The sequence below is a fragment of the Phyllobates terribilis genome, unplaced genomic scaffold, assembly GCF_046119375.1.
Source record: "Phyllobates terribilis strain yellow unplaced genomic scaffold, ASM4611937v1 Scaffold_2__4_contigs__length_985480577, whole genome shotgun sequence".
Lineage (NCBI taxonomy): Eukaryota > Metazoa > Chordata > Amphibia > Anura > Dendrobatidae > Phyllobates > Phyllobates terribilis.
Genome location: NW_027362762.1, coordinates 692,925,722 through 693,065,236, shown reverse-complemented (window position 1 = coordinate 693,065,236; position 139,515 = coordinate 692,925,722). Strand labels below are relative to the sequence as shown.

The window sequence follows — 139,515 nt, the reverse complement described above, 5'->3', positions numbered from 1 at the left end:
CCCACTCTGTCCTCTTTCTATACTCGGCCCCTCATGATGTCCCCTTGCTGAGCCCTCTCCATACCAGGTCCCAACTCTGCCCCTCTACATACTAGGCCCCACTCTCCATACTGAGTCCACCATGCTGCCCCTCTCCATACTTGCTTTCTCCATGCTCCGCTATACTTCCCTTTTTTATAGTGAGCCACTCATGCTGCCCTTATCTCCATATTGAATCCCCATATTGCCCCTCTGCAAACTGGACCCTTCTAATCTCCTACACTGCCGTCTTTCAATACTGAGACCCCCCCATGCTGCGCTTTTTCCATACTGAGCCCCCATGCTGCCCACATTCCATATTGAGCCCCCCCCCTCACTGCCCCTCTCAATATTGTGCTCTCCATGCGGTCCCTCTCCATACTGGAAAATACCCAAAGGAGTTTTCAATTCAGGAGACAGATACGGAGCTTTGGAACACTAATACACTGTGTGCAGAATTATTAGGCAAATGAGTATTTTGATCACATGATACTTTTTATGCATGTTGTCCTACTCCAAGCTGCATAGGCTTGAGAGACAACTACCAATTAAGTAAATCTGGTGATGTGCATTTCTGTAATGAGGAGGGGTGTTGACTAATGACCTCAACACCCTATATAAGGTGTGCTTAATTATTAGGCAACTTGCTTTCCTTTTGGCAAAATGTGTGAGAAGAGAGATTTGACGGGCTCTGAAAAGTCCAAAATTGTGAGATGTCTTGCAGAAGGATGCAGCAGTCTTGAAATTTCCAAACTTTTGAAGCGTGATTACCGAACAATCAAGCTTTTCATGGCAAATAGCCAAAAGGGTCGCAAGAAGCGTGTTGGCCTAAAAAGGCGCAAAATAACTGCCCATGAATTGAAGAAAATCAAGCGTGAAGCTGCCAAGATGCCATTCGCCACCAGTTTTGCCATATTTCAGAGCTGCAACGTTACTGGAGTATCAAAAAGCACAAGGTGTGCGATACTCGGGGACATGGCCACGGTAAGGAAGGCTGAAAAATGACCACCTTTGAACAAGAAACATAAGATAAAACATCAAGAATGGGCCAAGAAATATCTTAAGACTGATTTTTCAAAGGTTTTATGGACTGATGAAATGACAGTGACTCTTAATGGGCAAGATGGATGGGCCAGAGGCTGGATCAGTAAAGGGCAGAGAGCTCCACTCAGACGCCAGCAAGGTGGAGGTGGGGTACTGGTATGGGCTGGTATCATCAAAGATGAACTTGTGGGACCTTTTCGGGTTGAGGATGGTGTGAAGCTCAACTCCCAGAACTACTGCCAGTTTCTGGAAGACAACTTCTTCAAGCACTGGTACAGGAAGAAGTCGGTATCGTTCAAGAAAAACATGATTTTCATGCAGGACAATGCTCCATCACATGCATCCAACTACTCCACAGCGTGGCTGGCCAGTAAAGGTCTAAAAGAAGAAATAATAATGACATGGCCCCCTTGTTTACCTGATCTGAACCCCATAGAGAACCTGTGGTCCATCATAAAATTTGAGATCTACAGGGAGGGAAAACAGTACACCTCTCGGAACAGTGTCTGGGAGGCTGTGGTGGCTGCTGCACGCAATGTTGATCGAAAACAGATCAAGCAACTGACAATCTATGGATGGAAGGCTGTTGAGTGTCATCATAAAGAAAGGTGGCTATATTAATCACTATTTTTTTTGTTTTTGCATGTCAGAAATGTTTATTTCTAAATTTTGTGCACTGATATTGGTTTAGCTGGTGAAAATAAACAAGTGAGATGGGATTATATTTGGTTTTTATTAAGTTGCCTAATAATTCTGCGCAGTAATAGTTACCTGCACAAACAGATATCCTTCTAAGATAGCCAAATCAAAAAAAAAACCTCTCCAACTTCCAAAAGTATTAAGCTTGGATATTTATGAGTCTTTTGGGTTGATTGAGAACATAGTTGTTGATCAATAATAAAAATAATCCTCTAAAATACAACTTGTCTAATAATTCTGCACACAGTGTAATAACAACACAATAAATTTCTGGCTTCGTAGAGGGCCTTCATCATGTCAGAATCATGATCGCAACCTTTCAAACTCGAGCAGGGTATATAAAACAGCTGGAGTAGAGAATATGAAGGCAAGGTATTTAAGAAAAAATGTGTTCAAACGTGAACTGCGGAATAGCCAGTGTTTAAAACTTGAATGGCTGCTCTGTTCACCATCTCAAGGTACAGGTGCATCTCACTAAATTAGAATATCATCAAAAAGTTAATTTATATCAGTTCATCAATACAAAAAGTGAAACTCATATATTATATAGAGTCATTACAAACAGAGTGATCTATTTCAAGTGTTTATTTCTGTTAATGTTGATGATTATGGATTACATCCAGTGAAAACACAAAAGTCATTATCTCAGTAAATTAGAATACTTCATAACAACAGCTTGAAAAATGTTTTTAAAATCCAAAATGTTGGCCTACTGAAATGTATGTTCAGTAAATGCACTCAATACTTGGTACTTTTGGCCGTGTGGACAGGTGCCAAGTCCTGCTGGAGAATGAAATTTCCATCTCCAAAAAGCTTGTCGGCAGAGGGAAGCATGAAGTGCTCTAAAATTTCCTGGTAGACGGCTGTGCTGACTCTACACCAGCAGATGACATGGCTCCTCAAACCATCACTGATTGTGGAAACTTCACAGTAGACCTCAAGCAGCTTGGATTGTGGCCTCTCCACTCTTCCTCCAGACTCTGGGACCTTGATTTCCAAATGAAAATTGGAACTCTGGGACCTTGTGAGTGTGTCAATGACTGCCTTCTGGACATCTGTCAAGTCAGCAGTCTTCCCCATGATTGTGGAACCTACTGAAACAGACCAAGGGACCTTTTTAAACGCTTAGGAAGCCTTTGCAGGCGTTTTTGGTTAATTATTTTAATTTACTGAGATAATGACTTTTGTGTTTTCATTGGCTGTAATCCATAATCATCAACATTAACAGAAATAAACACTTGAAATAGACCACTCTGTAATGACGCTATATAATATGAGTTTCACTTTTTGTATTGAAGAACTGAAATAAATTAACTTTTTGATGATATTCTAATTTAGTGAGATGCACCTGTAGTTTGTACTGCTATGAATGTTGTCTATTGTCCAATAAAGAATCTCCCTTTGCCACATCAGAGTTCAGTGATTGGGAGCACAGCAATGTTATTGTAGAACATGAAAATGGACAAGTACATCGAAAGTGCATGACTGCATATTTGATAAGGCATAAAGAAACTGGAAGTGTAGATTCTTTATTACTTGATAAACATCGCTCAGAGCAGGAATATTGGCATAAAGTGTTGACACGTGTGTTTTCTGTAGTTCGATTACTTGCCTCTAGAGGTTTGCCATTTTTTGGAGACAATCAGATTATTGGGTCAGCAAAAATTGGCAACTATTTAGGTTTACTAGAGCGGCTGAGTGAATTTGACCCTTTCTTGGAAGAACATCTCAAAAAGTATGGAAATCCTGGAAAAGGGAATCTATCATATTTATCTGCAAATATTTGTGAGGAATGTATTGATTTAATGGGACAACAGGTTATTTGTACTATACTTAAAGAAGTAAAAGAGTCAAAAGTATTATTCAAAAAGTGTAGATTCCACTCCAAATATCTCACACACAGATCAACTGACATGTACTGTCAAATACATTAAAGGCTGTGAGTCTGTGGGACATTTCTTCATATTCATCCTCATCTTCCATCTTTTTCTCATCGAGCAAAGGATCTAACACACACTGTTGTCGATTCTGTTAATGAGAACAAAATTCCAGAATCAAACTGCGGTGGTGAGTCATAAGATAATTGTTATGATTTGCTACAGGGACTAAGGAAAGACAGGAGAACTGTCCCTACAATAGAACTAAACTAGATCCCTACGATGTAACGGGGAACCTGATCCTGCGATCAGACCCGCTAAAGTCCTCGGCTAGTCTGTACGAAGACCTATAGATGTGAGGGAGGGATCCCTACAAGAACTAGGGACTGGGATAAGTTGGACACCTCCTAGCAGAAATAGTAGCAGTCAAAGACAAACACACAACAAAAAGCATAGAGGTCAGAAGACCTAGCAAAACTAACAGAGAACGGCAACAGAGCACCAAGCTAGCTCAAGAGTAGTAAATACAATGAAGTCCAGCAAGACCAGGAGGGCGGAGCCGGATTAAATAGGCAAAAATGGTCATGTGACCAGCAAACTAAAAAAAACCTAACAGGAGAGTTCTAACAGTACCCCCTCTTCTAAGAGGATCCTCCGGATCCCCTAGGCCCAGGCTTACCAGGAAACCTCCTGTGAAACGCTCTGACAAGTCTGGAAGCAGAAACATCATCCGCCCTCACCCATGAGTTATCCTCAGGTCCGAAACCCTTCCAAGCGACGAGATACTGCAAACTCCCTCTATACCGTCTAGAATTTAGGATGCGGGAAATTTCATATTCCCCGTCCTCCACCACCGGAGGAACAGTGGCAGAGGCGTCACCATCCGACACATCAGCTTTTTTTCAACAGAGAAACATGAAACACCGGGTTAATCTTCCAGGACGTAGGAACCTCCAACCTAACAGCAGATTGGTTAACTATCTGAAGCACCTTAAAGGGCCCTACGAACTTGGGACCCAATTTTTTAGAAGGAATCCTCAATCGCAGATTCTTAGAGGACAACCAAACCATGTCACCAACAGCAAACAAAACCTCTTGCCGTTTCCTATCAAAGTACCTCTTAGATTTTTTGTTAGCCTCCTGAAGATTACCACGCACATCCGTCCAAACTCTCTCCAAATCACCGGAAAAACTCTCCTCCTCAGGCACAGCCGAAACCAATTTGGAGAATGACCCAAAAGACGGATGTCTCTCAGAACAACAAAAAAAAGGCGAACACCCAGCAGAAGAGGATGTATGGTTGTTAAGAGCAAATTCAGCAAGTGGCAGAAACTCAGACCACCCCTCTTGATTGTCTGCCACAAAACAACGCAAGAACTGCTCAACATCCTGGTTCTTCCTTTCTGTCTGGCCATTAGACTCAGGATGATATCCAGATGAAAACGACAAATGAACTCCCAACCTGTCACAAAAGGCATGCCAAAAACGAGCCACGAACTGAGGTCCCCTATCAGAAACAATGTCAGTAGGAACACCATGTAGTCTGACAATTTCCTTGACAAAGGCCTTAGCGAGTGTCTTAGCGCAAGGCAGTTTGATGAAGGGAACCAAGTGACACATCTTGCTAAAACGGTCCACGACCACCCAGATGACCGTGAAACCTTCAGAGGGGGGAAGGTCAGTAATAAAGTCCATAGCCAGATGTGTCCAAGGTGCACTAGGAACCTCCAGAGGGCAAAGCAACCCCGCAGCAGGAGCATGCGAAGACTTGGATCCAGCACACACAGTACATTGACGCACCCACTTAATGACTTCCTTCTGCCATCCAGGCCACCAAAAACTGCGACCCACAAGTCTCTTGGTCTCAGAAATTCCTGGATGACCTGCCAACCGAGACTCATGACACTCAACAAACAAATCTCTCCTAAAGGTCCTAGGCACAAACAACCTCCCATGGGGAGTGTTAGATGGGGCATTCTCCTGAGCTTTAAGAATCTCATCCTCCAAAACGGAGTCCAAAGCAGCAATCACAACACCTTCTTGTAAAATGCTCTCCTCTTCCTCCTCAACACCGACCATGGGAGAAAAGCTGCGAGACAAAGCATCCGCTTTAACATTCTTGGTACCCGAGATGTAAGTAACGGAAAAATTAAACCGCGAGAAAAAAAGTGCCCACCTAGCCTGACGGGCATTCAAGCGCTTGGCAGCATCAAGATAGATCAGATTTTTATGATCAGTGAAAACCTGAATGGGAAATTCAGCACCTTCCAAGAGGTGACGCCAGTGTTCAAATGCGAGTTTAATCGCCAGCAATTCCCGATTACCAATATCGTAATTAAGTTCAGTCTCAGAAAATTTTTTTGAAAAAAAGGCACAGGGATGTACTCCATCCTTGTTTTCCTGAGACAACACCGCACCGACCCCCACCGAAGAAGCATCAACCTCAACCAAAAACGGCTTAGTCACATCAGGCTGCATAAGGATGGGAGCAGAGGTGAACCTCTCCTTTAGAAACACAAAAGCTTCAATGGCCTCAGAAGTCCACTGAACCGCATTAGCACCTTTCCTGGTGAGATTGGTCAGCGGTTTGACAATAATAGAAAATTTTTTTATGAATTTTCTGTAATAATTGGCGAAACCCAAAAACCTCTGTATCGATTTCAAACCAATAGGCCTAGGCCATTCCTGCACAGCTTGAACTTTAACCGGGTCCATCTCAAAACCTTCACTGGAGATAATGTAGCCCAAAAAACTAATTCTCTGTACAGCGAACTCACATTTCTCCAGCTTAGCAAAAAGCGAATTGTCCATTAACAACTGTAATACCTCACGTACGCTCCGCCAATGAGACTCCAGATCAGGCGAATAAATCAGAATGTCATCCAAATACACAACCACATTTTTGCCGATTAAAGGTCTCAGGATGTCATTAATAAGATTCTGAAAAAATGCTGGAGCATTGGTAAGACCAAAAGGCATAACCAGATTCTCAAAATGACCCACAGGAGTGTTAAAAGCAGTCTTCCATTCATCACCCTCCTTCATGCGCAACAAATTGTATGCCCCCCGGAGATCAATTTTAGAGAACCACTTGGCCCCCACTAACTGGTTAAATAAATCAGGAATCAATGGCAGTGGGTAAGGATTGCGTACAGTAATTTTATTAATCTCACGAAAGTCCAGACAAGGACGTAAACCGCCATCTTTTTTTTTTACAAAAAAAAATCCAACAGCCACAGGAGACTTGGAAGGCCTAATGTGACCGGTGGCCAAGTTTGTCTGTATGTATTCCTCCAAAGCCTTTCTCTCAGGAATAGTAAGATTAAATAAACGACTTTTAGGAAGAGTCGCTCCAGGGACAAATTCAATGGTACAATCATAGTCTCTATGGGGAGGCAAAATTTGTGACTCCTCCTCAGAAAAAACTCTCCAAAAATCCTGAATAGGTACAGGCAATTCCCCTTTATCCACAGCAGCAATACGTCCGTTACAACACTTGTCATAACACTTAGGGCTCCAGGACTTAATTTCATTGGTAGACCAATCCAGTACAGGATTGTGCAATTTTAACCAGGGTAACCCCAATATTACTGGAGAAGGCAAATTATCCAATACCACCAAATCCAAATTTTCTTGGTGAATACCATTAATAGTGAGGGGAAATTCACAGACCTTATGAGTAACACTCTTCAAGGGAGAGCCATCAACAGAAACCACAGCAATAGGGGATGACAAAGTTTTAGGTTCTAATCTAAGTTTTTCCAAGAATCCCCCATCAATCACATTCAGAGTAGAACCACAATCCACAAATACCCGAAATTCAATTAATTCATCCTGAGCAGCAGTAGTGGCAGATAGGAATACTCCCTTAGAATTTAAACAGGCAATACGGGCATAACTGACCATTTTTTTTTCTTTCTTCATACGAAGCACACAGTTCTTAATAAAATGACCCGAATTTCCGCAATAGAAGCACAAGCCTTCAGAAAGCCTGCGGTCTTTTTCCTGAGAGCGGGGTGTCATCGCCCCAATTTCCATCCGCTCTCCATTGTCAGCACAGACCCTCTCAGGACTCGGAGCTGACATAGCAGAGGATTTGCTCTCATTAACCCTTGCACGCAGTCTCCTGTCCACCCGTATAGCTAATTGCATTGCCTCCTGCAAGTTTCCAGGTGTGGGATAAGCAATCAGTAAATCCTTAACCCTTTCACCTAGCCCTGCAAGAAACAAGCTTTTCAAAGCTGAATCGTTCCACCCCACCTGGGCAGACCACCGACGGAAGTGAGAACAATATTTTTCCACATTACCTGATCCCTGCCTCAAACGTCTCAATTCAGACTCAGCAGATGAGACACGATCAGGATCATCATACAACAAACCCAAAGCAGAAAAAAAACTATCCACTGATCTAAAGCACGGATCACTAGGTTGGAGAGAGAAGGCCCATCCCTGAGGATCTTTGCGCAAAAGTGACATTATGAACCCTATGCACTGTGATTCATCACCAGAGGATCCGGGTCTCAAACTAAAATACAATAAACAAGCATTTTTAAAAGAAAAAAAATCTTGTTGTTCGCCAAAAAATAGATCAGGCAGACGTACCTTTGGTTCCACAAAATGCGCTCCAGAACAGCTACTCACATGTTGTTGGAGCTCGGCCACCTCCAGAGAGAGTCCCTGCAAGCGTTGAGCCAAATCTTGAACCGAGACCATGATGGAAAACTGGAGGTCTTTCCTTAGAGAAAATTTTTTTTTTTTTTTTTTTTCTTTTAGGGCTGGACTTACTGTTATGATCTGCTACAGGGACTAAGGAAAGACAGGAGAACTGTCCCTACAATAGAACTAAACTAGATCCCTACGATGTAACGGGGAACCTGATCCTGCGATCAGACCCGCTAAAGTCCTCGGCTAGTCTGTACGAAGACCTATAGATGTGAGGGAGGGATCCCTACAAGAACTAGGGACTGGGATAAGTTGGACACCTCCTAGCAGAAATAGTAGCAGTCAAAGACAAATACACAACAAAGAGCATAGAGGTCAGAAGACATGGCAAAACTAACAGAGAACGGCAACAGAGCACCAAGCTAGCTCAAGAGTAGTAAATACAATGAAGTCCAGCAAGACCAGGAGGGCGTAGCCGAATTAAATAGGCAAAAATGGTCATGTGACCAGCAAACTAAAAAAAACCTAACAGGAGAGTTCTAACAATAATGCCTCAAATGTGTAAGGATGATATACTGGAATACAAGCATGGATTCATCAACTTAATGAGTTTGCCATCTATGTCCCCTGTGCTGGACACAGCCTGAACTTTGTGGTAGTAAAAGCAGAGGGTTGTCTACAGACTGTAAAATCCTTTGACTTTGTTCAGCATCTGTATTGATTTTTTGCTGGTTCTACTCATTGCTGGAATGTATTGAAATCATCCTTAGACATATTCTGGACCACAAAATCGTTTCTTGACACACTATGGTCTGCACATTTTGATGCTGTTCATGCTCTGTATGGGGGTTTCAAGAGAATAAAACATGCACTTGATTCTCTATCACTTGACATTGAACAACAAGTGAATACAAGGCGATAGGCAGAAAAATTATGGAAAACCTGGAAACAATCTTCAATACAATTCTTTGGAATGATAAGCTAGAAAGAATGAAGTAAACAAGCAAGGCCCTGCAATCAAAGGATGTGAGCATCCTTGTTGCCACAAATCTTCTTGAGTCTATGAAAACCTATCTTCTGGAAACTAGAGACAAATACACTGCTCAAAAAAATAAAGGGAACACTTAAACAACAGAATATAACTCCAAGTAAATCAAACTTCTGTGAAATCAAACTGTCCACTTAGGAAGCAACACTGATAGACAATCAATTTCACATGCTGTTGTGCAAATGGAATAGACAATAGATGGAAATTATTGGCAATTATCAAGACACACTCAATAAAGGAGTGGTTCTGCAGGTGGGGGCCACAGATCACATCTCGGTACCAATGTTTTCTGGCTGATGTTTTGGTCACTTTTGAATGTTGGTTGTGCTTTCACAGTCGTGGTAGCATGAGACGGACTCTACAACCAACAGAAGTTGCTCAGGTAGTGCAGCTCATCCAGGATGGCACATCAATGCGAGCTGTGGCAAGAGGGTTTGCTGTGTCTGTCAGCGTAGTGTCCAGAGGCTGGAGGCGCTACCAGGAGACAGGCCAGTACACCAGGAGACGTGGAGGGGGCCGTAGGAGGGCAACAACCCAGCTGCAGGACCGCTACCTGAGCCTTTGTGCAAGGAGGAACAGGAGGAGCACTGCCAGAGCCCTGCAAAATGACCTCCAGCAGGCCCCAAATGTGCATGTGTCTGCACAAATGGTTAGAAACCGACTCCATGAGGGTGGTATGAGGCCTCGACGTCCACAGATGGGGGTTGTGCTCACAGCCCAACACCGTGCAGGACGCTTTGCACCAGGATTGGCAAAGTTGCCACTGGCGCCGTGTGCTCTTCACAGATGAAAGCAGGTTCACACTGAGCACATGTGACAGACGTGACAGAGTCTGGAGACGCCGTGGAGAGCGCTCTGCTGCCTGCAACATCCTTCAGCATGACCGGTTCGGCAGTGAGTCAGTAATGGTGTGGGGTGGCATTTCTTTGGAGGGCCGCACAGCCCTCCATGTGCTCGTCAGAGGTAGCCTGACTGCCATTAGGTACCGAGATGAGATCCTCAGATCCCTTGTGAGACCATATACTGGTGCGGTTGGCCCTGGGTTCCTCCTAATGCAGGACAATACCAGACCTCATGTGGCTGGAGTGTGTCAGCAGTTCCTGCAAGATGAAGGCATTGAAGCTATGGACGGGCCCGCCCGTTCCCCAGACCTGAATCCGATTGAGCACATCTGGGACATCATGTCTCGCTCCATCCACCAACGTCATGTTGCACCACAGACTGTCCAGGAGTTGGCGGATGCTTTAGTCCAGGTCTGGGAGGAGATTCCACAGGAGACCATCCGCAACCTCAGCAGGAGCATGCCCAGGCGTTGTAGGGAGGTCATCCAGGCACGTGGAGGCCACACACAATACTGAGCCTCATTTTGACTTGTTTTAAGGACATTACATCAAAGTTGGATCAGCCTGTAGTGTGTTTTTCCACTTAAATTTTGTGGGTGACTCCAAATCCAGGCCTCCATTGGTTAATAAATTTGATTTCCATTGATGATTTTTGTGTGATTTTGTTGTCAGCACATTCAACTTTGTACAGCACAAAGTATTCAATGAGAATATTTCATTCATTCAGATCTAGGATGTGTTATTTGAGTGTTCCCTTTATTTTTTTGAGCAGTGTATAATAAATATGAATTCAAAGCTAGGAGTATGGGTCCAGATACAGATTACAGTGATGGGAAAAAACGGGAATGAAAGTGTGCTTCTTAGTAGATATGATAATGATGGATCAGCAGAAGAGATACCTCTCAATAATACTAAAAAGTTCAAAGTGGAAACTTTCCTCTCTATTCTGGACACTAATCTTTAAACTGACAAAACATACAGAGGCTTATTCATAGGTTGGAAATCTGTTTGCTTTCTTCAGTGAATTGAAAACCATTGCTTCTGATGCACTAAAGAAAAAATGTGAACATCTGGCTAATATGTATCATAAAGACCTGAATTATGATGACCTTTTAAATGAATGTGAGCATTTCAAGCACTACATGGCTCTTGATGAAAATTGTGAGATTCTCCCTGCACTGTGGAGAAAAATAAATTTGGACAATTTGAAATTTGTATTCCCGAATGTTGAAATTGCATCCAAATTGTTCAGGTGCATGATGGAGACCAACTGTACTGGAGAACGTTCTTTTTCAAAACTGAAACTCATAAAAAATCTGCTTTGTCGTACGATGGGGCAGCATCGTTTCAACTGGCTTTCACTCATGTGCATGGAAAATGACATATTGAAGATCATGGACTTCAAGCCAATAATAAAGCAATTCTCTGAAAAGTGTGCCATCTAATCCGTGTGGTTTACTGACTATTATTGTGTTTGTCAAGCCTTGTGTATTGTTTAAATGTTTATTATGTTGATTAGTTGCTGTTTTACAGCATGTTTTTAATGTTTTAACATCAGTTTTGTTGAAGTGCCAATAAAAGAAATATATGTTTAATATTATCGACCATTTACTTGTTATTCCTATGCGTGGTTGTTGTAGGGGCCCCAGCACACTGGTGTGCCCAGGGGCCCATAGTTTTTTCCCACACTGCTCTTTTCTCCATACCAAGCCCCCATGATTTCCTTCTCTCCATACTGAGCCCCCCATGCTGCCCTTCTCATACTGAGCCCCACACGCCTCCCTCCTCTCCATTCTGAGCCCCCAGCTACGATTTTTTATGCTGAACTCCCCATACTGCCCCTTTTTATGCTGTCCTACTCTACAAACTGAGACCTCACTCTGTCCCACTCTTTAAACTGAGCCCCCCCCCATGCTGCCCCACTCCCCATACTGGGCCTCCCATGCTGCCCCTTTTCCACACTGTGCCCCCCATGCTTCTCATTCTACCGTAATATTCCACTAGTCTATAGTAATAGGTCTCCTAAACCACAATCTATAGTAATAGGCTCCCTAAGCCCTAGTCTATAGACATAATCCCCTAATAATAATAGCACCCCTGAATCTTTGGCTCTATGAGCTTCTGGTTCTGCTGTGACGTCTGTAGCATGATGTGATGAATAGTGTTGAGCCACCCCCGTAGTGTTCGAGTTCGGTTCGGTTCGTCGAACACCCGTGTGTTCGCCGAACTGTTCGTCGAACTGTTCGTCGAACACCTTCGAACACCGTTAAAACCAATGGCAGGCAAACAAAAACACATAGAAACACATAGAAAACACCTTCAAAGGTGTCCAAAAGCTGACAAACTGCTCAGAAGACACAACTAACACATGGAAAAGTGACAAGTACATATAGTCATGCGAAAAGAAAAGAGGTGGAGGAGTAAAAGGAGGGGGAGACACAGATATAGGCATGTCATGCCCTTCTAAAATCCAAAAAGTGAGAAGCCGACACGGCCAGTCCGCTCCTGCCCGTGCCACCTCCGTGTCGCCGGGTTTGTGCCAGAGCCGCGGTGAACCCTGACGGCCAGCCCCCCTCTCCCAATACTGGTGCCTGTCCGCTGGTGGGTCGAGAGAGCCCCCCTGTGGTGGAGGCAGCTCTAAGCTTTTTAATTTAAATTGTCCCTCTAATTTGAATGAATACATTTTAAATCCATTTACAAGGATCTATTGGAGGGCAAGTCTCATGCCAGCAGCCGCGTAATTCCAGCTCCAGTAGCGTCCACTAAAGCTGCTGCAGTTAAAAAGCTTTTATAAGGATCGAGCTCGGCTGTCCACCGCAAGGCATCCTAGTGCCAGTCCCAGCCCCTATGCCTTGGGGTGCCTCCTGATGCTCTTCACTAAGTATCCCGTGGTCCCGAAGCATTTCCTTTGAAAAAATTAAGTGTCCAAACTACAGGTGGTGTAGCTTGCTTAACAGCCGGGATAATCCGCTGACTAGCAGACACTGCTACTAGGCACAAAGTATTTCCTGGGCTAGATGCAGTTAAAAATTTGTAAGTAGATACTCTCGTTGGATGCTGAGAAAGCATTCCATAGAGTCTCCTGGCACGCCATATATGATTCTCTTAAAAAGCTTGGGGTAGGGGTCTAGGGGACCCTTTTATAGCCAAAATCACGGCCCTGTATCACAATACGTCACCTAGGCTGAAGATAAATGGAACTGTAGCACCGAGGGCTCGGTTGCTACAGACGTATTGCACCTCACCCAGAGGTGTGATATCTCACTCTCAGATAAGGATGGAGTGTGGATCAGGACCCGACACCTGCATGCATTACACCACATTGCCGTGGGGCAGGGCGACCAATATGCCCCTGAGATGGGCACGACAGTCCCTGTCCCTGGCTGGAGTGGGGGGAGGGAACACTGAGGAAGGGGAACCCTGCAGTGCAGGAGCAGGGAGGAAGCAGTTCCTGGGTGCATTGAGAAGGGAGTATAAAAGGTGGGCACCATCTTAGTTCAGTGCAGAGAAGTCTGAGCACAAGTGGCAGGGAGCAGGGGCTCTGCATGAGCTCTGCTCCGGAGGCGGGCCTAGTAACAGAGGCCCAGGCCTGCAAGAGGGAGAAGGAAGGAAGAGGAGCGGAGAAGGCTCCAGGAACGAGGAATGAAGGGATCCCAGGGGTGCGGACGGGCGAGTCGCCACCGCACGCCCGAATCCACCTGCGTGGAGGGGTCAGGCCAAAGGGGGAGACCGGTCCCCGAACTAGTGGAGGCAGGAAACGACCCTCAGCTAGAAACCGGAGGCTCTGACATTTTATGTGGCGCAGCCCCTTGCTCCACCCGCTAGGAAGGCACCACATAGGGTCAGGGAAACTGGCGCCAAGTTTACCAAGAGGAGGCCCGAGGCAGCCGGACAGAAGTGTTGGTAAGAAAGGCCAGACAAAGGACACACAAAGGGGGTCCTGTGAAGCGCTCCAAAGTTATCTGGGAGTTGTCTGAGCCCCTCACCTGGTGAGCACAGTACGACGTGGGCAGCCGTTACCTGCAGACGTGGTCTGGATAATAAGAACTGTGAGTAAAGGCCCTGAACTGCATCACTGACTCCGTGTCGTTACTGCTGCTGCCCTGCACCATCACCCCCATCCTCCGCATACACTGCCCTGAGGCTATACTCCTCCCGTGGGGAGTTATGCTACGCTCTGCTGCACCCACAACACCAGCCTTAGCGGTCTGCCCTGTAGCGGCGGTTCACTCTGACCGCAATCCACGGGTGGCGTAGTCGGACATTTAAACATCAAAACCACATAAATAGTTCCGCCACTGGTTTGACCGCCCTGAGCCACGGAACCGGATCGCCGCCACGAAGACTACAACCACCAGCATCCACCAAAAAGGGTCCGGCTCCGGGTGTCCCAAGGCCCAGGGGGTGCGTCAGAACATTTTCATCACCTTTCACAATCACCAATGGGACAAGGCAGGGATGTCCTCTGTCCCCTCTCTTATACATCCTAGTGACGGAGCACCTGCTCTCATCAATTCGCCATAACCCCAATATTAGGTGGATTGAGGTGGGAGGCACCGAGTACAAGTGCTCTCTATTTGCTGATGATGTCCTAGTATATATCACTCAATCACATATATCCATCCCTGCTGTTATGGCTGAAATAGATCACTTTGTTACATGGTAAAATTTTAAAATCAATGCAGCGAAGTCTGAGGCCCTCGATGTCTCCCTCCCTAAATCCATATAGGATTCCATCCAGTCCAACTTTCCCTTTGCCTGGCCCTCACAGGGTATCAAATACTTAGGAATTCCTATTCATAGAGACCTCTCCCATCTATGTTATCTTAATTTTGAGCCCTTTATTGAACAATTCCATACAGACCACGGTTGGCAAGTTAGAACTGTAAGATTCACTACGTGAACCACTGGTGTTTTGTGGAAAAGCACATGTACACCGCGTTCCAAATTATTATGCAAAAAGTGTTTAGGAGTGATAAGGGAAGAATTTGTTTGTTTGTCAGTTAAACTCATTGATGGTGATGTGTGTCAGGGCTCTTTATATCACTGTAAGCAATTGCAGACACCTGTGCTAATTAGTTTGGCAGGTGTGTCCAATGAAAGGCAAGACTACTTAAGAAGGCTCTCTCACATTATTAAGCAGCCTACATTTTCTGCCAAAATGGGAAAGAAAAAGGATGTGTCGGCTGCTGAGAAGCAACAAATTGTGGAGTGTTTAGGTCAAGGCATGACTACAATCAACATTGTGCGATGATCAGGATGAAGTGTCTTGGCAATCAAGAAGTATGTAGCTGATTCACAGTACACACGTGTGCGTGCTGATAAGGGCAAATTGAGGACTCTTTCCTACAGGCAATTACGTCAGGTTGAAAGAGCAGCGGCAAAAAAGCCTTGTCATAGCAGCAGACAAGTTTTTGAAGCTGCTTGTGCCTCCAACGTCCCCCGAACAACAAGATGCAGGGTCCTTCAGAGGTTTGCAGCTGTGCATATGCCATCCTGTCGACCTCCTCTATCCACTTCACACAAGCAGAAACGGCTCCAGTGGGCCAAACATTACATGAAGACTGATTTCAAAACTGTTTTGTTCACGGATGAGTGCCGTGCAGCGCTCGATGGTCCAGATGAATGGAGTGGAGGATGGCTGGTTGATGGACACCCCACGCAAACACGGCTACAGCGCCAACAAGGAGGAGGTGGAGTAATGTTTTGGGCTGGAATCATGGGGAGAGAGATTGTCGGCCCCTTTAGGATCCCTGAAGGCGCTAAAGATGAACTCCATAATGTATGTGGATTTTCTCAAACAGCACTTCCTGCCATGGTTCAAGAAGAAGAACCGTGTATTTCACAGCAAGATCATTTTTCTGCATGATAATGCACCATCTCATGCTGCACATAAAACATCTGCATCTCTGGCTGATATGGGCATAAAAGGGGACAAACTTATGGTGTGACCCCCATGCTCCCCTGACCTCTACCCCATTCAGAACCTTTGGAGCATCATTAAAAGGAGTGTCTATGATGGCGGGAGGCAGTTCACATCTAAGCAACAGCTCTGGGAGGGTATTCTGTCCTCATGCAAAACAATTGAAGCAGAAACCATCCAAAACCTGACAAATTCAATGGACGAGAGAGTTCAGAAGCTCCTTTCGAACAAGGGGTCCTATGTGAAAATGTAACATCACCTAGAATAAAGTTTTGAGTTGAAAACTGTTTGATTTCAGTTTCTAACAACCTGCTAATGCTTATAATTTCAAAAATGACCATTTTTTTGGTCTTTATTAAAATGAAAAGGTTGATCGAAAAGTTTGGGGGATCTAAGAGTGTGGCAACCCAGTAGTCATGATTACTTCGAATTCTGACAATATGAGGGTCATGCTGCAGGTAGTGCAGCAAGAAGGCACTTATGTGTCTTGCGCATCTCGGAGCCCCAAAATTATTTTCCGGGCTAGATGCAGCTAAAAATTATTTTTAATTTTAAATCTGGTGAAGCTTATTATAGATGGCCTAATAGGATCAGTGCTGCACACTGCTACAAAGCCCAAATTATTTTCCAGTCAAGATACAGATAAACATGATTAGTAATTTGAAAGCTTAAAACGGTTGGTAGGGTGATTTTAACCAATCATCAAGCTTTTACTCTCCCCAGGATGACACAGGGGTAGAAAAGTCGTTTCGGATCCATGATTTGTTCATCTTTATGAACGTGAGTCTGTCTACATTATCAGTGGAGAGCCGCGTGCGCTTATCTGTCAGCACACCACCAGCAGCGCTGAACACACGTTCAGACAGAACGCTGGCTGCGGGGCATGACAAGATCTCCAAGGCGTAAGTGGCTAGCTCCGGCCATTTATCCAGATTGGAAGCCCAAAAAGAGCAAGGGTCCAGTGACACAGTCGTGGCTTCAATGTTTACTTGGAGATACTCCTGTACCATCGTCTCTAGGCGTTGACTATGTGTCAGACTTCTTGTCTCCTGTGGCCTTGCAAAGGATGGGCTAAAAAAGTGGTGAAATGATTCCGCAAAATTGATGTTACCAGCAGATACTGTGGTTCTGTTACGGTTTGAGTGCTGAACACTTGACGGTCCCACGGTTGGCAAGTTGGAACTGTGAGATTCACTACGTGCACCACTGGTATTTTGTGGAAAAGCACATGTAAGATTCTGCAACAGTCTCTGCTGATACTCCTGCATGCGTGCATCCCTTTCTATGGCAGGAATAATTTCTGCAAATTTACTTTTGTACCGGGGATCTAACAGTGTGGCAACCCAGTAGTCAGGATTATTTCTAATTCTCACAATTCGAGGGTCATGTTGCAGGTAGTGCAGCAAGAAGGCACTCATGTGTGTTGCGCATCCAGGAGCACCAAGTCCCTGTTGTGTTGGTGGCGAGGTAACAATCATGCTTCCTTCCTCTGTCCTCTCCCCCCAACCTCGCACAACAGAAATGTGATCAAGGTCTCCCTCATCTGATGAGTCTTCCATCAGTTCGTCCTCCACTTCTTCCTGGGCTCCTGCACCTTCCTCACTAGTTTGGCTGCTACCATGCGCCCTGGTAAAACCATCTCCCCCACCCTCACATGCCTGCCGCCTTGGTGCTGCCGACCGTCTGGACCTTGCAGATGTTAGCCCTTCCGCATAAAACTCCTCCTCCTCTACTTCCTCCACCTCCTCTTGTGCCACCACCTGACTCCGAATTCTGTTTAACATGTGCTCCAGCATGTAAATCACCGGAATAGTCATGCTGATAATGGCATCGTCAGCACTAAACATCTTCGTCGCCATTTCAAAACTGTGCAGAAGGGTGCATAGGTTCCTGATCTGAGACCACTCCTCCAGCGTGATTTGCCCCACCTCTGAATCTCGTTGGCCCAGGCTATACGTCAGAACGTATTGCACCAGGGCTTGTCGGTGCTGCCACAGTCGCTGCAACATGTGCAGAGTTGAATTCCACCGGGTAGGCACATCGCATTTTAGCCGGTGAAGTGGCAGGCCCAACGACTTCTGTAGAGATGTAAGTCGCTGAGCTGCGGGATGCGAACGGCGGAAGTGAGCACACAGCGACCGTGCCCTCTGCAGAAGGCCATCTAGTCTGGGATAGTGGGCTAAAAATTGCTGGACAACCAGGTTCAACACGTGAGCCATACAAGGCACGTGTGTGACATTGCCCCGGCGAAGGGCCGCACCCAGGTTTGCAGCATTGTCGCACACGGCCTTCCCTGGTTTCAGGTCCAGTGGAGACAACCATTCATGAAATTGGTTCTCCAGAGCTGACCACAACTCCTCAGCTGTGTGACTCACATTTCCCAGACATTTCAATGTAAAAACCGCCTGATGACGTTGAGCCCTACTGCCAGCATAGTAAGGAGGTGTGCAGGATCCCTTCTGCGCAGTTAGAAAGCTTGTGGCATGACCAGACAGGCTTTGGGTGCAGGTGGAAGACCGAGAGGAGGTTGAGGAGGCAGAAGCAGTGGAGGAACTTTGACATAAAGAGGATTGACGCACAACTCGTGGGGACGGCAAGACTTGGACAGCAGCCCCTTGTCCTGCTGTCACCATAGTTACCCAGTGCCCAGTCAGCGACATGTAACGCCCCTGTCCATGCCTACTCGTCCAAGTGTCTGTGGTGAAATGCACCCTGTCACACACAGAGTTTCTCAAAGAAGCGGTGATGTTGTGTGCGACATGCTGGTGGAGCGCAGGCACACCTTTCTTTGAGAAGTAGTGCCGACTGGGCATCTGGTACTGGGGCACTGCGACGGACATAAGGTCTCGAAAATCCTCTGTGTCCACCAGGCGGAAAGGCAGCATTTCTGTAGCCAAGAGCTTGCAGATGGTGAAATTCAACCTCTTAGCTTTCTCATGGCTAGGAGGAAATGGTCTTTTACTTGTCCACATCTGAGGGACCGAGGGCTGGCTATTGTGCTTAGACGGGGTTGATAAGGGTGTCCCCGGCAAACTGCCGGTCTGTGAGGAAGATGCAGGCGGACATGTTAGGTTGCCTTGATCCAAAGGTGGTGCTATCGATGTCGGACAGCGCTCAACACCAGCTGGTGTTACCACCTCCAAAGAAAATGATGACCTGCCAATCACGCTGGCTGTTGCGGGTAAAGAAGTGGCAGGTCTGCGCCCCAAAACAGGTGTGACTGCTGTCCCCCCAGTCACAGAGGATGAAGAGGCCGCGGATGCACAAGATATGGCAGACGGTGATTGGCCCGGCCGGCTAGGCCGCATTGTAGCACACTGAGCTTCCCACTGCAACTTATGCTTCATGTCCATGTGCCGGTTCATGCATGAAGTACTCAAACTATGTATTTTTTGGCCTCTACTTAGCTTTTGCTGACAAATGTTACAGATAACACGAGTTGGGTCATCTTTATCGATCTGAAAAAATGCCCAGGCTATGCAAGGCTTAGCACCCATGCGACCTGAAGAGCCACCACGACTTGTGGTGAGAGGCAGAGTTGTGTTTGAGGATGCAGTTGTTGACGTGCTTCCAGTACTACGTCTCTGTCCAGGAAGGCGCAACCTGACCTCGTCGTCACTAGCATCTTCCTCCACCTCCTCTGCTGACCTCATCTCTTGGCTGACTGTGGGTTGACAGTAAGTGGGATCTCCGACCTCATCATCATCACCCTGTGCGTTATCACACCCGTCGTCCTCAGAGCCAACCTGTTCCTGCCCTGACAAAAAACTAAAGTTGTCGCTCCAATCAGGTATTTGAGTCTTATCATCGTCTTCCTCATTGTCTCCACCAACAGGAGTTACAGTTTGGGAATGAGGGTCTACATTATGGTCAGAACCTTCTGCGTCTGGTCCTGGATCCGACTCATAAAGATTCTGGGCATCAGTGCAGATCATTTCCTCGTCTGGATTCACAGAAGCGCTGGAGTCGACCTCTGATTCCCAGGCTATAGTATGAGTAAACAGCTCTGCAGACTCAACCATCTGTTCTACCTCATACTCAGATGGGCAGCTGGAGATTTGGGAGCTGTGAGGAAGCAAGTGCGATTTGGGTGACACCTTTGAGGACTGGAGTATTTGTGATGTTGAAGTTGATGTGGAGGAGAGCCCACTTAAAGGAGCACTTGATATCCGTTGAAGCACCTGCTGTTTTTGTGCCTCATCTGGAATTTGTAGCGATTGGCGTGGCCGTAAGAAAGGGATCTTATCACATTGTCCGCTAAAAGAAGTAGACATTTTAGTTTGGCTGGAAGATGGTCTTTCTTCTGCACCTACCCCACGGACACAACCTTTTTTCCTCTTCCCAACACGCCTATTCCCCTTTCCACCAGCAGCAGGCCTTTTTCCACTCATTTTGGTGGTTAACTAATTCACAACTCTGGAGTTGTTTGCACAAAAAAACAATGGATGGTAACCGAGCAGAGCTGAGTGGCCAAACTGTGGTATTAGGCCAAAACTATTGGCTGGGCTAGATGCAGAAAAAAATTATTTTTAATTTGCAACCTGATGGAGGTCAGTATAGATGGACTAATAGACCAAGTCCCACACACTGCTAGAAGCCCAAATATTTTTTCAGAGCTAGATGCAGAAAAAAATTATTTTTAATTTGCAACCTGATGGAGGTCAGTATAGATGGACTAATAGACCAAGTCCCACACACCGCTAGAAGCCCAAATATTTTTTCAGAGCTAGATGCAGAAATTTTTTTTATTCAATTTGCAACCTGATGGAGGTCAGTATAGATGGACTAATAGACCAAGTCCCACACACTGCTAGAAGCCCAAATATTTTTTCAGAGCTAGATGCAGAAAAAAATTATTTTTAATTTGCAACCTGATGGAGGTCAGTATAGATGGACTAATAGACCAAGTCCCACACACTGCTAGAAGCCCAAATATTTTTTCAGAGCTAGATGCAGAAAAAAATTATTTTTAATTTGCAACCTGATGGAGGTCAGTATAGATGGACTAATAGAACAAGTCCCACACGCTGCTAGAAGCCCAAATATTTTTTCAGAGATAAATGAAGAAAAAAATTATTTTTAATTTGCAACCTGATGGAGGTCAGTATAGATGGACTAATAGACCAAGTCCCACACACTGCTAGAAGCCCAAATATTTTTTCAGAGCTAGATGCAGAAAAAAATTATTTTTAATTTGCAACCTGATGGAGGTCAGTATAGATGGACTAATAGACCAAGTCCCACACACTGCTAGAAGCCCAAATATTTTTTCAGAGCTAGATGCAGAAAAAAATTATTTTTAATTTGCAACCTGATGGAGGTCAGTATAGATGGACTAATAGACCAAGTCCCACACACCGCTAGAAGCCCAAATATTTTTTCAGAGCTAGATGCAGAAAAAAATTATATTCAGTTTGCAACCTGATGGAGGTCAGTATAGATGGACTAATAGAATGATGCTATGCCCAAAAGATTTTACTTCACTAGGTGCAGTAAAAAAATTGGTATTCTATACACAGGTGGTATATCTTGCAACCCAGATAGGCTACTCCACTGACTAACACACTCTGCAATAGGCCAAAAAGGATTAGCTTTGCTAGATTCAGCCAAATGCTGTGAAAAAAACTTGCACAGCACTGGCACAGACCTGCCTGGCAAAAACTGATAGGAACTGATGTAACCTAGTCCTGAAAAGGACTCCAATTACAATTAGTCTTTACTCCCACAACCTATCTATTTAAGAGCACAGACCTCCCTGATAAAAGTCGTAGGAAATGCTGTAACCTAGTCCTTAAAAGGACTGCAATCACAACTATTCCCTACTCCCAAGCTATCTGTATATTTGTGCGAAAATTGGCTTGAAATTAACAAGGTATAGCGCACACAGCAACAGCGGTGCCGTCTAACACGCAGCTGCAGCAGTGAGAAAATGGTGGCGACGGGGAAAATGGCTGGGTCTTATAGGGCAAGGACATGTGACATACACTGCCAATCACACATGCCCTTGCTTGTGTGAAAAAAAGCACTTCGCTCCGTGTGTGCGCTGCTGATAGGCTGACAGATTGCACCTCCCCACTGCAAATGCGGGAAAGAGAAAAAAAAATGGAGATCTTCATTGTTCCTGCAGAGATCCATCCCCTGCCCCTCCCCCCACCCCGCTGTACACTCAAACTGCGTATTAACATTAATTTTCATCATTACTGAGAAAAAATCCAGTTATGATTTTGGTGCACGAACAGTTATCGAACATAACCTCGAACAGCCGAATTTTTCTCAAATTGTTCGTGTTCGCCGACCGGCTCGAACACCGCCCAAAACAGCTCGAATTTGAGATTGGCGAACAGTTCGAGTAGAACAACGCTCATCTCTAGTGATGAATACAATGAAGAGCTGTCTACTTATACAATTTTAGCTATCTTCCCTATATAACAGAATTTCTACTGCCACCTAGTGGAGCTCTTTCTTAGTGCGTATAAAAGAAGTTCAATTACTACTCGAACAATAAGTTACTATACATAACATCCTATGAAAACTACATCTATTTACCTAAATTGCCAAAAAATATGATTATATAATAGACTTGACCTGTTGACATTGTTGGGTTTCAGCTCTCTGGTAGCCACTTGGATACACACATGTACATGGTTTTTATATGAAAACAGCATAAACTTTATTGTCCATTATAAACTTTATAGCTCCAAAACGAAAACAGCCTTCCTTAGGTACAAATGCATAATATAAATAGTCCTTTCTTCAGATGCAATGAATAAATGAAATGTAGCAGCCTAACCAATCTTGGTAGTCCAGGCAGAATTAGCCCAAGTAGTATTAAACGCGTTCACCAAACAAGCACCTCTGTTCAGTTCCAGCAGAACTCCACTCGGTTGAATGACTTTTCCCACCCAGACTTTTTAGGTAAATATCAGACCAAAAATCCAGTCAAATTAAAACTCTTTCAGTAACCTTGTGTTACTGATACAGACAGGGTCATACCTACCACAGTCGCAGTGGTTGCCGCTGAGATCGGGGCCCGACAGGGGTGCGCCGACATCAGCAAATACTTCAGCTGGATGTGCGTCCAGTACACATACCCATTGCCTGAGCGGCAATACACGCTGATATACTAATTCAGGTATATGGCATTTTGCCACATATGAGTACAGTAATACATGATTTAACCCCCTTAGGAGTTTAATAGGTTTATTGGACTGGTGTCCCTCTGCATTCTCTTTATATTTTTTCTTTGTTAATACATGGTTATGACCAGTAGAGACACGTAGTGATTACTATTTACAGTAGATACTTACTTACCTGTTTAATAATATCCTCATGATCTGCCGGTGGGTCCGGTTGCTTTGATGATTTGCTATATATGCCTTATACACATGTATCAGTCGATTTTACATGTTTTTAATATGTGTGTGTGCACTTTGGTTCACAGTGCCTTCATTACCCATTGACTGTAAATAAAGTTTTTTTAACTTAATACATTTAGTTTTGATTCTGCTTTATGACCAGTGTTCTCGGTATTTTTCCCCTTTGGTATGCATATTTGTTCCGAATGGTCAACCATTCTATAGGGTCCAGGCTAATATATGTCACTTATAACTACGAAATCTGATATACTATAGGTGCATTCATTATGTATTGACATATAATATATGCTAAGTCCAGCATGGGTTCTAAGAAATTAGAAATATGAAGATGCATGAAATAGAGAAAATTATGCTTTATACTGGCAAAGATATTATGAGAGGGGAAATAAAGCACACACTATCCTCACGTGACGGCTATGAGACCAGACGGAACTTCAGACACCACATGTCCGTAGACGACGCCACGATCTATGACCCTGCCACTATTTAAAATTTATTTGAGGACTACTTCTCTAAATTGTATTTTCTACAATCTGACTGCTCCAAGAGGAGAAAACTAATTGGGGATTATTTTCATCCTTATGTGTGTTGCCGATGCTGCGCCCTGAAGCTAATATTGCTCCTAATGTGAACGTCACAGTTGAGGAAATCAAGGGAGTGGTTATCTCAACCTCGTTTGACCAACAGTTGTCATAACTGTGATTCATCCAATCCCTAGGAAGTAATTTATTTATTTATTTTACTCACTTATATAGCGCTATTAATTCCACAGCGCTTTACAGTCATCAACTGCCTCTATGGAATCTGTAGTTAGGACAGAGAAAGGAATGTGTGGAGATGCCCACCGTGAATGGTCAACCCCGTGTAGTTAAGGACCTTTCCCTGTACTGTGTGAAGTAGGGGTTGGTGAGCCAACCTCATGCATAAGTAAAGGGACGGGGTCATTTGGCAGGCATGAAAAAGCGGGGAAATTTTAAACTAAGAAAAAGTTATCTTTAGGCCAACCAAATCTCACAGTTATGGTGTGGTTGTTCTCACGAGAGCCTTATAATAAAGAGATTGTTGATGTGTGTGACTAAGCTGGGTGGACAAAGGGAGTGCCTTTTATTTACTATGCAGCTATGGATTCTATTAATTGTTATCATGTAGGAAATGCCTACATTTATGTACAGAAAGCCTATATTCATGAAGGGTACAAATACATGCTTGTGTACTTTTGGATTTAATACTTCGTACAAAAGTCTTTGTTGGTGATGACAGCTTCAAGACGCCTCCTGTATGGAGAAACTAGTTGCATGCATTGCTCAGGTGTTATTTTGGCCATTCTGCCACACAAACACTTCAAATCCCGAAGGTTCCGTGGGCTCCTTCTATAAACTCTGAGCTTAAGTTCCTTTCATTCATTTAATTTTCTATTGGATTCAGGTCAGGTAGTTGGCTCGGCCATTCTAGCAGGTTTATTTTCTTGCTCTGAAACCAATTGAGAGTTTCCTTGGCTGTGTGTTTGGGATCACTGTGTTGCTGAAATGTCCACCCTCGTTTCAGCTTCATTATCCTGGTAGATGGCACCAGATTTTTATCAATAATGTCTCAGTACATTTGTCCATTCATCCTTCCTTCAATTATATAAAGTTTGTCAGTGCCATGTACTTAAAAATAGCCCCACACCATGATGTTTTCCCACCTCCAAACTTCACTGTTGGTATAGTGTTTCTGGGGTGATTTGCAGTACCTTTTGGCCTCTAAACATGGTGTGTATTATGGCATCCAAAGAGTTCAATTTTGGTCTCATCATACCAGACTGCATTCTTCCAGTATTTCAGAGGATTGTCTAAATGTTGTTGAGCAAACTTTAAATGATCTTGAACATGCTCTGTTCAGCAATGGAGTCTTGCGTGGTGAGCGTGCATACAAGCCATGGAGTTTGACTACATTACTTATAGTTTTCTTTGAAACAATTGTACCTGCTGATTCCAGGCTTTTCTGTAGCTCTCCACAGGCAGTCTTTGGCTCTTGAACAATTCTTCTGAGATAATTCTAATTACTCCTCTGTCGGAAATCTTGCATAGACACCTGGTTGTGGCCATTTTTTGGTGAAATTATGTTTTTTCCACTTTCAGATTATGACCCCTAAAGTACTCATTGGAACCTTCAGTAGTTTAGAAATTCTTCTGCAACCAATGCCATCGGTATGTTTTGCCGCAATAAGGTTGAGAAGGTCTTCAGACAGCTCACTGGATTTACCCATCATGAGATGTTTCTTGTGTAGCAGCTTGGTAATGAGACACCTTTGTATAGGCCATCAGTTGAACCAGCTGATATTATTTTTCACTAAGTAGCAGTACTGCTTTCTAATTACTGATAGATTTCAGCTGGTGTCATGACTTTCCATGGCTTTTTGCAACTCTCTTTCTTCATGTGTTCACTGCTTTTTCCCTGTGTCATTTTTCATTATTACACATAACTTAATTTATGGACATCTATGGTTTGATTTCTTTTCCTGTGTGGATTGGATGGGTTGTTATCTACATCTCATGAGAATTTCATGTCAATAGCACCTTTAGAAATATATTTTCTTAGAAAATTGGTGATGTGTTCAATATTTATTTCACCCACTGTATATCTGCCACAAATGCAACAAGAACAACAATGCTTGGATTTTAATCCTCCCGATGTATCGCTGTTTAATTTGTGATTGTAGTGTGGCTATATGTCCCTCAATTACATAAATTTGAAACTATATGCAACATTATAATTATTGACAGTTATATCCTTGCTTAAAATGTGTATTTTCTGTTAGTTTGGATCACTTTCACGGAAGAGACCTATTAAAGGACAATTTAACAGTTCTCGTTCTTTTCACCTCTCGGATGGAACAAGCCTGAATCACCATGCTCTCCACTCAACTACCACAGGATTGAGTCACTATTCTGTTTTTACTCTAGGCCGCTGCTTTCTGGATGTAGTGTCCTTCTTGAATGACCAGTGAGTTCCTTCCGATAATGGCCGTGTTTTTGGATTCTGAACACACGTGTCTGCCTCCTTGCCTAGTCCTTTCCAAGTTGTATAGGTCACATGAGTTGTTATGGCTGTACCATCGGTACTTCCTTCAGTTGAAAGAAAGATCCACTGAATTGCACTAGTAAATGAAATCTGTCAGGTTGGATAACATTGTAAACCTGCACATAGAGGATATAATAATCTGCTGCATTATATTATATATATATATATTAACCTGCACTTTAACCCCTTCAGGACCCAGCCTATTTTGACCCTAAAGACCTTGGCATTTTTGTCAATTCTGACCAGTGTCCCTTTACGAAGTAAAAACTCTGGAACGCTTCAACGGATCCTAGCGATTCTGAGAATGTTTTTTCGTGACACATTGGGCTTCATGTGAGTATTAAATTTAGGTCGATAATATTTGCGTTTATTTGTGAAAAAATCAAAAATATGGGAAAAAATTTGAAAATTTTGCAATTTTCAAATTTTTAATTTTTATTCTACTAAACCAGAGAGTGATGTGACACAAAATAGTTAATAAATAACATTTCCCACATGTCTACTTTACATCAGCACAATTTTGAAAAAAAAAAAAATTTTGGTAGGAAGTTTGAAGGGTTCAAAGTTCATCAGCAATTTATCTTTTTTCCAGCAAAATTTACAAAACCATTTTTTTAGTGACCACATCACATTTGAAGTCCCTTTGAGGGGTCTTTATGACAGAAAACACCCAAAAGTGACACCATTCCAAAAACTGCACCCCTCAAGCTACTCAAAACTACATACAAGAAGATTATTAACCCTTCAGGTGCATCACAGGAACTAAAGCCACATGGAAGAAAAAAATGAACATTTTTATTTTTCTAACAAAAATTTTCTTTTAGCCTAAATTTTTTAATTTTCACATGGGTAACAGGATAAAATGCATCCTAAAATTTGTTGGTCAATTTCTCCTTAGTACACTGATACCTCATATGTGGTCATCAACCACTGTTTGGGCACACGGCAGGGCTCAGAAGGGAAGGAGCGCCATTTTACTTTTTGAATGGAAAATTAGCTCCAAAAGTCAAATTGCGCTCCTTCTCTTCTGAGCCCTGCCATGCGCCCAAACAATGGTTTATGACCACATATGAGGCATCAGTGTACTCAGGAGAAATTGACCAACACATTTTAGGATGCATTTTATCCTGTTACCCATGTGAAAATTAAAAAATTTAGGCTAAAAGAAAATTTTTGTGAAAAAAAAAGTACTTTTTTGTTTTCACAGATCATTTTGTGAAGCACCTGGGGGTTCCAAGTGCTCACTATGCATCTAGATAGGTGCCTTGGGGGGTCTAGTTTCCAAAATGGGGTCACTTGTGGGGGAGCTCCACTGTTTAGGCACATTAGGGGCTCTCCAAACGCAACATGGTGTCCGCTAACAATTTGAGCCGATTTTCCATTCAATTTGTTAGCGGACACCATGTTGCGTTTGGAGAGCCGCTGTGTGCCCAAACATTGGAGCTCCCCCACAAGTGACCCCATTTTGGAAACTAGACCCCCAAAGGCACCTATCTAGATGCATAGTGAGCACTTGGAACCCCCAGGTGCTTCACAAATTGATTGATAAAAATGAAAAAGTGGAAAAAAAAAACACTTTTTTATTTTTACGGATTAATTTGTGAAGGACCTGGGGGTTCCAAGTGCTCACTATGCATCTAGATAGGTGCCTTGGGGGGTCTAGTTTCCAAAATGGGGTCACTTGTGGGGGAGCTCCAATGTTTGGGCACACAGCGGCTCTCCAAACGCAACATGGTGTCCGCTAACAAATTGTCGGCTCAAATTGTTAGAAGACACCATGTTGCGTTTGGAGAGCCGCTGTGTGCCCAAACATTGGAGCTCCCCCACAAGTGACCCCATTTTGGAAACTAGACCCCCCAAGGCACCTATCTAGGTGCATAGTGAGCACTTGGAACCCCCAGGTCCTTCACAAATTAATCCGTAAAAATAAAAAAGTGGTTTTTTTTCCACTTTTTCATTTTTATCAATCAATTTGTGAAGCACCTGGGGGTTCCAAGTGCTCACTATGCATCTATATAGGTGCCTTGGGGGGTCTAGTTTCCAAAATGGGGTCACTTGTTGGGGAGCTCCAATGTTTGGGCACACAGGGACTCTCCAAACGCAACATGGTTCCAATTTGTTAGCGGACACCATTGTGTAGTGTATGTCAGGTTGGTGTGCGGTGTGGTATATTGTAGTGCATACACCACACACACACAATCTCATATACACTACAACACACACACCAACCTGACATAGCCTCCTCAGCTGAGTACGCCCTAGACTGGGATGAGCGGGACGGGCGGGACATTTTGTGTGCTGTGTGCGTGTGTAAAAAAAAAAAAAAAAATCAAAACTTTATTATAGCGTGAGTGTACGTGTGTGTGTGTGCTTGGTGTAACCTTCCGCAGTCACGTGTGGGGGCAGTCAGGCGTAGGGGGCGGTCAGGAGTAGGGGGCGGTCAGGCGTAGGGGGCGGTCAGGCGTAGGGGGCAGTCAGGCGTAGGAGGGGGCTGGGGAGATGGAGGAGCCAGCAGCAGCAGCAATGGGGGTGATCACTGGGGCAGGAGCCGGCAGCAGCAAGGGGGGGTAGGAGGCCGGCAGCATCGGGGGGTGATTACTGGGGCAGAAAGGGGAGCAGGAGCCGGCAGGAGCAGGGGGGTGATCACTGGGTTTGCGGGGGGGGATGAGCAGGGGGGTGATCACTGGGTTTGCGGGGGGGGGATGATCACTGGGATGGGGGGGGTGAACACTGGGGACAGGGGGGGTGAACACTGGGGGAGGGGGTGATTATTGGAAGGTGGGGGGTGATATCACTGGGACTGGGGGATGGTGGGTTTGATCACAGGAGCAGGGCATTTACACTGAGCCTGCTGCTGCTGTGATCACAGTCCACCGGCTGTCAGAAGGAGAGCAGCAGCCGATGGATGAAGACGTGGCAGAGGGAGCGGAGGTCGGGGTGCAGGTATGAAAGTGGAGGGGGGGGGTGACGGGGGGGTGGAGGGGGGAAGTGGAGGGGGGGGTCGGGGGGGAGTGGGGGCAATACCACCTGTTGATCAGCGGCGGTGGCAGACGCGATCCATGGGGTCCACAGCAGTGGGTCCACAGCAGATGGTCCACAGCAGAGGGTCCGTAGCAGAGGGTCCACAGCAGAGGGTCCGGAGCAGGCGATCCAGGGATGGGAAGGAGCTGGGAGGTTTCAGCCATCCCTCCATATCTGATTGGGGCTAGTATCCATGTGACGCTAGCCCCCCAATCAGATCTGGGGGGAGGGGGGGGCAGAGGTGACACTCCCCCCAGCCAATGGCTGATGCTGTAAGCATCAGGCCATGCCCAGATTTAAATATTACACCAATTTTCATTGGTGAAATATTTAATTCATACCGATTGGCAGTTTCACTAAAAGTGAAAATGAAACAGCCAATCGGAGGGGTCCCAGGCACGGGGGGGTTAATCCACCCCCCGTGGGGTCGACTTCAGGATGTCCAGTTGCAGTAGCAACTGTGACACCTGAGCGACCCCGCTCGCAGGCGCTGCAGGGGCGCTTTCCCTCCATGTCACACACGCTGTGACACGGGTCGGGAACGAACTGTTTTCCATGTCACAAACGGTGTGACACAGGTCGGGAAGGGGTTTTAATAGCGTTCTGAAGGTGCCTGGCTGCTATGTTGAAAGTGGAAGAAAATTAACATTATTCCTCCTGGGAACCGGTGGCTTTCGGTTATACAGGTGTGCCGACATGACTAAAGTCATCACTTATTATACTTTGATTGGCGGCTGTAAGCATGCCCCGGCATTTTGACTGATAGCGCTCATCAGCGTATTAGTGCATAGCTGCCTGTCAGTCAAAGAGCCGGGGTGTGCTTACCGCTGCGGCTCACAGTATAGCAAGCAATTACTGTAGCTACTCTGTGCATGCATGCATGACTGAAAGTCGGCGACTCCCAGGAGGAATAAAGTTCATTCTCTCAGTACTGCGGCCGGGCACCTTCATAACGCGATTAACCCTATTATCTGACCTGACATGTTCCCTTTAAGTTTCATATAGTAAGTAGAATAGGCATGTACACCAACAGCAGTTTATAGCTAAACACATTTCAAGACCTCTTTGGTCTTTCTGAAAAGCCTGCTTACAAAAATAATCTCCTGGAACTTGTTACTTAACCCCTTACAGGTTGGTTATAAAATCATAACCAGACTGATCTGATGTTCATTATCTGATAATCTTCTATTTTTATTGTAGCTGCAACATGTCCAAGGCCTCTAGTCCCAAAAGAAGCAAAGCAGCCCCACAACATTATGGATTCCCCGCCATGTTTCACTGTAGGAAGGGTGCACTTTTATTTATAGGTTTCATTTCTTTGTCTATAGTTCAGTTTCTCTTTTTTATGCCTTTCTTTAAGCAATGGGGTCCCTATTGGCTTTTACCTAAAATTCCCATTGTCTCCAGTTAAGCCTGACTTTCTTTGGATGTTATGCTTGACTTCATTGCAACATTTCCAACAAACTTTTGTCAGGTACTCTATTTTCCTCTTTCCATCACATCCTAGGAAGTTCCTGACTGTTCCATGAGTTGCAAACTTATTGATAAAATTTTTGAACTCTTGAAGATAGGAAACTAAGGTGGTTGGAGATAAGCCCTCTATAACCATTATACTAATATTAGCCGAACCTGACGATATATCGATGAGTTCGGTCGATGCTCTAATGTGTATGGGGGCACTAGCCGACCGATGGTTGTGGGAGATGTCAATACTGCGTGTCCGATTTCTGACTGCTGATTGCGTTGTTCTCCTGGAGATAAGCTACGACACATCAGCTGGCAGCTTTCTCATAGTCAACACATGATCTCTTGGACGAACCAGTGCTCATGTATTAGAGAGAATCGGCTGAGATAACAATTGGCAGAATGATCGGTTGAAGCATCTTTTAGCCGACAGACATCTAATGTGTATGGCCAGCTATGGTCTTGTACATTTTAGACAGCTTTTGCTGATAATAGCATTTTTGATCAGATAGCTCGTCTTCGCCATTGTGAACAAGGACAGGGGATAATTCCTTCACGATTCCTTGTGATTTTCTGTTTTCGTTTTTTGCTCCCCTTCTTCCCAGAGACATAACTTTTTTATTTTTCAGTCAATATGGCTTGTTTTCTTGTGGGACGAGTTGTACTATTGAACAACACCATTGATTTTACCATATAGTGTACTGGAAAATGGGGAAAAATTTTTGGTGAAATTTAAAAAAAAAAAGTGCAAGTCCATAATTGTTTTTTTATTTACCACTAAATGCTAAAACTGACCTGCCATTATGATGGCACCATTATCTGAGACCCGTAGAGTCTCCATTTTTTGAGATCTGAGGATGGGCACTGAGCTGATGTTTTTATTGATACCATTTTGGGGTAGATCTTTTGTTTACCTGTTATTGCATTTTATTGCAACATTGCAGGGGCCAAAAAAACATAATTCTGGCATTTCGATTTTTTTTCTCATTACGCTGTTTACCGATCGGATTAATTTAATTTATATTTTGATAGATCGGACGAACGCAGCAATACTAAATATGTGTATTTTTTTATATTATTGTTTTATTTTGAATGGGGCAAAAGAGAGGTGATTTGAACTTTTATATTTTTTTTCATTATTTTAATTTTTTTTTTTTTAAAAAAAAAAAAGGTTTTTCTACTTTTTATTTGCTTCAATAATCCCCTTAGGAGACTTCAAGCTGCGATCTTCCGATCACTTGTGCTACATAATAGCAGGGCTATGACAAGCATGGGGTTCTTCTGCAGACTTCCAGCTGTCCTGCCAACTCATCGGCACACCACAATCATGTGAAAGGGGTGCCAATGGGCAGGTCTTGTGACGTGCTTCCGGCGCTCCAGTTAAATGGCGCTGTCAGTGATTGATAGCGGCATTTAATATGTTAACAGCTGCGGGTGGATCGTGATTCCACCTACGGCTGTTATGGACACATAACAGCTGATCAAATCAGCTGTCATATGCCGGGAAAGATGCGGGCTCCGGTTCGAGAGCCCGCATCAAAGGGAGAGACACGACCTTAACGTCATAGGTCGTGAAGCCATCATTTAAAGGCTAAAGTCATGTGAGCACTAAAATGTTGGAGACAGGTGAGTCTAATTTTTAATTAATCACAGGTTAGTCTGATTTTGTTGTTTGGTTTAAATTGAACAAATATTGCCATTAATTGTGTTATTGTATGATGTTCAACTTTGTACCCTTTATACCTGCCAAGTTTATATAGTTTTTTTTCAGCCTTGGACATATCAGTATAAAATATATGAGTATACACTCTTTAACATTAAAATTGCAATACTGAATAAATTGAGATGTTTTGAAAATGTTTTCAGTTTCTCATTATTTGCATATCCTTAACATGTCTATTGATACTTTGATTTTTTATAATTCCATGACTTTTCCTATTTGGTGTTGCACTTTCATTGTATTTCCTACCAGTTTCACTAAATATTAACTTTCGGGAGATAGTTTACATCTGGGATGGAGAACCTTTTTTCTGCCAAGGGCCATTTGGATATTTATAATATTATTATTTACAGGCCATACAAAATGAACAACTTAATATTAGCCAGCTATATTTGGTGAAACATTTGATGAACACACCCCTAATGTGATGGCTGGAACGGCTTTACTTTGGTGAAGTGAGCAGTTCTCTCAGAATATTCCTCTGGATCAGGGAATCATCCCAAATTCTTTTTCCAAGAAATTTTCTCCAGGAAAAAAGAATTATTTCATTGATGACCGTGAGCTCTTAGCCATAAAATTAACTCTAGAGGAATGGCAACGTCTACTTGAAGAAGCTAAGTACCCGGTGACCATCTACAGTGGCAACCAAAAGTTTAGCTTTTTTTTAAAAAAAAATGTGATGACTTCTGTCTGGTTGTTGTGATGCCATTTTTCTGGTGATTTTAGTAAACCAGAAACAAATGGTTCTCAGCTATAAGGAAGAAAATTGTATTTGACGTTGTTTTATTCCGTTATGTGTTCGTTTTCAACATTTGTTGGGTCAAATGTTTGCATATTTTGTCATGGGTAGTTGAGTTTTGCCTAAAAAATGTTATTTTTTTATTTGTGTGTTTTTATGTTAAAACATGGCAAAGACAAAGACAAATTAATCACCAGATGTCTGGAAGCTTATTATTCTGAGAGTGGTCAGGCAAAAGCCAAAAAGTGGTAGCTATGGAATACAACTGTTCTTAAAGTCAAGTGTCAGGTATATTAAAGGAAGAAACAGAAGGTTATGGAACAGCTGACAAACCTAGAAGTGGACGACCACAGAAAACTTCCTCCAGAATTATTAAGAATAAGTTAGTATCTGATGTCCATAAAACTGCTGTGCAGATTTTGCACAAAATGAACAAAGAATATGGGGTCAAAGTGAGTCGCCAAACTGTGGTGCAAAGGCTAAGAGCAGTAGGGTTGAATGCACGAGTTCCAGTCAAGAAGCCTTTCATCTCTGCAAAGAACCGAAAGCTCCAACTTGAGTTTTCCAAAAAACACAGCCAATGGAAAGAGACAGATTGAACTTGGATTCATCAGACCACAACACCTTAAACAAGTGCTGGCGAACCTATGGCACGCGTGCCAGAGGGGGCACGCAGAGCCCTCCCGGTGGGCACACGCGCCATCGCCGCACCACTAGCGCTACTGGATCGGGCCCGGCGGGTGAGAACTCTGAGCCCGCCGAGTGCCGACACCAGCCTCGCTACTTCAACTAGATGTGCGTTCTCAGACGCACATCTAGCTGAAGTGTATTGCAGCGCACGAACTTGCCAGGCCCGTGCGCTGCAATACACGCTGCTTGGCAATCAAAGACCAGCAGCTAGCAGCTGACGTCAGCGTACACGCGACTGGGTGCATGGCAGTGACGTCATGCGCCCCGTCGCTAGGATGCTGGAGTTAGCTGCCGGCTACAGGAGAGGACGCCGCGTGGGAGAAGAAGGAAGGTGAGTAGGAGTGTTTATTATGTTCTTTTTTTTTTTTTAATATGTGATGCACAGTGGCGCCAGCAGGCTGGGGGGGGGGGGGGATATATACATGGACAGAGGGAGAGGGAGCATATACAGTGGTGGCCAAAAGTATTGGCACCCCAGCAATTCTGTCAGATAATACTCAGTTTCTTCCTGAAAATGATTGTAATCACAAATTCTTATCTTCATTTAATTTGCTGGCAAGGAAAAAACACAAAAGAGAATGAAGCAAAAATCAAATCATTGATCATTTCACACAAAACTCCAAAAATGGGCCAGACAAAAGTATTGGCACCCTCAGCCTAATACTTGGTTGCACAACTTTTAGCCAAAATAACTGCGAACAACCGCTTCCGGTAACCATCAATGAGTTTCTTACAATGCTCTGCTGGAATTGTAGACCATTCTTCTTTGGCAAGCTGCTCCAGGTCCCTGATATTTGAAGGGTGCCTTCTCCAAACTGCCATTTTGAGATCTCTCCACAGGTGTTCTATGGGATTCAAGTCTGGACTCATTGCTGGCCACCTTAAAAGTCTCCAGTGCTTTCTCTCAAACCATTTTATAGTGCTTTTGGAAGCGTGTTTTGGGTCATTGTCCTGCTGGAAGACCCATGACCTCTGAGGGAGACCCAGCTTTCTCACACTGGGCCCTACATTATGCTGCAAAATTTGTTGTTAGTCTTCAGACTTCATAATGCCATGCACACGGTCAAGCAGTCCAGTGCCAGAGGCAGCAAAGCAACCCCAAAACATCAGGGAACCTCCGCCATGTTTGACTGTAGGGACTGTGTTCTTTTCTTTAAATGCCTCTCTTTTTTCCTGTACACTCTATGTTGATGCTTTTTCCCAAAAAGCTCTACTTTTGTCTCATCTGACCAGAGAACATTCTTCCAAAACGTTTCTCAGGTAAGTTTTGGCAAACTCCAGCCTGGCTTTTTAATGTCTCGGGGTAAGAAGTGGGTATCCTACCTATTCCTGGGTATCCTACCATACAGTCCCTTTTCATTCAGACGCCGACAGATAGTACGGGTTGACACTGTTGTACCCTCGGACTGCAGGGCAGCTTGAACTTGTTTGGATGTTAGTCGAGGTTCTTTATCCACCATCCGTACAATCTTGCGTTGAAATCTCTCGTCAATTTTTCTTTTCCGTCCACATCTAGGGAGGTTAGCCACAGTGCCATGGGCTTTAAACTTCTTGATGACACTGCGCACGGAAGACACAGGAACATTCAGGTCTTTGGAGATTGACTTGTAGCCTTGAGATTGCTCATGCTTCCTCACAGTTTAGTTTCTCAAGTCCTCAGACAGTTCTTTGGTCTTCTTTCTTTTCTCCATGCTCAATGTGGTACACACAAGGACACAGGACAGAGGTTGAGTCAACTTTAATCCATGTTAACTGGCTGCAAGTGTGATTTAGTTATTGCCAACACCTGTTAGGTGCCACATGTAAGTTACAGGTGCTGTTAATTACACGAATTAGAGAAGCATCACATGATTTTTCAAACAGTGCCAATACTTTTGTCCACCCCCTTTTTTAGGTTTGGTGTGGAATTATATCCAATTTGGCTTTAGGACAATTCTTTTTGTGTTTTTTCATTGAAGACAAATTAAATGAAGATAATAATACCAAAGAATTTGTGATTGCAATCATTTTCAGGAAGAAACTGAGTATTATCTGACAGAATTGCAGGGGTGCCAATACTTTTGGCCACCGCTGTATACATGGACTGGGGGGGGCATATATACATGGACTGAGGGGGGGAGCATATATACATGGACAGGGGGAGAGGGAGCATATATATACATGGACTGGGGGAGGGAACATACATACATGGACAGGGGGAGAAGGAGCATATATACATGGATAGGGGGAGCATATATACATGGACTGAGGGGGAGTATATATACATGGACTGGGGGAGGGAGCATATATACATGGACAGGGAGATAGGGAGCATATATACATGGACTGGGGAGGGAGCATATATACATGGACTTGGGGGGAGGATATATACATGGACTGGGGGAGCATATACTGTATATATGGACTGGGGGAGGGAGTATACATACATGGACAGGGGGAGAGGGAGCATATATAAATGGACTGGGGGGGATATATACATGGACTGGGGGGAGCATATATACATGGACTGGGGAAGGGCAGCATATATACATGGATTGAGGGAAGGCAGCATATATACGAGGATGGGGGAGGGCAGCATATATACAAGGATGGGGAGGGCAGCATATATACAAGGATGGGGAGGGAAGCATATAAACAAGGACGGGGAGGGCAGCATATATACAAGGACGGGCGAAGGCAGCATTTATACAAGGATGGGGAGGGAAGCATATAAACAAGGAAAGGGAGGGCAGCATATGTACAAGGATGGAGGGAGGGCAGCATATGTACAAGGATGGGGGGAGGACAGCATATGTACAAGGATGGGGGGAGGACAGCATATATACAAGGATGGGGGGAGGGCAGCATATATATAAGGATGGGGGGCAGCATATGTACAAGGATGGAGGGAGGGCAGCATATGTACAAGGATGGGGGGAGGACAGCATATATACAAGGATGGGGGGAGGGCAGCATATATATAAGGATGGGGGGCAGCATATATACAAGGATGGGGGCATATACCAAGATGAGGGTGAGCACATTCTTTATTTCTGCAGTCTGATATCCCTGCTCCTTCCTGTGGCTGCTCTATGCTGCCCTCGCCTGCTCTTTGTATCAGTAGTCTGTATCAGTAAAACCTCAATATTTAGGTTAAATTGCCGTGTTGGCACTTGGCGATAAATAAGTGTGTTTTGGATTGCAGTTTGGGCACTCGGTCTCTAAAATGTTCGCCATCACTGCCTTAAACCAATCTGTTTGGTAGTAATGGCCAGCACTATATATACCCCCAATTGGAAAAGGTAATGATGTAAGGTACCAAACTCCTACAGTAAAACATGGTGCTGTCAATGTCATGATTTGGGGCTGCTTTTCTGCATCTGCCATTGGCCATCTACATAGAATTGATGGAATTATGAATGCTACCATGTAGAAGGATATACTGGAGAATGTAATGCTGCCACATGGTAAAACCAAAGTAGGCAGGGGATGGAAGTTACAGCAAGACAATGATCCTAAGCACACATCCAATTTAGTAAAAAAATGGTTAGCAAAGAAAAATGTTCACCTGTTGCAATGGCCAAGCCAATCACCTGATTTAAACCCTATAAAGCACATTTGGGATGAGTTAGGTATGATTTGGGGCCCGATCTCATAGCAATAAAGATGAATTGTTTGCAGATTTGCAAATGGAATGGAGCAAGATTCCTCAAGATGTCTTGAATACCCCAGTGGCTTCAATGCCCCGTCGGTGTGGTGCAGTAGTTAAAGCAAGAGGTTATGCTACAAAATACTAAGTTATGGCATTGTAAGCAATGAATTACTCTCTATACTGTGATCAATAAACAGTAGATGCAAGACTTTTGGCAGTCGTTTTTTTTTTATTTAATTACCATACCTATATTCAAAAGCATTTTGGTTAAAATTAAGGTCCTGCATGATGACAACTTCATGCACTTTCAATTCATCACCAGGGAAATGGCATCACAACAACCAGACAGAAGTAATCACACTTTTAAAAAGAATGCAAAACTTTTGGTCGCCACTGTAGACATAGGATTGAAACATGACAAAGCAAAAGAATTGTATGGACATAGCCCACTAATGGGTGGCTTAGCTGAACAACATGACTATGATAAGTGTAGCTTGGTGAATGATTTGATGTCTGCTGCTATAAGGAGGAGAAGACCCTAATGAGGGGATAGGAGAAGACTGGTGGTCAGTGAGGTGAAGCTTAAAGAGACATCACTTGGTGCCTTCCATTTTGAGAACTGTAACAGCCAGGTAGGTGAAGATTAAAAGAAACTCCCCAGGGAAATTTTGATGTTTTTAGAATGGCAAACCACCAAGCACTGTTTTAACACTCTACCTTTATCTACTGTATAGTTGTTGGGGCTAGGTCAGGGAACAGAATGTCCCTGAAAGATGATTGATGGTGCATTGCAGACTGCTGCAATGAATTGTTCTTTAGTGCAGCAGAAATGGAACTTTGTGCAGTTGGATGCTGTCATTCTCTAGGTGTTTGAGATTCCTCATAGGCGTTCTTGATAAGGGCTGTGGCCGTAGATAGCAGGTCATGAAAGGCTTTTCAGGACGCCTCTTGTAACCTTTCCATTTTCTTTTTTATAAGAGTTAAAAGCAGATGCTGCACTATCCATTTTGCCCTCCACGACTGAGGTACTAGCACTCTGTTCTTTGATTTCTTTAGTAAGATCTTTGGTGAGTTTAATGGACGTTATGGACAGATCATTTTGAAAAACAGATTGAAATTGTCCAAAGAAGGCAGCATGTTTAGATGTTTGCAGAGTCATTAGAGTGCACCCCCTCTAATATCTTCACTGGTAGTGTGTGGGACACAATAGCGCATTATACAATGTGGCCTGCAGGCCAATATACTCACCAGAAAACCTTTTATACACTGCTGAAAAAAATAAAGTGAACACTCAAATAACACATCCTAGATCTGAATGAATGAAATATTCTCACTGAATATTTTGTTCTGTACAAAGTTGAATGTGCTAACAACAAAATCACACAAAAATCATCAATGGAAATCAAATTTATTAACCAATGGAGGCCTGGATTTGGAGTCACCCCCAAAATTAAAGTGGAAAAACACACTACAGGCTGATCCAACTTTAATGTCCTTAAAACAAGTCAAAATGAGGCTCAGTATTGTGCGTGGCCTCCACATGCCTATATGACCTCCCTACAACGCCTGGGCATGCTCCTGATGAGGCTGAGTATTGTGTGTGGCCTCCACGTGCCTGTATGACCTCCCTACAACGCCTGGGCATGCTCCTGAGGAGACTGCGGATGGTCTCCTGTGGGATTTCCTCCCAGACCTGGACTAAAGCATCCGCCAACTCCTGGACAGTCTGTGGTGCAACGTGACGTTGGTGGATGGAGCGAGACATGATATCCCAGATGTGCTCAATCGGATTCAGGTCTGGAAAACGGGCGGGCCAGTCCATAGCTTCAATGCCTTCATCTTGCAGGAACTGCTGACACACTCCAGCCACATGAGGTCTGGCATTGTCCTGCATTAGGAGGAACCCAGGACCAACCGCACCAGCATATGGTCACACAAGGGGTCTGAGGATCTCATCTCGGTACCTAATGGCAGTAAGGCTACCTCTGGTGAGCACATGGAGGGCTGTGCAGCCCTCCAAAGAAATGCCACCCCACACCATTACTGACTCACTGTCAAACCGGTCATGCTTAAGGATGTTGCAGGCAGCAGATCGCTCTCCACGGCATCTCCAGACTCTGTCACGTGCTCAGTGTGAACCAGCTTTCATCTGCGAAGAGCACAGGGCGCCAGTGGCGACTTTGCCAATTCTGATGTTCTGTGGCAAATGCCAAGCGTCCTGCACGGTGTTGGACTGTGAGCCCAACCCCCATCTGTGGACGTCGGGCCCTCATAGAGTCGGTTTCTAACCGTTTGTGCAGACACATGCACATTTGTGGCCAGCTGGAGGTCATTTTGGAGGGCTCTGGCAGTGCTCCTCCTGTTCTTCCTTGCACAAATGCGGAGGTAGCGGTCCTGCTGCTGGGTTGTTGCCCTCCTACGGCCCCCTCCACATCTCCTGGTGTGCTGGCCTGTCTCCTGGTAGCGCCTCCAGCCTCTGGACACTACGCTGACAGACACAGCAAACCTTCTTGCCACAGCTCGCATTGATGTGCCATCCTGGATGAGCTGCACTACCTGAGCAAATTCTGTGGGTTGTAGAGTCCGTCTCATGCTACCACGAGTGTGAAAGCACAACCAACATTCAAAAGTGACCAAAACATCAGAAAGAAAGCATTGGTACTGAGATGTGGTCTGTGGTCCCCATCTGCAGAACCACTCCTTTATTGAGGGTGTCTTGATAATTGCCAATAATTTCCATCTATTGTCTATTCCATTTGCACAACAGCATGTGAAATTGATTGTCAATCAGTGTTGCTTCCTAAGTGGACAGGTTGATTTCACAAACGTTTGATTTACTTGGAGTTATATTCTGTTGTTTAAGTGTTCACTTTATTTTTTTGAGCAGTGTATTTTGATTGTTGTGCTGAAGGTATAGGGTCAGTTATTTAGTCCCTTGCAGTAGAGGCTTCCTGAGTTTGATAGAGGGCTGGGTCCACAGCAGACTGCCCTAGTTCCTGAGAGTCAGGCTATGTGCCCACGATGCAGAAATGCTCAGGATTTTTTCCTGAGCGTTTCTGCATCTCCCTGGCAGAAAAAACGCATGTGGATTGTACATGTGGATTGTACATGCGGATTGTACATGCGTTTTCCTGCCAGGGACATGCGGATGTGAACCGTTCTTCACATGCATTTCCGCATGCGGGTTGACAAGCGCTTTCCAAGCGATTTTAGCATCACTTGGAAAGTGCTTGTCAACTTGGTCACACTATATAAATCCATGCAAACGGCATGGCTTTATATACTGTGACCGAAAGAATGGTTAAAAATAAAAAAATAAATATATACTTACCTTCCGATGGCCCCCGGAGTCTTGATTGCCGGCAGCGGTACACTGAAGGACCTGCCGACGTCAGCGTCGCGTGACCCATCACATGACTATGACGTCAGCGCAGGTCCTTCAGTCCATCGCTAGCTGCTGGCATGAAAGGACGAGCGCAGCACGGGCCGCCAGAAGGTAAATATAATATTTATTTTTTATTTTATTCTTTTTTTCACAGGTTCTATGGTACCCGGGTCCGGAGGAGAGTCTCCTCTCCTCTAGACCTGGGTACCATCCGCACATTGGAAAGCATGCATTCCGCATGTCCTTATCTAGTGAAGCGTAATCCATGCGTTCCAATGAAAGTCAATGGCGGCTAAAACGCAGCACTTCCGCAAAATAATTAGTAGTGCTGCGTTTTTTTCCGCAATGATAATCCGCAGCGGAAATTTCCGCAGCATGTGCACAGCACATGCGGATTATCATTGGGGAACATGGCAGAACTTCTACCATGCGTTTTTTAAGCGTTTCTGCTGCTGCGGAAACGCTTAAAAAATGAATCGTGGGCACACAGGCTCAAAGTCATGGCATTATGCCTAGTTTCAGCCAGCCACTTTGGGATCTATCTCCTGCAGATTTGAGACCCAATTTCTTGCAGAGACGGCTTTGGATGGTGTGGGTTGCAGCCCGATAATCTATCCTTGGAGCGGGTAGCCAATATAAAAAGGGAGCTTAAAATCTGGACTCTATGGCAACAACAAAAGGGTTGAATGAGAAGGGATAGAGGTCTTCAAGAGGGTATCTAAGCCTAATACCTATGGGTCCATAGACTGGGTGTTGAGAGGAGAACTCGTGTGGCACACATCACTCCAGCTCAAGTTAAGCTGCAACACTAAATTGTAAAGGATCCTGTCAAAACTGACTGGCAAAGGTAGGAATAAAGAACAAGTTTAGGTGGGATGGAAGCAGTTAGGGAGGCAGATGGCGAGAGATTGAGGGTCTGTGACGCAGAGCTCTCTGGAAAAGCAGTGTGCAACTATCAGCTATCTATGATAGGTTCAAGCATGCAGTTTTGGAAATATTATTTTTTCAGCTGGACCCAGGTGTGGATCTAAACAGAAGGAAAGGTATAAACGAAGCACTACTACATTTCATCGTTTTTGCATGCAGTCATGATTTTGGCCTAAAAACAGTGTTTTAAAAACTTCATGTGTGAATCTAGCTAAGGGTATGTTCACATAGAATTTTTAAAGTGTATTTTTCTGGCTGAAAAATCCACGTAGAAAAAAAGCCATTTTAGAGCAGGTTTTGATGGGTTTAAGAGTGTCAGGCATTTTTTTTCTGATTCAAACCGATTCTGTAGTTACATTTTGAGTTTTTTTGCCCCAGAAAGAAACGCTTGAAGAAATTACGTTCTTTTTCCACATGTGAAAAAATGCATCATGTGCACTTTTTTTGCCCTTTTTCCTATTAAAAAGAATAGAAAGTTTTTTTATGTGGATTTTGGAGAAAATTCTGTGTCAAAATTCCCATCAGAAACTTAGTGTGAACATACCCTTAAAGCTGGATTACACATAGTTTGGAGACAGTTTTTGATGATGCATCTCTTTTTTTTTTTGCCCAAGCTAGGAGTAGATCCCGAAAGAATGGAAGGTATAAAGGAAACACATAACATTTCATCCCTTTTGGATCCACTTTTGTGTTTCGCTAAAAAAATTGCATCAAAAATGGCATGTGAGTTTCCAGTCTTGCTTTTTAATACTTTGTACTGCTTGAAAATGAAAGCACATAACAAACATGTCATTGTCTTTAATGAAAATAATTGTAAGCAATATGTAAATAATTTATTAATATATTTATTTCAATTTTATCCCCCCACAAAGCAGATGTTAGATTCAGGCTACATTAACACATCCATGTAACTCGTTTCTGTGCTGTCCATTTTTTTTTTTTAGACTCAGAGTTTCGTTGATCCATACACACATTCGTTTTAAAAATGGATCCTCGTATCGGATCATTTGCTATTCTTATAGAATTTGTGGATCAGATCAGACTAGGCCATTAAAGCCTATGGGGATCCATACTAAATGGATGAAACATAGAAGACAGAAAAGACAGACTTTGTATTTCAGAGTTCCATCTGCGTTTCATTCGTTTTCTTTACTGATCCATTGTTAAGAATCAATGGATATAAAAAAAATTACTCTATTCAAGTCAATGGATCTGTAAAAATATTCATACAGTAATGAAATGCTACCCGTTACTCATGGACTGATATGAAAAGGATGAGAAATCTTCATAATTTTTCAGAGAAATCCGAGAATAACTAATGAAACTCTGGCCAAACTCTGATAAAAAAAACACTGAAACTTAGACCATTTTTTTTGCGTGTAAAAAAAAATTACTGACATCTGATGGAGGCCTTTTCAATGTGTGAATGCAGCCTAAGTCTATATTAATGTCACAGTTAAATTACAATATACAGTGGCAATGTATTCACAGCTTTTCCAAAATTACTTATCACATAAAAGAAGCCTCAAGTTAGGCTGGCTTCACACTTATATAATTCATGGTACAAGTATGGACCGCGGTGCACAGATTAGCAGCGGGTTTCTTGACCCAAACTCAACAGCCTCATATACGAGTCTGTCGTGTGTGGGTTAAAAGACCCGGGGGGTGGTCCGGCATCCTAAGGCACAGATTGCAGTCCAAAAAGCCTTCTAAAATACTTTGTACGTACACATGTTTTTCCTTAAAACACAGTTTAAACATAAGAAGTGTATTGAAACATTTTGCATATTTTATTTAATCTGTGCATATTTAACAAATATTTCCAGTTGTCCACTACATTTGTTATAACTTGTAAGTGTCATTGTATTATTGTGGGGTACACAACAAACCATTCTAATTTCATTTGCCAGTAACTTAAATGGAATCTGTCACTCCCTGGCACTTATCTGACCTCTATTATGGGCATACAGGTTATAGAAATGTAAATCTATACTTACTTGTATGCCTCATATTGGAGGTCTTGTTGCTGGGAAATTTCTTTTTATTCTATCAAGTTTCTGATGCTTGTGGGCTCAGGGCCCTGAAGAAATCCCCGCCTACTGTGTGAATTATAATGTTTCCCCCCCTCCCCTGCATGTCACAGTGCCTGGATTTGGCCGTGGCAACTGCACATCACATGGCACTGTGACATGCAGGAGAGGGGGGAAACATTATAATTATCACAGGAGGTGGGATTTCTTCAGGGCCCTGAGCCTGCAAGCATCAGAAACTTGATTGAATAAAAAGACATTTCACATCAACAAGACCTCTAATATGGGCCATACAGGTAAGTATATACAGGGTGGGCCATTTATATGGATACACCTAAATTAAATGGGAATGGTTGGTGATATGAACTTCTTGTTTGTGACACATTAGTATATGGGAGGTGACCATGGTGGCCATTTTGGATCCAACTTTTTTTTCAATGGGAAGAGGGTCATATGACAGAATGTCATAACAAAAACAATGGTGTGCTTGGTTTTAACGTAACTTTATTCTTTCATGAGTTATTTACAAGTTTATGACCACTTACTGTATAAAATGTGTTCAAAGTGCTGCCCATTGTGTTGGATTGTCAATGCAACCCTCTTCTCCCACTCTTCACACGCTGATAGCAACACCACACAAGAAATGCTAGCACAGGCTTCCAGTATCCGTTGTTTCAGATGCTGGAAAAGTTTTCCCCCTCCCATATACTAATGTGCCACAAGCAGGAAGTTGATATCACCAACCATTCCCATTTAATTTAGGTGTATCCATATAAATGGCCCACCCTGTATTTACATTTCTATCACTTGTATGCCCATATTACAGGTCAAATAAGTGCCAGGGGGTGACAGATCCCCTTTAATAAGGCTATATTCACAATGCAGGACCTTCATCTGTATTTTGCATTAGTATTCGTAAGCCAAAACTTGGAATGTTACCTACAACAAATAGAAGTAGAAAGGATTTGCGCTTCTATGTTTCTCAATTCTGGTTTTGGCTTACAAATACCAAATACTGACCACAATATTACCACGTGAATGTGGTATTAGGGTGGCCCACACTCTGATTTTGTGAAAATTAGTTTTTTTTTTTATTTTTCCTGCAGCAAATAAACCAGCTATGGCCAGATTTTGGCTGGAAGTCGTTAAGAAGAAAATGAATGCATGACAAACATGTCGAAAATGATGCCCAACAGAGCACAATGTGATTCCTTCTGCATTATTAAAGTCAATGGCCCCATCGGCACAAAGTCCAATTCCCGGTTTCCAGGATTTCAGACGTAAGCCCCGATGGAGCCATTGACAGTAGACTAAAACGCAATGTGAACATAGCCTTAGACTGTGGAATCTAAGTTTACAGTGTCTACAAATTAGACTACATTTATAAATTTGCCCCAATGTGTATGTGTGGATGTTTTTACACTTTTTTGCAATTTTTGGTTCCCTAGAGCATTTTTTTTAAATGCATCATGCTCTAGGTATACTAATTTCATGATGTAAAATGCATCTGTATATAACAGAAAAAGATAAAAAGCATGAAAATCCTGATGTTGATAGATTTTAGAGAAATGAGGTCTATCTATCTAAATTTCTACACACACGCTACTTCTGAATAAAGTGCTCTATGGACATGTGTTCATAGACCTGATGTCTAATTTTTAGTGCTTGTACTAGCAGCAGTTTTGGATCGGAGTTTAATGAAAGTATAGAAAAACTGAAAAAAAAACTGAGCATGAAAGGATATCCTGCATGGTATTGTCTTTATGGACTTGAGTGTTCTATGCTACAATTTCTGGTTAAGGTGCCTTTTAAAATCTATTTTTTAAGATTTTTTTTGCTTTTAAAAACATTATGAATGTCAAGTGTCTTTCATTGTGATTTTACAAGCATTTTTAGTGGCATGGTTTTTAATTCATAACATTTGAAACATTAAGTTTTCTTGCCATTTTTCAAGACCTATAATGAAGCCTATCGGAGAAAAAAGTCAGAAAAATGAACACATACAACATGTTAAAGAACAAAAAAGGCACAAAAAGCCACCAAAGTGCCAAAATGCATTGTTTGTAGTGTACTCCATATTTTGCTATAGCCTTGTATATAACATAAAGCTGCATTGTTTTAGGGTAAGAAAAGTGCATTAAAAAACTCAGAAAAAACTGTATGTAACCATCCTAAATCTGCAATAGGTTTTATATTTTATACAACCCACATACTAAGACAATGTAGAGTTATTCAATATTAAGGATAGAAGAATTTTCTCCATGAAGCTGGTTAATACTGAAAAGCACAGGTAATTAAGACTTCTAGGTCCATCTCCAGGCTTTAGATATTTGGTATAACTATTCACCATCACTTAAGAGCTCAAAAAATGTAAAAAGGCACTTCAACTGGATGAGCAGAAACAATGCTGGTAAAGCTTGCACCGGCATAGTCATCATATATTGTAGGCTAACTCTACAGGTAAACTGCAGCTGCCCTGCACCATCTACATTGTCCTGGGCTATATCTATTAGCTGAATATATTGTACAAGTAATAATCCATACAGTAAGAATGAATGTTCACATTTTAACTAAACTGCAATGCAGACTTGGATTTGTAGCAAGATTTGTCTATGTAATGCACAATATACTGTATTTTTTACACCAAAAGAGAAAAACTGTTCTGGTTGGTAGTGTAGGTAGTCAGTGGAGCAGTTGATATCACAAGCTCCGGTGGTCTACAATAGTGCCTCCTCTCTGGGTGATCTGGAGTAGAAGAGAGATTACTGTAATATTTTATTGCCAAGCAGTCTAACATAAAAGTGGGCATGGCTTCTTAACAATGTTCTAGTTGGGTGCCATCAGCCAGAACACAGTGATGTATAGGCCTCACCATTACATACACAAATTTGTAAAAATTATCACAATTTTACAATTCATCTCCTAAACATAGCAGAACTGTTAAGTAAGCACAAAAAGCTTTTATTCAGACTCTGCAGCAACCAAACTTGGGATTTGGTATGAACTGATCACTTCTGTTATAACTGCCTCACCAATAACTCTAGGACGGGTTTAGAGGCGCACCTCAAAGTTTGAGAAGCATTGGTCTGGGGTATGTTACAGGGATTAAAATATCCATTCCTGGTGGTCTGGTGTACAACTGAAAGTTTAGATCTGGTGGTTTGGGCTATATTACAAAGGTGTATGGTATTAATATTTTGTTGCCTGGCGGTCTGCTATAAATATAGGTTTTGCACCTGGTGGTCTAGTGTATATTAGGGAAAGGGGGATCTTATTACATAGTGGTCTAATGGAAGATTAGGGGTTTATACCTGGTGGTCTGGTGTTTACTGAGCTTCCCAGGCTCCAGCGATTTGACCTGTTTCATCCTGTTAGAAAGCTGTACAGTGCAATTGAGGAAGAGAGAGAACTGTACTGGGTGAGAGAGAACTGTGTGGCTTAGTCTGCAAACTAAAAGATATTTTTTCTTGCTAAATGTGCAACTTACAGTACAAAAAATATAGTAACTGAGAAACGATGCTACATCAAAACATCGATGCAATTGCTGTTAAGTTGATCATGCATGAACAATGATAATTACGGATTTATTCACATTAAAAGTAAACTTTAAAAGAGACTTTGTCACTGTATGTTTTAGCCCTGTTTAAAGGACATAATAGTACAAGAACAAGTCCATTCTGCGAACATCCGAAACAATACTGAATTTGCTGTGGTAACAGAATTGGGAGGAAGTTGTGGGTAGCACTTCCCTCTTGAATACGGCAGACTCCATATTCCTTCACAACTTCTATTAGAGTAACAGAACAATATTTTTTGTGCTGTATGAGCTAATAGAAGAGCCCTTTAACAGAGCAGCTTAGTATAGTGAAAGATTTGTTTTAAAAAAATTAAGCTACAATATTATGAATAATTTTCCAGGAGTACATTTGTGAGAGAAATTATAGGAAATGTACTTGTCTATATAGCCATTTAAAACTTAATGAGGCAAAAGCAAAAGTATCAGTCTGGATCAGATATTGTCCTGGGCACTGCCAGCTTTACTATCAGTGTACACTGCTGCCTAAAAAAGATGGTAGGGGTCATTGTTCCAGAAATTGCATAAAGTTTGTGTAACTGAGCTGCAACTCTAATAGGAGACCCCCAGCTTATTAGACAATATTGTTGTGTCATTGATCCCATGCACATGTTATAAGGGGAGGGCGCTGCAGACTTTCCAGGTTATCCAGCTTTTGCTTTAGTTTCCAGTGATAATTCGTCACTACAAGTCCCACAGTGCAGTCACTTGTGGCTTCACATGAAAGTATTGTTGGAATCTTAACATAGCATACCTGATAAAAAAAGAAAAGAAAGTATGATATGACTAAAGTACCACAAAAAAACAGACAAAAGAAAGAATAGGGAACACGATATCAGATAACAATGTTTCAACAGCGGTTATGAACTGAAAAATATTGCCGACAAGCCACATCAGGTACAAAACATAAAAAGAAGAAATGCTCCGTAATTCTAAGACAGAGTCAGACAACCCCATAGAAAACATTGCCATTCAGTCCAAATGGTTTTCTCATATGTGAGTACAGACTATCACTTGGCTTTACTCTGGGATGAATTGTATTTTTCCATGATTAACCTTTCTGAAAGGGGTGGTCCGGCACCTAAAATGTATTTTCTATCTATCTATCTTTACATTCTAACTACTCTTGTACTATTTTTTTTTTTTTTTTTTTTTACACACACAACACCCTATACTTCTCCCTATCTACGTAATCTCTAAATGTGATTTTTTTTTACTGTACTTCCTGTGACATTTCGTTTCAGAGGAGTCTCAAACATGGCGGCATAGGAGGCTGGGGCTGCACTCACTTCCCTGCAGAGTCTGTCCCCCCTCCTTGAACAGGGCGTCACAGGGGGCAGTGCTGCAGTTACTCACTAGTTTGTCATATTCCCACCCACTCTAAGATGTCCTGGATCCTGGGTGATTTACACTATGTCAGATGTGAGTGCAGAGTCAGCACTCTGCTTCTATCTGCACTGCCGCTGTAGCTTCTGTGAAAGAAGACATCGTCCGGGGGCAGAGGTAGAAGCAGTGAGTGACGCCAGCCCCATCCCACAACTTCTAGCACCGCCCTCAAACAAATGGACATCAGAGGGCGGCGCTGCTGTCACTTACTGCTTCTATCTCGGCCCCCTGAAAATGTTTTCTTTTACAGGAGCTACGGTAGAGGCAGAGATAGAAGCAGAGTGAAGGTGCTGCACTCACATCTGCCACAGCATTCATCACCCTGGATACAGAACGTCTTCAGAGGGGGCAGCGATGCAAGAAACTAGTGAGTAACTGCAGCGCTCCCCTGTCACGTCTTGTTCCAGGAGGGGTGATTGATGCTGCAGGGAAATGAGTGCAGCCCCAGCCTCCTGTAATATCACATTTGAGACACCTTTCAAACGAAACGTCGTAGGAAGTACAGTAAAAAACATATTTAGAGATTACATAGTTAAGGAGAAGTGTAGGGTATTGTGTAATAAAGGAAATTACAAGAGTGGTTAGGACGTAAGGATGGATAGTTAAAAAATACATTTTACATGCTGGACCACCCCTTTAACTTTTTAAGGGGTGCAAAATAACTGCAATTCCACCATTGTTTTTGAGTTTTTTTTTGTTTCTTTACCATGCAGGTAAATGAAATATGGTATAGTCAACTGCCTTAAAGAAGTTGTACACTACTTTATATTAACCCCCCAATATATCCCCCTGGGGCCCCTAAGACTTTTTGTAAATACCTTATATTGCTGATAATGCCTGTGAGAGACGCTATCCTTGGCCGCTCACAGGCATCACGTGACCACCTGCTGACGTCACGACAAGTGAGGCGTGACTCAGCGCTGGGGTCCCCGCGGTGGCAGCTGGGTTGTGGGCGGGGTTACCCCCCACGTCACACCCAGAATCCACTGCACGCTTTCCTAATGAATGGGGAGAGGCAGAGCGCACGGTGGATGCCGGGTGTGACGCGGGGGGTAACCCTGTCCACAGCCTGGCATCCACCTGGAACGCGGAAGACAAAGACCCCCGGCTGCTGCCAGCACTTGTCGTGACATCAGCGGATGTCAGAGCCGGCTGCAGCCGGGGGTCACGTGATGCCTGTGAGCGGCCGGTGATAGCGCCGCTACAGGCAGTAGACATTGGGGGGGTAATATAAAGTAGTGGACAACCCTTTTAACTTATAGGCCTAAAACGCTATATCCAAAAATTTAGGCAACAGGAGTATCTTATAAAATATATATATTACTTTATGGCATCAATTAAAAACACAATACATACAGTACAGACCAAAAGTTTGGACACACCTTCTCATTTAAAGATTTTCTGTATTTTCATGACTATGAAAATTGTACATTCACACTGAAGGCATCAAAACTATGAATTAACACATGTGGAATTATATACTTAACAAAAAAGTGTGAAACAACTGAAAATATGTCTTATATTCTTGGTTCTTCAAAGTAGCCACATTTTGCTTTGATGACTGCTTTGCACACTCTTGGCATTCTCTTGATGAGCTTCAAGAGGTAGTCACCGGAAATGGTTTTCACTTCACAGGTGTGCCCTGTCAGGTTTAACAAGTGGGATTTCTTGCCTTATAAATGGGGTTGGGACCATCAGTTGTGTTGTGCAGAAGTCTGGTGGATACACAGCTAATAGTCCTACTGAATAGACTGTTAGAATTTGTATTATGGCAAGAAAAAAGCAGCTAAGTAAAGAAAAACGAGTGGCCATCATTACTTTAAGAAATGAAGGTCAGTCAGTCCGAAAAATTGGGCAAACTTTGAATGTGTCCCCAAGTGCAGTTACAAAAACCATCAAGCGCTACAAAGAAACTGGCTCACATGAGGACCGCCCCAGGAAAGGAAGACCAAGAGTCACCTCTGCTTCTGAGGATAAGTTTATCCAAGTCACCAGCCTCAGAAATCACAGGTTAACAGCAGCTCAGATTAGAGAGCAGGTCAATGCCACACAGAGTTCTAGCAGCAGACACATCTCTACAACAACTGTTAAGAGGAGACTTTGTGCAGCAGGCCTTCATGGTAAAATAGCTGCTAGTAAACCACTGCTAAGGACAGGCAACAAACAGAAGAGACTTGTTTTGGCTAAAGAACACAAGGAATGGACATTAGACCAGTGGAAATCTGTGCTTTGGTCTGATGAGTCCAAATTTGAGATCTTTGGATCCAACCACCATGTCTTTGTGCGACGCAGAAAAGGTGAACGGATGGACTCTACATGACGGGTTCCCACCGTGAAGCATGGAGGAGGAGGTGTGATGGTGTGGGGATGCTTTGCTGGTGACACTGTTGGGGATTTATTCAAAATTGAAGCCATACTGAACCAGCATGGCTACCACAGCATCTTGCAGCGGCATGCTATTCCATCCGGTTTGCGTTTAGTTGGACCATCATTTATTTTTCAACAGGACAATGACCCCAAACACACCTCCAGGCTGTGTAAGGGCTATTTGACCAAGAAGAAGAGTGATGGGGTGCTACGCCAGATGACCTGGCCTCCACAGTCACCAGACCTGAACCCAATCGAGATGGTTTGGGGTGAGCTGGACCGCAGAGTGAAGGCAAAAGCGCCAACAAATGCTAAGCATCTCTGGGAACTCCTTCAAGATTGTTGGAAGACCATTTCCGGTGACTACCTCTTGAAGCACATCAAGAGAATGCCAAGAGTGTGCAAAGCAGTCCTCAAAGCAAAAGGTGGCTACTTTGAAGAACCTAGAATATAAGACATATTTTCAGTTGTTTCACACTTTTTTGTTAAGTATATAATTCCACATGTGTTAATTCATAGTTTTGATGGCTTCAGTGTGAATGTACAATTTTCAAAGTCATGAAAATACAGAAAAAACTTTAAATGAGAAGGTGTGTCCAAACTTTTGGTCTGTACTGTACATAACATGATAAAAATGTTGGGGAAGAATAAAAGGGGAATGGAAAGGAATAAATAGAAAAATATGGGAGGGGGATGAATGTGAACTAAATGTAACAGATAGTAAGTATGATGAAAAAGATCAGTTCATAATGAATACCATGGAATATCATATATAATGATTAACTTGCAAATACATTACAATCTTGAAAATATACATATCCAATATATCTGGTGCTCAGGAAAGACATATTGGAGCTAGAGAGGGTACAAAGGAGGGCGACTAAGGTAATAAAGGGAATGGAGGGACTAGAATACCCAGAGAGGTTGTCAAAATCAGGCCTATTTACGTTGGAAAAGAGAAGGCTTAGGGGAGACCTCATAAACATGTATAAATACATCAGGGGGCAGTACAGAGATCTCTCCCATGACCAGTTTATACCAAGGATGGGGACAAAGACGAGGGGGCACACTATGCGTCTGGAGGAAAGGAGGTTCCTGCACCAGCATAGAAGGGGATTCTTTACGGTCAGAGCCGTGAGACTTTGGAACTCTCTGGGAGAGGAAGTGGGGATGTCCAACTCACTTAATGAGTTCAAGAGAGGCCTGGACGCCTTTCTTGAGAACAATAAAATTACATCTTATGCTTAGTGATAGTTAATTAATTCAGGGATTTAATCTGACTGCCAGATTGGAGTCGGGAAGTGAATTTTTCCTCAATGATGTAAATTGGCCTATACCGCATGGTTTTTTTTGCCTTCCCCTGGATCAACGCTGCGGAATAGCTGCAGTGCACAAGAAATAGGCTGAACTGGATGGACGCTTGTCTTTTTTCGGCCTTATAAACTATGTAACTACAGAGATCAAAGAGGAAAAAATATAAAATTACTCAATCAACTTCATGTGAAGAAAGAGAATTTGGAAAAGGAACTAAAATTCATCCTATGAATTAATCCACAGGATTGTGAGTATTACATCTAGAATATATGAATGCGTGTGCATGGGTTATACAAACCAATATATCACTACTATTCACAAGCAAAACTGCATTATGCATAATGTCCAAAAGATAAGTGTGCAGCCATGCATATACACATCACAGGATGAATGATAGAATGGGTCACCAATTAAACTCAAATGGCATTATATAAACCCAAGTCCAAATAGAATGACATGAAATAGATATCTGCCTTAACAGTGGGAACAGTGGGCAATGTGCTCATAAAGGTAGCCCCTCTATTTGCTAAACTTGAGTGAACAACTTTTGAATGTTTTTTAACTCTGCATCAAGATTTTCTAGCATACAGTACTGTGATCTTTTTCTAAAGCGCCGCATCAGGAAAAGTCCCATCAATTGCTGACATAAAAACAGCACACATCTGTTAATGTCACTAGGTTTACAATATTATGGAGTCTAGGAGATAATGTTTCTCCTTGTAAAGAGTGTCACGCTGACATAAGGACAATTATTGGCCATACAATGCTCTTCTGGGAATTTAAAAAGTGAATGTCGTTTTGATTTTTATTACATCATTTAATAGTACACATAAAATAAGCAACTTTGTAAGATGTCTTATCAAAAAAATTAGCTTCTTCTGCATTGATCTTTCACTTTCAATTAATGGGTAAAATTTGGATTCAATGAATTCCCCATTACTTAGATAGGATATGGCTATGATTGGAGCTTTTAAAAGGTTATGAAGTGGGAGAGGTAGGAGCTGGAGGCAGACGCAGACATACTACTGCAGGCTCTTCCGAGACACCAGTTACAGAGCACCAACCGCCATCTCCTATCCCACTAATCGGAAAGTCGGTATTCACTGACTATAGATTTTATCCATGAACTGAGAATTTTGAGAAGCAAAGATCAGTCAAGGAGGAGAAATTATTTCTCTAATAAGATATATTACAAATCTTATTTTCATTTTGGACTGTTCATTTATGAAACAAATAAAATAACGGTTACTCTTTAAATATGCAAATAGCCTCTTCGGCGAGGAAAAGGACTTGACCTACGCAACCTATTGAATGAAGCAATGTTAATATTAACCCTTTAACTAGCCTTGCCACATGACATACAATAAAAAGCCAAATCAGAGACTGATCTGCAGACAAGTGTTTCATGGTGTTTGCCCCTCATCAGTGCAAAGCAGGAGGTTTAATTTGGCTCTTTCTCACAGCCAAATCAGACCTTCTGTTTTACACTGATGAGGGGCAAACATCCCAAAACACTTGTCTGCAGATGGGTTTCTGATTTGGCTTCTCAGGGTAAGCCATGTGGAATTGCTCATTAAAGGGTTGATAGTGACATTTAGGATTGGTACCTCTAATAAGGGACCCTAGAGGCCCAGTCCTCTTCTTCTCTGAAGAGGCTATTTACAATCCTATGTCAGACTTATAGCCTACACCAAGCATACATATCTTGTTACACTAGTATCTCACTAACTTATTGTTTATTTGTCCTTCCAAAAAATAAAAAGCCTACAGGATAAATCATAAATAGCATCATGACTATGGGGAATCCACTTGTTGGATGGATATCTGCAAATCCTGGTGGAGATCATTCATTTTAGCAAAGTCTATGAGGTTTCCGCAAGAGTTTCTGTATTTTTTTAGGGACAAGTATGATGCTGCAGATTGTGCTAAGTTAGTTTTCAAAAATATCACAAACCTTAAACAAACCAATAACGCAAATATGGACAGAGTCACCTTGCGTAAACGGGGAATGTGCTGCCAACCTGATGCTGTTTACATGGGCATCAGTTGTTGGCGTGTGTAAACAGTCTAGTTAACAAGAAAAATTGACCGGACCAAATAGGACTTTAGTTTGCACCTACTAAGCGCATGGTGTAGATTTCAAGAACCACAAAATGGTTAAGAATGTCCTCTTTAGGTTCATAAATTACTGTACATGTAATTTAAAGGGTATTTGTCCAATTGCATTGTTTAAACAGTAGCAGAAATAAAACTTGGACTATTTTGATACGGTTTATTCATTGGCAATCAATTTCTTGCCCTTGTTCATGTAATACCAGATTTGGACACCAGAGATCATGCAAATTCCATTTCACGCTAACTGCAATGAAACACTTACTGTGCAAAGTTAAAGTCAATGTCTGAAAATCTGTGCTGAATGAGAGCCCATAAACCCCAGAAGAAGTGTGATGCCTGGAAAAAAAAAAATAATTGTTACAAATGTGACTGAAGCCTTAAAGGAGTTGTCCCATCTCAGACATTTATGGCAGATCAGCAAGTAAAGGTAAGGATATATAACAGCAGAAACCTACTGATGTAACAGCTATCCACGGTAGCCATATACATGTCTGTTCTAATTACAAGAATCATGACTTGTACAAGCTAAACAATCTATATAACCAAACAGAGTACATAACTATATATAAATTAAGTATGTATCATATAGATGAAATGTGAATGCAGTTGAAATCATTATTTTAGTCCACTATAGGAATATCAAGTCTTTAAAGTGAACCTGTCACTAGAGTCATGCTGCCCGAACCACGGTAGTCTTTCACTGAAACAGAGAAAGTATAATTTGAGAAGCAGGCGGTGGACTTCAGGGAGAGATCTGACTAGTCCGATGATGACCACGGGTGGCTTCTCCTCGCCCCACTCCAGGTGATTGACAGGTATCTTACCGTGTACAAACATGGGAAAGACCTTGAGGAGAAGTTGGTTGAGGACCATTGCCGTACTAGTCATGTCTCCTCATAATCCCTGGGCAGCTCTTCAAACTATGTTTTCTTTGAAAGCCCATAGCGTTTCAAAGTAAAGCTTACTTGGCTATAACTGCACAGCCAGACTCTGATAAATGCTACCTGTGTTTTGGGCAGCATGAATCTAGTGACAGGATCCCTTTATTGGATCGCTAAAGATTTTGAGGGATAAAGCTTTAAAAACGTACAGATTTATGTACGGTATTTTCTGTGTGTCAACATGATTACATTGCCAACTACCCAATGTATATGTAGCGTGACTAATACAATGCCTTATTTGTCGCACTAAAATTCGCTTTCTGCATCTTGCCTACTAACCCCTTTCCGTCACAGCCAATTTTTTTTAATTTTTTTAGTGCACTCACTTTTTCCTCCCTCTTCCAAGAGTCATAACTTTTTGATTTTTCCTATTAACATAGCAGTAGGAGAGCTTGCTTCTTGTGAGACGAGTTTCATTTCTGGGACCCATAACTTTTATATTTTTCTATAGATGTTCCTGTGTGAGGTAAAATGCCAATTCATGTGTTTCAATTTTTTTCCTTACAGTGTTTATTTTCAATTTTAATATGTTGGACTTTTACAGATGCAGATATACCAATTTCTTCTAAATGGGAATTACTTTGATTGCTTAGACCAATATACTGGAATACTCTAGTACTGCTGTACATGGTGAAAGTAATGATCTCCTATGAAGCCCAGTCTGTGGGAATGACGTGGTCCTTCAGCAGAACCCCACCTGCCGTCGTAGCCCATGAAACCAATGGGCACATAACAAGCCCCCCTCACTTTTAGCTAGATTATGTTACTTTTTTTCACATGCGTCTTTATCACATTTTTTTTGAAGCTGTGGTTTTTGTCCCTTTATGGTTTATGTTTTAAATTCAGCTTGTTTTTGATATTTTCTAGTATTTTGCGGTGACAAAACGTTATTGATACAGTCATGTGTGAATTACATACGTTTTTAGTGCGTTTCCGGGATGGAGAAGCAATATAAACTAATGTGCTTTACCTGCAACTTTTCTGCATCAAATGCAATCCTTTGGGAAGTAATTGCATGTAAAATTCATTTTCTCTTGCAGGTACACTGACATGTTGCAGATCTCTAAAAATGCAGCTGAGATCAGTTTACACAGCTGAAAGAAAAGCACAGTGGGCATGAGATTTCCAGAAATCCCATCCACTTCAATGGAACTGTAATAAAGCAGCATTTTTGCAGAGCAAATAAGCAGCGCTACAAACTCACCAAAAAGTCATTGTGGGAACTTAACCTAACATATCACATCTGCCATGTATGAAGAGGACTCAGTTCTTTTTTACAGTTTTCTTTTTTCATAAAAGGTTAAATAATATTTATCGGTCTAGCTATTTTATGACGTGATACTTTTTTTTTGAGTGTTTGGACATTTATTATAAATTTTATAATATTTATAAGATATTTATAATCTTTTACGACATGTTGGTTTTACCTTGAGTTACTCGACATAGGTAATATCTTCATAGTGGGAGCACACAACATAGAATTACATACAATGGTGTACCCAGATTCGACCAACTTTAATATGTATGGCCAACTTTACTGATAAAAACACTGGGAATTTTGCATTATTTTTTCCGTTAAGATGATGGACAGTTCAACAGAAACCCAGCAGACTACAATGGGGTCATTGGGTGCCAGTTGTGTCCATCATGTGCCAGATCAGTTTACTGCATGGGTTCAGTCTTTCTTCAGCACAGAAGAAACATTCTCAGGACGCAAGTATGAACCTCGCACCTTAGTAGTTTTGCAGCTGTGCTATATAATTTTCATCTATATTTTACCTAACTGGCCATCTCTTGTTATCAAGCAAAAATATTGCAATCAATCACAACTCGAAATTAGAAATTCCCTCCTAAAAACTCACCAGTACAAACTGATTGACTTGAGTACAAAGATCGTCCACCTCTTGGTCTTGTGGCTCTTCCTTTTCTCCTTTCAGCCTTTTGCAGGCAACCAAGTAATGGCGCAACCAGTATAGTTGAGTCTTTCTGTCAGGAAACAATCGATAATCTGGCTCACTCACTCCTAGAAATGCAGGCAGAAGTGTAAACCATTACCTCTTACACAAGTATTAATACTGATGCCTTGAACATTGCACAGTTTCAAAGCCTGAGTGTTTTAGAAATACTGTCATTGAAGAGCAATAGTGGCAATAACTGGCTGGGAATTTTTTTCTGTAACCCCTTTCCGACATGTTACGTAATAGTATGTTACAGGTTGGGTACCTGTGTATGGAACAGCTCAAGAGCTATGCCCTTACCATACCAGTGAGATGCTGGCTATTTTACATAGCTAACATCTTCCCATCACAGCAGCGACTAGAGCAAGCTCTGATCGCTGCTGATTAATTGGAATCTGTCAGTAGGATCATCCCTCCTAAGATGTCTACATAAGCAAGCATGTCATAGAACGTTGAATAAAATGACAATAATAATCTTTATTTATATAGCGCCAACATATTCGGCAGCGCTTTACAATTCAGAGGTTCGTATTCAACGCTCATAAGTAACATAGCTAAAGATAATACAATAATTAAAGCAAAAATGATGACGACCCTGATCGTAAGAGCTTACAATCTACAATGAGGTGGGGGTGACACAAAGTACAGGGGCTTATTTACAATGAAGGTCCAGCCATTTTGAGGGGATGAGGGATAGATAAAGGCTGCATGAGCTCATCACCAGCCAGTATCTGTAATGCTATTGAGTTCAGTGGAGACTTATGTTTGGAGAAAAAATGAATGAGCTATAAGAATATAAAAGGACTTTGATTAGGGAACATGATAGGCCGCCCTAAACAGGTGTGTTTTTAGGGAGCGCCTAAAACTGTGAAGTTGTGGTTAATCCTAATTTCTTAGGGTAAAGCATTCCAAAGAATAGGTGCAGCTTGGCAGAAGTCTTTTATCCGGGAGTGGGAGGTACGGATTAGTGCAGATGTTAGTCGAAAGTCGCTTGCGGAGCGTAGAGAACGGGTAGGCCGATAAACAGAAATGAGGGAAGAGAGGTAGGGGTTGCCGCATTGTGGAGAGCTTTGTGGGTGAAAATAAGCAATTTATGATACCTTGATATCTGTGATCAGATGACTTATTCCAGAAAAATCCACACTTTCTTAATATGTAAACAAGCTGTTAAGATCTATGGGCCGGACACAGATCTCCCCCCGAGAATCTGCCTCCAGAGATTATTTTTAATGAAAGGAGGCATTACCAGTGTGATGTGTAATGGCCACTCTCTGCTCTCCTGATCTCACTGCAGAGCTGTGTGTGATTATAACTTATACAGTACAATAGCGCTGACTAGTCTTAATAAATCAGGCCCCAGTGGTTTTGTCTAATCCATGCTCAACAATGTAGGTTACATTTCCACAATGAGTTTTTGTTGAGCTTTTGACACTGTTTATTTTCGTAGCTCAAAAAAACGCAGCGTCTTACAGTTCCAGTAGCGTGGATGGGATTTATAGAAATCTCAAGCCCACTGTGCTTTTGTTTTTTGCACGATGTAAACTGACCTGCGATGGGTGTTTGAAAACCGCAACATGTCAATATCTCGTGTGGGTATGCCGAGTTTTATGTGTGGATTTTCCCAATTTAATTGCATTAGGAAATCCGCAGGTAAAAAAAAACTAACATTAAAAAATAAAACAGCTTTATGTAAGATATGACATACCAAAAAGAGATAAAAACCGCACAGTTAAAAAAAACATGGAAAAACGCATATAAAAAAATGCAAGTAACCAAATTTACCCAGTGGGGGCAGAAAAAAACTCACCAAATACTCATCATGGGAACGGAGCCTTAAACTTTTTACTCTTTACCCAAGTTGCAGAAAAAGATCACAACGATGCCAGGTAGGCCAACTGTGTCATACATTTGATGGTGGCAAACTATGAGATCTCATCCGCAATGCATAAAAGAGACTAGTAATCTAGTAATAAGTGAAATAACAAAGTATAAATAATAACAAAATATATCTATTACCTGCAAATTCATTAAAATGATTAGCAATGTCATAGGCCTGGTAATTGAATCCAGCATATTCATAATCAATAAATCGGACATGACCTGTCAGGAAAAAAAAATGTGTGTTAGTGTGAACATTGGTGAACTAATTTTCTGAAAACACTTGTATCCCTTCAGGGTTCCTACCTTCTTCTTCATTATAGATGACATTCTTACATAGTAAGTCATTATGGCAAAAAACAATAGGTGATTCAAGGGATGGCAAGTACTTCTGCAGCCAGGTAAGTTCTTCTTCCAACACCTTCAAGCTGGGAATCCCTGCTGGTAACCTACAGATAAGTAAATGGACATGAATTGTGGTTGTGTATAAATATAGAGATCTCGATATCCATCCTGAGTTAAAAAAGAGTCACAAGCGGGGTGTACAGATCAATGTCAGCCTTGTGAACAACAGCTGAGAGCAATTTTGGCTTCCTGATTGGCCACAAGTAGTTTTCTCTATGCACAGAAAATAGAGGATAGAAGTGGAAAATAACGTGCCCCTGCATAATAATAAGTAATAACGGCCTGCCAGATGAGTGTCAGCTGTATTACACAGCAGTGCTTCACTGGGGAAGGCATGATCTCCTGCAATGAGCACGACTGCCATCTGCTGTTCATGGGAGGGGAAATACTGTAGGGCCGTAGAGTCGTAGGGCTCGGTTTCAGATGACCGTATAGTCAGTCCGTAACTGATAACATGCAGACTGACCAAAGCAAGTCAGTATGTTAGTTCACAAGAATGTTTTTACACATGGACCAATAGTCTGCATGTAAAAAATTGCAGCATGCACTACTTTATGCCATATGGATGTACAAAACAAATTTATGGCTTGAATACATATGACCATACGGATGAAAAATTGTCAGTTTTTTCTGTATGTAATGCGGGTGATTTTTCATACGCTCATGTGTATCCAACATTAGGCTGGATCCAGATAATCGTGAAACATCGTCAGAGTACGGACAGCGATGTCTGGACTGGCTGCGGACACATATGCGGCCAGTCCAGACATTACAGTCCGTGCTTGGTTAGTATTTCATAGACATCTGAATTCGGCCTACTATCTATACTCTGCAGACAGAGTATTGAAAATCGCACCAGCATGCAGGTCTGCCACAAATTGATGCGGTTTTCAAAATATTAATGCTTCATTTTGCGGTAAAATTGTATTGGGTGCAGGCATGATGCCAACAATGTTAATGCAAGGTTTTGTGGATAAAACTGAATTGCAATAGGGCCACATAGTCGCACTTTGCAGGCATGATGCCAATGATTTTAATGCATGATTTTGTGGGTCCCACTTAATTGGGGTAGGGTCACATAGTTGCAAGGTGTGGGCATGATATTAACATTGTCAATGCATGGTTTTGGGTGTCTTGCTGCATTGGAGTATGGTCACATAGTTGCTTGGTGCATGCATGATGTCAATTACGCTAATATGTGGTATTGTGGAGTAGAAACTGAACTGGAGTAAAGTCATAGTCTCAAGGTCATGATGGACATGATGACGTGTTCTGACAGTCACAACAGCTGTCAAATGGATTATATGGAATCCATGTAAATTGAGTACTTATTGTTATTGTCCGCACAGTCAGGAGGAATAGGAGATCTGATGGGTCCTATTTAAAGAGGTAATCCATACCAGTCATATAGAACACCCCAATTTCTCCACGATATAGGGCTTCGACCAGACTCCCTATGTGCTAGATGTAAAACATCCCCGGCTAACATGCTTCATATGATGTGGACCTGCCCTGCTCTGGAAAACTTCTGGCGGGATGTAATAACGATCATTGATAGAACATACTCAATAGATTCAGATCCCTCACCATTAGTATGTATACTGGGATATATAGAAGATCTGAGCACTGACGAAAATAGCAAAATAGTGGTGGCACGCATGTTATACATGGCCAGGAAACTAATTGGTTATCAGAGCAGGCGCCCACAGTGACAGAATTTATAAATAAGATTAATTGGTTATGTAGCACCCTGAGGATTCGGCTGCTACAGGGGTATTGCACCTCAACCCAGAGGTGTGATATTCCACTCCCGGGTAAGGATGGAGTGTGGACCTGAGCTCGGTAGGCTGCATGCACTACATACATCCCATTTCCGAGGAACAGGCCGACGGTACTCCCACTTGGAAATGTGCAGGTACGACCGAGTCTGTTCCTGGCTGGAGTGGGAGGGGGGTGGTACATCCCAAGTAGTGTAGGGGCAGATAGGGGGAGCAGCCTGGGTAAAGATAGGAGCTCATTGGGTGCTGGTCACCTGAGCTCACACATAGAGGGTGTATATAAGGTGGGCACCAACTAAGAACAGGGTCAGTTGCAGAGAGAAAGTCAGCGAGCGGAGGAGAAGAGAGACCCAGAGTGAGAGAGGAGAGAGAGAGACCCAGAGGGGGAAACAGAAGAAAGGACTCTAAGACCCCAAATTAAATCCCTGGGTGAAGAGTCGGCATCAGGGTACCGGAACCCAAGCTGGTGGGGGCAAAAACACTCCCCAGCCAGAGACCGGAGACCGTGGGCAGCGTTTGCCACGGTCACCCACCACATCCACCACGAAGGCATACCACGAGGAGGGTCAGGGAACCCAAGGCCAAGGGTCTCCCAACAGAAGGCCTGAGGGAGCTGGACCTGGGTGGATCAATAGTGGGGACGGCCAGAGAAAGGACAGAAGGAGAGCTCAGGGTCACGCTCCGGACTTATTTGGGAGTTGGCTGGATCCAGAACCTGGTGGACGCAGCACGGCTCGGGAGGTCACTCGAAGCTGGAGTGACCAGAACATCAGCAGTGAGTAAACATCCTAAACTGCATAACCCGACTCTGTCTCTGATTGCCGTCTACACTGCATCACCACAACTCCCATCCTCTGCACCTGATCCCCCTGAGGCTATACCCCACCCGTTGGGGGTTATATCACCAAAGCTGCACCTACACCACCAGCCTCAGCGGACCCTGCTGCAGCGGCGGCCACAGTGACCGCAACACAACGGGTGGCGTAGTCGACAATAAAGAACTTATAACATCTGTATGACTGCCACATACAACTCAGTTTGACACCCTGGGCACGGACCGGGTCACAGCCACTCGGAAGACTACAACCCCCATCTGATCCGGCTCCGGATATTCCCCCTAAAAGAATATGGCCCAGGGGGCGCGTCAACTTTGGCGTAGTCGGCAGGATTACGTGCCCACAACACCCGGGTACTGTGTGCCTGAAGAAAAGTGCGAGTTTACCTCAAAAAGAAGTCTCCTGCCGGTTCCGGAGGGTCCCCGTCATCGGACCCCATCACCAGTCGATTCCCGCCGGTTGTCCGCCATTAACAGCGTTTTCCCGCCATCTGCAGAGTTTCCCGCCACTGGGAAGCGATTCCCGCCATTTCCAAAGGTTTCCCGCCTTGGAAGAGCGGACGCCATTATGGGCGTGCCAGAGGGTGGCGAGAGGCCACCTCCCATCGTGGGCCAGGACCGAAAATGGCGCCAAAAGTGGAAACCGCCCCCACCAACAGAGACTGTGATGCTAGAGGTGTCTGTCAGCGTGAAAGAACAGCCCCTGGAGCTGACAGTCACCAAGTGGCCCCGGGACCGCCCTCGAAGGGGGAGGAGACGAAAGGAGAGAACAAAGATGGGTGCCGCCTGGAGCAGTCTGGAGCGAGCGCACCCGGAGGCAAGAAGCCTGGAGAGGAGTAGCAGAGAAGCTCACCCGGAGATGGCCAGAGAGCAGAGCAGCACCGGCCCGCTGGCCAGGAGCCTGCTGGAAGAAGAGCAGAGCAGCACCGACCCGTTGGTCAGGAGCCTGCTGGAAACCACGACCCCACTAGGCCTAGTGGAGGTCCTCGCACAGCTCCCCCGAGACCGGGAGTGTGCACAGACTGCCCTGGAGGGCCTCGCACGGAGGATGGCCCGGGTACAGCGAGAGACATTGGCGGAGTGGAGCCGAGAGATGGCCCAGCAAACCAAGACCCGGAGCACGCCAGCCAAGATGAGGAGACAGACCGCCTCTGAGGATGGCGCGGGAGGACCCAAGGCCGGAGACGGCGCCGAGAAGGGAGCCGAACGCATGGAGGCAGGTAAAGGGGACGTCTATACCCCAAACCAGGACACCGCTTACCTGCCCCAGCTCCCCGTCGCAGAGCCCGAAAGTCCCCTTGCTGTGCCCGAAAACGCCATGTCACCGACGCAGACTAGGCCCCAACCGGAAGCCGCCGCCGCGACCCCTGTGACGCCATGCGCACCGACCCCGAGCGTGGCAAAACAGGAAGTAACACCAGCCTGGTCGCAGGGCCTAGAATTCCCGGGCGTCGCATCACCAACAGCGCCCCCTACCTCCGCGGAGCCTCCGGCCTGGCCGCAAGGCCAGGTAGCCCAGGGCGCCGCCGTCCTGACGGTGCCCTTCACCTTCCAGGTGCCCCAGGCCTGGCCGCAAGGCCTGGGCAACCCGGGCGCCACCACCACCGCGCCCGCACCCGTAAAACCAAGGGTGCCGCGTCTGGGAGAGGACTTGTTTGCCCAGCACACGTGGCCGGACGGACAGCCTTTCATCTGGCCCCAGAGATATTATGAACTGGAGCACCAGAGGAGAGTTGGGGCCATGTGTGCACCCCTGATTCCGGCTCCAAAGCCCGTGATAAGGATCTCGCCCCCGCTTGAAGAGACCCAATTTGAGTGGGACCCCACCGGAGAAGACCTAATGGGGTTCACTCAAGAAACCAGGGCAGCTGCAGCGGAGCGTGCTGAGTGCTGCCGACAGCAGCTCGAGGAGTTTGCGAGGGAGCGGAGAGAGAGGCGGGTCCGGGAACAACAGGCCCAAATAAGGAGCGCCGAGCAGAAGAGCCGAACCAGGAGGGACCCCCGTGCAGCGCACAGTCCCCGCACCACCGGGACTGTAATTAAGTTCAACATGCAGCATGGGTGGGGCTTCATCAGAGACCACAACACCCCCGGCGACGTCTTTGTCACGCGCAGAGATGTGGAGTCCCATCTGCCGGAGGGGCACAGAGGTCGTGACCTTTATATCGGGGATGAGGTCACCTTTACCCGGCACAAGTGTGCCAAAGGACCTTACGCCCTCCATGTGCATCGCCTGACAGAGGAGGAGCTGCGATGTGAGGAGGAGGAGCAAGAGGATCCGGACGGGTCTGAAGCTGAGATCCCCAAAGAAAGAGCAGGAGGACGCCGTCGTTAAGTACAGCGAAGCAGGAGCTGTATATAGTTGCCCGTCGGGGCACCATAAACTGAAACTGTTGCTGTTGCTAAAAATAGTCCCCGTTGGGACCAGCAAGTGTGAACTGTTACCCGTTTAACCCCTAAATCCCACTGACCGAGGACTGAGAGCGGTCATTCCTCCCCAATACCTGGCCGAGGACTGAGAGCGGCCACTATCCCTGTATATAGTTGCGCGTCCTAAAGCGCCCCCTACCGGTTTTATAGGAAAACCATTTTTCTAAGAGACTGTCGCACTTTACCCGGTCACACGTTGCACAGTGACCGGAGGAGGAGTCAGAGGCGACGAGAATGTTGTTTATATGAAAAGTTTTATATGATGTTTTATTATGTTTATGTTTATGAAAAAAAGTGTATGTTTGGTGTTGTTTTTGTCTTACAGCCCGAGGACGTGCTGTGATTTGCCAGGGGGGAATGTAGCACCCTGAGGATTCGGCTGCTACAGGGGTATTGCACCTCAACCCAGAGGTGTGATATTCCACTCCCGGGTAAGGATGGAGTGTGGACCTGAGCTCGGTAGGCTGCATGCACTACATACATCCCATTTCCGAGGAACAGGCCGACGGTACTCCCACTTACAAATGTGCAGGTACGACCGAGTCTGTTCCTGGCTGGAGTGGGAGGGGGGTGGTACATCCCAAGTAGTGTAGGGGCAGATAGGGGGAGCAGCCTGGGTAAAGATAGGAGCTCATTGGGTGCTGGTCACCTGAGCTCACACATAGAGGGTGTATATAAGGTGGGCACCAACTAAGAACAGGGTCAGTTGCAGAGAGAAAGTCAGCGAGCGGAGGAGAAGAGAGACCCAGAGTGAGAGAGGAGAGAGAGAGACCCAGAGGGGGAAACAGAAGAAAGGACTCTAAGACCCCAAATTAAATCCCTGGGTGAAGAGTCGGCATCAGGGTACCGGAACCCAAGCTGGTGGGGGCAAAAACACTCCCCAGCCAGAGACTGGAGACCGTGGGCAGCGTTTGCCACGGTCACCCACCACATCCACCACGAAGGCATACCACGAGGAGGGTCAGGGAACCCAAGGCCAAGGGTCTCCCAACAGAAGGCCTGAGGGAGCTGGACCTGGGTGGATCAATAGTGGGGACGGCCAGAGAAAGGACAGAAGGAGAGCTCAGGGTCACGCTCCGGACTTATTTGGGAGTTGGCTGGATCCAGAACCTGGTGGACGCAGCACGGCTCGGGAGGTCACTCGAAGCTGGAGTGACCAGAACATCAGCAGTGAGTAAACATCCTAAACTGCATAACCCGACTCTGTCTCTGATTGCCGTCTACACTGCATCACCACAACTCCCATCCTCTGCACCTGATCCCCCTGAGGCTATACCCCACCCGTTGGGGGTTATATCACCAAAGCTGCACCTACACCACCAGCCTCAGCGGACCCTGCTGCAGCGGCGGCCACAGTGACCGCAACACAACGGGTGGCGTAGTCGACAATAAAGAACTTATAACATCTGTATGACTGCCACATACAACTCAGTTTGACACCCTGGGCACGGACCGGGTCACAGCCACTCGGAAGACTACAACCCCCATCTGATCCGGCTCCGGATATTCCCCCTAAAAGAATATGGCCCAGGGGGCGCGTCAGTTATTAAATCTGGAAAAAAGTATAGATCTGAAAAGGAAGGCCATCTCTAAATTTGAAAAAATATGGGCTCCATGGATTGACGGCTCCGGCCTAGTATCCAGAGAACTGCATAGATTTCGACGTGGTCTGCTATGATTGATGTATAGATTACTTGACAGGTGCAAAATCCTACATTGGACTGCTTTAGACATGTATATAACTGCTCCAAAGCAAGAGTTAGATACCCCTTAATACAATTGTGACTATTCATACTGTAAGATTGTTAATTTGCTGTGGACAGAACTGTGGAACATTTAACTCAAAATGTTTTGTTTGAAAGGGCGATGTGTCGTGGGGGGAGGGATAGAATAGGGACTGGGTCCCTTCTTTGGTTGGGTTGTTTTATTTGTTTTACTGTTGTGTTACAAAAAAAGTTTTAACAATAAAAAATATTTGATTTTAAAGAGGTAATCCTATTTTACAATGATATATAGTTAGGATATTGTCATTTATATTATGATCATGGGTGACTGAACAAAGCGACCAGGGTGCCTGTGACGCTTAGTCGCACAACAACGAGAATGGGGTTGACAAAAGCTGTGAAGCATCCTCGGTATTTAACCTGCACTGTAATCTCTTAGCTCTGAAGATCAGTGGGGGTCCCGACAGACAGACTGCCACAGATGAAGAAAAGCTGCCATATCCTCAGACATGCCATCACTCCTCATAGTTTACAAGGTATATAAGGCAGGATGACCAATGAATTCATATGGTACACATTAACTAGTGCTATTGTACAGTCATGGCCAAAAGTATTGAGAATGAGACAAATAGTAATTTTTCCAAAGTTTACTGCTTCATTTTTTGTAATGGCAATTTGCATATACTCTGAATGTCAAAGAGTGATCAGCTTAACAGCAATTACTGTACTTGCAAAGTCAATATTTGCCCAGAAAATGAACTTTAACCCCCAAAACACATTTCAACATCATTGCAGTCCTGCCTTAAAAGGAGCAGCTAACATCGTTTTAGTGATTGATCCATTAACACAGGTGTGGGTGTTGATGAGGACAGGGCTGGCGATCAATCAGTCATGATTAAGTAAGAATGACATCACTGGACACTTTAAAAGGAGGCTGGTTCTTGGTATCATTGTTTCTCTTCAGTTAACCATGGTTATCTCTAAAGAAACACGTGCAGCCATCATTGCACTGCACAAAAATGACCTAACAGGGAAGAGTATCGCAGCTACAAAGATTGCACCTCAGTCAACAATCTATCGCATCATCAAGAACTTCAAGGAGAGAGCTTCCATTGTTGTCAAAAAGGCTCCAGGGCGCCCAAGAAAGACCAGCAAGCGCCAGGACCGTATCTTAAAACTGTTTCAGCTGCGGGATCGGACTACCAGCAGTGCCGAGCTTGCTCAGGAATGGCAGCAGGCTGGTGTGAGCGCTTCTGCACGCACTGTGAGGCGGAGACTCTTTGAGCAAGGGCTGGTTTCAAGGAGGGCAGCAAAGAAGCCACTTCTCGCCAGAAAAAACATCAGGGACCGACTGATATTCTGCAAAAGGTACAGGGAGTGGACTGCTGAGGACTGGGGCAAAGTCATTTTCTCTGATGAATCCCCTTTTCGATTGTTTGGGACATCTGGAAAACAGCTTATTCGGAGAAGAAGAGGTGAGAGCTACCACCAGTCTTGTCTCATGCCAACTGTAAAGCATCCTGAAACCATTCATGTGTGGGGTTGCTTCTCAGCCAAGGGTATCGGCTCACTCACAGTCTTGCCTAAAAACACAGCCATGAATAAAGAATGGTACCAGAAAGTCCTCCAAGAGCAACTTCTCCCAACCGTCCAATAGCAGTTTGGTGCCCAACAATGCCTTTTCCAACATGATGGAGCACCTTGCCATAAAGCAAAGGTGATAACTAAATGGCTCATGGAACAAAACATAGAGATTTTGGGTCCATGGCCTGGAAACTCCCCAAATCTTAATCCCATTGATAACTTGTAGTCAATCATCAAGAGACGGGTGGACAAACAAAAACCAACAAATTCTGGCAAAATGCAAGCATTGATTATGCAAGAATGGACTGCTATCAGTCAGGATGTGGTCCAAAAGTTGATTGAGAGCATGCCAGGGAGAATTACAGAGGTCTTGAAGAAGAAGGGGCAACAGTGCAAATATTGACTTGCTGCATTAACTCATTCTAACTGTCAATATAACCTATTGGTACTCATAATATGATTGCAATTATATTTCTGTATGTGATATAAACACCAGACAAACACTAATAAAAACCAGAGGCCAGCAGATCATGTGAAAATAGAATTTTGGTGTCATTCTCAAAACTTTTGGCCATGACTGTACATTAAGACTTTTTTGCACATCATCCTCTGTAAACTCTATGCAGATTGATGTCAGCAAAATACAGAATATCAGCAGTTTTAGGTCTTCAAAGTAAGGCTGAATCTTACCGATAAGTTGTGGACGCTCTATAAATATAGATAGTGTCCATCTCAGCTCTATTCTCGAGGAAATACTGATAATCACATGAGATCACTGTGATGGGACAGAATTTTCTGTATTCACGCATGGATCATATTCTATGAACTCCCTTATTATTTTCCCCTTTCTGTAGGCAGCCATACCTGTCTTCAGGTCCTTCTTCAGTATGCAGGATTGATAGATACTTGTTCAGTTTCTGCCACAGAGATGCCCTTGGAAGGCAGCCATTCTGGGCTGGGATACAGTGATATTTAGCCATTTCAAGTGCAATCAAGCTGTAAAAAAACAGGAGAATCCAATCTTAGATTACAGATAATTAGGTACAGCTACTATACGATTTTGATGGATTCAAGTAATAGTGCTATATATAATAAATATCCATTGGTCAGGTCACATACTCGCAATGTGCGGGCATAATGCCAACATGTCCAGACAGTCGCTGCAGCTGCCAAATGGATTATAGGTAAGAGATGTACATTGATAGATATATGGATAGATATTTAGGTAACACTGATGCTCTGTAAGATCGTGTATAGTAATATTACGTAATCAATTTGCTCTTACTATTTTTGTTATAGGAGACTCCTCGTGTACACAGAGCCATGTGCAGAGAGGCTGTACTGAGGAACATGGAATCCCTTGAGTTCAAAATGTATGGCGCCCTCCTGAATCTACCTCAAAAGCTGATGTTGGGGGAGACAGGGGTTGGGCAGATTGATTTTTAAAGCCTAATCCTTTTAATCTGTGGGAGATAAGCTGTCACCAACGGCTTTCTCCACTTCATGAGCACTTGGCTGAGCTGACCATTTTTCTGCATTGCAAAGATAGGAGAAATTGTCAGCCGACAGCTATAGTACAGTGGGGAAAATAAGTATTTGATACGCTGCCGATTTTGCAAGTTTTTCCACCTACAAATAATGGAGAGGTATGTAATTTTTATCGTAGGTACACTTCACCTGTGAGAGACAGAATCTTAAAAAAAATCCAGAAAATCACATTGTATGATTTTTACATAATTAATTTACATTTTATGCATGAAATAAGTATTTGATACAATAGAAAAACAGTACTTAATATTTGGTACAGAAACCTTTGTTTGCAATTACAGAGATCAGACGTTTCCTGTAGTTCTTGACCAAGTTTGCACAGACTGCAGCAGGGATTTTGGCCCACTCCTCCATACAGATCTTCTCCAGATCTTTCAGGTTTTGAGGCTGTCGCTGGGCAACATTGAGTTTCAGCTCCTCCAAAGATTTTCTATTGCGTTTAGCTCTGGAGACTGGCTAGGCCACTCCAGGACCTTGAAATGCTTCTTATGGAGCCACTCCTTAGTTGCCCTGCAGTGTGTTTCAGGTCATTGTCATGCTGGAAGACCAAGCCACGACCCATCTTCAATACTCTTACTGAGGGAAGGAAGGTTGTTGGCCAAAATCTCGGTATACATGACCCCATCCATCCTCCCTTCAATACAGTGCAGAAAAGCACCCCCAAAGTATGATGTTTCCCCCACCATGCTTCACGGTTGGAACTGCGTTCTTGGGCTTTTACTCATCCTTCTTCCTCCAAACACGTCGAGTGGAGTTGATACCAAAAAGTTCTATTTTGGTCTCGTCTGACCACATGACCTTCTCCCATTCTCCCATGCCCCCTCTGGATCATCCAGATGGTCATTGGCGAACTTCAAATGGGCCTGAATATGTGCTGGCGTGAGCAGGAGGACCTTGTGTGCCCTGCAGGATTTGAATCCATAAAGGCATAGTGTGTTACTAATGGTAATATTTGAGACTGTGGTCCCAGCTCTCTTCATGCCATTGACCAGGTCCTCCTGTGTAGTTCTGGGCTGATTCCGGACCTTGCTCAGAGTCATCCTTACCCCACCAGGCAAGATGTTGTATGGAGCCCCAGAAAGAGGAAGATTGACAGTCATCTTGTGTTTCTTCCATTTTCTAATAATTGTGCCAAGAGTTGTTGCCTTCTCACCAAGCTGCTTGCCTATTGTCCGATAGCCCATCCCAGCCTTGTGCAGGTCTACAATTTTGTCCCTGGTGTCCTTAGGCAGCTCTTTGGTCTTGATCATGGTGGAGAGGTTGGAGTGTGATTGACTGAGTGTGTCGACAGGTGTCTTTATACAGGTAACAAGTTTAAACAGTTGCAATTAATAATGGTAATGAGTGCAGAGTAGGAGTACTTCTTAAAGAAAAACTAAAAGGTCTGTGAGAGACAGAATTCTTGCTGGTTGGTAAGTGATCAAATACTTATTTCATGCAATAAAATGCAATTAATTTAATTATTTACAAATCATACAATGTAATTTTCTGTTTTTTTTTTCATTTTAGATTCTGTCTCTCACAGGTGAAGTGTACCTACGATAAAAGTAACACAGATGTACTAATGCATCACCCAGTTATCGTCCCTAGGGACAAGCTTTCATATAGATGAATGAAATGTTTATTTAGAATACGCTAAGCACAAGCCTCATATTGTTAAAAACGTGAATCATTCCTGTTGCCGCTTTATGATGTGTTTCCCCTTTATAATACATGTATAATTGTCATTCAGGGGATATTTGCTTCAATTTGCACCCAATTTGGGTCTTGATTATGCAACCTTGATGATTAATGTGAAAAATTCTCTATATATGATTCATTGATATGGGACTATTGATAATATTGTCTCTACTTCCTAGCTTTTTCATTGATTTTAATTGTTTCTGAGCGATTCATCTGTGTTTTCCCTTTTTTCTATGCAAATAAAGAATTTATATTTTTTCATACATTTGGGACCTTGTCCGAAAGTTCTCTTTGTTCTTGCTCTACGATAAAAATTACAGACTTCTTCATTCTTTGTAGGTGGGAAAACTCTCAGAATCGGCAGTGTATCAAATACTTATTTTCCTCATCTGGACCAGATTAAGGCAGTCCAGATCCATGGACAAAAAGACTGCCAGGGGTAACCATGAAGAACCTGTTTTCCCATCGCTGCACTTCAATAGGTCAAGGACCTAAGAACTAACAAGTCTTAGCTGTGGCTAAATATGATAAATGTACAATTACCCATGAAGTGAAAGGCAGTGACAGATAAAATGTTACATGCCACTTATAGGATATTTCTAAATAGAGATGCGATAAAATCTTTACAACATTATATGATATGCAGTAAAGTTTTAGGGCTGCTGCCCACATCTACTCATTTATCTGCTTGTATTCAGCACATCATCTTGTGTACATGCTCATCTGCCTGTCGCTTCTGAAGGAAATGGTACTTGAGGAGGAAAGACAAGTGATTGCCGCCATTAGACTAAACTCAGTTATTATAATGTAGAAATGGAAGTCTAACTGACTTGTTATAACCTCGATCTGGGTAATTCGCCCAAGTAAAAAGGCCCTTGGTGCCGAGGTCAATGATTTTGTGCTTAATTGCATTTTACAGGGCATCGGTTTAATCAGATTTTCCAAGGGTGATACACGCGGCGTCTGGCTGCAACTCTATCCACCATGATGCCCAATGGCACCAAGATTTTTAAACCTAATAGTGTAGCCACTGGCATCACAGTGGGGCACTGCTTCTGATGAATGCAACCAGTTGCAGCGTGTGCTATCATCCTCATCTCTTCACCCTTGAGACACAATCGCGGGTTCCGAGGCCAGCCACAGGCCTACCTACTCAATAAATGAAGAATCTCCAACCTCATCTGGCATTAACATCAACACAAAAAATGTGCTAAGGGAGCTTCTTGGCATGGGATTCCATGACCTAGAAGTTGTATACAAGTTTAACATCACAAAGTATTGGATGGCGTGGTGTAACTCATGGCGGCACTAGACTCTGGAGCAGTGGAAATATGTTCTGTGGAGTGACAAATCCCAATTCTATCTAGCAGTCTGATAAACATTTCTGGGTTTGGTGAATGCTAGGAGAACGTTACGTGCCAGGCTACATTGTGTCAACTGTAAAGTTTGGTGGAGGTGCGATAATCCTATGGGGTTATCAGGGGATGGCGACTTAGTTCCAGTGAATGGAAACGTAACCATACCAAGATGGTTTGGACAATTGTAGCTTTCAACTTTGTGAGAACAGTTTGGTGAAGACCATATTCTGTTCCAGCCTGACTGTGCCCCAGTGCACAAAACAAGGTCCATAAAGATATGATTGGGTGAGTTTTATGTGGAAGAAATCGACTGACTGTACAGTGTCCTGGCTTCAACCCCATCGAACACCTTTGGAATGAAGTAGAATGGAGACTGCATTCCAGGTCTTCTTGTTCAACATCAAAACACTTCTGGAGGAATGGTCAAAAATTCCCAAAGACACTCCAAAATCTTGTAGAAAACCTTTCCAAAGGAGTAGAGGCTCTTTTATCTGCAAAATGTCTCCATATCAATGTCTCAACATTTAGAATGGGATGTCATAAAAGTGGGAGGTGTAATGTGAAGATGTCAATACAGTTCAATGCTTCTAAATTCATCGAAAATTCTTGGAAGTCAGGAGAATCCCTAGCCTCATTGTGTTTATGACTATACACAGAGGTGTACCCTGGCTATAAACTATTATTTTCTGATATTACTATAGGTGTACAGTAACTGAGGTTTAGGTTTTGTCCTATAGCCCATTTTAATTTATGGGATATATACAAGCAATTTTTTCTTTTCATTCTAGATTTTTATTATCCACATGAGATATATTTTAGTGATTTTTCTCAATAAGGATAATATTCTGAATATTGATTTTCTTGCTGTAATTTTGTGTCAGGCAGTGCACTTTTTGAATTGAGTAAGGCTTAGTTGCAATAGCTCACGCAATCCAACTTACAGTGGCTTGTGAAAGTATTCACCCCCTTGACTTTTTAGCTATTTTGTTACATTGCAACCTGTGTTTAACCCCTTTCTGACGTGTGGCCTAATGGTACGTCATGGTGACCTGGGCCGATTGGACCAATGACGTATTAGGTCATATGGCGATCGCGCCCGCACACAAGCGGTGCGGGGCGATCGCCGCCGGGTGTCAGCTGATAGCACCGGGTGTCAGCTGTGACTATGTGCTGGGAATGGTCCTGCACCGCTTCCGGCACATTAACCCCCTCAATGCTGCGATCGAAGTCGATTGCAGCATTGCGGTGGCAAGGGGAGGTGATCGCAATACTCACCTCCTCTCCCGGCCTCCAGTGCTGTCTGAAGCAGCTTCCCGGATGTTGCCATGACGACCCAGTCGTCATGACAACATCCGGGTCACCAGACAGCAGGAAGATATTTTAGTCATGCGCAGTGCATGACCGAAATATCTTCTGCATCTGCAGCACTGACAGCCTGTATAGCACAGGGATGGTGCTGCATTCCTGTGCTATACAGGCGATCAGAATAAAAAAAGTGAAAGTCCCAGAGTGGGACACAGAATAAAAGTCCAAAAAGTGTTAAAAAATGAAAAAAAAAAAATAAATAATCCACCAAAAATAAAAATATAATGGACCCATCAATAAATATTATTATGAAAAAAAACAAACAAAACCAATAAAAGTACACATATTTGGTATCGCCGCGTCCGGAACGACCTGACCTATAAAACTGTCCCACTAGTTAACCCCTTTAGTGAACACGGTAAAAAAAATAAAATAAAAAACGAAGCAAAAAACAATGCTTTATCATCATACCGCCAAACAAAAAATGGAATAACACGCGATCAAAAAGACAAATATAAATAAAAATGGTACCTCTGAAAACGTCATCTTGTCCCGCAAAAAACAAGCCGCCATACAGCTCCATCAGCCGAAAAATACAAGTTATAGCTCTCAGAATAAAGCGATGCAAAAAAATATTTTTTTCTATAAAATAGCTTTTAATGTGCAAAAGCGCCAAAACATAGAAAAACTATATAAATGTGGTACCGCTGTAAACGTACTGACCCGAAGAATAACGCTGCCTTATCAATTTTACAACACGCAGAAGAGCATAAAAAAAAAAAAAAAACATAAAAACAATTCTGGAATTGTCGGTTTTTGTTTATTCTGCCTCCCAAAAATCGGAATAGAAAGCGATCAAAAAATGTCAAGTGCCTGAAAATGGTACCAATAAAAACGTCATGTCATCCCGCAAAAAACAAACCTTAACATGACTGTCGGCCAAAATATGGAAAAATTATAGCTCTCAAAATATGGCGATGCAAAAACTAGATTTAACAAAAATAAGCGTCTTTTAGTGTGTGACAGCTGTCAATCATAAAAACCCGATATGATTCTGGTATCACTGTAATCGCACCGACCCGAAGAATAAAGTCGCCTAATCACTTATACCGCACGAGGAACGACGTAAAAAATAAACGCCAGGGTTAGGGTTGGGCTAGGGTTGTGATGGGGTAGGGATTATTTTCAAAAGTAAAAAAAAAGACAATATGGCGACTAGTGTTGAGCGCAAGTGCTCGCTACTTGAGTTTGCATCGGGTGCTCTGGTATGCACCGAGTATCATGGGTGCTCAAGTGACATGCTCGAGTCTCCGCCCCATATGCTTCGTGGCCAAAAAAACTTCACGGGGATTGCCTGCCATGCACAAGCGATCCCCGCATGTTTTTTTTTTTTCTGGGTGCCTAATAACCATGAAACATGCGAGCGGGGACTCGAGCATGTCACTCGAGCACGCGCGATACATGTTGCATACCCGTGTACCTGATGCAAACTCAAGTAGCAAGTAGAGATGAGCGTTGTTCTACTCGAACTGTTTGCCAATCTCAAATTCGAGCTGTTTTGGGCGGTGTTCGAGCCGGTCGGCGAACACGAACAATTTGAGAAAAATTCGGCTGTTCGAGGTTATGTTCGATAACTGTTCGTGCACCAAAATCATAACTGGATTTTTTCTCAGTAATGATGAAAATTAATGTTAATACGCAGTTTGAGTGTACAGCGGGGTGGGGGGAGGGGCAGGGAATGGATCTCTGCAGGAACAATGAAGATCTCCATTTTTTTTTCTCTTTCCCGCATTTGCAGTGGGGAGGTGCAATCTGTCAGCCTATCAGCAGCGCACACACGGAGCGAAGTGCTTTTTTTCACACAAGCAAGGGCATGTGTGATTGGCAGTGTATGTCACATGTCCTTGCCCTATAAGACCAAGCCATTTTCCCCGTCGCCACCATTTTCTCACTGCTGCAGCTGCGTGTTAGACGGCACCGCTGTTGCTGTGTGCGCTATACCTTGTTAATTTCAAGCCAATTTTCGCACAAATATACAGATAGCTTGGGAGTAGGGAATAGTTGTGATTGCAGTCCTTTTAAGGACTAGGTTACAGCATTTCCTACGACTTTTATCAGGGAGGTCTGTGCTCTTAAATAGATAGGTTGTGGGAGTAAAGACTAATTGTAATTGGAGTCCTTTTCAGGACTAGGTTACATGAGTTCCTATCAGTTTTTGCCAGGCAGGTCTGTGCCAGTGCTGTGCAAGTTTTTTTCACAGCATTTGGCTGAATCTAGCAAAGCTAATCCTTTTTGGCCTATTGCAGAGTGTGTTAGTCAGTGGAGTAGCCTATCTGGGTTGCAAGATATAACACCTGTGTATAGAATACCAATTTTTTTACTGCACCTAGTGAAGTAAAATCTTTTGGGCATAGCATCATTCTATTAGTCCATCTATACTGACCTCCATCAGGTTGCAAACTGAATATAATTTTTTTCTGCATCTAGCTCTGAAAAAATATTTGGGCTTCTAGCGGTGTGTGGGACTTGGTCTATTAGTCCATCTATACTGACCTCCATCAGGTTGCAAATTAAAAATAATTTTTTTCTGCATCTAGCTCTGAAAAAATATTTGGGCTTCTAGCGGTGTGTGGGACTTGGTCTATTAGTCCATCTATACTGACCTCCATCAGGTTGCAAATTAAAAATAATTTTTTTCTGCATCTAGCTCTGAAAAAATATTTGGGCTTCTAGCAGTGTGTGGGACTTGGTCTATTAGTCCATCTATACTGACCTCCATCAGGTTGCAAATTAAAAATAATTTTTTTCTTCATTTATCTCTGAAAAAATATTTGGGCTTCTAGCAGCGTGTGGGACTTGTTCTATTAGTCCATCTATACTGACCTCCATCAGGTTGCAAATTAAAAATAATTTTTTTCTGCATCTAGCTCTGAAAAAATATTTGGGCTTCTAGCAGTGTGTGGGACTTGGTCTATTAGTCCATCTATACTGACCTCCATCAGGTTGCAAATTAAAAATAATTTTTTTCTGCATCTAGCTCTGAAAAAATATTTGGGCTTCTAGCGGTGTGTGGGACTTGGTCTATTAGTCCATCTATACTGACCTCCATCAGGTTGCAAATTGAATAAAAAAATTTTCTGCATCTAGCTCTGAAAAAATATTTGGGCTTCTAGCGGTGTGTGGGACTTGGTCTATTAGTCCATCTATACTGACCTCCATCAGGTTGCAAATTAAAAATAATTTTTTTCTTCATTTAGCTCTGAAAAAATATTTGGGCTTCTAGCAGTGTGTGGGACTTGTTCTATTAGTCCTTCTATACTGACCTCCAGCAGGTTGCAAATTGAATATAATTTTTTTCTGCATCTAGCTCTGAAAAAATATTTGGGCTTCTAGCGGTGTGTGGGACTTGGTCTATTAGTCCATCTATACTGACCTCCATCAGGTTGCAAATTAAAAATAATTTTTTTCTGCATCTAGCTCTGAAAAAATATTTGGGCTTCTAGCGGTGTGTGGGACTTGGTCTATTAGTCCATCTATACTGACCTCCATCAGGTTGCAAATTAAAAATAATTTTTTTCTGCATCTAACCCAGCCAATAGTTTTGGCCTAATAACACAGTTTGGCCACTCAGCTCTGCTCGGTTACCATCCATTGTTTTTTTGTGCAAACAACTCCAGAGTTGTGAATTAGTTAACCACCAAAATGAGTGGAAAAAGGCCTGCTGCTGGTGGAAAGGGGAATAGGCGTGTTGGGAAGGGGAAAAAAGGTTGTGTCCGTGGGGTAGGTGCAGAAGAAAGACCATCTTCCAGCCAAACTAAAATGTCTACTTCTTTTAGCGGACAATGTGATAAGATCCCTTTCTTACGGCCACGCCAATCGCTACAAATTCCAGATGAGGCACAAAAACAGCAGGTGCTTCAACGGATATCAAGTGCTCCTTTAAGTGGGCTCTCCTCCACATCAACTTCAACATCACAAATACTCCAGTCCTCAAAGGTGTCACCCAAATCGCACTTGCTTCCTCACAGCTCCCAAATCTCCAGCTGCCCGTCTGAGTATGAGGTAGAACAGATGGTTGAGTCTGCAGAGCTGTTTACTCATACTATAGCCTGGGAATCAGAGGTCGACTCCAGCGCTTCTGTGAATCCAGACGAGGAAATGATCTCCACTGATGCCCAGAATCTTTAGGAGTCGGATCCAGGACCAGACGCAGAAGGTTCTGACCATAATGTAGACCCTCATTCCCAAACTGTAACTCCTGTTGGTGGAGACAATGAGGAAGACGATGATAAGACTCAAATACCTGATTGGAGCGACAACTTTAGTTTTTTGTCAGGGCAGGAACAGGTTGGCTCTGAGGACGACGGGTGTGATAACGCACAGGGTGATGATGATGAGGTCGGAGATCCCACTTACTGTCAACCCACAGTCAGCCAAGAGATGAGGTCAGCAGAGGAGGTGGAGGAAGATGCTAGTGACGACGAGGTCAGGTTGCGCCTTCCTGGACAGAGACGTAGTACTGGAAGCACGTCAATAACTGCATCCTCAAACACAACTCTGCCTCTCACCACAAGTCGTGGTGGCTCTTCAGGTCGCATGGGTGCTAAGCCTTGCATAGCCTGGGCATTTTTTCAGATCGATAAAGATGACCCAACTCGTGTTATCTGTAACATTTGTCAGCAAAAGCTAAGTAGAGGCCAAAAAATACATAGTTTGAGTACTTCATGCATGAACCGGCACATGGACATGAAGCATAAGTTGCAGTGGGAAGCTCAGTGTGCTACAATGCGGCCTAGCCGGCCGGGCCAACCACCGTCTGCCATATCTTGTGCATCCGCGGCCTCTTCATCCTCTGTGACTGGGGGGACAGCAGTCACACCTGTTTTGGGGCGCAGACCTGCCACCTCTTTACCCGCAACAGCCAGCGTGATTGGCAGGTCATCATTTTCTTTGGAGGTGGTAACACCAGCTGGTCTTGAGCGCTGTCCGACATCGATAGCACCACCTTTGGATCAAGGCAACCTAACATGTCCGCCTGCATCTTCCTCACAGACCGGCAGTTTGCCGGGGACACCCTTATCAACCCCGTCTAAGCACAATAGCCAGCCCTCGGTCCCTCAGATGTGGACAAGTAAAAGACCATTTCCTCCTAGCCATGAGAAAGCTAAGAGGTTGAATTTCACCATCTGCAAGCTCTTGGCTACAGAAATGCTGCCTTTCCGCCTGGTGGACACAGAGGATTTTCGAGACCTTATGTCCGTCGCAGTGCCCCAGTACCAGATGCCCAGTCGGCACTACTTCTCAAAGAAAGGTGTGCCTGCGCTCCACCAGCATGTCGCACACAACATCACCGCTTCTTTGAGAAACTCTGTGTGTGACAGGGTGCATTTCACCACAGACACTTGGACGAGTAGGCATGGACAGGGGCGTTACATGTCGCTGACTGGGCACTGGGTAACTATGGTGACAGCAGGACAAGGGGCTGCTGTCCAAGTCTTGCCGTCCCCACGAGTTGTGCGTCAATCCTCTTTATGTCAAAGTTCCACCACTGCTTCTGCCTCCTCAACCTCCTCTCGGTCTTCCACCTGCACCCAAAGCCTGTCTGGTCATGCCACAAGCTTTCTAACTGCGCAGAAGGGATCCTGCACACCTCCTTACTATGCTGGCAGTAGGGCTCAACGTCATCAGGCGGTTTTTACATTGAAATGTCTGGGAAATGTGAGTCACACAGCTGAGGAGTTGTGGTCAGCTCTGGAGAACCAATTTCATGAATGGTTGTCTCCACTGGACCTGAAACCAGGGAAGGCCGTGTGCGACAATGCTGCAAACCTGGGTGCGGCCCTTCGCCGGGGCAATGTCACACACGTGCCTTGTATGGCTCACGTGTTGAACCTGGTTGTCCAGCAATTTTTAGCCCACTAACCCAGACTAGATGGCCTTCTGCAGAGGGCACGGTCGCTGTGTGCTCACTTCCGCCGTTCGCATCCCGCAGCTCAGCGACTTACATCTCTACAGAAGTCGTTGGGCCTGCCACTTCACCGGCTAAAATGCGATGTGCCTACCCGGTGGAATTCAACTCTGCACATGTTGCAGCGACTGTGGCAGCACCGACAAGCCCTGGTGCAATACGTTCTGACGTATAGCCTGGGCCAACGAGATTCAGAGGTGGGGCAAATCACGCTGGAGGAGTGGTCTCAGATCAGGGACCTATGCACCCTTCTGCACAGTTTTGAAATGGCGACGAAGATGTTTAGTGCTGACGATGCCATTATCAGCATGACTATTCCGGTGATTTACATGCTGGAGCACATGTTAAACAGAATTCGGAGTCAGGTGGTGGCACAAGAGGAGGTGGAGGAAGTAGAGGAGGAGGAGTTGTATGCGGAAGGGCTAACATCTGGAAGGTCCAGACGGTCGGCAGCACCAAGGCGGCAGGCATGTGAGGGTGGGGGAGATGGTTTTACCAGGGCGCATGGTAGCAGCCAAACTAGTGAGGAAGGTGCAGGAGCCCAGGAAGAAGTGGAGGACGAACTGATGGAAGACTCATCAGATGAGGGAGACCTTGATCACATTTCTGTTGTGCGAGGTTGGGGGGAGAGGACAGAGGAAGGAAGCATGATTGTTACCTCGCCACCAACACAACAGGGACTTAGTGCTCCTGGATGCGCAACACACATGAGTGCCTTCTTGCTGCACTACCTGCAACATGACCCTCGAATTGTGAGAATTAGAAATAATCCTGACTACTGGGTTGCCACACTGTTAGATCCCCGGTACAAAAGTAAATTTGCAGAAATTATTCCTGCCATAGAAAGGGATGCACGCATGCAGGAGTATCAGCAGAGACTGTTGCAGAATCTTACATGTGCTTTTCCACAAAATACCAGTGGTGCACGTAGTGAATCTCACAGTTCCAACTTGCCAACCGTGGGACCGTCAAGTGTTCAGCACTCAAACCGTGACAGAACCACAGTATCTGCTGGTAACATCAATTTTGCGGAATCATTTCACCACTTTTTTAGCCCATCCTTTGCAAGGCCACAGGAGACAAGAAGTCTGACACATAGTCAACGCCTAGAGACGATGGTACAGGAGTATCTCCAAGTAAACATTGAAGCCACGACTGTGTCACTGGACCCTTGCTCTTTTTGGGCTTCCAATCTGGATAAATGGCCGGAGCTAGCCACTTACGCCTTGGAGATCTTGTCATGCCCCGCAGCCAGCGTTCTGTCTGAACGTGTGTTCAGCGCTGCTGGTGGTGTGCTGACAGATAAGCGCACGCGGCTCTCCACTGATAATGTAGACAGACTCACGTTCATAAAGATGAACAAATCATGGATCCGAAACGACTTTTCTACCCCTGTGTCATCCTGGGGAGAGTAAAAGCTTGATGATTGGTTAAAATCACCCTACCAACCGTTTTAAGCTTTCAAATTACTAATCATGTTTATCTGTATCTTGACTGGAAAATAATTTGGGCTTTGTAGCAGTGTGCAGCACTGATCCTATTAGGCCATCTATACTAAAGCTTCACCAGATTTAAAATTAAAAATAATTTTTAGCTGCATCTAGCCCGGAAAATAATTTTGGGGCTCCGAGATGCGCAAGGCACATAAGTGCCTTCTTGCTGCACTACCTGCAGCATGACCCTCATATTGTCAGAATTCGAAGTAATCATGACTACTGGGTTGCCACACTCTTAGATCCCCCAAACTTTTCGATCAACCTTTTCATTTTAATAAAGACCAAAAAAATGGTCATTTTTGAAATTATAAGCATTAGCAGGTTGTTAGAAACTGAAATCAAACAGTTTTCAACTCAAAACTTTATTCTAGGTGATGTTACATTTTCACATAGGACCCCTTGTTCGAAAGGAGCTTCTGAACTCTCTTGTCCATTGAATTTGTCAGGTTTTGGATGGTTTCTGCTTCAATTGTTTTGCATGAGGACAGAATACCCTCCCAGAGCTGTTGCTTAGATGTGAACTGCCTCCCGCCATCATAGACACTCCTTTTAATGATGCTCCAAAGGTTCTGAATGGGGTAGAGGTCAGGGGAGCATGGGGGTCACACCATAAGTTTGTCCCCTTTTATGCCCATATCAGCCAGAGATGCAGATGTTTTATGTGCAGCATGAGATGGTGCATTATCATGCAGAAAAATGATCTTGCTGTGAAATACATGGTTTTTCTTCTTGAACCATGGCAGGAAGTGCTGTTTGAGAAAATCCACATACATTATGGAGTTCATCTTTAGCGCCTTCAGGGATCCTAAAGGGGCCGACAATCTCTCTCCCCATGATTCCAGCCCAAAACATTACTCCACCTCCTCCTTGTTGGCGCTGTAGCCGTGTTTGCGTGGGGTGTCCATCAACCAGTCATCCTCCACTCCATCCATCTGGACCATCGAGCGCTGCACGGCACTCATCCGTGAACAAAACAGTTTTGAAATCAGTCTTCATGTAATGTTTGGCCCACTGGAGCCGTTTCTGCTTGTGTGAAGTGGATAGAGGAGGTCGACAGGATGGCGCATGCACAGCTGCAAACCTCTGAAGGACCCTGCATCTTGTTGTTCGGGGGACGTTGGAGGCACAAGCAGCTTCAAAAACTTGTCTGCTGCTATGACAAGGCTTTTTTGCCGCTGCTCTTTCAACCTGACGTAATTGCCTGTAGGAAAGAGTCCTCAATTTGCCCTTATCAGCACGCACACGTGTGTACTGTGAATCAGCTACATACTTCTTGATTGCCAAGACACTTCATCCTGATCATCGCACAATGCTGATTGTAGTCATGCCTTGACCTAAACACTCCACAATTTGTTGCTTCTCAGCAGCCGACACATCCTTTTTCTTTCCCATTTTGGCAGAAAATGTAGGCTGCTTAATAATGTGAGAGAGCCTTCTTAAGTAGTCTTGCCTTTCATTGGACACACCTGCCAAACTAATTAGCACAGGTGTCTGCAATTGCTTACAGTGATATAAAGAGCCCTGACACACATCACCATCAATGAGTTTAACTGACAAACAAACAAATTCTTCCCTTATCACTCCTAAACACTTTTTGTATAATAATTTGGAACGCAGTGTACATGTGCTTTTCCACAAAACACCAGTGGTTCACGTAGTGAATCTTACAGTTCTAACTTGCCAACCGTGGTCTGTATGGAGTTGTTCAATAAAGGGCCCAAAATTAAGATAACATAGATGGGAGAGGTCTCTATGAATAGGAATTCCTAAGTATTTGATACCCTGTGAGGGCCAGGCAAAGGGAAAGTTGGACTGGATGGAATCCTATATGGATTTGGGGAGGGAGACATCGAGGGCCTCAGACTTCGCTGCATTGATTTTAAAATTTTACCATGTAACAAAGTGATCTATTTCAGCCATAACAGCATGGATGGATATATGTGATTAAGTGATATATACTAGGACATCATCAGCAAATAGAGAGCACTTGTACTCGGTGCCTCCCACCTCAATCCACCTAATATTGGGGTTATGGCGAATTGATGAGAGCAGGTGCTCCGTCACTAGGATGTATAAGAGAGGGGACAGAGGACATCACTGCCTTGTCCCATTGGTGATTGTGAAAGGTGATGAAAATGTTCTGACGCACCCCCTGGGCCTTGGGACACCCGGAGCCGGACCCTTTTTGGTGGATGCTGGTGGTTGTAGTCTTCGTGGCGGCGACCCGGTTCCGTGGCTCAGGGCGGTCAAACCAGTGGCGGAACTATTTATGTGGTTTTGATGTTTAAATGTCCGACTACGCCACCCGTGGATTGCGGTCAGAGTGAACCGCCGCTACAGGGCAGACCACTGAGGCTGGTGTTATGGGTGCAGCAGAGCGTAGCATAACTCCCCACGGGAGGAGTATAGCCTCAGGGCAGTGTATGCGGAGGATGGGGGTGATGGTGCAGGGCAGCAGCAGTAACGACACGGAGTCAGTGATGCAGTTCAGGGCCTTTACTCACAGTTCTTATTATCCAGACCACGTCTGTAGGTAACGGCTGCCCAAGTCGTACTGTGCTCACCAGGTGAGGGGCTCAGACAACTCCCAGATAACTTTGGAGCACTTCACAGGACCCCCTTTGTGTGTCCTTTGTCTGGCCTTTCTTACCAACACTTCTGTCCGGCTGCCTCGGGCCTCCTCTTGGTAAACTTAGCGCCAGTTTCCCTGACCCTATGTGGTGCCTTCCTAGCGGGTGTAGCGAGGGGCTGCGCCACATAAAATGTCAGAGCCTCCGGTTTCTAGCTGAGGGTCGTTTCCTGCCTCCACTAGTTCGGGGACCGGTCTCCCCCTTTGGCCTGACCCCTCCACGCAGGTGGATTCGGGCGTGCGGTGGCGACTTGCCCGTCCGCACCCCTGGGATCCCTTCATTCCTCGTTCCTGGAGCCTTCTCCGCTCCTCTTCCTTCCTTCTCCCTCTTCCAGGCCTGGGCCTCTGTTACTAGGCCCGCCTCCGGAGCAGAGCTCATGCAGAGCCCCTGCTCCCTGCCACTTCTGCTCAGACTTCTCTGCACTGAACTAAGATGGTGCCCACCTTTTATACTCCCTTCTCAATGCACCCAGGAACTGCTTCCTCCCTGCTCCTGCACTACAGGGTTCCCCTTCCTCAGTGTTCCCTCCCCCCACTCCAGCCAGGGACAGGGACTGTCGTGCCCATCTCAGGGGCATATTGGTCGCCCTGCCCCACGGCAATGTGGTGTAATGCATGCAGGTGTCGGGTCCTGATCCACACTCCATCCTTACCTGAGAGTGAGATATCACACCTCTGGGTGAGGTGCAATACGTCTTTAGCAACCGAGCCCTCAGGGTGCTACAGTTCCATTTATCTTCAGCCTAGGTGACGTATTGCGATACAGGGCCGTGATTTGGGCTATAAAAGGGTCCCCTAGACCCCTACCCCAAGCTTTTTAAGAGAATCATATATGGCGTGCCAGGAGACTCTATGGAATGCTTTCTCAGCATCCAACGAGAGTATCTAATTACAAATTTTTAACTGCATCTAGCCCAGGAAATACTTTGTGCCTAGTAGCAGTGTCTGCTAGTAAGCGGATTATCCCGGCTGTTAAGCAAGCTGCACCACCTGTAGTTTAGACACTTAATTTTTTCAAAGGAAATGCTTCGGGACCATGGGATACTTAGTGAAGAGCATCAGGAGGCACCCCAAGGCATAGGGGCTGGGACTGGCAGTAGGATGCCTTGCGGTGGACAGCCGAGCTCGATCCTTATAAAAGCTTTTTAACTGCAGCAGCTTTAGTGGACGCTACTGGAGCTGGAATTACCGCGGCTGCTGGCATGAGACTTGCCCTCCAATAGATCCTTGTAAATGGATTTAAAGTGTATTCATTCAAATTAGAGAGACAATTTAAATTAAAAAGCTTAGAGCTGCCTCCACCACAAGGGGGCTCGCTCGACCCACCAGCGTACAGGCACCAGTATTGGGAGAGGGGGGCTGGCCGTCAGGGTTCACCGCGGCTCTGGCACAAACCCGGCGACACGGAGGTGGCACGGGCAGGAGCGGACTGGCCGTGTCGGCTTCTCACTTTTTGGATTTTAGAAGGGCATGACATGCCTATATCTGTGTCTCCCCCTCCTTTTACTCCTCCACCTCTTTTATTTTCGCATGACTATATGTACTTGTCACTTTTCCATGTGTTAGTTATGTCTTCTGAGCAGTTTGTCAGCTTTTGGACACCTTTGAAGGTGTTTTCTATGTGTTTCTATGTGTTTTTGTTTGCCTGCCATTGGTTTTAACGGTGTTCGAAGGTGTTCGACGAACAGTTCGACGAACAGTTCGGCGAACACACGGGTGTTCGACGAACCGAACCGAACTCGAACACTACGGGGGTGGCTCAACACTAGTAGCAAGCACTTGCGCTCAAGACTAATGACAACTTATTCAATATGATGACCTAATGTTATCAAATTCTGTGTCGTACCTCTGGGTTCAAAATGTTCACTATACCCCTTGACAAAATCCTTGAGGGGTGTAATTTCCAAAATGGGGTCACTTCTTGGGGGGGGGTTTCCACTATTTAGGCACATCAGGGGCTCTCCAAAAGTGACATGGCGTCCACTCTCAATTCCAGCCAATTTTGCGTTCAAAAAGTCACACAGTGCTCCTTCCCTTCTGAACTCTGCCGTGCGCCCAAACACTGTATTTTCCCCACATATGTGGTATTGGCGTACTCAGGAGAAATTGCACAACAGTTTTTGGGGTCCATTTTCTCCTCTTACCCTTGTGAAAATAAAAAATATTGGGGCAAAAACATCATTTTTGTGGAAAAAGTTTGATTTTTTTATTATCACGGCTCCGTGTTATAAACTTCTGTAAAGCACTTGGGGGTTCAGGGTGCTCACCACACATCTAGATAAGTTCCCTGAGGGGTCTAGTTTCCAAAATGGTGTCACTTGTGGGGGTTTCCACTGTTTAGGCACATCAGGAGCACAGCTGCTAAGTATTCAAGCAAATTTTACAATCAAAAAGTCAAATGTCACTCCTACCCTTCCGAACCCTGCCGTGCGCCCAAACAGTGGTTTTCCCCCCACATATGGGGTATCGGCGTGCTCAGGAGGAATTGCCCAACAAACTGCATGGTGCAATTTCTCCTGTTACCCTCATGAAAATGCAAAATTGGAGGCAGAAAAACATTTTTTGTTGCAAAAATTTGAAAATTTTATTTTTACGGCTCCGTGTTATAAACTTCTGTAAAGCACTTGGGGGTTCAAGGTGCTCACCACACATCTAGATAAGTTCCCTGAGAAGTTTCCAAAATGGTGTCACTTGTGGGGGGTTTCCACTGTTTAGGCACTCTCCAAACGCAACATGGCGTCCGCTAATTATTCAAGCAAATTTTACAATCAAAAAGTCAAATGGCGCTCCTTCCCTTCCGAACCCTGCCGTGCACCCAGTGTTTTTTCCCCACGTACGGGGTATCTGCGTGCTCAGGGGAAATTGCACAACAAATTTTGGGGTCCATATTTTCCTGTTACCCCTGCGAAAATAAAAAAAAATTAGGTCTAAAGTAACATTTTTGTGAAAAAAGTTAAATGTTCATTTTTTTCTTCAACATTCCAAAAATTCCTGTGAAGCACCTGAAGGGTTAATAAAGTTCTTGAATGTGGTTTTGAGCACCTTGAGGGGTGCAGTTTTTAGAATGGTGTCACTTTTGCGTATTTTCTGTCATAAAGACACCTCAAAGTGACTTCAAATGTGATGTGGTCCCTAAAAAAATGGTTTTGTAAATTTTGTTGGAAAAATGAGAAATTGCTGGTCATCTTTTAACCCTTATAGCACCCTAATAAATAAAAAAAATTTGGTTCCAAAATTGTGCTGATATAAAGTAGACATGTGGGAAATGTTATTTATTAACTATTTTGTGTGACATATCTCTGATTTAAGGGCATTAAAATTTTGAAAATTGCAAAATTTTCGCCAAATTTCCGATTTTTTCACAAATAAACGCAAGTGATATCGAAGAAATTTTACCACAATCATGAAGTACAATATGTCACGAAAAAACATTCTCAGAATCAGGGGGATCCATTGAAGCGTTCCAGAGTAATTACCTCATAAAGTGACAGTGGTCAGAATTGTAAAAATTGGCCAGGTCATTAAAGTGCAAACCACTCTCGGGGGTAAAGGGGTTAAATATTTTTGTAATCCGATTTGTGTGTGATGCATCAGCACTAAATAGTCTAAGTCTAAGTTGGTGAAGTGAAGTGAGAAAAATATAGGCACAAATTAAATTTATGGATCAAATAACTAAAAATTGACATGTGCATATTTATTCACCCCTGGTGCAAGCAATTACCTTCATAAGTCACATGCTTAGTGAAAGGAAGTCCACCTGTGTGCAATCTAACTGTCACATGGTCTGTCAGTATATACACACCTTTTCTGAAAGGCCACAGAGGCTACAACACCATTAAGCAAGAGGCACCACTAACCAAACAACACCATGAATATTTTGGAGATCTCCAAACAAATCAGGGACAAAGTTGTTGAGAAGAAGTACAAGTCAGGGTTTTGTTTATAAAAAAATACCCCAATCTCTGATGATCCCCCTGAGCACCATCAAATTCATTATCAAATGCAAAGAACATGGTACCACAACAAACCTACCAAGAGAGGGCTGCCCACCAAAACTCTCAGCCTGGGCAAGGAGAGCATTAATCAGAGACCAACGGTAATTCCGAAGGAGCTGTAGAGTTCCCCTAGCAGAGACCGGAGTATCTGTCCATACAACCACAATAAGCCGTACACTCCATTGCTCATCACCCCAAGAACACCATTTCCCATGTCCCTGCTGCTGAAAAACATCCCCACAGCATGATGCTGCCACCACCATGTTTCACTGTGGGGATGTTTTTCAGCAGCAGGGACAGGAGCAATGGTCCGAGTCGAGGAGAAGATGGGTGGTATGAAATACAGGGATATTCTTGAGCAAAGCCCATTTCAGTCTGTCAGCGATGCGAGACTGGGACGGAGGTTCACCTTCCAACAAGACAATGACTCAAAGCATGCTGCTAAAGAAACACTCCAGTGGTTTAAGAGGAAATGTGAAAATGTTTTGGAGTGGCTGAGTCAAATCCCAGACCTTAATCCAATTGAGAATCTGTTGTCAGACTTGAGGATTGCTGTTCACCAGAGGAAACCATCTAACTTGAAGGAGCTGGAGCAGTTTTGCTTCAGGAATGAGCAAAAATCACAGTGGCCAGATTTGGAAGGTCATAAAAGACTTATCCAAAGAAACTTGCAGCTGTAATTGTCACAAAAGGAGGTTCTACAAAGTACAGACTTTAGAGGGGTGAATAGTTATGCACACTGACATTTTCATTCATTTTGTCCTATTTGTTGTTTGCTTCACAATAAAAATAAAACCAAAAGTGCACAGTTGTAGACATGTTCTTTACATGAAAGGACGCAAACCCTCAAAAAAAAAAAAAAATCTGTGAAATTCCTGGTTGTGAGATAGCAAAACAAAAAAAATGCCAAGTGGGGTGAATACTATATTTGTGAGAACATCCCAGCAGCAATTGTATTACAACCATTTCAAATATACTCTGCAGTCTTACTATAATACATAGTCACTACTCTTTTAAAGGCCAAATGTTACCGTAATATATGAGGCTGGCGCACATGCTCTGGTCCCAGTGCCAAGCCACGCATGAACTCATAGCAGAGTCCATTTTGAAAAGTACAATACAGCGCCGGGGCACAGCCATGAGATTGCAACAACTGGAAACTTGTCACCTCATCCTCACGATCCACAAACAGCTCAGTCCTTTTTCCATAGACACGCACAAGGACTGCGTCCTTCATACATGGATCCACGTAGCAGGCAAGCAGCTTGTTCGTGATGCCATCGGTGAACAACTGTGGATATAGAAAAAAAGATGATAATTCCATCTATAAAAAAAGAATGAAGTACATTGCTGGGGTGTACTTGTACTAGGAGGCACGAGAAACCTAGTTCTGTAGTGATAATCTCCTGCTGATAAAACATTGATTTTATTGAAACAGCGAAACACAGCCCAGTAAGTGATACATCACTGGAGTCAGTGCCTCTGCTCCTACATCATGCTACTCTCAGATTTCATAGCAAAAACCAGCTGACAGATTCCCTTTAACAAAGTTTTTGATAAAGAAACCATGCCAAAATCCACATTATGAACACTTCAAAGCACTTGTAATAATTTATCTAAATGGCAAAATGATTTTAAATCTTATATGGTGTGGTTTTTTTTGTACTTTTTTAATGCATAGGGAAAAAGCAACGTCAATTTGTGCGCCAAATTTTGTATATTGGAATATAATGGGAGGTGGAAAAAAGCTTCATTCACCATGTCAAAAACAACAACATTTTTTTTTTCTTTATGTCCATTTTTAAGCCTGAAAACTCCATGTACAAAATCTCTTTGTGAATATCCCATGCGTTTAAATAATTCACCATAAAAAAATGGTTCTGCTGCAATTGTAACGACCAGTAAAATAAACTTTCCTATTTAGCATGCAGTGAAAATAATTATAAATAAAAGAGAAAAAAAACAAACATTGGGTGAATTTTATCAACACTGACCAGTCTTGAACTCAGGCTCACTGGAGTAACGAAGGTCAAATTTACCAGGAAGGCGCGCCTCCTAATACATTTCAGGCATCATTGGGCTTTCAGTGCGCCGAAAATGAAATCTGATGAGATTTTAGCTAAAGTGTATGCAAAGAAAACGTAAAAAAATTTCTGCATACAGTGAGAAAAAAAAAAAATGTTGACATTTTTTTCTATCATCTTTCCCCCAAAAATGTATAAAATTGAATAAATAATTTATATGGTCCCCAAAATTCTGCCACTGAAAAATATACTCATCACACAAGAACAAGCCTACATATGGCTAGAATGATGGGAAAATAAAAAAGATTCTTAGTTCTTAAAGTCCAAAACACATGCTACGTGAAATAGTTATTCTCAAGTTTGGCAGCTATCCCCCATCCATGGGGTACAGGATAACTTCCCGATTGCTGGCTGTAAGACCACTGGGACCCCCATCTATTCCAAGAACAGGGGCTCAGAAGAGCTCTGTGTAAATGGAGTGGCGGGTGATAATGCGCATTGCCGCTCCTTTCATTCTCAAGAGTGCTAAAGACCAGGCAAACACTGCACTCAGCCATCTTTGGTAGTCACATTAAGAATGAATGAACAGCAATGTGCATGATAGACCAATGCACACTACTCCATTCACAAGGGGCTCTTCCTAGCCGAACCCCAGTTCTCAGGATAAGGGTGGGGTCTCAGCATTGGGATGCCCAGGAAGCTATCAGCGTCCTAACGAATACACAACCTTTACCTGAATAAACATGTGAACTAGCTTCGGACATAACATAACAGCATTAAATCAGTGTCCACAACTACGAGCCGCCTGCACCCCTAATGGTCAGCCTCATATGTCCGGATATGCATATTGCTCATGTGGTGCAGGCACACAATAATGGAACCTATATGACACTCCTTATTGTATTTATTAGTATGGTTATTTATGCCATCCTGAATCATTATCATTGCTAGCAATAGCAGGTGTTTTGTTACAACCAGATACGATGTGTGGAGACAATAGTATCGGCACACAGTTATATGCGCAGTGATACTACTGTGTGTGGTGATACTATGCGGAGATACTACTGTGTGTGGTGATACTATGCGGAGATACTACTGTGTGTGGTGATACTATGCGGAGATACTATTGTGTGTGGTGATACTATGCGGAGATACTACTGTGTGTGGTGATACTATGCGGAGATACTACTGTGTGTGGTGATACTATGTGGAGATACTACTGTGTGTGGTGATACTATGCGGAGATACTACTGTGTGTGGTGATACTATGCGGAGATACTACTGTGTGTGGTGATACTATGCGGAGATACTACTGTGTGTGGTGATACTATGCGGAGATACTACTGTGTGTGGTGATACTATGCGGAGATACTACTGTGTGTGGTGATACTATGTGGAGATACTACTGTGTGTGGTGATACTATGCGGAGATACTATTGTGTGTGGTGATACTATGCGGAGATACTATTGTGTGTGGTGATACTATGCAGAGATACTACTGTGTGTGGTGATACTATGCGGAGATACTACTGTGTGTGGTGATACTATGCGGAGATACTACTGTGTGTGGTGATACTATGCGGAGATACTATTGTGTGTGGTGATACTATGCGGAGATACTATTGTGTGTGGTGATACTATGCAGAGATACTACTGTGTGTGGTGATACTATGCGGAGATACTACTGTGTGTGGTGATACTATGCGGAGATACTACTGTGTGTGGTGATACTATGCGGAGATACTACTGTGTGTGGTGATACTATGCGGAGATACTATTGTGTGTGGTGATACTATGCAGAGATACTACTGTGTGTGGTGATACTATGCGGAGATACTACTGTGTGTGGTGATACTATGCGGAGATACTACTGTGTGTGGTGATACTATGCGGAGATACTACTGTGTGTGGTGATACTATGCGGAGATACTACTGTGTGTGGTGATACTATGCGGAGATACTATTGTGTGTGGTGATACTATGCGGAGATACTATTGTGTGTGGTGATACTATGCGGAGATACTACTGTGTGTGGTGATACTATGCGGAGATACTACTGTGTGTGGTGATACTATGCGGAGATACTACTGTGTGTGGTGATACTATGCGGAGATACTATTGTGTGTGGTGATACTATGCGGAGATACTACTGTGTGTGGTGATACTATGCGGAGATACTACTGTGTGTGGTGATACTATGCGGAGATACTATTGTGTGTGGTGATACTATGCGGAGATACTATTGTGTGTGGTGATACTATGCGGAGATACTACTGTGTGTGGTGATACTATGCGGAGATACTATTGTGTGTGGTGATACTATGCGGAGATACTACTGTGTGTGGTGATACTATTAGGAGACTACTATGAGAGGTGATGCTAAGTTTGATAATACTGCTCTATGTGATCACACTACTAAGTGTCGTGATACTACTACATTGGGTTATACTACGATGTGTGGAGATACTACTTTATAATGATACAACTATTGTCATTATACTACTATGTGCAGTGATGCTACTATGTGCAAGCAGGGATACTATTATGTATGTTGATACTACTATATACAATGATACTACAGTTTGCGCTGGTACTACTATGTGCGCTGGTACTACTATGTGCAGTGATGCTACTATGTGCAGGCAGTGATACTATTATGTATGTTGATACTACTATATACAATGATACTACAGTGTGCGCTGATACTATGTACACTGATACTACTATGAGCAGTGATACTACCATGTGTGGTGAAACCTCTATGTGTAGTGATAATACCATTGTCATGATACCTCTATGTGCGGTGATACTTCTATATGTAGTAATGTTACTATTGGCATGCTACTACGATGTGCAATGATACTACCATGTATGTATGGTGATACTACTATGTGCAGGAATACTATGTATAGTGAAAGTATGTGTGGAGATACTACTATATGTAGTGATGCTACTATTGTCATGATATTACTATGTGCAATGAGACTACCATGTGCGCTGATACTATGTATATTGAATCTTCTATGTGCGCTGATACTATGTATATTGAATCTTCTATGTGCGCTGATACTATGTATATTGAATCTTCTATGTGCGCTGATACTATGTATATTGAATCTTCTATGTGCGCTGATACTATGTATATTGAATCTTCTATGTGCGCTGATACTATGTATATTGAATCTTCTATGTGTGGTGATACTACTAATACAGTCATGATACTACTATGTTTAGTGATACTCCTATGTTTGGTGGTTCAGTAGACTTTGCTAAGGACTCACGATATAGGCACACTGCAGTGGTTATTATTCATATACTAAGATTAAAAATATTTAGGTTTAAGTTTGAGGAAATTATTTTGTAATATCTAAAAATGCTGTTTTACAATCCTGCATATTGATTGGTGCAATGTCTGTACCCTCTTCAGTACCTGTGTGTTATTTCCATCTTGCTTCTGTGACTGTTGACCATTGACACTCCCCACCATAATATAACCTGATTGGCTGCGGCCGTTCCACCCTTCCAGTTATAAGCATTAGTGGCAGCATGCCTCAGGCAGGTCAGCGAACACACAGTTACCTTTGAACCATACAAGCCTGCCTATGATTGGGGACACTGTAAACAGAAACCCTGGAGCAATGCCAGATAACTTTATTTTTTTTTAAATAAACCTTTGTACTCGATTCACTGTAACAGTAATAACTTTGTCAGCCGAGGGTTGAAAGGTCTATTCAGTATAATATTACATGTGCAGGACATAGAGCTGTGTAGCTGTGTGTTCTATTACTGCACCCATTGATAGGTTACTGTCCGAAAAAACAGCCACCGGACAAATACTGCAACTATTCCGATAAATGTACTAGCAAGCCTCCATGGTAGAGCCCCACCAGGGATGGAGATTAGCCTAAAGCGTATGTTCCCCTTTGGACACAGTTTATAGTTTATACATAAATACAATCCATATAAAAAGTTACAGAACTTTGTTAACTCAATTCTTTTGTTTTTGCAGCCTGTATTATATTCACAGTTGTGTAGGCCGTTATTGGAAGCAGTTCATAAGCTTGTAGGGTTGTGAGGGCACTGGACTTTATAATGAGGTTAATATTAAACAGAAACTTGTACAGATGTTAACTAAACACGGGTCAGGTTACTAGTTTATTTGGAATAATATATTTTCTATAGGGGGTGAAGAAAGCATTTAGATCTGGTTGTGATCTGTGTGCTTACTCATATCATTATCACTATTTACAGCAGAAAATAGTTTTTTATAACCAGCAAATTAACCCATTAGTGACACAGTCAATTTTAACCTTAATGACCAAGCCCCATTTTTCAATTCTAAGTCACTTTATTTGGTAATAACTCTGAAACGCTTCTATACATTTATATATTCTCGTGATTCTGAGCTTGTTTTCTCATGACATATTGCACTTTATGTTATTACCGTATTTTTCGGACTATAAGACGCACTGGACCATAAGACACACCTAGGTTTTAGAGGAGGAAAATAGAAAAAAAATTAAAGCAAAAAATGTGGCCATCATGCCCTGTTATGGGGAGGTGGGTCTGATGCTGACACTGTTATAGGGGTAATGTTCCCCAATTATGTTAATATCCTCCATCCTGGTATGTATGGCCCCTCCTTCCTGGTATACATGGCCTTCATCGTCATCCTGGTATACATGGCCCTCATCCCCATCCTGGTATGCATGGCTCCCCTTGATTCCCCCATCCTGGTATACATGGCCCTCATCCCCATCCTGGTATGCATGGCACCCCTTGATTCCCCCATCCTGGTATGCATGGCACCCCTTGATCCTGGTATGCATGGCACCCATGGATCCTAGTATGTTTGGCACCCCTCCATCCTGGTATGCATGGCACCCTCTGATCCACATCACGCTGCCCACAAAAAAAATAAACAATCGTTCTCACCTCCTCCAGAGCGGAGTCCCCGCTCTGCTGCCAACACGCTCACTGTGTGAGCCGTGCATGGCGTCCCTGCCATGCGCTCTCCCACAGTAAAGTGCTGTGCCGGAATAATCACTGCTCCCCACACCGGGATTGTGTGCGTAGGGAGCAGTGACCATTCACTCTTCAATCGCGCGCACACTGTAGCCACAGCACGGCTCCTGCTGCGGCTGGCGGTCAGTGTGGCTGCTGCCTCCTATGCCCCACTCATCCCCCGCTGCTGCTCCCCCACCACCACAATACATATGTATATACAGTACAAACCAAAAGTTTGGACACCTTCTCATTTAAAGATTTTTCTGTATTTTCATGACTTTGAAAATTGTACATTCACACTGAAGGCATCAAAACTATGAATTAACACATGTGGAATTATATACTTAAGAAAAAAGGGTGAAACAACTGAAAATATGTCTTATATTATAGGTTCTTCAAAGTGGCCACATTTTCCTTTGATGACTGCTTTGCACACATACAGTGCCTACAAGTAGTATTCAACCCCCTGCAGATTTAGCTGGTTGACACATGAGGAATTAACTTGGCATTGTGACATTTGCACTGTAGATCAGCCTGGAACGTTAAAAGTTAATTCAGAGTGTCATTTATTATTCAACCCCTCAAACCACAAGAATTCTGTTTGGTCCCCCTAAAGTATTAAGAAGTAGTTCAGGCACCAAGAATAATGAGCTTCACATGGGTGGATTAAAGATCTCTTTTGCCAGCCTTTTCTGACAATTTAAGACCCTCCCCAAACTTGTGAACAGCACTCAGACATGGTCAACATGGGAAAGACAAAGGAGCATTCCAAGGCCATCAGAGACAAGATCGTGGAGGGTCACAAGGCTGGCAAGGGGTACAAAACCCTTTCCAAGGAGTTGGGCCTACCTGTCTCCACTGTTGGGAGCATCATTCGTAAGTGGAAGGCTTATGGAACTACTGTTAGCCTTCCACGGCCTGGACAGCCTTTGAAAGTGTCCTCCCGTGCCGAGGCCAGGCTTGTCCGAAGAGTCAAGGCTAACCCAAGGACAACAAGGAAGGAGCTCCGAGAAGATCTCATGGCAGTGGGGACATTGGTTTCAGTCAATACCATAAGTAACGTACTCCACCGCAATGGTCTCTGTTCCAGACGAGCCTGTATGGTACCTTTACTTTCAAAGCGTCATGTCAAGGCTCGTCTACAGTTTGCTCATGATCACTTGGAGGACTCTGAGACAGACTGGTTCAAGGTTCTATGGTCTGATGAGACCAAGATCGAGATCTTTGGTGCCAACCACACACGTGACGTTTGGAGACTGGATGGCACTGCATACGACCCCAAGAATACCATCCCTACAGTCAAGCATGGTGGTGGCAGCATCATGCTGTGGGGCTGTTTCTCAGCCAAGGGGCCTGGCCATCTGGTCCGCATCCATGGGAAGATGGATAGCACGGCCTACCTGGAGATTTTGGCCAAGAACCTCCGCTCCTCCATCAAGGATCTTAAGATGGGTCGTAATTTCATCTTCCAACAAGACAACGACCCAAAGCACACAGCCAAGAAAACCAAGGCCTGGTTCAAGATGGAGAAAGTCAAGGTGTTGGAGTGGCCTAGTCAGTCTCCTGACCTCAACCCAATTCAAAACTTGTAGAAGGAGCTCAAGAATAAAGTCCACATGAGACACCCAAAGAACCTAGATAACTTGGAGAAGATCTGCATGGAGGAGTGGGCCAAGATAACTCCACAGACCTGTGCCGGCCTGATCAGGTCTTCTAAAAGACGATTATTAGCTGTAATTGCAAACAAGGGTTATTCCACAAAATATTAAACATAGGGGTTGTATAATAATTGACCCACACTTTTATGTTTAAAATTTAATAAAATTCAACTGAGCAACATAACTTTTTGGTTTGTAAGATTTATGCTTCTGTTCATAAAACCTACTCTCGTTTGCAGTTTGAAGGCTCTAACTTATTTGCATCTTATCAAACCAGCTAAATCTGCAGGGGGTTGAATACTACTTGTAGGCACTGTATATATATATATATATATATATATATATATATATATATATATATATATATATATATATATATATATATATATATATATATATATATATATATATATATATATATATATATATATATATATATATATACACACACACATATATACACACACACACACGCACACACATATACATATACAGTATAGTGGTAAAGAGACTTGCTTGGCTCTCCGGAGGCAGACACAGGACACACAGTTCGGGTAAACTTCTTGCGGGTTTATTGTGCGGCATAAACTCCAACAGCGTCCCACAAAAATAAACAGTCCCTCTCGGGGTTAACAGGAAAACAAAAGATAACATATAACACAGTCCTTTAGCCAGTGAGGCTCTGCCCGCTGCAGGTAGCACAGTGAATTCTCAGCAACACCAGACTTCCCTCTCCAGACCACACACTACAGACAGGAAGCAATAGTGACTGAGCATTTAAACCTTGCTCAGCCACACCCTGAGGGGAGGTAGGGGGAATGGCTTCTCACCCTCTTTGCCATTCCCATAAAACCATACCATTTAAGAGAGTTAACCCCCAGCATATAACATGCTGGCAGAAATTTAGTAGGTTTTAGATCACACAGCAGAGCAACCGGAGTGACAAATACCTCCCCTCATATATCACACCAGTGACTCTGTCACAATATATATATATATTGCCACCCATTGTGCTATATGTCCTCTTTTCTGGGCCCCATCCTGGTATATATACAGTATATGCCCCATCTTGGTATATATGTCCCCCATTCTGCAGCTGTTCTTTAATGGATAGAAGAAAATAAACCATTATACTCACCAGGGGCGTACATAGAAGTCATGGGGCCCCATAGAAGAACTATAATACATCCCCATAGTCCTCCATATAGTATAATGCATCCTCATAGTCATCCTATAAAAGTATAATGCACCCCATAGTCATCCATAGTAGTATGGCCACTGATTTATAAATAAATACTCACCTTTCCTTCGATCCCGCGCCACGTGCGTCCTCTTATGAAGCCGACAGCGGACTTCGGTGTGCGACGTCTTTGTCATGTGCCCAGTCACATGCACGGCGACGTTAGCTGCTGGCCTCTGATTGGCCAGCATTGTTTATTGTCGCATGTGGACCCGATGTGACTGTGCGGCCCAATACATTTCAACTGGTTGTGCGTCCTCGTCCTTTTCACAAGGGGTAGTAGGAGAAAACAGATCCATAATTTGTTATGCATTTTCTCCAGAACTAGAGGATACCCCATTTGTGGTCAAAAACTGCTGTTTGGGTGCACAGCTGGGCTCGGAAGGGAAGAAGCACTATTTGTTATCTGGAGCATAAATTTGGCTGAAATAGATTGCAGACACCATGTCTCATTTGCAGAGTCCCAGAGGTACCAAAACAGCAGAAACTCCTACAAAAGTGACCACATTTTGAAAACTAAACCCCTCGAAAAATTAATCTATGGGTTTGTTGAGCATTTTGAGCCCACAGGTGCTTTACAGAACTTTATAACATTTGGGTGTGATAATGAAAATTTCCCTTTTTTACACTAAAATGTTATTTTAGCCCCAAGTTTGTAATCTTTATAATAGATAAAATGGACCCCATATATTTTTTAGTTTATTTATTTATTTATTTTTTTACACAATTTCTCACGAATATGGCAATATCCCATATGTGGTCAGAAACTGCTGTTTGGATGCACGGCGCCATTTGGTACGTGTAGCATAAATTTGGATAGATTGCAGACACCATCTCTTATTTGCAGAGCCCCAGAGATACCGAAACAGCAGAAACCATCACAAGTAACCCCATTTTGGAAATTAGACCCATCAAATGATTCATCTAGGTGTGTGTTGAGTTTTTTGAAACCATAGGTGCCTCACAGAACTTTTTAATATAAAAAGTATAAAATATGGATGTGAGAATGAAAATTACTTTATTTCCGATAAAATGTTGTTCTATCCCCAAGTTTGTAATTTTCTCAATGAATAATAGGAGAAAATTGACCAGTAAATTGTCATGCATTTTCTCCTGAACGCGACGTAAATATGTGGTCAAAACTCCTCAAAAACTCAGAAAGGAAAGAACGCTATTTGTGAATGCCATGTCACGTTTGCAGAGTCCCTGACATGCCAAAACAGCAGAAATCCCCAAGTGACCTCATTTTGGAAAGTGACCCATGAAGGAATACATCCGGGTGGGGGGGGGGGGTCTTGTTGAACATTTTTAACCCACATGTGATTTATAAAATTTGATAACATTTAGTTGTGAAACCAAAAAATTACATTTTTGAAGTAAAATACTGTTTTAGCACCAAATTTGAACCAATATTTGGATTTTTCTTAATAGAAAAAAGGAGACAGAAGAGCTCTATTCTGAGCGTAGTTAAACAAATAAAACCAATTGTAGAAAATGTTCTCACCTGGCAAAGTTGTGCTGTAGGCACAACTCCAAATGCCCTAAAAGTGGATTCCAGTGGGTGCAGCTAACATGGTATACTGTGGGAAAATCGTCCATAGAGAGTTCCAGCAGAGCCAGATAAAAGTAAAAAAAACAGATAGAGGGCACTCCAAACGGGAGGGAAAGAGGCAAATCAATCCAATGAGTGCAGATAGATTAAAAGTTATATAAAATATAACATTTTCATTTTAAAAACACTATGCGATTTAGCTGCATTCAGCCAGAAGGCGTAGTGTTTTTTAATAAAAAGTTTATATTTTTATTTAACGTTTAATCTATCTGCATCTTTCCCTCATGTTGGGAGCACCCTCTATTTTTTTTTCATTCTAGCACCAAATGTAATAGGAGTAAGGCTTTGTGCCCACGATGCAGAAATGAAGCAGAAAATTTCTGCAGCATTTCTACATCTCCCTGGCAGAAAAAACGCATGCAGATTGTACATGCGTTTTTCCTGCAGAATACATGCGGATTCACATGCGTATCCACATGCGTTAACGCATGTGTTTCCGCATGCGCACTGACAAGCACTTTCCTGGCGATTTTAGCATCACTTGGAAAGTGCTTGACAACTAGGTCACACTATATAAATCCATGCAAACAGCATGGATTTATATAGTGTGACCGTAAAAATAAAAAAATAAAGCTATACTTACCCCCGATCCCCCGCCGCGTGTGCACATGACCGCGACGTCATCTCAGGTCCTGGAAGAAGCGCTGCAGGGGCCGCCGGACAGGTGAATATAAACTTTATTATTTTATTCTTTTTTTACAGGTACAATGGTACCCAGGTCTGGATGAGAGTCTTCTCTCCTCCAGAACTGGGTACCATCCGCACATTGAGACGGATGTTATCCGCTTGTACAAATGTACAGACACGGATTCTATGCGTCTCAAATCAAGTCAATGGCGGTGCTTCAGCAAAATTAATGAACATGCTGCGGATTTATGAGCGCCGCAGAAACGCTGCGGAAAAATCCGCAGCATGTGCATTGACATTGTGGAATGCCATTGGGGACCATGGGCTGCGGATTACCATGCGTTTTTGATGCGTTTCCGCTGCGGAAATTCCGCAGCATAAACGCATGAAAAACGCATCGTGTGCACGCAGCCTTATAGGAGAAAAATGACCCCACAATTTTTTACGCAATTTCTTCCAAACACAGTGATACCCCAGATGTGGTCAAAAGCTAATGTTTGTGCACAAAGCAGAGCTCGGATGGGAAGAAGCACTTATTGGCATTTAAAACACAGATTTCGTTTGAATAGATTGTGGGCTCCAATAACCAAGCCCCTGAGGTGCCAGATCAGCAGAAATCCCCCCCCCCCAGGTGACCCCCATATTAGAAATATCACTGCTAAAGGAATTCATCTAGGGGTATAGTGAGTATTTTGAACCCACAGGTGCCTTACAGAATTATCTAACATTGGGACTTGGAAATTTTCAGTTACTCAAGGGTTAATAGCTGAAACTGGGCCCCACAACTTGTTGCACAATTTCTCCAGAATGCAGTAATACCCAACATGTCCTCAGAAACTACTGTTTGGTTACTTTCAGTCTAATTATTCCAAAATTTCCAACTGGGAAATGGACTAAATTAGGAATTAAAGACTATTCTCATATTCTTTACAGGCCCAAATAAAGACAGAATACTAAACTATTATACTTTAAAAACTATTTACGGTCTACCAGAAGAGGAAATTTTCAACTTGATAGAACTAAGGAAACTTATAAGAAATAAAATATCACTACCTTTGGCCTTACCACGGACCATCATTACGTTATTAGACCAATCTTCTTCAGATAAAATATGGAATATGAAAAATATACACTGCTCAAAAAAATAAAGGGAACACTTAAACAACACAATGTAACTCCAAGTCAATCACACTTCTGTGAAATCTGTTATGAAGCAACACTGATTGTGAATCAATTTCTCCTGCTGTTGTGCAAATGGAACAGACAATTGGTAGAAATGATAGGCAATTAGCAAGATACCCCCTATAAAAGGAGTGGTTCTGCAGGTGGGGGCCACAGACCATTTCTCTGTTCTCATCCTTTTTGGCTGTTGTTTTGGTCACTTTTTCATTTTGCCATTGCTCTCACCCCTAGAGGTACAGTAGCATGAGGCGGTGTCTACAGTACAACCCACAGAAGTTGCTCATGTAGTGCAGTTCATCCAAGATGGCACATCAATGCGAGCTGTGGCAAGAAGGTTTGCTGTGTCTGTCAGCGTAGTGTGCAGAGGCTCGAGGCGTTACCAAGAGACAGGCCAGTACATCAGGAGACGTGGAGGGGGCCATAGGAGGGCAAAAACCCAGCAGCAGGACCGTTACCTCCTTGTTACCTCCTCCTTTGTGCAAGGAGGAACAGGAGGAGAACTGCCAGAGCCCTGCAAAATGACCTCCAGTAGGCCACAAATCTGCATGTGTCTGCACAAACCGTTAGAAACCGACTCCATGAGGGTGGTATGAGGGCCCGACATCCACAGATGGGGATTGTGCTCACAGCCCAACATCGTGCAGGATGCTTGGTATTTGCCACAGAACACCAGGATTGGCAAAGTCGCCACTGGCGCCCTGTGCTCTTCACAGATGAAAGCAGGTTCACACTGAGCACATGTGACAGACGTGACAGAGTCTGGAGATGCCATGGAGAGCAATCTGCTGTCTGCAACATCCTTCAGCATGACCGGTTTGGCAGTGGGTCAGTAATGGTGTGGGGTGGCATTTCTTTGGAGGGCCGCACAGCCCTCCATGTACTCGCCAGAGGTAGCCTGACGGCCCTTAGGTACCGGGATGAGATCCTCAGACCCCTTGTGAGACCATATGCTGGTGCGGTTGGCCCTGGGTTCCTCCTAATGCAGGACAATGCCAGACCTCATGTGGCTGGAGTGTGTCAGCAGTTCCTGCAAGATGAAGGCATTGAAGCTATGGACTGGCCCGTCCATTTCCCCGACCTGAATCCAATTGAGCACATCTGAGACATCATGTCTCGATCCATCCACCAACGTCACATTGCACCACAGACTGTCCAGAAGTTGGCGGATTCTTTAGTCAGGTCTGGGAGTAGATCCCACAGGAGACCATCCGCAACCTCATCAGGAGCATTCCCAGGAGCTGTAGGGAGGTCATACAGGCACGTGGAGGCCACACACAATACTGAGCCTCATTTTGACTTGTTTTAAGGACATTACATCAAAGTTGGACCAGCCTGTAGTGTGTTTTTCCACTTTAATTTTGGGGGTGACTCCAAATCCAGGCCTCCATTGGTTAATAAATTTGATTTCCATTGATGATTTTTGTGTGATTTTGTTGTCAGCACATTCAACTTTGTTCAGAAAAAAAGTATTCAGTGAGAATATTTCATTCATTCAGATCTAGGATGTGTTATTTGAGTGTTCCCTTTATTTTTTTGAGCAGTGTATATTCCCTATTCAATTCGGACCTTGAATTCTCCAAATATTCCAAAAATAAAAATATTATGGAAAAAGATTTATGACTTTCTCTACATCTTGGGGGAAGGAAAAACTACATATGACTCCACAATTATCTTTTATCTTTAGAGATAGATACTATCCCCCCCCAAAAAATCAAACATCTTTCAATACATATTTTTTCAGTAGCTAAACTTATCACTGCTAAATGGAAAGCTGTTGACATACCTACCATAAACGATATTTTGGAAAAGGTCACTCATCATATTGAACTTGCTTTTGCCCTAAAAAACAACTCTATATTAAAATATCAATCTAAATGGTCACTATGGAATTCTCACTTCTCTTCCCATGCGGAATTAGCTACCCAAACGTTACACTGAAATTCTTCCAGTATGATCAAATGATTACATAATCTGATCTTCTCTCCTTGTTATCAATAGTAAGTTTTATACTATGATTCTTTGTGTGTGAAATATAATCTCAGAAGACTAACTTCTTCTGTTTCCCCCTTTAATTTCCTTGTCCTTCTTACCGCTATCTTCCCTATCCTATTTACCTTTCCCTATATCCCTCTCCCCCTCCCTTTACTCCAAGTTTGGTTTTCTCCCTTCCCATATCCTTCCTATCTTCTCCGTGTCCTTTATTGTCCTCATCCTAATATAATCTTCCTTTTTTCTCTTTCATAATAATAAACTTCAAAGTTAAGCCAAGCTATAATGTTTTTGTTTGAAATAATAAGCCTCATTGTTTGGAACCTTATTATATATGTAAATTCCATACATTGTTGTTTATTTGAGGATTTGGATGGCTGTTTCTCCTCTCCCCAGAATGTTAAAAACCCCTTAATAAAAATTACTGAAACAGAAACTACTGTTTGGTCTGAGCAGAAAGGAGCACGATTTGCTTTTTTGGAGCACAGATTTTGCTGGAATAGTTTGCGGGTGACATTTGCAGAGCCCCAAAGGTCCCAGAACAGCAGAATAACCTAAAAAGCGACCCCATATTAGAAACTGCACCTCTCAATGAATTAATCTTTGGCTGTGATCACCATTTTGGCCCCACAGGAGTTTTCACATTGGTGTAAATGTTACATCCTTTTTTCTGACGAATTGCAAATCTGCCAAATATAGTGCCCATACAATGTGCCCCCATATATTGTAACGCCCCGATACACTGCACCCAGCTTGTGCTTCTGGAGACATACATCCAGTAAATAGTTAATTGGGCTTTCCCTGCTACACTAATGCCAAATATGTGGCTGCTTACTGCGATTTAGACAAAGTGGGGCTCAGAAGGAGGGGGGCATTTGTATTTGACGCAGATTTAACTGGATTTTATTCCAGGGGTTGGAAGCCATGTTGCTTTTGCAGAGTCTTTGTTTTACCAGTAATGTGGGAACTCCTATATGTCCAATGTGAGGTAACGGATCTGAGTGGGGGATTGTTTTGTGTGGAATAAATTAGGAATTTTATAGGCAACATTTTGGGGTACATAATATTTTCAGTGTAAGGCTGGGATTACATTCTTGTGTTCTACGCTGAGCACTTACGTCGGGGTTTCCGTGTAGATTCCAGAAAAAAAATGTGATTCAGCCGAAACCCCCGACAGAGCCACTCACTATAATGAGGTAGATTGAGACACTTTGGACTTCGTTTGGCCTCAGTTCCAGTGGTATCCATCTTTTTATGTGTCCACAGATCTGTGGTCATCCACACTTGTGTGATAAAAAGACACCTAGAATGATGAGACACCGCCGGAACAGAGACCAGACTGAGTCTAAAGTGACTCCATCTGCCTCATAGCGAGTGGTTTCGTTGGGGGTTTTGTCTGAATCGTGGTTTTTGGGAATTTACACAGAAACCCTGATGTAAGTGCTCAACGGAGAGCACAAGATAAATGTGAACCAAGCCTTATTTGGATTTTTGAAAGGTAGAATGGACAAATAAAAAGCTGTACAAGAATAGATTTTTATTATTACATAGTTTTTCATCCAGTTAAACTCCATATTGACCACCAATATGCATTTTTACTGACCTGAGATACAGTAGGGAAAATAAGTATTTGATACACTGCCAATTTTTCAAGTTTTCCCACCTACAAATAATGCAGAGGTCTGTAATATTTATCATAATTACACTTCAACTGTGAGAAACAGAATCTTAAGAAAATCACAATATATGATTTTTACATAAATTGCATTTTATTGCACGAAATAAGTATTTGATACAATAGAAAAACAGAACTTAATATTTGATACAGAAACCTTTGTTTGCCATTACAGAGGTCAAATGTGTAGTTGTAGCTCTTGACTAAATTTGCACACACTGCAGCAGGGATTTTGGCCCACTCCTTCTATTAGGTTCAGATCTGGAGACTGGCTGGGACACTCCAGGACCTTGAAATGCTTCTTACTGAGCCACTTTCTCAGTTGCCTTGGCTGTGTGTTTTGGGTCATGGTCATGATGGAAGACCCAGCCACGACCTATCTTCAACGCTCTTACTGAGGGAAGGAGGTTGTTGGCCAAAATTTCATGATACATGACCCCATCCATCATCCCTTCAATACAGTGCAAAGTGAAGAAAGAATCTAACACTCATCGAGTTGCAGAAAAATAATATCAGATTTATTAGCAAAGCAACCCAAGAACAGTGACGTTTCAGTCGAAAGGACCTTCTTCAGACAGATTGCATATGGTATGATGTTTCCCCTACCATGCTTCACAGTTGGGATAGTGTTGCTAGGGTTGTACTCATCCTTTCTCTTCCTCCAAACATGGCGAGTGGAATTGATAGCAAAAAGTTCTATTTTGGTCTCATCTGACCACATAACCTTCTAACATGCTTCCTCTGGATTGTCCAGATGGTCATTGGCGAACTTCAAACGAGCCTGGACATGTGCTGGCGTGAGCAGGGGGACCTCGCGTGCCCTGCAGGATTTTAATCCATGACTGCGTAGTGTGTTACTAATGGTTATGTTTTGAGACTGTGGTCCCAGCTCTCTTCAGGTCATTGACCAGATCCTTTCGTGTAATTCTGGGCTGATTCCTAACCTTTCTCAGAATCATCCTTACCCCACAAGGATAGAACTGGCATGGAGCCCCAGACCGAGAAAAATTGACAGTCATCTTGTGTTTCTTCCATTTTCTAATAATTGTGCCAACAGTTGTTGTCTTCTCACCAAGCTGCTTGCTTATTGTCTTGTAGCCCATCCCAGTCTTGTGCAGGTCTACAATTTTGTCCCAGGTCTACAATTTTGTCCCTGGTGTCCTTAGACAGCTCTTTGGTCTTGGCCATGGTGGAGAGGTTGGAGTGTGATCGAGTGTGTGGACAGATGTCTTTTATACAGGTAATGGGTGCAGAGTAGGAGGGCTTCTTAAAGCGCGCCTGTTAGTAAACCACATACACTGTCAGGTGGGCTCCATTACACTGAGTAAAATGATACCTTTGTTGATGAAATCCGTCCTGTGGTTCTTTTATAATCTTTATTTTCAGTTCTACCATAATGAGATGCTCGTGCTCTGGGGCCGGACTTTAGGGAGGGGCTGTAACTGGTGCTTTCATTATGTATGCCTATCTCTGACCTCTGACAGGTCACTGTGCCTTCAGTGACCTGCCTACTATTTTAAATATTGCATTGTAATTCTCTGTCAATTTGAAATTTACATCCTCCAAAATGGTCGCCGCGGCCCACGCATGCGCAGTAGCATCTTTCGGGTGTGTATGTGGTTTACTAAGCACAATCCTGCTGACAGGTGCGCTTTAAAGAAAAGCTAACAGGTCTGTGAGAGCCAGAATTCTTGCTGGTTGGTAGATGATCAAATACTTATTTCATGCAATTTAATTATTTAAAAATCATACAATGTGATTTTCTGTTTTTTATTTTTAGATTCTGTCTCTCACAGTTGAAGGGTACCTACAATAAAAATTACAGACCTCTCCATTCTTTATAGGTGGGAAAACTTTCAAAATCTTCAATGTATCAAATACTTATTTTCCCCACTGGATAAGAGAAAAGCATTCTCCCACAGGTGAAAAAGAAGACGATGTCCACTATAGCTGACAGCAGCTGCATCAGCCATGATCGGTGTCGGCACCAACCTTGGTCGTTTAACCCGTTAGATGTTGCTGTCAATAGTGATTATGTCATCTAGATTGTTGAGATGTCGAGACTCCCTCTTTAACCCCATCGGCACCTTGAGATTATGATTTTGTGGTCCTGATGTTTGCCGTGGCAATTCATGGCCAAATAATGGCCTCAGAGTATGCCAGCCATAGTGACCTGTTCAGAAGTTCCCAACATTTAGGTGGTAAAAATAATTTTTAATCACTGTAGTTATACTGATTTGCATTAATTCCAGAAAAGCACCTGAAGGGTTAATAAACTACATGACAGCAATTTTGAATTTGTTGAGCGGCGGTAACACTTTTGGATGGTTTTCAAAATATAGGTCACTCAAAGTCACTTCAAAACTGAATAGGTCCCTAAAAAAATAAGTTTCGCAAAGTTCCTTGAAAAAAAATTAAAAAGTGCTTCTACATTTTTAAACATTCTAACATCCAAACGAAATGAAAGAACATTTTATAAATGGTGCTGATGTAACGCAGACATGATGTAAATGCTATTTATTAACTTTTTTGTGTGGTAGGACTATTTGGATTAGGGCTCGCTCACACGAGTGTATACATCGGACTAGTGCTATCCGATGTTTTATCAGATCAATGTTACTCTCTGGGGCAGTGCTGATCAGCGTTTTTTTCTCTCATTAAGATTCATCATGAGAAAAAAAAAATAAAAAAATCGCAGCATGCTATCAATCAATGGCTTGCACTCGGATGGCATCTGAGTGCAGTCCAATTTATGCGGACTCACACAAATGAGAAGAACTTCTGCAGACTCACCTGTGCTACAATTCTCTAATCTAAGAGAATCGGATCATACTAAGCTAACACTCTGATCAAACTTGAATCAACATAATCGATCTGATTCTTTAATGAAAGAATCTATACTCCTGTGACTGTAACCTTAAATGGATAATCGTTTCAAAGTTTGAAAATTGAAATTTTTTTTACATTTGTCAAATTTCTGATATTTTTTATAAATAAAACGTAAAACATATCAACCTAAATTTACCATTAACAAAGTATAATGCAGCACAAAAACCTTCTCAAAATCACAGATGTGTTGAAACATTTCAGAGTTATTGCCACATAAAGTGACATGTCATATTTGAAAAATTGGCCTGGTCACCAGGGGATTAAGTGACCAGACAGCTTTATTCTTCGGGTCAGTGTGATTACAGCGATACCTGATTTATACACTGTGTGCAGAATTATTAGGCAAGTTGTATTTTAGAGGATTATTTTTATTATTGATCAACAACTATGTTCTCAATCAACCCAAAAGCTCTCATAAATACCCAAGCTTAATATTTTTGTAAGTTGGAGTGTTTTTTTTTTCGATTTGGCTATCTTAGGAGGATATCTGTTTGTGCAGGTAACTATTACTGTGCAGAATTATTAGGCAACTTAATGAAAACCAAATATAATCCCATCTCACTTGTTTATTTTCACCAGGTAAACCAATATCAGTGCACAAAATTTAGAAATAAACATTTCTAACATGCAAAAACCAAAAAAAATGAGTGATCAGTATAGCCACCTTTCTTTATGATGACACTCAGCAGCCTTCCATCCATAGATTCTGTCAGTAGCTTGATCTGTTTTCGATCAACATTGCGTGCAGCAGCCACCACAGCCTCCCAGACACTGCTCCGAGAGGTGTACTGTTTTCCCTCCCTGTAGATCCCACATTTTATGATGGACCACAGGTTCTCTATGGGGTTCAGATCAGGTGAACAAGGAGGCCATGTCATTATTTTTTCTTCTTTTAGACTTCTACTGGCCAGTCACGCTGTGGAGTAGTTGAATGCATGTGATGGCGCATTGTCCTGCATGAAAATCATGTTTTTCTTTAACGATACCGACTTCTTCCTGTACCACTGCTTGAAGAAGTTGTCTTCCAGAAACTGGCAGTAGGTCTGGGAGTTGAGCTTCACTCCATCCTCAACCTGAAAAGGTCCCACAAGTTCATCTTTGATGATACCAGCCCATACCAGTATCCCACCTCCACCTTGCTGGCGTCTGAGTCGGAGTGGAGCTCTCTGCCCTTTATTGGTCCAGCCTCTGGTCATCCATCTGGCCCATCAAGAGTCACTCTCATTTCATCAGTCCATAAAACTTTTGAAAAATCAGTCTTAAGATATTTCTTAACCCATTCTTGACGTTTTATCTTATGTTTCTTGTTCAAAGATGGTCGTTTTTCAGCCTTCCTTACCTTGGTCATGTCCCTGAGTATCGCACACCTTGTGTTTTTTGATACTCCAGTAACGTTGCAGCTCTGAAATATGGCAAAACTGGTGGCGAATGGCATCTTGGCAGCTTCATGCTTGATTTTCCTCAATTCATGGGCAGTTATTTTGCGCCTTTTTTGGCCAACACGCTTCTTGCGACCCTGTTGGCTATTTGCCATGAAACGCTTGATTGTTCGGTGATCACGCTTCAAAAGTTTGGAAATTTCAAGACTGCTGCATCCCTCTGCAAGACGTCTCACAATTTTGGACTTTTCAGAGCCCTTCAAATCTCTCTTCTGACCCATTTTGCCAAAGGAAAGGAAGTTGCCTAATAATTAAGAACACCTTATATAGGGTGTTGATGTCATTATTCAACACCCCTCCTCATTACAGAGATGCACATCACCAGATTTACTTAATTGGTAGTTGGCTCTCAAGCCTATGCAGCTTGGAGTAGGACAACATGTATAAAAAGTATCATGTGATCAAAATACTCATTTGCCTAATAATTCTGCACGCGGTGTATAGTTTATGGTTTGCTACTATCACCTTGAAGCCAGCAATAAAAAGCAGGTGCAAGGTAAGTATAAATAGCCTCTGCCAAGATGTGATAGTTCAGAACCAAATAGTGAAATAGAAGCAAACTAAAGAAACGGAAGAAAAGACAAAAGAATCATCAGTAGTGAGGCAAACCGCCCACGCAGCAAGAGGCCACCATATCAATTTCAGAAGCTTTTTTTTTTTTATATTATTATTATAAAAATTGTTTTTTTCGTCACCATATTCTGATAGCTATAACTTTAACTTTTTCATGTGAGGGCTTATTTTTTACGAGACGAATTGAAGGTTTTTTTGGTACCATTCTGGGGTACATAACATTTTTTGATTGATTTTTATTCAGAATTTTCATTTTTATGACAAAGTGCGGTTTCCCAGAATCGCGTAAATTTTCTTAGTGCTTAACTGCAAGCTTGTGTTTTAATGGATTCCGAATAAAAATGTAGTATTTTTTAACATTTGTGGGATGGATGTGCTGAATGACGATTTTTGGCGTTATTGCTGTGCTCACCAGCAGAATATAGCACCTTTCGTCTCTGATTCCTTCTAACCTATTCATTACCAGCAATTATGATGAGCTCCTTTTCTATCTTTGATGACCTATCGTAATGTCCGATGAATGGTCAATCACCAGGTACCCCCACTCTCAGATGTTATCAGCTCCCGCAGACAAATGTAAATAGTGGGCAGTGCATAGAATTGGTAACGTTCTGAATAGATTATGGAGCTGTGCTGTTCCACTTCATACAGTGTTTAGCCCCCTCCCCACATGTTTAGCCCCCTCCCCACGTCAGGTGCTGGTTTTACAGTGATGGCTGAAAAGCTGAGCCCGCACTGTAGCCGTCTGTGATATCACTGCTGTTACAGACAGTGTTAGAGCTAAATTAAGCTCTGATTGCAGTTGTTAACCCCTTAATTGCCCCTGTCAATCTCAGATAGCAGCACCAATTAAGGCTTATGGTCCCTGTGGCACGCTATTCTGGGTGCACCCCTCCCGGGACACAATCACCGGGTAAAAATGGGTTACTATTTCTTCAGTCAGGGGCTTGATTGGCTACCATATTGGTTCTCCTGTAAAGCCCAGCTACAGGCCTCAGGGCTTTGTAGCATACTGTCATTTTAGCTACATACTGCAATACAGCTGTATGGCAATATTTAGACCAAGGGATTAAACATTTGAAGGTTCAAGTCCCCTAAAAGGATTAAAAAAGTTAAAAGTTTAAAGTTTTAAAAATATACACAAGAAAAAAAAAGAACTAAAAAACAATGTGACTCACCTCCCTCCCCCCGTTACCTTATTAAAGATAGAGATGTTTAAAAAAGAAACATAATTGGTATCGCTGTGCCCGTAAAATTCTAATCTATCAAAATATAAAAATTATTTAACCTACACAGTAAATGCCATGAAGCAAAAAAAAAAAATATATATATATATATATATCGAAACCCAAGAATTGACATATTTCAGCCACCACACCTCCGCAAAACAATTCAATAATAAGAGATCAATAAGTCTAATGTCTCCTTAAAACGGTATGAAAATGTTAGCTCACTACACAAAAGAAAACCCTCATACCGCTCTATTGAAGAAGAAATAAAATAGTTACAGCTCTCAATGGCCACCCAGACCAATTTTTTTTTTTTTTATTTATTTTACAAATTTCAGATTTTTTTCATCACTTTAATAATGAAAGCAATATAAACTTGGTATCGCAGTATCCGTGCTGACAAGGAGAATCATATTTCCAGATACAATAAATTCTGTAAAAGCAAAACCCCAAAACATGTCATAATCGCATTTTCTGTGATTTTCCCATAATAAGCACTTTAAGTAGTAAAATTAATGGTGTCATTCAAAACTCCAACTTGCAACAAACAAGCCCTGATATGGCTATGTCAACAGAAAAATAAAAAAAGCTATGGCTCTTCAAATAAGGGGAGGAAAAAATGAAAGCCTAAAAAAACAAAAATTGTCAGTTACAGGAAGAATTTAAATCTGACTGCCAGATGAGCTAATAACAGTTAATCGGTGGGGGATGCTGTATGTCAGACACCTAATCTGATATTAATGACTTATGACTATGATCAACCCTTTTAAAAAAAGTTTCCTTACACTGCTACTAGATAGACCCCACTTTAAGAGTGCAATTAAATATACACATACTAACATTTTTATAGACATACAGTAAAGACCAAAAGTTTGGACACACCTTCTCATTTAAAGATTTTTCTGTATTTTCTTGACGTACATTCACACTGAAGGCATCAAAACTATGAATTAACACATGTGGAATTGTATACTTAACAAAAAAGTGTGAAACAACTGACAATATGTCTTATATTCTAGGTTCTTCAAAGTAGCCACCTTTTGCTTTGATGACTGCTTTGCACACTCTTGGCATTCTCTTGATGAGCTTCAAGAGGTAGTCACCGGAAATGGTCTTCTAACAATCTTGAAGGAGTTCCCAGAGATGCTTAGCACTTGTTGGCCCTTTTGCCTTTACTCTACGGTCCAGCTCACCCCAAACCATCTCGAATGGGTTCAGGTCTGGTGACTGTGGAGGCCAGGTCATCTGGCGTAGCACCCCATCACTCTCCTTCTTGGTCAAATAGCCCTTACACAGCCTGGAGGTGTGTTTGGGGTCATTGTCCTGTTGAAAAATAAATGAAGGTCCAACTAAACGCAAACCGGATGGAATAGCATGCCGCTACAAGATGCTGTGGTAGCCATGCTGGTTCAGTATGCCTTCAATTTTGAATAAATCCCCAACAGTGTCACCAGCAAAGCACCCCCACACCATCACACCTCCTCCTCCATGCTTCACGGTGGGAACCAGGCATGTAGAGTCCATCCGTTCACCTCTTCTGCGTCGCACAAAGACACGGTGGTTGGAACCAAAGATCTCAAATTTGGACTCATCAGACCAAAGCACAGATTTCCACTGGTCTAACGTCCATTCCTTGTGTTCTTTAGCCCAAACAAGTCTCTTCTGCTTGTTGCCTGTCCTTATCAGTGGTTTCCTAGCAGCTATTTTACTATGAAGGCCTGCTGCACAAAGTCTCCTCTTAACAGTTGTTGAAGAGATGTGTCAGCTACTAGAACTCTGTGTGGCATTGACCTGGTCTCTAATCTGAGCTGCTGTTATCCTGTGATTTCTGAGGCTGGTGACTCGGATAAACTTATCCTCAGAAGCAGAGGTGCCTCTTGGTCTTCCTTTCCTGGGGCGGTCCTCATGTGAGCCAGTTTCTTTGTAGCGCTTGATGGTTTTTGCAACTGCACTTGGGGACACTTTCAAAGTTTGCCCAATTTTTCGGACTGACTGACCTTCATTTCTTAAAGTAATGATGGCCACTCATTTTTCTTTACTTAGAATTTGTATTATGGCAAGAAAAAAACAGCTAACAGTCTATTCAGTAGGACTATCAGCTGTGTATCCACAAGACTTCTGCACAACACAACTGATGGTCCCAACCCCATTTATAAGGCAAGAAATCCCACTTATTAAACCTGACAGGGCACACCTGTGAAGGGAAAACCATTTCCGGTGACTACCTCTTGAAGCTCATCAAGAGAATGTCAAGAGTGTGCAAAGCAGTCATCAAAGCAAAAGGTGGCTACTTTGAAGAACCTAGAATATAAGACATATTTTCAGTTGTTTCACACTTTTTTGTTAAGTATATAATTCCACATGTGTTAATTCATAGTTTTGATGCCTTCAGTGTGAATGTACAATTTTCATAGTCAGGAAAATACAGAAAAATCTTTAAATGAGAAGGCGTGTCCAAACTTTTGGTCTATACTGTACGTGTATATTTGTCAAATTAAGTATTAATGCAATGTTTAAAAAGAAATTCAACAGATTTATCATGCAGAATCAAATAACAGAACTAAATTTACAGGCGTGCTGAATCCCTAATATTGATCCATTAGATTTCCCTCAGGAGGCCTCTTAAAACCATGGCATTAGATATACTGTGGAACACTGTGAAGATGGTCATCAAGTAATGGCTTAAATTTGGCACAACAGTTACATTACCAAGAACTGAAAGTCCCTCAAAAATGAATGAAAAGTTAAGAAGAAAATTAGTCCAGCAGACGGCCTAGAGACCTACAGCAACATTAAAGGAGCTACAAGAATTTCTGGCAAGCACTGGTTGTGTCCTGCTCTAACAACAATGTCTCACATTCTTCATATGTTTGGTCTGTGCGGTAAGATGGCAAGAGAGAAGAGTTTTCTTACTAAGAAAAAACTCTAAAGTTTGGCTATGTTTTGCCAAAACCTACATCAAATCTATTAAAGGGAATCTGTCTCCACATTTGACCTATCTAAACTATTAAAGGGGTTGTCCACTACTTAAACTAAATGTTTGGCCCTGATAAAATAATAAAGCCTATATTCACCTCCCATGCTGGCTCTGTTCCAGCGGTGTCGGCACGCACGGTCCCGGGGCTGTGATGTATTGGAATGACACGTGATGCCTGGCGCCACTGTCCCCGCCTTCGGACAAACTGAACGTGAAGAGGAAGTCAGCTGTAGCCCTGGCTTCCTCTTCATGTTCAGTTCGTACGAAGGTGGGGACAGTGACACCAAGGCTGATTGGGCAACGGGCATCACATGTCATTCCACCGCACCAGAGCTCCGGGACCGTGAGTGCCGACACCGCTGGAACAGAGCCAGCAAGGGAGGTGAGTATAGGCTTTATTATTTTAATCGGGCTGAACATTTAGTTTAAGAAGGCGTTGTCCTAGTAGAGGATAACCCCTTTAATATGGGCATACAGGTAACAGACAGCTGATAAAAATCCAAAGCCTTGAAGAGGTCATTTACATAAAGTGATAAGAGATGATTTCTCAGCAACAACACATCTGATATGAGGCATACAGGCATCACTCTCCTCAGCAGTCTATAACCTGTTTGCCCATATTAATAGTTTAGATTAGGTCAAATGTGACAAATTCCCCTTAAAAGACCAGTGATTGTCTTTCTGCTGTGGCTAACATTATGTCCTCCCTCTACCTAAAACTGAATCTGTCAAAAACTGAACTCCTCGTCTTTCCTCCCTCCACTAACCTACCTGTGCCCGATATTGCCATTTCCGTTTGTGGCTCCACCATTACTCCCCAACAACAAGCCCGCTGTCTTGGGGTCATTTTTGATTCAGATCTTTCTTTCACTCCTCACATCAAATCACTCGCTCGTTCAAGTCATTTACACCTCAAAAACATCTCAAGAATCAGGACTTTTCTCACCTTTGACTCGGCAAAAACTCTTACTGTAGCTCTTATTCATTCTCGTCTTGACTATTGCAACGCTCTACTAATCGGTCTCCATCTTACTAAACTCTCCCCTCTCCAATCCGTCCTTAACGCAGCTGCTAGAACCTTGCTCTTAGGTTTTTTTTCCTTTGCTAGTCACATGACCTTGTTGGCCTATTTAATCCTGCTCCGCCCTTCTGGCTTTGCTGGACTTCATTGTATATCTACTTTCTAGCTAGCCTGTGCTCTGTGTCTTGCTCTGTTAGTTTGCTTGGTCTACTGACCTCTATGTTCTATATATTTTGTTTGTTCGTCTGTCTGCTACTATTTCTGTTAGGAGGTGTCCCATATTCCTCCCAGTCCTTAGTACTTGTAGGGATTCCTTCCCCACATCTATAGGTCTCCGTACAGACTAGCTTAGGACTTTAGCAGGTCTGATCGCAGGATCAGGTTCCCTGTTACATCGTAGGGATTAAGCTGAGTTCTATCGTAGGGACAGATCTCCTCTCTTTCCTTAGCTCTGGTAGCAGAACATAACAGTAAGTCCAGCCAGCAAATTCTCTAAGGAAAGATTTTTCTGTTCCATCATGGTGTCGGTTCAGGATTTGGTTCATCGCCTGCAGGGACTTTCTCTGGAGGTGGCCGAGCTCCGTCAGCACGTGAGTAACTGTCCTGGAGCACATTTCTTGGAGCCTAAGGTATGTTTGCCGGATTTATTTTTTGGTGAACACCGAGAATTTTTTTCATTCAAAAATGCTTGCTTATTGTATTTTCGTTTGAGACCTAAGTCCGCTGGGGATGAATCCCAGCGCGTAGGGTTCATAATGTCACTTTTGCGCAAAGAGCCTCAGGAGTGGGCCTTTTCTTTGCAACCTAGTGATACATGCTTCAGATCAGTGGATAGTTTTTTTTCTGCTTTGGGACTATTATATGATGATCCTGACCGTGTCGCATCAGCTGAGACTGAGTTGAGACGTTTAAAACAAGGATCAGGTAATGTGGAAAAATATTGTACTCATTTCCGTCGTTGGTCTACTCAAACAGGGTGGAACGATTCTGCTCTGAAAAGTCTATTTCTTGCTGGGCTCAGTGAAAGGGTTAAAGACCTGCTAATTGCTTATCCTACACCTGAAGATTTGCAACAGGCTATGCAATTAGCTATACGGGTGGATAGAAGACTGCGTGCAAGGGTTAATGAGAGCAAATCCTCTGCTATGTCAGTTTCTGGTTATGAGAATGTGTGTACTAACAGTGGTGAACCGATGGAGATTGGATCGGTGGCACCTCGCTCTCAAGAAAAAGACCGTCGATTTTTTGAGGGCTTGTGTTTCTATTGCGGAAAATCTGGTCATTTGATTAAAGGCTGTGAGCTTCGTATGAAGAAAGAAAAAAAAATGGTCAGTCATGCCCGTATTGCCTGTTTAAATTCCAAGGGTGTATTTTTAGCTGCTTCCACGATTGCTCAGGAAAAATTAATGGAATTTCGGGTGTTTGTCGATTGTGGGTCTACTCTGAATGTTATTGATGGGGGATTCGTGGAAAGACTCAATTTAAAACCTGAACCTTTATCATCCCCCATTGCTGTGGTTTCTGTGGATGGTTCCCCTTTGAAGAATATTACTCTCAAGGTCTGTGAATTTCCTCTCACTATAATGGTGTTCACCATGAGAAATTGGATTTGGTAGTGTTGAATAACTTGCCTTCTCCAGTAATATTGGGATTGCCCTGGTTAAAATTTCACAATCCTGTACTGGATTGGTCTACCAGTGAAATTAAATCCTGGAGCCATAAATGTTATGACAAGTGTTGTAATGGGCGTATTGCAGCTTTGGATAGGGGAGAATTGCCTGTTCCTATTCAGGATTTTTGGAGAGTTTTTTCTGAGAAGGAATCGCAGGTTTTGCCTCCCCATAGAGACTATGATTGTTCTATTGAATTTGTCCCTGGAGCGACTCTTCCTAAAAGTCGTTTATTTAACCTTACTATTCCTGAGAGGAAGGCTTTGGAGGAATACATACAGACAAGTTTGGCCGCCGGTCACATTAGGCCCTCTAAGTCTCCTGTGGCGGTTGGATTTTTTTTTGTAAAAAAAAAGGACGGTGGTTTACGTCCTTGTCTGGATTTTCGTGAGATTAACAAAATTACTGTACGCAATCCTTACCCACTGCCATTGATTCCTGATCTGTTTAACCAGTTAATGGGGGCCAAGTGGTTCTCTAAAATTGACCTTAAGGGGGCATACAATCTGTTGCGCATGAAGGAGGGTGACGAATGGAAGACTGCTTTTAACACTCCTGTGGGTCATTTTGAGAATCTGGTTATGCCTTTTGGTCTTACTAATGCTCCTGCATTTTTTCAGAATCTGATTAATGACATCCTTAGACCTTTGATCGGTAAAAATGTGGTTGTGTATTTGGATGACATTTTGATTTATTCGCCGGATCTGGAGTCTCATTGGCGGAGCGTGCGTGAGGTATTACAGTTATTAATGGACAATTCGCTTTTTGCTAAGCTGGAGAAATGTGAGTTCGCTGTACAGAGAATTAGTTTTTTGGGCTACATTATCTCCAGCAAAGGTTTTGAGATGGATCCGGTTAAGGTTCAGGCTGTGCAGGAATGGCCTAGGCCTACTGGTTTGAAATCGATACAGAGGTTTTTGGGTTTCGCCAATTACTATAGAAAATTCATAAAAAATTTTTCTAGTATTGTCAAACCTCTGACTGATCTCACCAGGAAAGGTGCTGATGCGGTTCAGTGGTCTTCTGAGGCCATTGAAGCTTTTGTGTATCTCAAGGAGAGGTTCACCTCTGCTCCCATCCTTATGCAGCCTGATGTTACTAGGCCGTTTTTGGTTGAGGTTGATGCTTCCTCTGTGGGGGTTGGCGCAGTATTGTCTCAGGATAACGGGGATGGATTACATCCCTGTGCCTTTTTTTCAAAAAAATTTTCGGAGACTGAACTGAATTACGATATTGGTAATCGGGAATTATTGGCTATTAAACTCGCATTTGAACACTGGCGCCACTTCTTGGAAGGTGCGGAATTTCCCGTTCAGGTTCTTACGGATCATAAAAATCTGATATATCTTGATGCTGCCAAGCGCCTGAATGCCCGTCAGGCTAGGTGGGCACTGTTTTTCTCGCGGTTTAATTTCTCCGTTACTTACATCCCTGGTACTAAGAATGTTAAGGCGGATGCCTTGTCTCGCAGTTTTTCTCCCATAGTCGGTGCTGAGAAAGAGGAGAACATTTTACAAGAAGGTGTTGTGATAGCTGCTTTGGACTCCGTTTTGGAAAATGAGATTCTTAAAGCACAGGAGAATGCCCCTTCTAACACTCCTCATGGGAGGTTGTTTGTGCCTGGGACCTTTAGGAGAGATTTGTTTGTTGAGTGTCACGAATCTCGGTTGGCAGGTCATCCCGGAATCTCTGAGACCAAGAGACTGGTGGGTCGCAGTTTTTGGTGGCCTGGATGGCAGAAGGAAGTCATTAAGTGGGTGCGTCAATGTACTATATGTGCTAGATCTAAGTCCTCACATACTCCTGCTGCGGGGTTGCTTTGTCCTTTGGAGGTTCCCAGTGCTCCTTGGACACATTTGGCTATGGACTTTATAACGGACCTTCCCCCCTCTGAGGGTTTTACTGTCATCTGGGTGGTCGTGGACCGTTTTAGCAAGATGTGTCACTTGGTTCCTTTCGTCAAACTGCCCTGCGCTAAAACTCTCGCTAAGGCCTTTGTCAAGGAAATTGTCAGACTTCACGGCGTTCCTACTGACATTGTTTCTGATAGGGGTCCTCAGTTCGTGGCTCGTTTTTGGCGTGCCTTTTGTGATAGGTTGGGAGTTCATTTGTCGTTCTCGTCCGGATATCATCCTGAATCTAATGGCCAGAAAGAAAGGAAAAAACCAGGATGTTGAGTAGTTCTTGCGTTGTTTTGTGGCAGACAATCAAGAGGGGTGGTCTGAGTTTCTGCCACTTGCTGAATTTGCTCTGAACAATCATACATCTTCTTCTGCTGGTTGTTCGCCTTTTTTTTGTTGTTCTGGGAGACATCCGTCGTTTGGGTCGTTCTCCAAGTTGGGATCTGCCGTGCCTGAGGAGGAGAATTTTTCCGGTGATTTGGAGAGAGTTTGGACGGATGTGCGTGGTAATCTTCAGGAGGCCAACAGAAAATCTAAAGACTACTTTGATAGGAAACGACAGGAGGTTTTGTTCGCTGTTGGTGACATGGTTTGGTTGTCCTCTAGGAATCTGCGGTTGAGGATTCCTTCAAAGAAATTGGGTCCCAAGTTTGTAGGGCCCTTTAAGGTGCTTCAGGTTGTCAACCAATCTGCTGTTAGGTTGGAGGTTCCTACCTCCTGGAGAATTAATCCGGTATTTCATGTCTCTCTGTTGAAAAAAGCTGTTGTATCGGATTGTGACGCCTCTGCCTCTGTTCCTCCGGTGGTGGAGGACGGGGAATATGAAATTTCTCGCATCCTTAACTCTAGACGGTATAGAGGTAGTTTGCAGTATCTTGTGGCCTGGAAAGGTTTCGGTCCCGAGGATAACTCTTGGGTGAGGTCGGATGATGTTTCCGCGTCCAGACTTATCAGAGCGTTTCACAGGAGATTTCCTGATAAGCCTGGTCCTAGGGGATCCGGAGGATCCTCTTAGAAGGGGGGGTACTGTTAGAACCTTGCTCTTAGGTTTTTTTTCCTTTGCTGGTCACATGACCTTGTTGGCCTATTTAATCCTGCTCCGCCCTTCTGGCTTTGCTGGACTTCATTGTATATCTACTTTCTAGCTAGCCTGTGCTCTGTGTCTTGCTCTGTTAGTTTGCTTGGTCTACTGACCTCTATGTTCTATATATTTTGTTTGTTCGTCTGTCTGCTACTATTTCTGTTAGGAGGTGTCCCATATTCCTCCCAGTCCTTAGTACTTGTAGGGATTCCTTCCCCACATCTATAGGTCTCCGTACAGACTAGCTTAGGGCTTTAGCAGGTCTGATCGCAGGATCAGGTTCCCTGTTACATCGTAGGGATTAAGCTGAGTTCTATCGTAGGGACAGATCTCCTCTCTTTCCTTAGCTCTGGTAGCAGAACATAACAGCAGCAGCCAGGATCATATTCCTCGCAACCGCTACACCGATGCCTCTTCCCTGTGCCAGTCATTGCATTGGTTGCCCATCCAATATAGAGTTCATTTTAAACTTATCACGCTTACCCACAAAGCGCTCCATGCTTCAGTACCCCCCTACATCTCCTCCCTTGTCTCAGTCTACCACCCTACACGTGCCCTCCGTTCTGCGAATGACTTAAAACTAAAATCCTCCATAATCCGAACTTCCCACTCCCGTTTCCAAGATTTCTCACGTGCTGCGCCAATTCTTTGGAATGCACTACCCAGGACAGTTTGATTAAATTCCCAATACCCACAGTTTCAAGCGAACCCTAAAAACACATTTCTTTAGACTGGCGTATCGCCTAGACACACTATCTGTCCGTCCCAGTTTTCCCCCATATTAAAATCTTCTTCAACTTCAGGTTCATACCAACCATGCACTTAATAGCCTCTGCCAGGACGGTACATGGCAGGACACCAGTCCATGTATTATTATTTATCCTATTCAGTATTTCAAGGCTGCATTACACAATATATGTACTTTTTACCTTTTGTGTCTCCCCCATTTCCTCATAGACTGTAAGCTTGCGAGCAGGGCCCTCACTCCTTTCAATATGAGATATGCTTATTCTGTATTGTCTGTATATGTCCCCCCTAAAATTTGTAAAGTGCTGCGGAATATGTTGGCGCTATAAAAATAAAAACTATTATTATTATATTATTATTTAGATCCACTGTACCCTCGAGTACAAATGTGAACAACAACAAGACCTTACATGGACATTTAGTGGCCAAAGGTTAGTACATAAGTTATGCGAATGCTTTTCTAGCTCACCAAATATCTAGTAAGGCACACTTAATAGACAAGTTTACTTATTATCCATTATATAAAGAGGTAGTTATATTTGACTTTACTGTATGCTTATCACAAACTAACATTCTGAGGTCTTGTGTCAAATAACTGAAGGTGAGCCATACATATCACTAACAGAATAACAAAAAGGTTCAGACCCTAGAATAGTGAGAGTATACAAGATGGATACACAATTGTCCAAATGGGTTAAAAAACAATTTGCTCATATCCACGGGCAGTATTAAAACATTCCTATACATTGGATATTATTCAAAATGAATGATCTGCTATACCCAACATCTAAATTATAAAAATTCAGCAGGTTTACTAAGTCCCTAATGTGTGGATTTTCCAATATGGCTGGCCAACTGAGGAGCACTAAGCCTCAACCTATTGCTGCAAAAGTTCTAATGCTGGTGTGTCTGCAGTACATACAATCTTACTTGTACAAGGGACAGCCACCATTATTGATATAACCTAACATCCAAGCCCCAAAAACACGTTTCACCGCTAAACCAGATTCATCAGGGGTATAGGGGCTTATATCCAAGACAAATCTAAGAAATAGCTAGTTTCAAGTCGATGCATGCATACCATGCTTGGGGATGATGGGCCATGTATACCAGGATTGGGGATGAGGGGGCCATGTATACCAGGATTGGGGATGAGGAGGCCATGTATACCAGGATGGGGAAATTTACCAGTAGCTGCTTCATTTCCCACCCTAGGCTTATACTCAAGTAAATAAGTTTTCCCATTTTTTTGTGGTAAAATTAGGTGCCTCGGCCTATACTCGAGTATATACGGTAATTCAAGATCAAGAAGGAGAAAATAATCTAAAAATACATATAAAATTGTAACTGCTCTTAGTGACAAACTCTTATTGTAGGTACAACAGGCACTTTTAATACCCTATTTACAATGCTAAAAACTAAAAGCAAATCCCTAACATGATGGCTCTGACCTAAGTTTTCAATTAATCCAGTCAATTCCAGTTAACCACCAGAAGTCAATGTTCACTATACACGTCCACTGCTGTTTTTGTCTCAAGTTGTGCAGGATTATGGATATACATTAAAGTACAGAGCCAGGGGCGGAGATATCGCCGATGCAGCTGCAATGGGGCCCAGAAGTGGAAGGGGGCCCTTGCAGGGCGGCTAATAATGAGGGTAATCTGGCCTGCTTCTCAGAGCCCGAGGCTCCATGGCCAGATTGCCTTCATCGTGCGCGGCAGGCAGGGAGCAATCCCTGCAGCTCCGCTACAGACAGGAGGAAAATGGCAGCAGAGCGAAGGGATCCATTCTCTGCTTCCTGCCCGGCGCTTTCTTCCTGACACAGACGCACGCAGCTTGATGACGTCATCATGCAGCTCTGGCCTGTGTCAGAGGGAAAGATGCAGGCAGGCAATGACGATGCTGCGGGGGAATGAGCATATGGGTAAGTTGTTTTTTTTTTAAATAATACACTGGGGAGAGGTCCAGGACAATGAGGGGTCGTGGGTGAGAACAATGATGGAGGTGGGGGAAGATGACAATGGTGGATATATTAATAGTATATTAATGGTGGGATACATATCTGTATTCAGGGGCACAGTGCGGGGGAGACACATGTATGTATGTATGTATGTATGTATACAATATATGGGACCTTGTTATTTTTAGGGCTGCGTTGATCATCGTGACAAGAGGAGTTGTGGCTGGGAGATGTCGACATCAAGGTTTGACCAGATGGAGAACAAGCAGCAGAAATCTACTCTAATCAGATGAGACGTCAGCGGTAAGTGCCTGGATGTAAATATTATTCTGTATCTGCACAGTGTGACTTGGAGTCATAATGTTATATGTAAAGTCCCTTAGGCAGCATTCTCACATATGTGTGAAATGTCCGTGAGCTGGCAGATTTTTTTATTGGACGGCACACAGACTCGTGTGAATGGACCCAAAAAACTCTACATCTGTGAAAATCAGGGATCTGAGAAGGAGATCCGTGAGGGTCAGAGAATGTCCTGTTCTGATCATCAGTCCATCAGCTCCTCCATCAGAAAAAAGCTTTCCCATGCTCCATCAGCCATCTTAGTGTTAAGCTTGCACCCGGACTGACTGGCGTGAGCATGGTCCCACTAGGCCACGAACTGAGGAGTGCCTGGAGAGGCGTGACTAGGGGCCTCGCCAGATCAGACCACGAACGCACGGCGGCTTAATCGACATCGTAGTCCGAGGAGGGACGTGGGAGGCGGCCCAGGTGCTACTCCAGGTCAGACCCCGGTCACAGCTGTTGACCCACACCGGGGAATGCAGGAACGGGCAGGTTTGGCAGGTATGCAGACAGGTGGGTACTGGCAGGCACGGCTGGTATGCAGACAGGCGGGTACGGCTGGTATACAGACGGGCTGGTACTGGCAGGTAGGAAAACAGGCTGGATAGGGACCAGTACAGACTGGGATACAGGAACAGAGCCGCAGGTGCAGAGGACAAGCGGAGCAGAGCAGAACCGCAGGTGCGGAGGACAAGCGGAGCAGAGCAGAGCAGAACCGCAGGTGCAGAGGACAAGCGGAGCAGAGCAGAACCACAGGTGCGGAGGAAAGCGGAGCAGAGCAGAACCGCAGGTGCGGAGGAAAGCGGAGCAGTGCAGGACCACAGGTGCGGAGGACAAGCGGAGAAGAGCAGACCAGAACCGCAGGTGTGGAGGACAAGTAGAGCAGGGCAGAGCACAGCAAAGCTGCAGGTGCGGACTGCAAGCGGAGCAGAGCAAAGCGGAAACGCAGGTGCGGAGGACTAGCAGAGCAGAGCAGAGTAGAGCAAAGCTGCAGGTGCGGAGGACAAGCAGAGCAGGTCAGAGCAAAGCTGCAGATGCGGAGGGCAAGCAGAGCAGAGGAAAGCTGCAGGTGCGGAGGGCAAGCGGAGCAGAGCCGCAGGCAGACAGGACAGGGCTCTGATCACATGGAACAGACTGGGAAACACAGGACGATAGCTAGAGCACAGGAGGTAGAAACGGAGGCAGGGAAACGGGACAAGCAGAACCAGATACACACAAGGTACTTGCAATGAAGTAGCGAGTGGACACAAAACTCACAAACAGAAGTACAGAGACAACGAGTTGGAGTTAGGTACTGGTTCAGACACAGGAGGAAAAGGGAAGGAACGGACATAGAGACAAAACAGGTAACGGGCTAGGACACAGTTCAGACAGGAACGAGCCTGGGTACTCAGCCCACAGGGTGGCAGAAACAGACAAGATACAGGACAGGACCTGGCAACTCAGTTGCACAGAACACACTGAAAGAAAGTGTTGCTCAGGCACCTCCTATTGGGTGGAGGAGGTTTAAGTATCCAGTGACTCACAGCAATAGGCTGGGGACACATGAGGACTGCGCATGCTGTAACTTTAAGAATCAGGAAGTGCCAGCGCCGCCGCCCTAGCCAGCAGACAAGAGACATGCACACAGCAAGTAAAGGAGTATAGTGCACAGCCTGGATTGATAGGCAAGTTGGCGGTCTTGCATGGTGGGAGATGGTAAGCCATGCCAGAACGCCGCCAGGGATGTTACACTTAGCATTATTTATCTAACCAGAGAGGACGGTATATAATAAAAAACAGGGCGTTATATTATCTGATATATAAGGGATGGCGCTGTACAAGAGAGAGCACTGTGTAATAAGGGGCGGCAATATACAATAAAGGAGACTATGTGAGATATATATATATATATACATACACACACACTGCTCAAAAAAATAAAGGAAACACTTAAACAACAGAATATCACTCCAAGTAAATCAAACTTCTATGAAATCAAACTGTCCATTTAGGAAGCAACACTGATTGGCAATCAATTTAACATGCCGTTGTGCAAATGGAATAGACAATAGATGGACATTATTGGCAATTATCAAGACACTCTCAATAAAGGAGTGGTTCTGCAGGTGGGGACCACAGACCACATCTCAGTACCAATGCTTTCTGGCTGATGTTTTGGTCACTTTTGAATGTTTGTTGTGTTTTCACACTCGTGGTAGCATGAGACGGACTCTATAACCCACAGAAGTTGCACAGGTAGTGCAGCTCATTCAGGAGAGCACATCAATGCGAGCTGTTGCAAGAAGGTTAGCTGTATCTGTCAGCGTAGTGTCCAGTGGCGCTACCAAGAGACAGGCCAGTACACCAGGAGACGTGGAGGGGGCAGTAGGAGGGCAACAACCCAGCAGCAGGACCGCTACCTCCGCCTTTGTGCAAGGAGGAGAACTGCCAGAGCCCTGCAAATGACCTCCAGCAGGCCACAAATGTGCATGTGTCTGCACAAACGGTTAGAAACCGACTCCATGAGGGTGGTATGAGGGCCCGACGTCCACAGATGGGGGTTGTGCTCACAGCCCAACAACTTGTAGGACGCTTGGCATTTGCCACAGAACACCAGGATTGGGAAAGTTGCCACTGGCGCCCTGTGCTCTTCACAGATGAAAGCCGGTCCACACTGAGCACATGTGACAGACATGACAGAGTCTGGAGACGCTGTGGACAGCGATCTGCTGCCTGCAACATCCTTCAGCATTACCAGTTTGGCAGTGGGTCAGTAATGGTGTGGGGTGGCATTTCCTTGGAGGGCCGCACAGCCCTCCATGTGCTCGCCAGAGGTAGCCTGACTGCCATTAGGTACGGAGATGAGATCCTCAGACCCCTTGTGAGACCATATGCTGGTGAGGTTGGCCCTTGGTTCCTCCTAATGCAGGACAATGCCAGACCTCATGTGGCTGGAGTGTGTCAGCAGTTTCTGCAAGATGAAGGCATTGAAGCTATGGACTGGCCCGCCCGTTCCCCAGTCCTGAATCCAATTGAGCACATCTGGGATATCATGTCTCGCTCCATCCACCAATGTTACTTTGCACCACAGACTGTGCAGGAGTTGGCTCATGCTTTAGTTCAGGTCTGGGAGGAGATCCCACAGGAGACCATCCGCAACCTCATCAGGAGCATGCCCAGGCGTTGTAGGGAGGTCATACAGGCACGTGGAGGCCACACACAATACTGAGCCTCATTTTGACTTGTTTTAAGGACATTACATCAAAGTTGGATCAGCCTGTAGTGTGTTTTTCCACTTTAATTTTGGGGGTGACTCCAAATCCAGGCCTCCATTGGTTAATAAATTTGATTTCCATTGATGATTTTTGTGTGATTTTGTTGTCCGACGTTCAACCTTGTACAGAACAAAGTATTCAATGATAATATTCCATTCATTCAGATCTAGGATGTGTTATTCGAGTGTTCCCTTCATTTTTTGGAGATATATATATCTCTCTATATATATATATATATATATATATATATATATATATATATATATATATATATATATATATATATATATATATATATATATATATATATATATATATGAGATAGTGTCCGTCCCTGCACGGAGCAAACTGTACACATAACAGATTGCTATTAATATTAAAATATATGTCAGACCAAGGCCTGTTTGTTACCTTTCCACAATATTCAGATATCAAGAGCCTTTTGCAAATTCTGTTACTATTGTGAGAAGCTTGTGGAAGGATATCCCAAACGTTTGACCCAAGTCATTCAGTTTAAGGGCAATGGTACCAAGTACTACTGAAATGTATGTAAACTTTTGACTTTGCAGTAAGTAATAAAAATGCCTTAAAACATTCTCTTTCATTATTCTGTCTTGTGGCAAATATTAAAAATTATGGTAATCCTAATTGACCTAAAATGGGAAAGTTTTTTTCTGATTTCATGTCAGATATTGAGAAAAACATGCATATGTGTCTTTTTATATAGTGTATGTAAACTTCTGGTTTCAACTGTATATGAAGGTTGTTAAAGATAGCCCCCCCCCCCCTCCCAAACTCACATTAAACCATTTATGCATTCATATAGGGGACTTAGCCTTATACTTGTAGCATAGATTTTACTTATTTCCTTTTACAAACAAACAAAAAAAAACATTTTATCTGATATGTAAATGTGGGATCAGTGGTGCACCCCTGACGTGCCCAAGAGCTCAGTGCACCATTCCGCCCCCCTCAATTGGAATCCTCCACACCCCTGGACACACTAACAGGAGCTGAGAGCACACACAGCGTCAGCGTGTGCAGGTGCGTTCACATCCTCCTCTCGTCAGCAGCTGTCGCTCGCTGCACACATGATCACACTGTAGCAGGAGACCGATACCATCGAGAGGTACGAGAGCACGATCTGACACGGTGTGCCTGCACTAGCATTTCCCTCTCCTGTTAGCATCGTCTGCTCACTGTGATCCTGTGTGCAGCATGTGGCTGCTGCAGACAGGACAGAGGGATGAGAATGCACCTGCACACACTAGCACCTTGTGTGTTCTTGGATCCTGCAGTGACAGTGTGTGCAGGGCTATGGAGTCAATTTAGGCAGTGCTCCAATGCGAGAGCTTTCAATCAACAAACTGAGGTGTGAAAATTGTAATTGAGGGGGAGAAATGGTGCACTGGACCTTTGGCAATGCCAAGGGTGCACCAAGGACACCTCATTTACATGTCTCATAAAACGGATTTTATATGAATTTCAATAAGTAAAATGATCACTAAAAATGATTTTTATAGGGTTTAAGTCCCCTGTATCAATGTATAAATAGTTTAATTTGAGTTTTGAGGGTTACAGACTGCATTCAATTTATCCCGATGTGAACATATAGCAATGACAGGTAGCCAATGTACTTGGAAACCTGCTGCAGGCTCTAACACATTGGTTCTTCTCTAAAGTCTATTTGCCCATCCAATGGTATCTTGTGCAATAGTCATTGCTTTGCATCAAACTGGCTTTACAGACAAAAACTGCTGCTTGTAAGATTGCCCCTAAATCAACCATTTATGGGCTCATCAGGAACCTCAAAAACACAGGTTCAAATTCTGTCTAAAAAGCCTTGGAGGAACCCAAGAAAGCCCAGCAAGTGCTAGGACTGTCTCCTAAAGGGGATTCAGCTATGGGATCAGCTGATCACCATTGCAGAGCTTGCTTAGAAATGTCAGCAAGAAGGTGTTAGCACATATGCACGTACAGTGAGGCGAAGGCTTTTTCAGATTGGCCTGGTGTCAAGAAGGGAAGCAAAAAAGCCACTACTCTCCAAAAACACCCATCAAGTACAGACTGACATTCTGCAGGAATTAGAGGAATTGGTCTGTAGAGGACTGGGATAAAGTCATTTTGTCTAATGAAGAACCCTACAGACTGTTTGGGTCATCAGGAAGAAGGATTGTCTGGAAATAAAAAAGGTGAGCATTACTATGAATTCCATGTCATGCCAACAGTAAAGCATCCTGAGACCATTCATGGGTGGGGTTGCTTTTCATCCAAAGGAGTGGGCTCAAGCACAATTTTGCCTAAGAACACTACCATGAATAAAGAATGGGATCTAAATATCTCCAAGAGCAACTCCTCCCAATAATCCAGGAGCAACCTGGTGATGTAGAATGCTTTTTTCCAGCATGATGGAGACCATGTCACAATGCGAAAGTGATAACTAAGTGGCTTAGTGAACAAAACATTGAAACTTTAGAGCCCATGGCCCTATCCCATCACTGACCTTACTTTATGCCGCTCTTCGATGGGGCTGAATAATAATGGTGACAAATTTTCTTTAAAAATAGTCTGTGTGAAGCAACAAACTATAACAGATGCAGTAGTTAATGATGCAGGGTGTAATAATAAATGCAGTTCCTGATCTGAGGATGGCGTCTAATGCTTTGAGCTAGTGACACTATATAAAAATGAGGGAACCATTGTAAAGGTGCGCTCATATTTTACACATATCAGGCTAGATTTTTAGTGCATTTAAGTACAAATGCAGAGAGTATATTCATGCCCCCTTTCATCTCCATGACAGATTCTATTTCATTTATTTTACTGTAAATCTAGCATTACTTCTGGCGTAACTTTTTTCCAGCACATCTTAATTACTGGGGATCCCACTGCCCCAATAATAAAATCCTCATAAATCAAATTTTTATTGTAGATCTTGTGCGGTAAACCCTAACTTACAAGTTCACTTTCTCAAGTCAGACTGCTTACTATTGGCATTATTGTCTTTTCAATTTAAAAAAAAACAGGGCAATATAAAAAGGCTATGTTACTTTATGCTATATGAAAACTTTCCACACCTGAAAAGTAAGAGAAGTTTATTACTGACATCTGTAAATGACCTTGTACCATAACAAGGAGATAATGCTAAGGAGGTAAAATGTAACCATTCTGCACTACTGGAATCCTTTTCTGTAAACTGCCAGAAAATGCTTTGGGGCTTTTTCCCACGTGAAATTGGCACATGTTGATACAACCTGAAATTTATTTTTAGTTATCTCCTAACTAGCCATTGTATACCCAAGATTGGCCAGGATACCGTATATATTGTTGATATGACAATAGCTTGTATTTTTAAGGCCAAATTCATACTAACTATTTTGCTGCAGCCTAATGCTCACGAAGGTTGACAAATAGATGGAGACATGTCAATCTAGAACCTTTGGAGAATCTGGTCACTTTGGCTAAAAAAGGGAGGTGGGTGACATCCATATACACTTTCTCCGTCAGGATGACCTCCAGCAGAGATGAGCACATACACTCTAACAAAGTAACATGCCTTCGGTTACCAATGTGGTGGATTCATAGACCACCAAAAAGTATGATATAAAAAACTGCTAATTTTTATTAATTCATCTATATACATAATTAAAAAGGTTAATTTAGAATGATTAATCACTTGAATTAATCCAACAGGACCTTTGCATAGTTTTAATGTGTTAGAATTTTCCATTATTTTTGGTACCTATTTAGGAGGAATTATATTTTTTTTCACAATGATCCTAGCTCAGATATATAAATGGTGCCTTGTAAATAGTGTAGTAATTAAGTGTTTCGTTATAGTAATAACAACAGGTCTGGAGCACAACTACGTTAACTTAATTCTTTAATGACACTGCCACTTCTTCAATGAGTGAAATTGAATCATTGACTTATTGTTATGCATGTACCACACTCACCCACGGGTAAAGGGAATAAAGAAGACTTACTATAGAGAGAAGCTTCACCTACACTCAACTGGTCCTTGTACAGACTTGTCAATCCCTAGCAAAACAAATGAAAACACCACCTCGGACCTGACTCCCTAAAAGGCCGTCAAGGGGTTTCTTGTGCCTCCTGAGGAACCAGAGTGGAGGCTGCAACACACTGCCAACAAGGGGAGAGGAAGGTGTGCAGGTGGACACAAAGGTCCGGAGTGAGAAACTTAAAGCATGTTCATAAAAGAAGAGGGAATTGTAAAGAGAACCAAAAAAATAAATGAAAATAGTATAACCTCCCCGAAACCTAACAGAGGTAAAAGGTACTGGGAAGATAGGCAAACAGCAAGAATATAAGTGGCGTAAATCTAGCAGGGAAAGTTCCTTCACTATGGGGCTGGAACTCCTTAGAAAAAATCCACCTCGAAGTATAGCCAGCAAGGAAGTGTAGTGAAGGGATAATATATAATAATCACAATTTGCCATTGGTGACAAAAACCCCAACTAAAGACCCTAAAATCTTACTTTTAGTAATATTATTTAAAGGAATATAGAATTAAAATTCGCAATAGTCACTATTCTCCTGGGACATCAGCTACTAGCCATTCATTGATCCCTTCAATGTCCCCTATACAATCATCATCATTTATATATCTATTCAAATGGATAGTCACGGTGCGGCTGCTACCTATACTATCCTATCATTATTATTTTTCATAGCTGACGATTGCAATTAAAACATAGTCCTAAGCCTCCCCAACATGTTTCACCAAAGATCTGGTGTCATCAGGGGATTATAGCCTCAATTTGAATACATATATAAATGATAAAGATTGTATGCGAACGTTGAAGGGATAAATGAATCCAATAAATGGCTAGTAGATAATGTTCCAGGAGAATACTGACTGTTGCAAATTTTAATTCTATATTCCTTTAAATAATATTACTAAAAGTAAAATTTAGGGTCTTTAGTTGGGGTTTTTGTTGCCAATGGCAAATTGTGATTAGTATTAATTACCCCATGCAGGCTGCATTATCTGTATGTTATGGGATAATATATAAAGCCCCATACAGAACGTGATAGGGCAAACCAAAATGGTAAAATGAAAAACAAGGAGCAAACGAAGAAGGGAGAAAAAAGACAGTAGGAACCAATCAGCATTTGCACAGGGAAGGAAAAGAGCAATAGCTCAGACAGAAGAACCGACCATGAAGAAACAGGTCACTGGATTGAATTCCCAAATCAAGCCATGACAATTATAGGCTAGAGTCACATGACGGTATTTTCTCTCATCCGAGAGAATTGGGACGATTATGCTGATCAGAGTGTGATCATACTGTGATCCGATTCTCTCTGAGAAGATAAAAAACAAATTTATCCATCTCCATTTTGTCAATCCATGAAAATCGGACTGCACTCAGATGTCATCTGAGTGCAGTCCGATGGTTTCCACATACTCATTGACTTGCATGGCCTAGTGCGATCCAAATATCAGATGCAATCGTGCATGCTGCAATTGTTTTCCCAGGACAGACTGTCGGAAGAAAAAAAATGAACATATGCACAGCCCCATAGAATAACATTGGTCTGAGTTTTATCTGATGTTTTGTCGAATCCTATTCAGTCCAAAAATATGGTCTTCTGCACAAGCACATAGAGAAAAGGGAATGTTACAGATGACCTATCCTTAAGGTAGACAATCAAACTCAGATCACTGGGATGCAACACCCAGAACCCCCACCAATCAGCCGTTACCAGCGGCAGACGGAAGTTCTTGGATGCTGTCGGAACACAGCAGCCCTGTCAAAAATATAGTGGTCGCGGTCAGGTACTGCAGATTGATGCTCTATTTATTTGAATAGGTTTCGATCTACAGTACCCGTCAATGGCTACTATAGAAATGACGGAGCTGCTGGGTAACAGTTGATCAGGGTGAGGGGTGTCACACTGTCATTAATCAGATATTGATGGCCTAGTCTACGGCCAACAATAAAAAAGTAGTGGTCAACCCTTTAACAGTGATATAATTTATGCATAAGATCATTTGATTTGTAAGGGTATGTGTCCATGATCAGGAGTCGCTTCGTGTTTATGCAGCTTCAAGACCGCAACGTCCAGATGTTACAGCATAGTGGATGGCATTTCTTGAAATCCCATGCCCACTAGGAGTATCTGGGCACCTGCGGCTCAACCGCGGAAACTGACATGTGGCGCGTCTTTCAGACCCGCAGCATGACAATTTCTCTTGCGGGTCCACATGTGGACTTTCCCCATAGACTTGCATCAATGAGGAAAATCCGCATGTGAAAAAATAAATGGAGCCACACGGCTATTCCGCAGAGTCGGGGTTGCAGGCGGCTCCAAACCATATGCACATACCCTTAGAGTTTTACCACTGAACCCCTAATGATCCCCATAAAAGGGATGGACCATTCAATTCATTCTCTATGGGACTGCCATCAAAAGCCAGGAGCTCTACTATTCCCTCAGTCCTAAAAAAGAACGAAATTCAGAACTCCGTTCTTGGGATCAGTGTGGGTTCAGTGATCGGACTCCCACCGATCAGAAAGTTATCACCTATAAATAAGAGATAATTCCAGTATTGGGAATAACCCTTTAGTGAGCAAATAAAGGTTCTTCTTTAAGCCTGCAGATAGTTCGAGACCGGACCAGCAAGAGCGTCGCCCACAGCTAACTCGGCGGCAGCCCAAAATTTAGATGGAGATGACGCGCCCAGGGGATGATGGGGACGACTTGGCGCCCGAACCTTGCTGTTAATTTTGGGGGATGCCGCGGTGGCCGGCTCCCGGGGCCGTACCCTAGGGTCACTCTTAAAAGCAAGGAATAATGGGGGAAAGGTGTATGGGAAAGGGGAATGTTCGTGACGCCACCCGTGGTGTCTGGAGAGGATCACCAGTGCTGCTACAGTCCTCTGAGGCCGATGATTAGGCAGCTTAGTTGGTGCGGCTCCCCACAGGTGGAGCGGGACCTAAGGGCAGCAGGATAGAGAGTTGGCGGGTGCAGTGCCGCGGAGAAAAGAACAGACAGAGGCAGTATTTGAAGTCATCCAAGTCTTTTACTCACGGTGGTGCTTTCTCAACTCAGAGCTTCTCTCTGCTGTCACACGGCGAGCTGCGGCCGCCAGGGTGGGGTTCAGCACACTCCAGGTAGTTCAGGAGCGCTTGACAGGACCCCCACTCTAAAGTGTTCCTCTCCTGGTGAACTTCTCCTGCCTTGTGTCCCCCATGTGTCCCATACGGGTACTGCGATGTCCTTGATGGGTAGCGTGTAGCTCCCGGACCGACTGGGTGCCCTTCTTGGTTACTAGTGGTGAGAACTTGGCGTAAGGCCGGGGCCCTCTGGATGAACTCAGATTAGGCAATACAGGTGGCGACTCCGCTCTGTCCATATCCACCTGGGATCCACATAAGCCTCCGGACTTTTCCGACAGAGACGTGAAGTGCAAACTCAGATAATCGGGGACTGGTACCCCCTCTTGCGGCAGGGTCTCTCTGGCAGGGCCAGAATAAGGTATGCAGGTGGCGACTCCGCTCCGTCCGCACCCCCTGAGATCCTTTCGCCTGTGGAGCCTAACTCCTCTGCTCCCCTCCTGGGCCTTCTTGGTTGGACTCTGACCGGGGACAGAGCCGGTTATAACTCTGCCCCAATCCCCCGTCTCGAGGCCTGAGACCGGGAACCGTGGACCCTGAGGCGGCTGCAGCCTTGTGCTGACCTGCCGTCCGGTTATTAAAATGGCCTCCAGTTATATATGATTCTATTAAGTGCTAAAGTAAAGTGCTTCCTCCACCCTCACTCACTACTTGGTTCCCATCCACTTTGGTTCCCCCCAACTCCTCCATTCAGGACCGGGGAGGCAATATGGTGCTTTTAGGCCCCCTTCAGAACTGGAGCGGTGTAGTGTTGAGTGTGTGGTTGGGGTCCTGTGTGGTGCTCCATCCTTACCTTGGAAAGGAGATACCACACCTCATTCTCAGGTGCAGTACCCCGTGGTGACTGAACCCTCAGTAAATCAGTATGACATACAGCCCATACCTCTAGTTTAACATGGATGACAGGTTCCCTTTAAAAGTACGTTATTTAGTTGATTTTACAACATGTGTGATTTAATATTAAAGCATGTTCTAGGTGTTTTATTCCTATGATAATTTTCTGCAGATGAATCAAAATGCAAGCAAGAATGTTCTACAGAAAAGGTTGGCTCATATATTCACTTATATATTCTTCTACAGTAGATCTAAAAGGAAAACAAATTGAAGTTTTTTTTATATGCCATCTATTGGTCATGCAGGGACTAATGAGAACTCATGCACTTTGGCATCAGTTCACATCCCATACAAATGAACAGTATGCCTCTGCGAATTTTAGCTGTGGTCTTTGTGCACAAGTGGTACAGTTATAACAGTATTGTCCCGGCTATTGACCTAAAGAATGCGTTTTTTGTTCATTATAGAGAAACAATTGCTCTAAAGACTGCAGAGCCGAACGGTGACAGGGTCATGGGTGCCTGAGGCTCATTGATGTGTGTGGGCAAACAACATTAGCCTGTGTGGTCTGATCCCACAGAAGATCAACATTAACAAAAAATGCTTAAAAAAAGTAAAAGGGGTTGTAAACCTCCTGGGACAAGTTTTTTTCACTTAAATGAATGTAATTGGGGCTAAAAAGATTTTTTTGGAATTGGGTTTCATTAAAACTTTCACACCGTTTGCCTTCCACTGCTGGCTGCCGAATGAGTGAACTGAGAATCTGTCAGTCAGCTCTCTTCATCTGGTCTGGTGGCGAGGTTTTAACCCTTATCTGTCCTTTTCGGAGCTCTTTTCAGTTGATTTATGACCACAGACCACATCAAAGTTGAATGTGCAAAGAAATAAGAGAGCCTGTAAATGATAAACGCTGCAAAATTTATCAGGAGACCTGTTTGCAAAAATGATTATTAACCCCAAATACATGCAATTAGGTAAAAAAGAGCCCCTAAGAGGTGAACAATCTATATTTAGCGTAGATAAACTTTCCCATTACTGAGATAAGAGATGGCAGTTACAACTGATGAGATTCTATGTAGATAGTGTAAACTAGTCACGACCGAGCTGCTGTCCGGTGAGAGAGTCCACATCCCTACAACGGGAGGGAAGGGCGAGGGGGTGGAGCGCTGCCTCTGGCGCCTCCCACCTTCCATCTACATAGAATTGTATCCGTAGCAGCCGCCATCTCCTATCTCAGTAATGGGAAAGTCTGTCGTCACTGAATACAGATTTTACCTCTGAAGAATTTTGATAATGACTGATCAATTTTGGCAGAGAGAGAAGCAGATGTTTCTGATAAGATATATTACAAAGTTTCTTATTTTCATGAGTACTATTGATTTAGAAAATAAAAATTAAAACAACGGTTACTCGAAGTGTTTTTACCCACTTGTGTATAATAAATAATGTGTAATAAATAATTATTAATTTTAAAAAATCTCACGTGTGGTTACTTTGCTGGTGTACACAGCGCTTGGTTTGTTGTGGCCATCTATTTAAGCCCATTAAATGATCATTACTCTAGAGTTTTCCATGGTAAAGATACTCCAGAGAGAACAAACACTAAAGTAGGGTGGACACTCTGATCAGTCTGTTGTCAAGAGGTCCTGCTAACAAAAAGAAATGATCCAAAGCGGAAAATCCCTTTAATGTGAACATACCCCTACATGAAGAAAATCCGTACAATCAATATTCGATATCCAATCTATAGACAGTATTCCATCCATACAAGCGTGTAATGCACAGAAGTGGATTCTGATAACTGCTGATCGCAAGGAGGCCTCTACTAGAAAATATCTAGCATCTATTTAACTCCTAACATCATGTGTAAGGTGTATGGAACAGGCTCAGGATCTGAACCTGCTTCACACAGGTTGTCAGCCTCTAAACTTAAAGGGAGTCTGTCAGCACAGAATGACTGTCCAAACCAAGTCCAGGCGCTCAGTGCTCCATGGCGGGGCCAATCATTTATATATACCTTCCCACCTGTTGGTTTCCCTCTTTCTCCACCCTTCTCTGGGCCTATGAAGCCAGAGCTTTCAATTGAGGAAGGGTGGGGGGGAGATTGCTGAAATCGTATTGGTCTGGAGAATCATATTGCCTGGTTATTTTTATCATAGAATGAAAGGTGTAAAGAAAAACAACGGCTTTCCTGAACATCCACCTATGGTGATAACTTTCTTGTGTTACTTATTTTAGGTTAAAAATAAATTTTGCAACTGGGTTTCATTTAAAGTTTGCACAGTTTGGCTTCTATAGCTGGCTGCAGAATGAGTTAACGGAGAATCTGTCAGTCAGCATGTTGTGATAGTTTGACGGGAATCATTTTTTGAGCTCCTATCAACTGATTTATAACCACAGACCACATCAAAGTTAACAGCACTCAACTTTTTTTTCTCCTAAGCCTGTGTACACATTAGAGTAGCGCAGTGTCAGTATGTTAATACATTCATCAATCGCCATCTTCTCCAGTATCCAGCGCCATTTAGCTCCTCTTCTGAGTTGAGTGACAATTCAGACTCCTCTGGATCACATTGGGTAGCTCAGAAGTGGCTTTCACAATGTAATTCTATGGAGCGTCAGGACAAGAATCCATAGACCTGTGATGTAAAAGTGACTTCCAGCTCACACATAGAGAGCAGTGTGATCTGGAGAGTCTGAATGGTAGTCACACGACTGAGGAGCAGAGAGGCGCTGGATACATGAGAAAACGGTGATTGGTGAGTGTATTAATACACTGACACTGCACACCAGGTGGCTTTTTTAGGGTATGTGCCCACAATCACGAAATGTTACAGCATAGTGGATGGACTTCTAGAAATCCCATGTCCACTACGCGTATCTGGGTACCTGCAGATCACCCATAGAAACTGACATGCGGTACATCTTTCAGGACCGCAGCATGTCGCTAGCCTCCGTAACAGAAATTTGACCATTAGACTGTATTGAATGCGGTAAATCCACATGGTTCAATGAAGCCATGCGGATTTACCTGCGCTCAGTAAAACTCAGCATTTTGGACGCAGCAAAAATATGCTGTGTCCGAAGCGCTGTGACATCCGGATGGCCAGCAAAAAAATAATGTTTTTTTGTGCTTTTTTTTTTTTTTTAATGCAAATTTTCAGTTGAATTTTACAGTACCAGCAAAGTCTGAGATTTCTGCACTCATGCACACAGCTTGGTTGTTTGTCCTCAGTATTTTGTACTCTGCATGGCTTTTTGCACAATAGAGCATGTCACTTCTTTCAGCGTTTTTTCACCCATTGAAAGTAATGGGTGGTGAAAAAACGCTGCAAAAAACGCAGGTGTCAGGTTGAGGAATCAGATTTTTTTGCACTAAACTTTATCAGCATGCACAAGAGACAAATGTAGCATGACAAAAACAGCAAGAAAAAACAAGCAAAACCTGCTTTTCCTCTACAGAAAAAAAAAACCGCTGAAAAAAAAACACCTAGTGTGAACATAGCCTTACACAAGTTTAGGAGGAAAAAAAAACATCGCTCTATAAAATATTAATCGGAGTGCTGCCTTAAGTGTGCAGGTAAAAGCTAAGCATTGCAAAGTTTTTAATGCAAAATTATTTTTTAGCCCAAGAGTTAAAAAAATATATAAACACAGTCCCCCACAATGGACAACCCCCTTAGGGACACAGAGGTGCGACCCTCCCAGCTCGCCGCAGCCCCTCCGTCCGCTCCCGGACTGTAGAGCGCTGTGTCGTCACGGGCTGAGGGACACGCCGTCACGTGACCGCAATCCCGCTCGCACTCAGGGCAGGTGTAGGGATACACGGGGGCGGTGCTGGAGCAGACACATGGGAGGGGAGAGGGGCCATGCTGGAAGTGACAGCTCCCTGTTATTACAGCCCTGCCGCGGTGTCCGGAGAGTACAGGACAGACCTGCTGTGCTGAGAGTAGTAGTCCTGGCACATCACTACAACACGAGAGGCGTGCGGAAGGCCATTACCTTAGTCTGCACATGTTGAGGTTCCCAGTCAGGTCTCAGCTCCTGGATAAGGCTCAGGGCGCCAGGAATGACGTTCTGTTCGTCCACAGCAATGCTGAGAGCGCGCACTGTGGAGCTGTCACTGTGACACTGCTGCTCACCCATCCCCTGCTCGCTCTGAGACCTGGGCCCCCTCCGCAGGTGGGAAATACCCACTGGAGGGGGGAGTGGGCCGGCACTTGCCACCCAGTGTCACCCTTCCCTGTGTGAGGGAGGAGAGTGCAGGAAGCAGATAGCACCGGGCTCCCCCTGCTGGCTGCTATGTGCAGTGCACTGACTGCAAGGTCCAGGACCAAGATGGTCTCCTGTCAGCCAGAGCAGCACTGAGGGCACAGCTTAGCGACCTAGTGGGCATTACATAGCTGGTCTATACGAGTGCAGAGACAAAGATAGGGGCACTATAGTGAGCATCCCCTCCTGGTCATACCCTGCACCACCACAGCTGCCATCATAAAACATCAAGGTCTGGGGCCAAGATTGCAAAATTTAGTGAGCACAACAGTACCCTCTGTACCTGCTGCACTATGACTTGCTGCAGGATTGTATTTCATCAAAGGATGTGGAAGTGTAATGTTACATACAGTGTATGTAGATAATGCCGCCGTATTGTACACATCACCAATGTCGCTATACAGTACACATGCAATCCAAAAAATAATGCCACGCACAAATAATAGGGCCATATAAGGTCCCGCCAGAGTGCTAATCGCAGTCGCAGAGGTGGCCTTAGCTTTGCTTGGTTCACTGTACAGAGGTGACAGCTCCTTACAGGGTGTATCCTGAGAAATGGTTTGCACAAAAATGGAGGTGGCTTTTTTAGGGCATAATTTATGTAAAAAGGGGAGTGGTTTGCAATGATTAGACCCACTTTAGTAATGGTAGGTAACATAGACTCCATCAATTCAGGGATGCATTTACAGTTCACGCGGTGCTAGGCAATAAGTCTGAATATGTTCCCATTAAAG

At 43.4% G+C, this 139,515-nt stretch overlaps 1 protein-coding gene across 1 annotated transcript; it reads right to left on the bottom strand.

Annotated features, from left to right (window-relative positions):
• Window positions 1-47,527: 47,527 nt before the first annotated feature.
• On the bottom strand, window positions 47,528-138,778 carry ETNK2 (ethanolamine kinase 2). The gene is made up of 8 exons (XM_073667056.1): window positions 138,512-138,778; window positions 89,462-89,721; window positions 69,313-69,444; window positions 59,999-60,141; window positions 59,831-59,914; window positions 57,719-57,879; window positions 55,178-55,251; window positions 47,528-48,487 (listed from the first exon to the last, which is right to left on the bottom strand). The coding sequence occupies exons 1-8, from the start codon at window positions 138,653-138,655 to the stop codon at window positions 48,418-48,420; spliced, it is 1,068 nt and encodes a 355-aa protein (XP_073523157.1). The 5' UTR covers window positions 138,656-138,778; the 3' UTR covers window positions 47,528-48,417.
• Window positions 138,779-139,515: the final 737 nt, after the last annotated feature.

Bases quoted from the DNA above. Each gene is read 5' to 3' on its own strand.
- ETNK2 (XM_073667056.1), bottom strand. From the start codon at position 138,655: ATGGGTGAGCAGCAGTGTCACAGTGACAGCTCCACAGTGCGCGCTCTC. The intron at 60,142-69,312 runs GTATGGCTGCCT...ACTTATCTGTAG, and splicing joins GAAGAAGGACCTGAAGACAG to GTTACCAGCAGGGATTCCCA. The intron at 48,488-55,177 runs GTAAGTGTTTCA...TTTTTTTATCAG, and splicing joins ATTGACTTTAACTTTGCACA to GTATGCTATGTTAAGATTCC.